The 144,179-nt window shown below is 45.4% G+C and overlaps 1 protein-coding gene across 1 annotated transcript; it reads right to left on the reverse strand.

Moving 5' to 3' along the window:
* Positions 1 to 18,525: 18,525 nt before the first annotated feature.
* On the reverse strand, positions 18,526 to 75,006 carry LOC132805727 (nuclear receptor subfamily 4 group A member 1-like). Its single transcript, XM_060820948.1, has 7 exons — positions 74,773 to 75,006; positions 53,750 to 54,564; positions 38,431 to 38,560; positions 27,899 to 28,062; positions 26,516 to 26,718; positions 23,179 to 23,357; positions 18,526 to 21,504 (listed from the first exon to the last, which is right to left on the reverse strand). The coding sequence occupies exons 2-7, from the start codon at positions 54,560 to 54,562 to the stop codon at positions 21,248 to 21,250; spliced, it is 1,746 nt and encodes a 581-aa protein (XP_060676931.1). The 5' UTR covers positions 54,563 to 54,564; positions 74,773 to 75,006; the 3' UTR covers positions 18,526 to 21,247.
* Between the last annotated feature and the right edge of the window lie 69,173 nt (positions 75,007 to 144,179).

The following is a 144,179-nucleotide window of genomic DNA, read 5'->3' on the forward strand; positions in this document are numbered from 1 at the left end:
TTCAGGTTAAACCATAGATATGAATTAGATTACCTTGTTGTTTAGTTTTTCCTCTGCAGAAGATATTGTGCATTTAATAAATAATTAAAGTATTTTGTTTGAGGTACAAAACTGGTGCCTAGAATTCATTACTCACAAAGCCTGGGATTGGTTTTTCAAAAGTCTGGTTGGGAACCATTGCAGTCATGACTGGGGGCCTTCGACAGTTTAATTTTTTACTGTATTGTGAGTACAGAGGGAGAACGCCTGATTTGGCTCAGCTGTCTGGAGCCAAACAGCACAGAAACAAACTCTTCGGTCCAACCAGTCCATGCCAACCATAATCCCAAACTAAACTCGTCCCACCTTGCCTGCGCTTGGCCCATATCCCTCCAAATCTTTCTTAATCATGTACTTTGCAAAATATCTTTTAAATGTTGTAACCGTACCCACATCCACCACTTCTTCTGGAAGTTCATTCCATACATGAATCACCCTCTGTGTAAAACAGTTACCCCTCATGTCCTTTTTAAATCTTTCTCCTCTCACCTTAAAAATATTCCCCCTTGTCTTGAAATCCCCCACCCTAGAGAAAAGACACCTGCTATTCACCTTATCTATGGCCCTCATGATTTTATAAATCTCTATAAGGTCACCCCTCAACCTCGTACGCTCCAGTGAAAAATGTCCTGGCTTATCCAGCCTCTCCCTATAACTCACCCCTCCATTTCTGGCAACATCCTGGTAAATCTGTTCTGAACCCTCTCCAGTTTAATAATATCCTTCCCATAATGGGACGACCAGAACTGGACACAGTTCTCCAGAAGAGGCCTCACTAATGACCTGTACAATCTTAAGATGTCATCCCAACTCCTATCCTCAAAGGTCTGACCAACAAAAGCAAGCATGCTAAATGCCTTCTTAAACCTATCCCCATGTCTGTCTCCATGTTGCAACATGTAGATTACAACAGATCAGACAGGAACATCCCTCCACATACACCAAGTCACAGGTGACTCAGAGAAGACAGCATTTCAGAATTTACCAAGCCAACATGTTCAATACTATAGTGGGAGCAATGGCCCCAATTTGTAAGTTCCAACAACACATTTCAAGTGCTCACAACAGTTTATTAGATTAGATTCCCTACAGTGTGGAAACAGGCCCTGCGGCCCAACCAGTCCACACCAACCCTCCGAAGAGTAACCCATCCAGACCCATTTCTCTCTGACTAATTGACATGGGGCAATTTAGCATGGCCAATTCACCCTAACCTGCACATCTTTGGACTGTGGGAGGAAACCGGAGCACCCAGAGGAAACCCGCGCAGACACGGGGAGAATGTGCAAACTCCACACAGACAGTCGCCCGAGGTTGGGATCGAACCTGGGACCCTGGTGCTGTGAGGCAGCAGTGCTAACCACTGAGCCACCATGCTGCCCTAAGGAGGGAACCTATCAGCACCCCTTTCCATGACCACCGTGACAATGCTGTCACTTGAAGAGGTTATTTTGTCCTGTTTTTGTTTTGAAGAGTGATTGTAAGGCAGAGGTATCCAGCCAGCCAGTGAAGGCATCTTGGGAGGCCTTGGGCCTTTTAAACTGCAGTTTGAATGGGTGCTGTGGGAATTAGCTCTCAGAGATCAGAATTTCTGAGTAGCATAACAAGCTATTGGATGTCTCAACCAAATTGGAAGTTTCAGTGAAGGTCTCCAGGCTCCGACTCTTTCTGAATTTTCTCTTGGTGATTTTTGTCCTTCTGGATGGCGTGGAAGAATTTGTGTCTGAATTTACCTTTATGCCAAAGGGTGTGTCTGTGAGATGTTATTATTTTTTTACAGAGGAGAATCTAAATCTCCTGGTTATATTTTGATTTAACTGAGGAGGTTCTGAAACCCCGGTTTATAACGTTTTCCCCCTCCACTACTGCCATACAAGAGTCGTGCTTACATTGTTGTGTCAATGTAGCTGCACAACACAGTGGAAACATCAAGTGTATATAACATTATTAATGTGGGATGTTACTATATTCGAACAGTTAATTAGTAATAGTTACTGTATTCTGTTAAGTTTTCCAATAGAGTTAAGTTCATCTAAATTCCTCTTTTTTTTGGTTGTATTTTAACCATAGTGTTTAAATACATTGTGTTTGGTTTATCATTGAGTAGTTTGACCAGTAACATCGCATCCAGGGCAAACATTTTATATTTGCCTTTAAAATAAGAAAAAGTTAGGGTCTAGGCTACCTTCTTGAAATATTTTGAGGTGGTCTGGTCTAGTCTATAACACCATTTGGCCCATCAGTCTCTTCCCATGGTGATAGCCACTCCCAGCTCACCACTGGGAGGTGCCACTGGTTGCATTTTGTTTCAGTGAGATTTTGCAAATGCGCAGTCACTTCCTTCACCGTCCAGATCCTGAACTGGGAGGGCACTGTTCATGAAGCTTGAACCGCCCTGAAAGGAGCAAAATCTCGCTGGAGATTTGCGTCTTTGTGCTCATCAGGATGAACGCAAGAATGCCACATTTCAGACAAGCACGCCATTATCAATGGGTGTGGAGCCTGAGCCAAGGGAGTGGAACTTTGAACCCAGGGTGAAAGATCATGGAAAAGGCTGGCAGAAGTGTGCTAGTGTCGAAATTCCTTGGACTGGAAGTTCCACCCACATTTATCACTGTGTTGGCACCTAGCCGTGGACACTTTGAATCAACCTGCTCAGCGATATTACAATACACATATGGAACAAGTAAGGCTTGAACCCGGAGTATTCTTACCGAGAGGATAAGGCACGACCAGTGAGCCTGACATCAATTGGCAGGTAAGTTGTTGGAGGGGATTCTGCAGTCTGGCTGCTCAGAGCAAACAATCAGTTAGTTGGAGGCTGCTAGTCAAAGAAACAGCTACATGGAAGAAGGGGTTTCATGCTGAATCCCTCTGCCATCTCTCTCTGCCTGACATCCCTCTGACCCAGTATTTGGTTTTACCTTCTGTGCCAAGGGGAGGTTCTGGAGATTGTTGCAAGTATTTGGAACAGCATCATTCAGGTGGAATAGTCTGCTGGTCTATTAAGTAGTTACATTATTCTATATTCTGTTCTCCTGTTTGGGTTTCATTCAGTAATCTTGCAAATAAATTCTGTTTTGTTTAAAACTGAGTGGTTGGGCCCACTGTATCCCTCCTGGAATATCCACTTTGCACCTGCTTAAAGCAACTAGAAAAGTTAGGGTCCGAGCTACTTTCTTGAAATGCTTTATAGAGGTCTGGCCTGGTCCATAACATGAGGGATAGGATTTACATGTATTTGGAACAGCAAGGACTGATTAGGAATAGTCAGCACGGCTTTGTGTGGGGGAAATCATATCTCATGAACTTGATTGAGTTTCTTGAAGAAGTGACAAAGAGGATTGATGAGAGAAGATCAATCTGTGGACTTGATCTAGATGGACTTCAGTAAAGCGTTCAACAAGGTTCCGCATGGTAGACTGGATAGCAAGGTTAGATCCCGTGGAATACAGGGTGGGCTAGCCATTTGGATACAAAATTGGCTTGACGATCGGAGACAGAGGGTGGAGGGTTGTTTTTCAGACTGGAGGCCTGTGACCAGTGGTGTGCCACAAGGTTCAGTGCTGGGTCCACTGTTTTTTTTGTAATTTATATAAATGATTTAGATGCGAATATAAGAGGAATGGTTAATAAATTTGCAGTTGACACCAAAACTGAATGTGTAGTGAATACTGAAGAAGCTTATTTCAGAGTACAAACGGGGCCTTGATCAGATGGGCCAATGGGCTGAGGAGTGACAGATGAAGTTTAATCTAATAAATGCAAGGTGTTACATTTTGGAAAAGCAAATCAGGGCCGGTCTTTAACACTTAACAGTCAGGTCCTGGGCTGTGTTGCCAAACAAAGAGAATTTGGAGTGCAGGTTCATAGTTCCTTGAAGTGGAGTCACAAGTAGACAGGGTAGTGAAGAAGGTGTTTGGTACACTTACCTTTATTGGTCACAGCATTGACGATCGAAGTTGGGAGGTCATGTTGTAGCTGTACAGGACATCACTTTGGAATCCTACATTTGATTCTGGTCTCTCTGCTCTAGGAAAGATGTTGTAAAACTTGAAAGGGTGCAGAAAATATTTACAAGGATGTTGCCAGGATTGGAGGGTTTGAGAGAGAGGGAGAGGCTAAATAGGCTGGGGCTGTTTTCCCTGGAGCATCAGAGGCTGAGGTTATGGAGGTTTATAAAATCAAGAGGGGCATAGATAGGGTAAATAGCCAAGGCCTCTCCCTCAGGGTAGGGCATTCCAAAACTAGAGGGCATAGGCTTAAGATTAGATTACTTACAGTGTGGAAACAGGCCCTTCAGCCCAACAAATCCACACCGACCCACCAAAGCGCAACCCACCCATACCCCTACATTTACCCCTTACCTAACACTACAGGCAATTGAGCATGGCCAATTCACCTGAACCGCACATCTTTGGACTGTGGGAGGAAACCGGAGCACCCAGAGGAAACCCACACAGACACGGGGAGAACGTGCAAACTCCACACAGTCAGTCGCCTGAGTCGGGAATTGAACCCGGGTCTCAGGCGCTGTGAGACAGCAGTGCTAACCACTGTGCCACCGTGCCGCCCACTATGCCACCGTGCCACCCACAAGTGAGAGTGAAACGATTTAAAAGGTACCTGAGGGGCAATTATTTCATGCAGAGAGTGGTGGATGTATGGAATGAGCTGCCAGAGGAGGCTTCAACATTTAAAAGGCAGCTGGATGGGTATATGAATAGGAAGGGTTTAGAGGGACATGGGTCAAGTGCTGGCAAATGGAACTAGATTAATTTAGGAATCTGGTCAGCTTGGACTGAAGGATCTGTTTCTGTGCTGCATGTCTCTACGACTGTCTGACTATGACACTACCACTGTGCAACAAGAGCCCCTAAGTAGCCTGGGACCGTGGGTTTTATAAATAAAGGTTAGTTAAAATAGGATCTAAGAAACATGGAGCACAGAAAGAAGCCATTTGGCCCATCATGTCTGGGTTGGTTCTTTCAAAGAGCTAATCAATGAGTCCTGCTCCTCTGTTTAACTACAGCAAAACTACTGTCAATTGGTGGTTCAATGCTAGGCTACCCTGCATGTGACTCTGGATCCACAACACTGTTGTTACATTGATGCTTAGTTCAAAGACCAGTTAGGGTTGGACAATAAGTGTATATCACATTGCCAGTTGAGGTTGAACCAGTTGTTAAGAACCATCTGTGTGACTCTTTTGCTTTTATACTCCAGATCTCTATTTATAAAACCCGCGGTCCCATGCTACAGTTCTGGGAAGCAGGAATGTCATTGCTGGATAACTCTGGGACAGAGCTTAAAAGAATTGGATTTTTTTTAATCCATATAATGCCGGGATTTGTAGAAAGATAGAGTCATGGATCACCTGCGGGATCTCGGAGCTTCATGCAAACGATGAATCACTTCACCACTCAGTTGCTACGAATGCATTGGAAACTTGGGCCGTCATTTTGAAGATGTCGGAATCCCACGTTTGTTGATGCCACTGACAGAGCATTCATTTTTGTGTGATGTTGGCCTAGGGAACAAAATTGGCTTGGACACCAAGTTTAATAGCTTGTTCAGAAGCTGTAACACCTTCCCTTAGTGCCACTGTCTCTCAGCCATGTAATGTAATGTCACACACAGAATCTGTCACAAATTTGGGGGGAGGTCAATCCATGCCTCTTTCTGAATCAGAAGCAACCAACTCATACTCTTCAGCTCATCAGACAAGAGCAGGCCAGATTTTGGGGTGATAAACATGTGTGTACAGGTTGGCACCTGAGGACAGCTGGTTAGCTCAGCTGGCTGCCTTACGCTGCAGCGTGCTACCAAAGGAGTGCATTCTGTTCCCATGCCAGCTGATATTAACATGAAGGACTCTCCTTCTCATGCTCTCCCTTCTCCTGAGGTGTGGTGACCCACAGGTTAAAACCCCACCAGTTGACTCTTGAGTGAGAGAGCAGCTCACTTTAAGCTGTACGCACTCTGACCTTTCAGCAGAGCCCGAGCACATGACTACTGACATAACAGCTTACCTCAGAAGCTCATTTGACTAAGAATCCAACCCTATTTTGACGGCACACCTTTGCAACTTTAAGGTATATAAAAATTTGATAGAAAGGGGTAATGGATTGACCCCTTTAAAAGTCGCTTCCATGGTCGCATTGCTGTATTTTTCTGACTCAAATATACATTGTGTTATTTGCGTCGCATTTTCGCATATGTCGAATATAAGGAATACATTTCGGGCTGTTACAAGTGCCAGATTTGCACAGATTCGCACATTCAAACATCTGTTTCCCTCTGGTCTGTGATATGGAATCACTTAAAGAACTTCGCTTCTATCAGCGGCCTCCTATGGTGCATACCTCACTGGGGACGTAATGGCAGCTTGGCATAGAGCACCAAGCCCAGTTTCCCACACAGCCAATCATGCATGCCCAGGAATGAGGAGAATGACAGATCAGTTACTGCAGAAAATTGGCGTGTTCCGACCCTGTCACCAAAACCTTTTTGGCTCCCTCTTTCTATACCTCTGGACAACATCAATACATTCTATCAATTCCAAAGTAAGGATGCTCACCACTTGGTTAATGCTAAGAGGAATTACATAGGAACACCACCTCTGCGCAAACTTCACTCTCAGTGAGTGCAGTAGACAGTACCAAATTACAATTAATTAACTCCAACTGAGCAGGCTGTCTCAGAGAGAAGATAAATGGTGCGTTTGCTTGATTGATTCTGACGATGCAATGAGAAGCTCAGTGCTTTAGCTCATTTGTGTTCGGAAATCAATATGGTCCATGTGTGACTGACATCAAACTCAGTGCCCCTCTCACTAGCCAATCCCAGGCCAGTAGCCACGAAACATGTCAGAAAGGATGGATGATGTCTGTGACGCTGGTCACATGCTTGCCAGCTAATGCCAAATGTGCTGAGACTTAAAAGTCGTGTCTCAATGATGAAGGTGTCCGTGCAAACCCTGGTGGTTGTTGCAGGTGAGAGTGAAGGAGGGACGGGATCAGGATTTGAAGAGGTGATTCATAGATATTTGGTCAGTTGTGCACAACTTGAATTTTGCTGAAGAAAGGCTTCAATTTTGTCGAAGTCATTCATCTTGCATGCAAGAACACCAATGCTAAAGGGAACCAATGCATACGTTGTATGAGAGGAGCAGGCTGGCTGGTTGCTAAGGTGACTCTGATCGGTAGAGATACTGCCATGGAGATTGGGCTTGTTAATGATGACTGGCATTCAACTGCCAAGCTTTGTTTAAATTTTACACCAGGCAGGTTTACTGTAGGGGTCAATTTATTGCCCAGAGAATGGCTGTCACCAAAGTGTTGAGTTGAAATAGGCACAGTGAATGTCCATGTTCTTTCTGTTTTACAAAGAACAGGGCTCTGCATGAAGAATTATAGCATCCACAGACAAATATGCCACACTACGAGCCCGACTATCAATTCTGAATCATACACACACTCCAGATTATTTTGCAAGTGCTGTCCAATTGTGGAATCACATCTGATGTTGGACATTGCATGATTGGCCGAAGATCTTTTTTGGCTTGCTGACAGCATTGTCTTAGAGTCATAAAATCATAGAGATGTAGAGCATGGAAATAGACTCTTCAGTTCAACCCGTCCATGCCGACCAGATATCCCAACCCAATCTAGTCCCACCTGCCAGCACCCGGCCCATATCCCTCCAAACCCTTCCTGTTCTCATACCCATCCAGATGCCTTTTAAATTCTGTAATTGTATCAGCCTCCACCACTTCCTCTAGCAGCTCATTCCATACACGCACCACCCTCTGTGTGAAAGTTGCCCCCCCCCCCCCCGGTCTCTTTTATATCTTTCCCCTCTCACCCTAAACCTATGCCCTCTAGTTCTGGACTCCCCAACCCCAGGGAAAAGACTTTGACTATTCACTCTACCCATGCCCCTCATGATTTTGTAAACCTCTATAAGCTCACCCCTCAGCCTCCGACACTCCAGGGAAAACAGCCCCAGACTATTCAGCCTCTCCCTAAAGCTCAAATTCTCCAACCCTGGCAACATCCTTGTAAATCTTTTCTGAACCCTTTCATGTTTCACAACATCCTTCCGATAGGAAGGAGACCAGAATTGCACGCAATATTCCAACAGTGGCCTAACCAATGTCAAATGCAGCCGCAACATGACCTCCCAACTCCTGTACTCAATACTCTGACCAATAAAGGAAAGCATACCAAATGCCTTCTTCACTATCCTATCTACCTGAGACTCACTTTCAAGGAGCTATGAACCTGCACTCCAAGGTCTCTTTGTTCAGCAACACTCCCTCGGACCTGAACACCACTTGTTTCATTGGTACAGTGTGAAGTCACTCGCTTCACCTATTGCCAAAGTTCTGAGATCATTCATCCTCTCAGGGTATGACTGGGCATTTTACAGAACGAAATGTGCTGACTTTGGGAACGTTTCATGAGTTTGCACGACAGTGAGAAAGAATCTGATCTAAGCGCTGGCAACATGAGGAACAGCTTCTTGAGACAGTGAGTGGTTAGCATTTTGTTTAGATTCCACAAAACTCTGGAACTCCTGAGTGTGCATGAGGTGGCTTTCTGGATCAATGCTTTGAGGGCCCAACTAAGGAACCAGCCATCCTAGACTGGGTAATGTGTAATTAGAAAGGAATAATTGGCAATTTAGCTGTGCCAGGCCTTTTGGGGAAGAGAGACCATAATTTGATAGAATTCTTCATTCAGATGAACAGTGATGTAGTCAGTTCCGAGTGTAGGGTCCTGAATCTAAGTACTGAAATAGTATGAAGTACAGGCTGGCTATGATAGATTGGAGATTTTACTTTGCAGGATGACAGGCAATGGCAAACATTTAAAAATTGCCTGGAGGAGCTGCAACAATTACTCATTCCTGACTGGCACATAAATAAAATGGGAAAGGTGACCTAATTGTGGCGAACAGGGGAAATTAGGGATAGCATTAGATCCAAGGAAGAGACCTACAAATTAGGTGAAAAGCCTTTAGATATGCTCCTTCCTGACCAACTGCTGCCTCAAGCTGACCTGACCTCCTAGTCTGAATCATCCTCCATTTCATAAAAGCACAGCTAGCCATGCAGACTGCATTGTAGCACGCAGAGTGCTCGGGGACTGGCTTCTCCGCGTACCTGTCCTCACAATGCTGTTATCCACTGAGGCTGTGCAAAAGAGGTTAGTACTCAATGAGCTCAACTGGTTGGTGGTGTCTAATTCATCCTGCGAATTTTAGAGATTGCAACCAGGTAGATCATTGGCAAAGCAGTCTTCAAAGTGTTCAAGATGTCTTTGCTCAGAGAAGACAAATGTTTGTTTCCAGCCTGATATACTGGCACACTGGCAAACATACCAGGGCACAGTGATTGTACATAAGACCATAGGACAGAGGAGCAGAAGTAGTCTATTCAGCCCATCGAATCTTCTCTGTCATACAATGGGATAATCCTGTGGCTGTTCTGATAATCCCCAACTCCCACTTTCCTGCCTTTTCCCCATCACCCCTCCATTCCCCTTCCTGATTAAACATCCCTCTGTCTCAGCCTTGAATATACTCACTGACCCAGCTCCGACAGCCCTCTGTGGGAAAGAATTCCACAGACTCACTCCCCTCTGAGAGAAGAAATTCCTCCTCATCTCTGTCTGCAATGGGTGACCCCTTATTCTGGGATTGTACCCTCTGGTCCTAGACTGTCTCCCACAAGGGGAAACAACCTCTCCACATCCCCCCTGTCAAGTCTCCCAGGGAATCTTGGATGTTACAATAAGATCACCTCTCATTCTTCTAAATCCCAATGAGTCCAGGCCCAACCTCCTCAACCTCTCCTCATGAGACAGTCCCTCCATACCCAGGATCAGCCGAGTGTACCTTCTCTGGGCTGCCTCCAATGTCAGTCTGTCTTTCCTCAGGTAAAGGGGACCCAAACCTGTTCACAGTATTCCCGCTGTGGTCTGACTGGTGTCTTGTATAGTTTTACCAGAAACCTCCTGACTTTTATACTCCTTTCCATTGGAAATAAAGACCAACATTCCATTTGTCTCCAATGAAGTAAACAGTGTGTGAGGCCTTGGTTTTGTTTAGAGTTGGAACAATAGAAGCAGCCTGACTGGGTAGGGATCAGCTCCCACAGAACCAAAGTTTTTAGTTTTAGTTTTTCAGTAGCAGTTGCTGGGGTCTTGAAATTTGGAAGCTGCAATACATCTCTCTCTCTCTCCCTCCCCCTCCTTCTCTCCCTGAGCTTTCTCTTAATGTTTTACATCCTGGACTGAAGAATTCCATCTCATATGCAATGCCTGGCACTTGCCTATAAAATAAGAAAACGTCAGGGTCTCGGTTACATGCTTATATATTTTGAGGGGGTTTGATCTAGTTCTTAACATTCTTCTTAGATTATATAGTCAAGTCTCAGGGCGCAGGACTCGAATCCATGACTTGCTGCCTGAGGGAGAGATGGCTACTCCGATACTGACATGATTGGAACCAAAGAATTATATTGGTAAAACTCCTCTGCCGCAGACTAGACAAACATCCTGGTAAGGTTCATAGCTCCTTGAAAGTGGAGTCACAGGTAGATAGGATAGTGAAGAAGGCGTTTGGTATGCTTTCCTTTATTGGTCAGAGTGGAGAAAGTGAGGTCTGCAGATGCTGGAGATCAGAGCTGAAAATGTGGTGCTGGAAAAGCGCAGCAGGTCAGGCAGCATCCAAAGAACAGGAAATTCGATGTTTCAGGCATAAGCCCTTCATCAGGAATGAGGGAAGTGTGTCCAGCAGGCTAAGATAAAAGGTAGGGAGGAGGGACTTGGGGGAGGGGCGATGGAGATGTGATAGGTGGAAGGAGGTCAAGGTGAGGGTGATAGGCCGGAGTGGGGTGGGGGTGGAGAGGTCGGGAAGAAGATTGCAGGTTCGGAGGGCGGTGCTGAGTTCGAGGGAATCGACTGAGACAAGGTGGGGGGAGGGGAAATGAGGAAATTGGAGAAATCTGCATTCATCCCTTGTGGTTGGAGGGTTCCCAGGCGGAAGATGAGGCGCTCTTCCTCCAACCGTCGTGTTGTTATGGTCTGGTGGTGGAGGAGTCCAAGGACCTGCATGTCCTTGGTGGAGTGGGAGGGGGAGTTAAAGTGTTGAGCCACGGGGTGTTTGGGTTGGTTGGTCCGGGTGTCCCAGAGGTGTTCTCTGAAGCGTTCCGCAAGTAGGCGGCCTGTCTCCCCAATATAGAGGAGGCCACATCGGGTGCAGCGGATGCAATACATGATGTGTGTGGAGGTGCAGGTGAATTTGTGGCGGATATGGAAGGATCCCTTGGGGCCTTGGAGAGAAGTAAGGGAAGAGGTGTGGGCGCAAGTTTTGCATTTCTTGCGGTTGCAGGGGAAGGTGCCGGGAGTGGAGGTTGGGTTGGTGGGGGGTGTGGACCTGACGAGGGAGTCACGGAGGGAGTGGTCTTTTCGGAATGCCCGAAACGTCGAATTTCCTGTTCCTTAGATGCTGCCTGACTTGCTGCGCTTTTCCAGCAACACATTTTCAGCTTTATTGGTCAGAGTATTGAGTACAGGAGTTGGGAGGTCATGTTGTGGCTGGACAGGACATTGGTTAGGCCACTGTTGGAATATTGCGTGCAATTCTGGTCTCCTTCCTATCGGAAAGATGTTGTGAAACTTGAAAGGGTTCAGAAAAGATTTACAAGGATGTTGCCAGAGTTGGAGGATTTGAGCTACAGGGAGAGGCTGAACAGGCTGGGGCTGTTTTCCCTGGAGCATCGGAGGTTAAGGGTGACCTTATAGAGGTTTATAAAATTATGAGGATCATAGATAGGATAAATAGACAAAGTCTGTTCCCTGGGGTGGGGAGTTCAGAACTAGAGGGCATAGATTTAGGGTGACAGGGGAAAGATATAAAAGAGACCTGAGGAGGAACTTTTTCACACAGAGGGTGGTGCGTGTATCGAATGAGCTGCCAGAGGAAGTGGTGGAGGCTGGTACAATTGCAACATTTAAAAGGCATCTGGATGGGTATATGAATAGGAAGGGCTTAGAGCGATATGGGCCAGGTGCTGGCAGGTGGGACTAGATTGTGTTGGGATAACTGGTCGGCATAGACGGGTTGGACCGAAGGATCTGTTTCCGGGCTCTACATCTCTATAACTCTATGACTCTAAATGCCCTCTGCTCCAGACTAGACAAACATCCTGGTAAATCCCCTCTGCTCCAGACCAGGCAACATCCTGGTAAATCCCCCCTGCCCCAGACCAGGCAACATCCTGGTAAATCCCCCCTGCCCCAGACCAGGCAACATCCTGGTAAATCCCCCCTGCTCCAGACCAGGCAACATCCTGGTAAATCCCCCCCTGCCCCAAACCAGGTAACATCCTGGTAAATCTCCCCTGCCCCAGACCAGGCAACATCCCGGTAAATCCCCCCTGCCCCAGACCAGGCAACATCCCGGTAAATCCCCCCTGCTCCAGACCAGGCAACATCCCGGTAAATCCCCCCCTGCCCCAGACCAGGCACCATCCTGGTAAATCCCCCCTGCCCCAGACCAGGCAACATCCTGGTCAATCTCCTCTGCTCCAGACCAGGCAACATCCCGGTAAATCCCCCCCTGCCCCAAACCAGGCACCATCCTGGTAAATCCCCCCTGCCCCAGACCAGGCAACATCCTGGTCAATCTCCTCTGCTCCAGACCAGGCACCATCCTGGTAAATCCCCTCCACTCCAGACCAGACAAACATCCTGGTAAATCTCCTTTGCTCCAGACCAGGCAACATCCTGGTAAATCCCCACTGCTCTAGACCAGGCAACATTCTGGTCAATCTCCCCTGCCCCAGACCAAGCAACATCCTGGTAAGTCTCCTCTGCTCCAGACCAGACAAAATCCTGGGAAACCTCCTCTGCTCCAGACCAGGCAACAACCTAGTAAATCTCCCCTGCTCCAGACTGGACAAACATCCCGGTAAATCTCCTCTGCTCCAGACCAGGCAACATCCTGGTAAATCTCCCCTGCTCTACACTGTGCATGGGAAATCCTGTCTTTCAAACTTGATTGAGTCTTTTGAAGAAGTAACAAAGAAGATTGATGAGGGCAGAGCAGTAGGTGCGATCTATATGGAATTCAATAAGGCATTCAACAAGGTTCCCCGTGGGAGACTGGTTAGCAAGGTTAGATCTCATGGAATACAGGGATAACTAGCCAAATGGATGCAGAACTGGCTCGAAGGTCGAAGACAGAGGGTAGTGGTGGAGGGTTGTTTTTCAGTCTGGAGGCTTGTGACCAGTGGAGTGCCATGAGGATCGGTGCTGGATGCTGGTTTGGATATGAACATACGAGGCATTATTAGTAAGTTTGTAGTTGACACCAAAATTGGAGGTCTAGTGGACAGCGAAGGAGGTTAACTCAGAGTACAACGGGATCTTGATCAGATGAGCCAATGGGCTGAGAAGTGGCAGATGGAATTTAATTTAGATAAATGTGAGGTGCTGCATTTTGAAAAGGCAAATCAGAGCAGGACTTATACACTTAATGGTAAGGTCCTGGGGAGTGTTGCTGAACAAAGAGACCTTGGAGTGCAGGTTCATAGCTCCTTGAAAGTGGAGTCGCAGGTAGATAGGATAGTGAAGGAGGCATTTGGTATGCTTTCCATTATTGGACAGACCATTGTGTTAAGGAGTAGGGAGGTCATGTTTCAGTTGTACAGGACATTGATTAGGCCACTTTTGGAATATTGCACGCAATCCTAGTCTCCTTCCTGTCTGAAGGATGTTGTGAAACTTGAAAAGGATCAGAAAAGAATTACAAGGCTGTTGCCAGGGTTGGAGAATTTGAGCTATAGGGAGAGGCTGAGTAGGCTGGAACTGTTTTCCCTGGAGTGTCAGAGGCTGAGGGGTGACCTTATAGAGGTTTATGAAATCATGAGGGGCATGGATAGGATAAATAGAGAATATCTTTCCCTGGGGTGGGGGAGTCCAGAACTAGAGGGCATAGGTTTACGGTGAGAGAGGAAAGATATAAAAGGGGCCTAAGGAACAACTTTTTCACACAGAGGGTGGTGGTGCCAGAGGAAGTGGTGGAGGCTGATACAATTACAGCATTTGAAAGGCATCTAGGTGGGTACATGAATAGGAAGGGTTTAGAGGGATATGGGCCAAGTGCTGGCAAATGGGATTAGATTGGGTTGGGATATCTGGTCGGCATGGACAGATTGGACCGAAGGGTCTGTTTCCGTGCTGTACTTCTCTATGGCTCTATGACCAGACAATATCCTTGTAAATCTCGTCTGCTCCAGATGAGGCAACATCCTGGTAAATCTCATATTCTCCACATCAGGCAACACCCTAGTAACTCTCCCCTGCTCCAGACTGGACGACATCCTGGTAAATCTCCTCTGCTCCAGACTAGACAACATCCTGGTAAATCTCCCCTGCCCCAGACCAGACATCATCCTGGTAAATCTCCCCTGTTCCAGACCAGGCAACATCCAGGTAAATCCCCCTCTGCTCCAGACCAGGTAACATCCTGGTAAATCTCCCCTGCTGCAGAAAGCCATGTTGACTATCCCTATCGGTCCTTGCCTTTCCAAATATGTGTAAATCCTGTCCCTCAGGATTCCCTCCAACAACCTGCCCACTACCGAGATCAGGCTCATTGGTCTATAGTTCCCTGGCTTGTCCTTACCATTCTTCTTAAATAGTGTTACCACATTAGCCAACCTCCAGTCGTCCGGCACCTCACCTGTGACTATTGATGATACAAATCTCTCAGCAAGGACCCCAGCAATCACTTCCCTAGCTTCCCACAGAGTTGTAGGGTACATCTGATCAGGTCCTGGGGATTTATCCAAATTTATGCACGCCAAGATAGCCAGCATTTCCTCCTCTGTAATATGGATATATTTCAAGATGTCACCATCTATTTCCACACATTCTATATCTTCCATATCCTTCTCCACAGTAAACACTGATGCAAAATACTCGATTAGTATCTCCCCCATCTCCTGCGGCTCCACATAAAGGCTGCCTTGCTGATCTTTGAGGGGCCCTCTTTGTTGCCTAGTTAACCATTTTTCCCTTAATGTATTTGTAAAAACCTTTTGGATTCTCCTTCACCCTATTTGTCAAAGTGGAGTGCCACAAGGATCATTCTGGATCCACTACTTGTCATTTATATAAATGATTTGCATGTGAATGTAGGAGGTACAGTTAGTAAGTTTGCAGATGACACCAAAATTGGAGGTGCAGTGGACAGCGAAGAGGGTTACCTCAGATTACAATGGAATCTTGACCAGATGGGCCAATGAGTTGAGGAGTGGCAGATGGAGTTTAATTTAGATAAATGCGAGGTGCTGCATTTTGGGAAAGCAAATCTTAGCAGGACTTCTGCACTAAATGGTCGGGTCGTAGGGAGTGTTGCTGAACAAAGGGACCTTGGAGTGCAGGTTCATAGCTCCTTGAAAGTGGAGTCGCAGGTAGATAGGATAGTGAAGAAGGCGTTTGGTATGCTTTCCTTTATTGGTCAGAGCACTGACCAGAGGAGTTGGGATGTCATGTTGCAGCTGTACAGGATGTTGGTTCGGCCACTTTTGGAAAATTGTGTGCAATTTTGGCCTCCTTCCTATTGGAAGGATGTTGTGAAACTTGAAAGGGTTCAGAAAAGATTTCCAGGATGTTGCCAGGGTTGGAGGATTTGAGCAAAAAGTGAGGTCTGCAGATGCTGGAGATCAGAGCTGAAAATTTGTTGCTGGTTAAAGCACAGCAGGTCAGGCAGCATCCAAGGAACAGGAAATTCGACGTTTCATAGAACATAGAACACAGAAAAATGCAGCGCAGTACAGGCCTTTCGGCCCTCGATGTTGCGCGAACCAAATCCTACCTAACCTACACTAGCCCAATAACTTCCATATGCCTATCCAATGCCTGCTTAAATGACCATAAAGAGGGAGAGTTCACCACTGCTACTGGCAGGGCATTCCATGAACTCACAACCCGCTGCGTAAAGAATCTACCCCTAACATCTGTCCTATACCTACCACCCCTTAATTTAAAGCTGTGTCCCCTAGTAACAGCTGACTCCATTAGCGGTAAAAGGTTCTCAGTGTCTACCCTATCTAAACCCCTAATCATCTTATACACCTCTATCAAATCTCCCCTAAACCTTCTTTTCTCCAATGAGAACAGCCCCAAGTGCCTCAGCCTTTCCTCATACGATCTTTCATCATCATTCATCCTGATGAAGGGCTCTGGCCCGAAACGTCGAATTTCCTGTTCCTTGGATGCTGCCTGACCTGCTGTGCTTTAACCAGCAACAAATTTTCAGCAGTAGAGGATTTGAGCTACAGGGAGAGGCTGGGGCTGTTTTCCCTGGAGCGTCGGAGGCTGAGGGGTGACCTTATAGAGGTTTATAAAATCATGAGGGGCATGGATAGGACAAATAGACAAAGTCTGTTCCCGGTGTGGGGAGTCCAGAACTAGAGGCCATCACTTTAGGGTGAGAGGAGAAAGACATAAAAGGGGCTTAAGGGACAACTTTTTCACGGAGGGTGGTGCATGTATGGAATGAGCTGCCAGAGGAAGTGGTGGAGGCTGGTACAATTGCAACATTTAAAAGGCATCTGGGTTGGTACATGGATAGGAAGGGTTTGGAGGGATATGGGCCAAGTGCTGGCAAATGGGACTAGATTAGGTTAGGATGGACAGGTTGGACCGAAGGGTCTGTTTCCATGCTGTACTTCTCTATGACTCTATGATCAGGTAACATCCTGGTAAATTTCCTCTGCTCCAGACCAGGCAACATCTGATCCTTGATGCTTCCCAGGGTGCTACTGTTCATCATGGATTCCCTTGCCTTGTTTACCCAGAAGAGCACACTGACTACATTCACTGTTGCTCGACTGAAAATAATGCACTTTACTGAAATGGTGCAGTCAGGCAATTTCATGTTCTCATCTGAAAGGCAGGTTTTTAGATTAGACTTACAGTGTGGAAACAGGCCCTTCGGCCCAACAAGTCCACACCGACCCGCCGAAGCGAAACCCACCCATACCCCTACATTTACCCCTTACCTAACACTACGGGCAATTTAGCATGGCCAATTCACCTGACCCGCACATCTTTGGACTGTGGGAGAAACCGGAGCACCCGGAGGAAACCCACACAGACACGGGGAGAACGTGCAAACTCCACACAGTCAGTCGCCTGAGTCGGGAATTGAACCGGGGTCTCAGGCGCTGTGAGGCAGCAGTGCTAACCACTGTGCCACCGTGCCACCCACGGTGTCAGCAGTAAGATCATATAACATATCCACGTGGCAGGACAGACCAGAAATGGTGAAAGCAGGTCCAGGCCAGTGAAACCACTATTACAATACTTAGGAGGTGGGCGGGGGTGGGGGCGTATTTGTAGGATTCAAGTGATGAGCTCAACTCCAGGCCCATGAGACAATTTTCCTTCCTGCCCTTGGGCTGTGCAACTTCTGGAGGCTTCTGTCCACCATATGGGCTCCTCAGTATATCCATGGTCTGTTCAGAGCCACATTATGCACACTTGCTTTAATTCAGCAAAGCCTTCTCAGAGCTGTATTCCTACACCCTCCCCCATCGTCACTCTGTCTCAAGGCTTATGAACCTTATCGCAGCTCAATGATCCAACCTGAGAGGTTCCTGGCTCAGTTACTGAAAGCCATGCTGACTTTCATTAATGCTAGTGGGACTGCGTTTGGGAGGGGGAGCAGCAGGCAGTGCCTGATCACATGTTAATGGACCCCAATATCCCCTCTCGCACTGATCCTCTGAAATGCCCAACTCTCATATACTTAGACAACGATAAACTGCTGAAGATCTAAAGTGACACCAGAAATTTGCTGGAGAAACTCAGCAGGTCTGGCAGCATCTGTGGAGAGAGAGAGAAAGAGAGAGAGAGACAGACAGACAGACAGACAGACAGAGTTAACATTTCAAGTCCAGTGGCCCATCCTCAGAATGGAGTAAAAAATGAGGTCTGCAGATGCTGGAGATCACAGCTGAAAATGTGTTGCTGGTCAAAGCACAGCAGGCCAGGCAGCATCTCAGGAATAGAGAATTCTCTATTCCTGAGATGCTGCCTGGCCTGCTGTGCTTTGACCAGCAACACATTTTCAGCCATCCTCAGAATGGGGTCACTGAACTCGAGACATCAACTCTGTTTTTCTCTCTCCACAGATGCTGTCAGACTTGCTGAGTTTCTCCAGCAAATGTGTGTAGCTGTCTTACATTCTGTTCATTGCTTGGGACACTGGTCAACCTCCAGTGGTCCCTGACTCACCTTGGTAGCTGCCTCCTGCAGTATGTGCTTCTCATGCAACAGCATGCCAATGTGACACTGGGCATTGCACTCAGGCAGGCAAAACCTACTGCTGTAGCCTTAGCTGCAAGCTTTCATTCTTTGCGCACGTTACATGTGATACGCAAGAAATCCAAGGAAGCGTGGCTTTGTGCTCAATCAGGCCTTTTATTGGGATATGGACGAGACTTAATGTTTAAGAATGCGTGCTTCACCAGGGAGGATGGTTCAGAACAGTGCTGGAATAGATAAAAGCTTTTATTAGCACTAACTCCACAAGTGACCCCACACACAATTTGTGCACAGAACAGACGTGACAATGGGAGAGATTGCTTTCAGAGAGGACAGGTTTTTTTAAACATCAAGCTAGACATCTTGACGTCATACCCTCACATTGGAAAATAAAATTGGTTTAAAAATATATATTAACAATAGAAAAGTATATGCATTTTGCAACAACATCTTACATTTTCTCCTAGATTACAAAGTCTTATTATCATAAGCAGGTGGACCTCAATAGGGACCAGCTGAAGTACCAATGGGGTCAGTGGTTACGAAAAACAGAAAATGTTGAAAATGTTCCACAGGTCAGGCAGCATCTGTGGAGAGTTAATGTTTTGGGTTCATGACCCTGATAAGATCGGTCAGCATGGACAAGTTGGGCCAAAGGGCCTGTTTCTTTTTTGTATGACTCGATGAGATGTCACAGATGCAAAATGCAAACTTGGTTTACCACTCTGCACAGAGGTTGCCACGCACATTCAGGAATTCCAGCATTTTCTGCTTTCTTTCAGATTCTCAGCAACCAAAGGGTTTTGCTTTCACAATGTTGGGCACGTCATTTCGCCAGGATTCCCAAAGCCTCGCCATTGTGGTTCTCTCATTCTGAACCCCAACCAAATATGGTCCGTATTAAAAGCCTGGTTGAAGTCTAAAAATGTGGCTATAACTTTATACTTGAGCTGCCCCATTGTAAAGGTCCGAATCCCAAAGCAGAAGAGACCAGTTTCGTAAACCTAGAAGCTAGCCTTAAAAGTGTACACATGAGGGTTCAATATCATGACGACACATTGTGCATTGAATTCGACTATTTCCTGGAAACATCAGAATCAAACACCTTCTATACATAATGACTGGTAAGGCACTGTCAACATAGTCTGAGTTTTTTTTAAACCAATATAAAATATACACATTTTCATTCTGGCATCAGACATGTTAAGTACTACAATTTATTCAGTGCTCCTTGTTTGAGATTAAAGCATGTTATTCCCAGTCATAATACTCTCACTATATGATAAAATCAGGCAATTATTCCCAGCCACGACAGTACAATACATCTCTTTCACCCTTGCTCCCTCACAAGGTCAACCAGTCAATAGACCAATTGATTTGAACCTTTTGTCATATGGGTGACCATTAACTGAAGCCAGGAATAACCGCTTGAAAACGTTTACAGTCCATTTAAGGAACCAAAGAACTCATTGGTGGATGTGACCAATATGGGTTTCTGCTATAGCTAAGGAGCCAACTAATAGCGAGATTAATGAAAGGAATCGTAGACCACACTCTCTATCTCAACTGTCATTGCCACCATCTCTGCCTGCCCCAATCTCCCCTCCAACTCAACCCATAAAGTGCCTGTTTCCATTGGGACAAGTGGCTTTGCTCTCTCATGCACAAGTCTCAGAACCCTTCCTTGAGGGGTTACTACAAACTGAAATTGATCCACTCTTAGTTCCAGGATTACATTTTTTTTCATTCACAGGACTTGAGCATTGCTGGCTGGGCCCAGCATTTACTGCCCATCCCTAACTGCCCCTTGAGAAGGTGGTCGTGAGCTGCCTTCTTGAACCACTGCAGTCCATAGGGTGCAGTTACACCCACAATGCTGTTAGAGAAGGAAAACATACCTTAACAAGACAAATAACCTTTTTAACACACCCAAGCTAGTACCATTAAATTGTGTCACATTACATGAGTGTAGTCGTCATAACTGGAAGTGTCACAGCTTCCAGTCAGGGCTGTGTGCTTTTTCAGTATTGCCTTTTTTTTTATTTTTGCTAAACCATAGTGTCAAATATTCATGCAGAATACGTTTGTGACATTGTTCAAGGTTTAGTCTGTCACACTTCAGGCTTCTCAGTCCTGACTGTCCAGGTCTGGCCTTGAAAGAACCTTTTGAAGATTGACTTATCACACTGTTCACAAATATTGTCCTTTCAAAATCCATCTCAGATAGCTTTACTCTTTCCTAAGATGACTGGGTTGCACATGGTATTCGTACATCTGACATATTATTACAAATCCAGCCAGACAGATAAAGAACATATCCATTTTCTTAGATAAATGATGGCTGAAATAAGTTCAGTCTTGACTTTTCCCATTTGGCCCAAAGACCATGTTCCTTGATTGTCATTTGTGATTCTCTAGCTGTGATAGATGACTATAATTGATAGTGTACAACACGAAATGGCTTCACATTGCATTCATTCTTAAGTTTAGGATTTAGGGCCATGACATATGGGACAGAGGGAGAGAGTGTCTCTAACCAGTGCTGTTATCTTCTCTGAAAATATCTGATCTCCCAAGTTTGTGAAAGCTCAGAGAAGCTGGATGGTTAGATTGCTTTGTAGAAACTGCAATGTAGTAAAGGGACATTTTTTTCTCCAACAATCTGTAATGCTGAATAAAATAAAAACAGCATGTTTGAAAAACAGCAAACCCAATTAGCGCATAGCGTATTTGTCCATTTCCTGAAGCCATCCAATTTTGGAACGGGTTCCAGTGTAAGTTGAACTCCCTGCTCATACTGCAACATCAAAGATGATGGCTGGGGTCCAGTTCAACAGTCACACAGCTTGGCAGCTTTTCTAGAAAGGCAACGTGTCCAAGAATAGCTTATCGACAATGGCAGGTGGAGGAACCAGGTCAGCGAGTTTCAGGTAAAAAATGCGTTGCAGTCCTTGTGTACAGAGTGTGCACAGTTCTGGCAGCTTGCCCAGAAGCTTGGATAAGTAGTTTGGCCGCATCTGCTCACCTGCACTGGATGTGACATGGTCTTTCAGGCACGTTATTATCTTGGTCTGCAGGTCTTCAACCTTCTTGGGTTCTTTTAAGCCGTGCCGGTCTGAAACATCGTAAAAACCACCACAAGCCCATGAAACTAGTTTACAGAAACGGATGAATAAACAATAAAGCAAAACTTTACAACTCAAGGATCATGTGAGCAACTATCACCCACTTGAAGGAAAATCCTCCCACGCTCACATGACGATAGATTATTTTTATTTCAATCTAAAGATAGAGGGCAGGCTGAGAAGCAGCTTTTTTGCTAGGATCCCTGCACACCACCCACTCTCTCAGGTACCCCCAACACACCCCTTCCCCGCCCTGCTTCACCAGGGAGGATCTTGGGTACAAATGCCCCTAGGCTGTCCCATTGTTCCCGAATTCCAAGAGGAAGAGGTCTGAGGGGCCTGTGACCATAATTGGGGAGGAGTTCTGGGCCAAGGGAAACAGAAAATGCTCAATAGATTTAAAGAGGAAAGAGAACTAAAGAGTACTAGTATTGTATTTACCCGGAATTCTTTTTGGCGACATAATTTAAGAGAACCGTGTTGACATATCGGGGGCACACATACTGGTATCATATTGGCCAGCCATGGTTGAAGGACTCCCCAGACTTCCTGGTTTAGAGCCAAAATTTCCCAAAATCCCAAGAGCTCCCACTGGCAACGAAGAGTTGCAGATCTTCACTGTATGCTATTTCAGGCACTCTGAAAGTTTGTCTTCGAGGGAGGTGGCTGCATAGGCAAGCTGAGTGCAAGAGCCAGGAGTAGTTATAACATGCGATGGAGCTGCTGTGGATAAGAGGTGAATGACTCCAAGCAATTTGTGGTTACGATCAAACCGAGGTCATTGCTCAAACTGAACTGCTGCCACATTTCACATTTCAGCTGCTTTATAAAATTTTATCCTGTGGAGTTTGAGAACCTTGTCCAGGTTGTATAATAAGGTCCAACAGTTATCAGGCTTATTATTCTAAACATTTAGTTTACACTATCAATGAAGTACTACAGGACAAATTGATGAAGTTAACGCTGATTATTTCTTTATTTAATTGATGCAAATCCCTGGAGTCAGTTGTGAGCCTCATCATTTGCTGAGCTGAAGGTGATTCGTCCCTGACTTACTTTGTGAACGGGATTTCCCTCAATACTGTGCAGCCCATTGTCTGTGTCTCTCCGCAAGTGCAGAAGGTTGTTTGTAGTGAGGCCTCAATAATGGACATAGGCTGCACAGGGGCCCTGGCTCATTCTGAACCTCTGTAGCAAGAGCCACGCTCACCGTGGGGGTGCAAAACCCTGCCATTACAGATCTGTCACACATTTGTTCGCGACTTCCCTTGCTTCTCATGGCTTGATCAAAAAGGTAGATCGTGTTCAGGAAGCATGCTCCATACAGAGCTGTGTAGTGGTAAGTGAGATACAGCATAGATGATTTCAACTAGCCTACGCATTTTCATTGTAGTCAGAAGAGAGGGGAAGTGATGTTTGCAAAGACAGGAAGTCAGGGGAGCGGCATGCTGAGCAGAGAGGTCTAATTATGATGTGTCTATTGCTCTTGCTGAAGGTGAACGATATTATTTTAGTCAAAAACCAGAGACCCTTGACAATGATGCCTCTTTAAAGGGAGAACAGGCAGGGAAAGTGTTTTTGCGTGGCAGCTTGCTCAAGATGAGGGGCACCACAGTTAGAAGAAGGCCCTCACCGAGAAAGTCTGAACAAAAGGACAAACTCACCTGTTATGACAACCAACGCTGCAAGGCAAGCGAAGCTGGACACATCGATCTTCATCCGCTGCAGGGTGCCGGAGAAGTCAATGATAGAGTCAATCCATTCGCCAAAGCCGCGCACACATTGCTGACGGTGGAGGACGATGCCACTGCAGAAGATCAGCTTGCCTTCGTCAGGGCTGGACCTGCAAGTAACATGTAAACACAACCTCTCAATATTTAAGCCAATCAATCTTCCTGCCAGTCTTGGACTAACAGAAAGGGGGAACAAAAATAAAATAAATCGGTTACTCCACTTAAACACAGAATTCATTGCACACTGACAGACTTTTACTACCCGCACAACAAAGGCACGACGTTCATTCCCCCATAATTTCTCGGACTATTCCATTGAGGATATTGCGACTGAGTACCACTTCTGCTTTGAGTAGCTCTTCGGCCAGGACTGACCTCATTGGAATTGTTGGTACAAAAGAATGGAGGAACACACTTCCCACTCTTGATGGTTATCCTGTGACTACAAGGCTGCATGTGTACACACGTCAGTTTGAGGGCAGGATTGCAACCAGCTTTAATAACATCTACAACCAGGTGGCCCACAAACACATGACCTGGACATTATTGCATCACAGTGTATGGAAGCTGTGCATAAACTGCTTGCTCTTCCTACATGGAAACTGGAATGACACTCTTTGTGTATGAAGCAATTTGGGATGTCCTGTGGTTATGAAAGGGGCTACATAAATGCAAATTCTTTCTTAAACACTAAGAAGGACTAGGAAGAACAGGGATAGTTAAACTGCATGGTGGCTCAGTGGTTAGCACTGCTGCCTCACAGCAGCAGGGACTCAGGCTTGATTCCACCTTCGGGCTACTGTCTGTGAGGAGTTTGCACATTCTCTGTGGGTTTCTTCCCACAGTCCAAAAATGTGCAGGTTAGGGTGGATTGGCTGTGCTAAATGGCCCATAGTGTGCACGGATGTGCAGGCTCGGTGTGTTCGCAATGGGAAATGCAAGGTTTCAGGAATACAGTAGGGAGTAGGTCTGGTGGGATGCTCTTTAGAAGGTCAGTATGGCCTGTTTCTACACAGTAGGGATTTTATGCCATCACCATGGGCCTGTACACCACACACACACCAATGTAAAAGACAATGTTTGTACTGAGTTGGTATTGGCAAGGACCTGATGGGCATTTGGTCAGAGTATTCAGTGGAGGAGTTGGGAGGTCATGTTGCAGCTATACAGGACATTGGTTAGGCCAATTTTCGAATGCTGTGTGCAACTCTGGTCTTCCTGCTTTAGGAAGAATGTTGTGAAAACTGAAAGGGTTCAGAAAAGATTTACAAGGATATTGCCAGGGTTAGAAGGTTTGAGCTATAGGCTGAGGCTGAGGGGTGACCTTATAGAGGTTTATAACATCATTAGGGGCAAGAATAGGGCAAATAGACAAGGTCTTTTCTCTGGGGTGGGAGGTCCAGAACTAGAAGAGCACAGGTTTAAGGTGAGAGGGGCAAGATTTAAAAGGGACCGAAGAGGTAACTTTTTCATGCAGAAAGTGGTGCGTGTATGGAATGACCTGCCAGAGGAAGTGGTGAAGGCTGGTATAATTACAGCATTTAAAAGGCATCTGGATGGGTATGTGAATAGAAAGGGTTTAGAGGGATATGGGTTGGGTGCTGGCAGTGGGACCAGATTAGGTTGGGATATCTGGTCGGAATGGACGAGTTGGCCACTTCTCAGCCCATTGGCCCATCTAATCAAGATCCTGTTGTGATCTGAGGTAACCTTCTTCACTGTCCACTACACCTCCAATTTTGGTGTCATCTGCAAACTTACTAACGATACCTCTTATATGGAAACAGATCCCTTATAAGGTCCATACACCCCACCAGCCCATTCCCAGCACCTTCCCCTGCCACCGCAAGAAGTGCAAAACCTGCGTCCACACCATTCCCCTCACCCAAGGCCCCAAAGGATCCTTCCACATCCAACAGAAATCTACCTGTACCTCCACTAATGTCGTCTATTGTATCTGTTGCACCCGGCATGGTCTCCTCTACATCAGGGAGATGGGACGCCAACTTGCAGATCATTTCAGAGAACATCTCTGGGACACCCGCACCCACCAACCTCACCACCCAGTGGCTGAACAGTTCAACTCCCCCTCCCACTCCATCAAGGACATGCAGGTCTTGGGCCTCCTCCATCGCCAGACCATTACCACCCGACGCCTGGAGGATGAACGCCTCATTCTGCCTTGGGACCCTGGAAACACACGGGATTAATGTGGATTTCAACAGGTTCCTCATTTTCCCCTCCCCCCCCACTTTATCCCAGTCCCAAGCCTCCAACTCGGCACCACCCTCCTGACCTGTCCATCTTCTTTCCCATCTATCTGCTCCACCTCCTCTCCAACATATCACCTTCCCCACCTTCATCTACCTATCGCTTTCCCAGCTACCTTCCCCCCAGCTCCTCAACCTCCCCTCCCATTTATCCCTCAGCCCCCCGGCCCACAAGCCTCACTCCTGATGAAGGGCTTATGCCTGAAACATCATTCTCCTGCTCCTTGGATGCTGCCTGACCTGCTGTGCTCTTCCAACACCACACTCTCGACTCTGATCTCCAGCATGTGCAGTCCTCACTTTCTCCTAGACCCTTCAGTCCAACCACTGCCGACTGTAATCCCAAACTAAAGTAGTCCCACCTGCCTGCACCTCACTCATCTCCCTCCAAACCTTTCCTATTCCTGCACTTATCCAAATGCCTTTTAAACATTGTAACTGTACCCGCATCCACCAATTCCTCAGGAAGTTCATTCCATCCATGAACCACTCTCTGCATAAAATAATTGCCCCAATAGCTTTTTAAAATCTTTCTCCTCTCACCTTAAACATATGCCCCCTAGTCTTGAAATTCCTCACCCTCGGGAAAAGACACCTACCATTAACTCGATCTATATCCCTCATGACTCTATAACTTTTATGAAGTCACCGCTCAACCTCCCATGCTCCAGGGAAAGAGGTCTCAACCCTGTCCAGGCTCTCCTAATAACTTAAATCCTCAATTCCCAGCAAAATCCTGGTAAATCTCTTCTGAACCCTCTCCAGCTTAATAATTTCCTTCCAATATCAGAGCAACCAGAACTGGACACAATACTCCAGAAGTTGCCTCACCAATGTCCTGAACAACCTCAACATGACGTCCCAACTCCTATACCGAAAGGTCTGAGCAATGAAGGCAAGCATGCTAAACACCTTCTTAACCACCCTGTCTGTATACAAAGAAAAGAATGGAGGCAGAGAGGTCCTTCCAGATGGGGCTATTGTGTTCCCATACTGACCTGTAGGCTAACCGGAGGATGAAGAGCTCAAGGAAAGCAGATTCCAGTAGTAGATCCTGATCTTCCTTAGGCAAACCATTGAATCCCGGAATCTTCTCCGCCCACTTGCGTATCATTTCCATCGAACCAGCCAACAACTCGTAAAACTGTCGGATATCGCCAGCCTCGTCTTCCTGAGGCTGATAAACGCTGGATTCCTGGAACTGTAGCAGACATTGTCATTCAATGGGAGAACATTTCTGCTGAAGAGAACAACTATTTTCTTTTATAACTGGCAAACAAAAGTACGGAATGTTGGCTTAATTTAGAGTGAGATTTCTCTGCAAAGCATACTATTGACCACCATCAATCAAGCATTTGACTTGTACAAATCTATCTGACATTTCGGGCTTTGTATGTTGATTGGCATTCTATTATTAGACAGAGAATGCATGCTGCTTTCGGATCATATTTACTCCAGGCTTGGATGGGCAACACAGAAGTGACCGCTCAAATCATTTCTGAAGGCAAATTGCACGCTTGCACAAGTAAAGTTGGCGCCAGGCTTTTTTTTTTCCCTTTTCGCGCAGAGCCACGCATTTGCTGCCTTTCGATTCTTTGCGCCCCTCCAGACGACTATTTGTTGAGGTGAATGTGAATGACATATTCACCTCAAATGAATATGTATTAATTTGGAGTAGAACTGCAGGTAAGCAAACGGCCTCCTGGCTGGCGGGGTGGGGGAGGGGAAGAGTTATGGGCTTTTTTAAGGAAAGGGACATGTTAAGTCAGTTCACCATATTACCTTCCCATTGCCACTTATAACCTTCCAAATAAGCAACCACACACACGCAAAAAACAAATGACACATGTCGGACCATCATTTCCATTTTAAGATGCAACTCAACACTGTTGACGGGTGATAGAGCAAAAGAGGCCTGAAATTGTAAGTCATGATTTGGAGATGCCGGTGTTGGACTGGGTGTACACAGTTCGAAATCACACAACACCAGGTTATAGTCCAACAGGTTTATTTGGAAGCACTAGCTTTCAGAGCGCTGCCCCTTCATCAGGTGGTTGTAAGTTTAGCATTCATGCTGTGGCTCAATATAAATAACCAATGTTGATGTTGCTGTCGCCCATGGGCCCTGACATGCCATTGGCAGGGTTTTCCTGGCTGAGTGGCCTCTGGGGCTGCCTGATGCCCACAGCTCACTGATTTGATGAGGCCTGGGCCTACGTGGTTGCATGCACGCAGAGAGTCAAAACTTGGGCCTGATGATTGGCAAATAAGTCAGAGGAATTTCACTGGATTTGCAAATGGGTTTAAATGCTGCCTCCTCCTCCCCAATACAAACAGTTTTCTTTTTAAACCCCTCAACTGTTTTGCCGTCTCATATTTACCTTGGAATAATCTAGATTAGACATGATTGGGTTGGAATCAATATGTGCCCTGACCAGCGCTGTGATGAGACTAACTGGAACATTTGAAGGCGTGGCTTCTTGAACACTCTTTGGTTTGGATGGAAGTCGACCTCTGCGACCTTTCAGGCTGTCTGTGCGGACCACTGGAAGATTAAAAAAAAGTTAGAATTTCTTTTAAGCCTCTTGGGCCTCTTGCCATTGGAGCTAGCGGTTGCAAAATAAAAAGCTAACGGAGAAATTTTGAGAGTTTGTGCAAGTGTGCCTACTTCCAGTGCCTCATCAAGTTCCTCATGCACATAAAGTGCTGTTAGACAGTTGCACACAGATTGGAGGTGAGCCTATTTCTTTCCTTTATTAAGGCCTTTTGGTAATAAGCAATTCTTTGGTTTCATTTTCTGCGCTGGGTGCATTTGTTACATCCAATAATAAAGGCTGCTGCAAGAGCAACAGAGAAGTGCTGGGAAGAGATTATCTGCTAATAATCTGCTCCTTCAACAGCTCCTGTGTTTGCTCTCTCTCCTAAACTGACCCTCAACCTAGACTTTGAAATCTGACTCCAAACAGTTCAACTCCATCTCTATGTCACCTCTCCATCTATTTCTAACCAGGACAGGTCTCTCCTCATGCTATCTCGATATTACCCAGTGTCCGTTCACATGCACTTCCTGGTAATGCTCTAGACCTGAGCCTGTTACAACCATCTCTCTTTGTAACTCTTGATCCTTTATGCCCCTATCTTTTGCCCATTCATGCCAACCTTTCATTTCTCCACCTTACCCATGCTGCCTCACAATCTCCTTATCACAACTCCTTTGTCTTCCAGCTCACTGCTGCGCAAGGCTTGAATCTGCTCTGCACAAGCCCATAGCATCCCCGTATCCCCTCACGTGACTCAGCAAAGGGGTGCGCTAATTGCCTGAGCCTCCTTACTTACTGACTTTCACAAGGCCATGAATAGGAGGAGATGGCCATTCAGCCCCTCAGGCCTGCTCTACCATTCAATCCAATCATGCTTCTGCCTCAACATCACTTTTGCACCTATGGTTCCCCTGAGAGGCCAAAAATGAGTTTATCCTAGTTTTAAATGATCGATCATCCACATCCCTCTGCAGTAGAGAATTCTAATAATTCACACCCCACTCTGAGTGAAGAAATCTCCTGATCTCAGCCCGAAATGATCATCCCCTTACCCTGAAACTGTACCCGCTCCCATTGTGTTGGAGATTCTCCAGCCATGGGGAAACAACCTCTCAGTATCGACCCCATCAAGACTCTTCAAAATCAAATCTGTCTCATTCTGCTAAACTCCAGAGAATGTCAACCCAATTGAATCAGTCTCTCATCATAGGACAACCCTCTTATCTCAAGGATTGATCAATTGAATCTTTGCTGTCCCACCTCTGATACAAGAGTATACCTTTGTAAATCTGGAGACCAAATCTACACCACACCATTCCAGATGTGGTCTCAGCAAAGCCCCGTGTAATAACAGCAAAACTTCTTGTGCTCCAGACCCCTTCGACAAAGACCAACACGCCATTTGACTTCCAAATTGCTTGTTGTAACTCCAGGCTTCCTTTCTCAACACTCAAAGAGGGTAAACCTCAAAAACTCATCCCCATGCATCCTACTCACCATCACACCCGCGCCCCCGCTCACCCACCCACTCCCACCACTGCCAATGGACTGACGACCACTGTGCCTCCCTGCAGTTCCCTTCACCCAAACATCCAATCAGGTTTGTCCTCCTGTTACAGGAATGAAATGACTCCATCAAAATCTTGCTTGCAGCCACTGACATCTTCCTCCGACACCCTTTCATCACCTGGTCTAAATAAGTGTTATTGTTTGATTCCATTTTTACTCGTCCTTTCAGAGCCACAGCATTGCCAACAATGCTTTCTCCTTCTGCCCCATTTCAGCATAAGGAGGCCATTCAGCCCATTGAGCCTGCCTTGCTGCGGCAGAATTCGATCACGGCTGATCTGTATCTTAACTCCATTTGAGCTGCCTTGGTTCCCTATTCCTTCATACCTCTCCAAACAAAGATCTACCAATCTCAGTTTTGACATTTTCAATGACTCCCAGCTGTAACAGCTTCTTCAGGGGGGTCGGGGAGGAATGACTTTCAGATTTCAAACCAACAATTATGTGACAAAGGTGCTTCCTGACATCAATCCTGAAAGGCCTGGTTGAAATTTTAAGATCATGACTCCTTGTGCTGGACACTCCCAGCAGCAGAAACCAGTTTCTCTCTATCTACCCTACCACCTCCTTTGATCACATTAAATATCTCAATTTGATCTTAATTTTCAATACTCAAGCAAGAACAATAACATGTCCACCTAACTGTCCTCACAACTGAACTCTCTTAGTTCCAGTATCATTCTGGTGAATCTGCCATGACCCACTGCAAGATCCATATATCATTCCTAAGGTGCAGTGCCCAGGTCTAAAGCAATATTCGCACTAGGGCCTTCTGGGAGGTTTGACAATCTTTTGTACAACTCCCATCCCTTTGTACTCCCAATGTCTTGAGCTATATCTTTGTCCACTCCTACCATCCCCTCCCCACCAGTTCCTCATCCATAAGCTGCTGTTTGACAAATATACAGGTTCAGTGTCTGCACATGCTTAACTCTATTCCCCCACTCCTTGCCCTGAACCCTCTGCATTGTCAATGTTGAACAAGTTGTGACATCTCCAGTCCAAAGCTCTCCAACCTTGTGTTCTGATCTCTCTATGGCCTCAGCCCAGGCTATCTGTATAACTTCCTCCAGCCCCACAGCTTTCTGAAATCTCTGGATTTGTCCAACTCTAGCCTCCTGTGCATTGTACTTATCTCATCACTGCCACAAGATTTGTGAGACTCAAAACTCTGGAACTGCCGACTTCATTATATGATATAGATTCAGCCCCAATTCAGTCAGGTTTGCGTCATTGCCTGCATATAGGATGCCCTGTACTGCACTCAGGCAGAATCATTACTTTCTGGATATCCATATGCTACAACAGCACCTTTGGGGATTCTGTATAGTTCCAAAGGAGCTCCTCACACACGTTACAGTCACCATGTGCTCTACGATAGATTGAAGGCCAATATCAGCCACTAGCATGGCTGCAGCTCCTGTGTGTAGGAGACAAGGCAAGATAAAGGTGGAGGGAGTGAATTTAGAGGGCAAAATAATCAGAACGAAGACATTTGCGGGGTTGAAATATTGTATCACGTTTCAACCGTGGAGGGTTCCCTTCCACCAGACAGAATTGGCTGCTTAACACACAGATATTGCCAAGTGTCACAAGGGAAACTAGCATGACTGTGGAAGTTGCTCAAAAGCAGAATTGAATCATGTAAGCCTGAGGAAACATCAGCAATAGAGTAGCCCAACCAGGGAAATCAAACCAATGCATCAGGCTGTCGTCAACAAATTTGTCTCTGGAGGTCCTGACAAATGAACAGTGCAAATTTCACTTGCTCACCTATCTTAGCTTCTTAGTATCTTTGCTGTAGGCTGCACATTCAATCCAAAATGATTTTCTGAAGGTTGCAGAGCCAAAAACAAACCCTCTGATGCCAATTTTTCAAGAAAATGTTTTTATTCCAGCAGATATGAAAACTGTGCCCAATGCACAGTGACTCACACCGAATGCAAGGCCATGCTGGGTTGCTGCAAGATATCCTCCTAAGCCCCGCTCTCACTCACTCAATGTAACTGAAAGACTAAAAGTCCTACAAAAGGTCCTTTCTTGCTGGAAACACTTGCCACGTATGTGGGCAGCTGTGTGGGGCTGCTTGTTGTCAGTGTGGATTTTTCTTTGCCCAGAGGTGCATGATGGCAAGGAATTGGCACAGCTGAGACACCATGTGCTTCAGTTTTGCCACCTGTGTGCGATAAAAATGCCAATGCTAAAAATGCTAATCCCTGTGGGATCTGGATTGCTATGCATTGCCTTAGCATCTCACAAGCATGTGGATGCAAGCCTTTATTCGAGCTGAACGAGTGAAAGCTTCTGTAAGAGATAGTCTAAGCGTCTCTGTGATCAAAGTCATTCCTCACAGACAGCTACTGATGTTGCTACTCAGTAGCTGTCTGCAGAATAGATAGCTGTCTCTCCATGGCAGTGTCTAAATGAGCCCTCAAAACCATGGTGCTACCAGGGCCAGCTTCCACTGTGCTTCACAAGGAGATAAGCAGTTCACATGCAGTTCCTGGTTGTGCAAAATCCTCCACTGGCAAGCCCATGCTGTAGAAGTAAAACTGCAAAGCAGAGCAAGGGTTTGTAATCTGCCCCCAGTGGACCGCAACTCACTCGATGCCTCCTCAACCTCACTAAACATCTTCTGACATGTGTGGGCTGATGCTTAGTTCAAGTCATGTTGATGACAACTTAAGGAGTTGGCTTTCCCATTCAAAGATTGTGAGATCAGAGAAGCAGCAAAGATGAATCTGTGACAGGCCAGAGGTGTGTCTCCTTTCTAACTATAAGCGACTGTTTATCTTTTATTTCTCTGTACAATCCTCCACTGGCAATCTTGATCATCAGCCAACTGCTGAGTTGCTCACGGCTGTTTCGAAACAAACAGTCTGGGTGAACGCCAAGCATATACATTGAAAGCTTCATTATGCACAAGTGTGTTCCAAGTTATGGGAAGTTGTTGAAATTTCAAAGCATTTGTTACATTTGAAGTATAGTCAGGATGCATCAGAAGCTCAGTATGAAATGAAGCATGTGTTCACTGGAACCTAGTGAAATCTGGCGTGCACGTCTACATCTTAAACAAAGATCATCTGGAATATAAAGTCTGTCAAAACACTGGTGTGGTACGGTGGCTCAGCAGTTAGCACTATTGTCTCACAGCACCAGGGACCTGGACTCAATTCCATCCTTAGGCAGCTGTCTCTGTGAAATTCTCCATGCATCTGCATGGGTTTCCTCCAGGTACTCCGGTTTCCTCCCAGAGTCCAAGGATGTGCAGATTAGGTGGATTGGCTATGGAAATTGCCCCTAGTGTCCAGGGATGTGCAGTTCTGGAAAATGCAGGGTTTATAGGGTAGGGGTGTGTGTCCAGGTAGAATGCTTTTCGGAGGGTTGATGTGGACTGAATGGCCTGCTTCCATACTGTAGCGATTCTATGTTGTTTGTCCACCTATTTCAATGAAGTCAAGTCACTATAGTCTTACCAACTGTTTTCTCATTAGAGACGGGTGGTGGTTTAAACTGACCACTATACCTCAGTTGAGGAGGACAGTCCGTCATGGTAACCTCAGCAGTGTGGGGATTGAACCCACGCTGTCAACATCGCATTGCTTTCCAGTCTAACCGAGCTAAATTGACCCCCGTTTTCAGTGAAATATTAACCACTGAAAGCTGTTCATTGTTTTGGAAGAGTAATGTAGTTCCAGTTTATTTTGTGGCTGAGGCCAATCTTCACTTCAAGTTGAGGACAGCCTTTCCTACGGGAGCTGCCTTTTACACTGGACAAGCAGAACAGTATCCACTTCATAGCAATGGCCACGTGAACATTGGCTTGTGATGATCTAAATATTCCATCAGCATTTTCTTTCTTAATTTATCCTCACATTACTGGATGGAGTCACTGGCAGGATCACATTTATTGACCTGGCCAAACAACAAAGAGATTTACTTATAACAAAGAACTGCAGATGTTGAAGAACTGAAACAAAGACAGAAATTGCTGGAGAAACTCAGCAAGTCTGGCAGCATCTGTGTAAAGAGAGAAACAGAGTTAATGCTTCAAGTCCAGTGACCCTTGTCTGAAGAAGAGTCAAAGAACAAAGAAACTTTACAGTCCATGAACAGGCCCTTCGGCCCTCCAAGCCTGAGCTGATCCAAATGTACTGTCTTAACCTGTTGCCCAATTCCTAAGCATCTGTATCCCCCTGCTCCCCAACTACTCATGCATCTGTCCTGACGCATCTTAAATGAAGCTACAGTGCCTGCCTCTACCACCTCTGCTGGCAACGCATTCCAAACACCCACCACCCTGTGTGTGAAGTACTTGCCGCTTGTATCCCCCTTAAACTTTCCACCTCTCACTTCGAAAGCACGACCTCTCGTTATTGAATCCTTCACACTGGGAAAAAGCTTGTCTCTATCCACCCTGTCTATACCCTTCATGATTTTATAAACCTCAGTCAGGTTCCCCCCTCAATCTCATTTTTTCAAATGAAAATAAACCTAACCTACTCAACCTTTCTTCATAGCTAGCACCTTCCCTACCAGGCAGCATCCTCATAAACCTTCTCTGCACCCTCTCCAAAGCGTCTACACCCTTTTGGTAATGTGGTGACCAGAACTGTACACAGTATTCTGAATGCGGCCGAACCAATGTCTTGTACAATGTTAACATGACTTGCCAGCTCTTATACTCAATACCCTGTCCAATGAAGGCAAGCATGCTATCTGCCTTTTTGACCACTCTATCCACCTGTGCAGCAACCTTCAGGGTACATTGGACCTGCACTCCCAGATCTCTCTGCCCATTAACTTTTCCCAAGGCTCTTCCATTCATTGTATAATTCGCTCTAGAATTAGTCTTGCCTAAATGCATCACCTCACATTTGTCTGGATTGAAAACCATCTGCCACTTTTCTGCTCGACTCTCCAGTCTATCTATATCCTCCTGTATTCTCTGACAGTCCCTTATGCTTTCTGCTACTCCACCAATCTTCGTGTCATCTGCAAACTTGCTGATCATACCAACAGTGCCCTCTTCCAGATCATTTATGTATATTACAAACAACAGTGGCCCCAACACTGACCCCTGTGGAACAACACTGGTCACCTTTCTCCATTTCAAGAAACTCCCTTCAACTATTACTCTCTGTCTCCTGTTGCTCAACCAGTTCTTTATCCACCTCACTAGAACAACCTGCACACCATATGACTTCACTTTCTCCATTAGTCTACCATGGGGAACCTTATCAAATGCCTTACTAAAGTCCATGTATATGACATCAACAGCCCTTCCTTCATCTATCAACTTGGTCACTTCCTCGAAGAACTCTATTAAGTTGATAAGGCACAATCTCCCCCGCACAAAACCATGTTGCCTATCACTGATAAGCCCATTCTTTTCTAAATATGAATAGATCCTATCCCTCAGTGCCTTCTCCAACAACTTTCCCACAATCGACATCAGGCTCACTGGTCTGAGGTTACCCGGAATATCCCTACTACCCTTCTTGTACAGGGGGACAACATGAGAAACCCTCCAGTCCTCTGGCACTCATCTGTATTTAAGGATGCCACAAGGAGTCATTGGTCTCAAAATGCTAACTCTGTTTCTCTTGCCTTTATTAGTCAGTGCATTGAGTACAGGAGTTGGAATGTCATGTTATGGCTGTACAGGACATTTATGAGGCCACTTTCTGAATAAAGCATTCATTTCTAATCTCCCTGCTTTAGGAAAGATGTTGTTAAACCTGAAAGAGTGCAGAAAAGATTTACAAAGATGTTGCTGGGTTTGGAGGGTTTGAGCTCTTGGGAGAGACTGAATAGGCTAGGCTATTTCCCTGGAGGCTGAAGGGTGACCTTACAGAGGTTTATAAAATCATGATGGCATAGATAGGGTGAATAGCCAACGTCTTTTCCTTGGGGTAGGGGAGTCCAAAACTAGAGGGCATAGGTTTAAGGTGAGAGGGGAAAAATATAAAAGAGACCCAAGGGGCAACTTTGTCACGCAGAGGGTGGTGCACGTACGGAACGAGCTGCCAGAGGAAGAGGTGGAGACTAGTACAATTATAACATTTAAAAGACATCTGGATGGGTGTATGAATAGGAAGGGTTTAGAGGGATATGGACCAAGTGCTTGCAAATGGGACTAGATTAGGTTAGGGATATCTGGTCAGCATGGACAAGTTGGACCGAAGGGCCTGTTTCCGTGCTGTATGACTCTATGACTGTATGTCACAGATGTTGCCAGACTTGCTGAGTTTTTCCAGCAATTTCTGATTTTGTGTGGGAGGTTTGCTTCCGAGACCACTTCACAGAGCGTGGACTGCCAGCATTAAAACAGAGCTGTCCAAAAGGAAAGTCAATGCGATGGCTTTGAAAAGTCACTGGATTTGACTCTGAGGAATATGAAATGTTGTGTGAGAATGCAACTAGTCAAACCGAGAGTTTAATCATCTCTTTCGACCTCTGTGTTCCTGATGCCAACAGCAACAGTCCCCAAAATGTCAAGAGCCTCGGTTTGGTTCAGAATCATTACCAGGTCACCAATATTTTTTCCTTTAAAAGGCTACTTTCTCTTGCAAGCAGAGTGGTCTTTTTATTTCAAAACAATTTTTTTTGTGCTCCACCTCCACACTGCTATTCATGTGAATTATTCTTTCTGTAGTGCTATTCAAGCAACTCTCTTCTCAACTACCTATGGGCTACCCAGTTAATTCACACATGGCTCGGATCTTACCCCTTCTCTTCAGGTTTGTCCAGCTGGCCTTGAAGTGCACTGCTGAACCTCTTGATATCAGATGGCAAAGCCCAGTGCTCACTCCTTTCTTGTGGTGTTAAGAAGGTCTCTTGCTTCCCTCTGAAGCCTCCTGTCACAACCTGGAAAGTACCTGCAAGGCTTCCTCTTTGAAGTGAGCTTTTCCGGTTGCTTCAATGAGCAGTATAAGTTATGTGAAGCACAGCCACTTTGCTGCATGATATACATCTTACACACTCAGTCAAGGGAACTCATGCTAAGCAAGTGGCTTGGATGTTCACAACTGAGAGTGATCCCAATGTGTACAATAGCTTATCACAATGCACAGAAGGAAAACAGTCTTACTCATGCATTCTCCATGTGCTATGAAGAGCATCTTTTACAGACTTCTGCTTTTGTTAGCACCAGCCTTGAGTTCTGGGATTTAGCAACATCCAAACTGTGCTACCAGAACAGAAGACATGGAGACAAAACAAGAGGAATCAAAGGTGGGGGGGGCGTGGGGGGGAGCAGGGGAGACAAGACATAAATTGACTGTATTAGAGTGCCAACACCTTATCAATTGATAAAGCAATTCTCTGTTTATTATAAAATATCATGAGGAGGTGTTGGTGTTGGACTGAGTTAAAAATCACACAACACCAGGTTACAATCCAACAGTACTTCCAAATAAACCTGTTGGACTATAACCTGGTGTTGTATTATAAAATAGGCATTTGCTCTTAATTTTTAGGGGAGAGAAAGGTTCTTCAAAAGGACTAGATGTTGGAAGACAAGTGTTGAATGTAAAGATGATGGCAGTTATGGAGGAAGAGATACTAAAATGGTGAGAAGCCTACATGCCCATCAGGATTCTCAACGCAACACCACTTAGTTTTAAACAGTTCAAAGATGCAAGAGAAAGTACTGCTATTGTGCAAACTGCAGTTTAGCCATTGCGCTGGTAACTCTCCTTCAAGCTTGTGACAAAGTATGTTTCCGAAAGGTTCATAAGCCAGCTGTTACCTCGAAAGAGCATACGCATCTCTGGGTGGCTGTAAGCAACCGGGCAGCAAAGATTCTAATTCAATGGTCTTACTTAACCTTCAGGCTAGCAAGCATTTCAAGATGTGATCTAATTGAAGAGTTTATGTTGACTGAAGAATTTCAAAGGGTTGCTTAAGAGAAACCTGGTAGGAGAATGGAATAGAACCTTAAAATTTGAACTGGGTCATTCGGGGAGCAATGTCTGGAAGCACTTTATCACACAATTAGGAATGGCAATCTGGAACTTGCTCCTTCTACAAAAAATGCTGTTGAGCCAAGAAAAACGTCAAAACTGAGATAGAGTTTTTTTGTTAGGCAACAGTATTAATGTGTAAAGACCCAAGGCGGCAGATGAAGTAAAGATACAGATCAGCCATGATCGAATTGAATGGCAGAACAGGCTCAAGAGGTTGAATTTCCACCTCATGGTCCAATATTCATTTGTTCCACTATAACTAGAAAGGATGTTCTTACCACACCCTACCTGCCACATGTTCATTCTCAGGGTGTCCAGCACACTGTTTTGGCATTTTTCTGGTTATCATTATCAAATCAGTCTGCTGAAAATTGACCTCCTTGTAGCCATTTCCCTGATACTGCTAATAGTTTTTACCTAGTGTTATACGGGACCCTGGGTCTCGAATAGCTTTGTCTGAACTATGGGGAGTATAATTATGATTGAAGGCAAACCACCACAGCATAGATCAGTAACTTACCAGGGAGGTATGTGGGACAAAACCTGACAGATGATAATAAAGGCTGGGAGGCGGCAGATTCTGAAACTGTTACTTCCCCATTGCAAAAATGCCTCAAGGGAAAATGTAAAGAAGTGGCTTGGATTCTCAAGGGCAAAAAAATCTTATTTTTGTAATATAGTTGCATTCAGTTATACTTGACATCATAGCAAAATGCTGTGCACTAGGTGTCTAGAATTAGACCATTGTTGAGAGGCAGATGTGACAAATGAAATGGTGGTTGACCAACAACATTATGTAAATTTGTGCAAGGCAAGAATCATCCAAATGCTTACCTTCTTTGACCATGCCTACAGCAAGGCATTTCTGAAAGCGGCAAAACTGGCATCGGTTCCGTCGCCGTTTATCCACGGGACAGTCTTTGTTTGCCAGGCAGACGTACTTGGCATTTTTCTGAACCGTGCGCTATGGAAACAAATGAAGGTCATCAGTGAGGAGGTTACCATGGAAGTTGTCAGAGCTACCAAGAAGGTGCAGTATCAAGAAGGTTGGAAATCCACACATGCACAGCTTTTTGTGCACGCAGCTACACTGAGAAGGTTGAATGGTTCAGTTGAAATTGGATTCAATATTATAATACCTGTTCCCCCTCCCCACTCTGCCATCCATCCACAAGCGTTTCAGTTGAGAAATGAATTGCCCTTTCTGTAAAATAGCCAATAAGGTGAGAGATTCAGTTCTCAGCATGTGGGCTGATGTAAATCAGAGTGAAACAAACACACCCAAATTGGCACATTACTGGATTGAGGAGGGGCAAACAATACAGCGTCCGCTACGGTTCCTGTTCTGTATCACAACTGCACACCTCATAGCCAGCAGGGCAAGTGTGCGTGGACATTACAACAGCCCAGGAGCTAGCTCCATGCTGAAGACAGTCAACAGTCTCAAGCATCTCTTGACGACACTCTGCAATATGAGGTACCATCTTGAAGATGATTAGGTGATTAATGGGGCATTGGGGGATAAACTAGGGTCTTGAACTCTATTCTATAGGGAAATAGGATGCAGTTATCAACAAGCAACGTGTGTGGAAGAGTTTAGATTGGACCTATCTTGCTGGGTAAATAGGTTGTGTCATGTTGCTCATGTTGAAGTCTGTGGCTCAATTTAATCACAATTAGGTTGGCCAATGAGCATGACGGAAGAGTCGAAGAAGACTCCATCTTGGGGAAGACAAGGGCATGTTGTTTTTGACACTGATGGTGATGAAATTCTTGTGGTCGTTAAGGTTGCACCTTAACTGAGGATAAGTGAGAACAGTGTGGAAAAGCAGTGTGGGATATAATGAGACCAGCAGAGACAAAGTAATAATCCATCAATGGATAATAATGATAAATGGACAATGATAGGTCACAATTGATGGGTCACAATCTTCTGCTAAATAGCCACTGATATCAATTTGAAGCTAGCATATTTAATAGGCCAGTCTAGAACTGTCACCAACAGTCAAAGTACATTAGTAAATTTGCGGATGACACTAAGGTCGGTGGAGTTGTGGATAGTGCAGAAGGATGTTGTAGGTTACAGAGGGACATAGATAAGCTGCAGAGCTGGGCTGAGAGGTGGCAAATGGAGTTTAATGTGGAAAAGTGTGAGGTGATTCACTTTGGCAGGAGCAACAGGAATAAAGAGTACTGGGCTAATGGTAAGATTCTCGGTAGCGTGGATGAGCAGAGAGATCTCGGTGTCTAGGTACATAGATCCCTGAAAGTTGCCACCCAAATTGATAGGGTTATTAAGAAGGCATATGGTGTGTTAGCTTTTACTGGTAGAGGGATTGAGTTTCGGAGCCATGAGGTCATGCTGCAGCTGTACAAAACTCTGGTGTGGCTGCACTTGGAGTACTGCGTACAGTTCTGGTCACCACATTACAGGGAGGATGTGGAAGCATTGGAAAGGGCTCAGAGGAGATTTACAAGGATGTTGCCTGGTATGAAGAGAAGGTCTTATGAGGAAAGGCTGAGGGACTTGAGGCTGTTTTTGGGAGAGAGAAGAAGGTTGAGAGGTGACTTAATTGAGACATAAAAGATAATCAGAAAGTTAGATAGGCTGGAGAGCCTTTTTCTTCAGATGATGGCTAGCACGAAGGGACATAGCTTTAAATTGAGGGGTGATAGATAGAAGACAGATGTCAGAGGTAGTTTCTTTACTCAGAGAGTAGTAGGGGGGTGGAACGCACTGCCTGCAACAGTAGTAGACACGCCAACTTTAAGGGCATTTCAATGGTTATTGGATAAACATATGGATGAAAATGGAATAGTGTAGGATAGATGGGGTTCTGATTGGTTCCACAGGTTGGCGCAACATCGAGGGCCAAAGGGCCTGTACTGCGCTGTAATGTTCTATGTTCTATAGGATTTCAGCTCCTATCCATTTCCATTTAATCTGCCTGGTCAGGCTTGTGAATTTTGTAGAACCACGAATTATGACAAGTTCAACTGAATCTGAACACTGGATTGTAAATTTGAATTCTCTCCAAAGTTAGGGTTAGGGTGCAGAGAACAATGAGTCATGAAATATTGGTTAAGTTGCACCAAAACTGGAGTATAAAAGCCTGCAGTTTGAAGGATGATGCGACGAATCCATTGTTTTGAGGTTAAAAATTAGTTTGATGAGCTTGGCACCGTGAAGAAGCCAGGAGGAGGAGGTATGCACAGAATGATGCATTCAAAACTCCAGACAAACAAGAAAATTCAGGGTATTGGCTCAAGCAGCGGTGTTCCTACAAACAGTTGGAATGGAACATTTCAGTATTGCGTGAGAGCTCGAATAGCCGCACAGTGCTCTTCACTGTCAGTCTCTTTCCAATTCAAATTGTACTTTGTTCACAAAGGCCCTAAGTTTCTGACAAACTTTCGCACCATTTGATGAAATATTCTGACATTACAGAACGAAGGGCTGAATACATTCAAAACCAAAAACCCAGAAACCCAACCAATCTGCCTTTGTAAAGCTAAAAAGGTTGGACTAGCTGAGAATATGGGCGAAGGCAAAACAACTTCTCACATGTTTATTTAGTGCAGTAATACTCAGTATTGACATTGGGTTGTAGGGTTCTTCAGACAGCTCTCTTTTGCCCAAACATCTCACCCTTATTCTCAGACAAGGTAAACCAATGTAACTTTTTTTCAATTCTGACACCAACTTTCAGGGTGAGCAGGACAGCGCATCAATATTTACATGATGTGTATTCCTACAGAGAAATGACTTTGCATCTATGTTAGATTTGACCTCAGAGGCCAGCGTTAACCCTTAGTCTTCAGAAGCTGCAAAAGAAATTGAGAGGTCTTTAATAGAAAGTCTTTCTTTTTACCTTCTTTATTTCTTCGAGATTCATAAAGAAATGTGCTGTATGATGGTATCACAGCGAGCATTATGTAAAGATTTTCATCCATATGAACTGTAAATGTTAAACAGAACATTCAAGATCATCTTCACCTGAGCAAAAAATGCTCATGTGACAAAGAGGGGACAATATGTTGTTGCCAAGCAGCTGGTCATTGGTAAGATGCCAGAACATCTGCAAAACAACTATCTTGGTTCTCTCTTCACTAATCCCCCACTGCGCGCACCCCCCCCCCTTACTCTACCCCTTGCTAAGATTCAGTGTCACAGCTGTACTGAATATCTGTGTTGTCAATGTTACGTGATGAAAAACAGATTTGATTTTGGCGATATGCCAGGAAAATTCAGTGTTTAAAGGGCTTATTGTGTTGTGCAATCGCTCACTGGCCTGTTGGTCATATTTGTGGCTTGCTACTTTTGACTTTAAAGACCCACTCTGTCATTGCAGCATTTCCCCATTTAAAGGGACCGTGTAAATTTTGCACGGCATCGCTCTGTGAAGCAGCAACGATTCCTGAGCAAAGTTACAATGCTGGCAACGATTTTATTGACAATGCCAAATGATTGAAGGGGAATTCACTTAGTTTACAAAGTGGTCATACAGTCTCATGCCTGTCCATCGATATTGCAGTGTGGTCAAGAATCCCTAGTCTGTCAACTGATCTCACCCTGTGTTGGCCTCAGCACTCGTGCTCAGGGAGGGAAACCCATACTGTGCTCAGGATTGCTGAGAGATCATTGCACCTGGGTGAACACCAACTCAGACTCGTCCCCACAGTCGATAATACAGAACCATTCACTGCCTAGACTCTCACATGAGCAATGGCCACTTGAGTGATGTCTGGGAGGTCAGAGGCCAACTGTCAAGTGTTACCAAAAACATGCTAGAATCATTCATGATTTTATTGAATATTTCAACCTCGTAAGAAAAGATAGATCTGTTGTCTACACTGAAGCAATGGATCTTGGGACAGAAGCAGTGGATCTTGGTATGGGCAGCACAGTGGCTAGCACTGCTGCCTCACAGCTCTAGGAACCAGAGTTCAATTCCAGCCTCGGGTGACTGTGTGGAGTTTGCATGTTCTCCCCATGTCTGTGTGCTCTGGTTTCTTCCCACAGTCCAAAGATATGCAGGTGAGGTGGATTGGCCATGGAAGGTTGCCCATAGAGTACAGGGATGTGTAGGTTAACTATGGGAAATGCAAGGTTACAGGAATAGGGGGTTGGATCTGGTGGGATGCTCTTTGGAGTATCAGTGTGAGGTCAATGGGCAGAAGAGCCTACTCCCACACTGCTGGGATTCTATGATTCAGTTAGGAATCCACTGGGCAAAAGTCATTGCGAGCTGAGATAGTCTGGATAATGTTTTCAGAGGCTTTTCTGTTTAATTATTTTTTAAACCAGTCATTTTTCATTGTAATTTTTCCCATATATATATTTCCACACTTGTGCTACTTTATTTTAAACTTTAATAACTTTGGATGTGTCCCATCATTTGAGCAAACAGTAAACGACAAATGAAAGCAAATTTCATGAAGTTTATTAAAATACTAATGCCACTCACATTATTGAGGTTAAAACTCAAAAATTGCAATAGTAGAAGGAGCAGGCAGTAAAAAAGACAAACAGTATGTTGGCCTTCATAGCGAGAGGATTCGAGCACAGGAGCACAGATGTGTTGTTGCAATTGCACAGGGCCTTGGTGAGACCACACCTGCAGTACTGTGTGCAGTTCTGGTCTCCTTATCTGAGGGAGGATGTATTCGCTATAGAGGAGTGTAACAAAGGTGCATCAAATTGATTCCTGAGAATGGCAGGAATAACATATGAGGTGAGATGGAGTTGGTTAGAATTCTATTCACTAGTATTTAGAAGAATGAAGGAGTATCTCACAGAAATGTGTAAAATTCTAACAGGACTAGACAGGTTAGATGCAGGAAGAACGTTCCCAATGGTGAGGGAGTCCAGACTCAGGGATTATAATTTAAGGAGAAGGGGTAAATGATTTGGGACTGAGATGAGAAGAAATGGCTTCACCCAGAGGGGAGCCTGTGAAATTCTCTACCACAGAAAAAGTGATTGAGGCTAAAACATGTGTTTTCAAGAAGAAGTTAAGTGTAGCTCTTCTGGCAAAAGGGATCAAGGGATATAGGGAGAGGGCAGGATTAAGGTATTGAGTTCAATGATCAGCCAAGATGATACTGAATGGCGGAGCAGACTCATGGGGCTGAATGGCCGACTCTTGCTCCTATTGTCTATGTTTATGTGAACTGTTGGAAATTCAGACTGAACAACTGATCACAAAAGGCATGGGTATGTTGAAGCCAAGAATTAGATTAGATTACTTACAGTGTGGAAACAGGCCCTTCGGCCCAACAAGTCCACACCGACCCGCCGAAGCGCAACCCACCCATACCCCTACCCCTTCATTTACCCCTTACCTAACACTATGGGTAATTTAGCATGGCCAATTCACCTGACCCACACATCTTTGGACTGTGGGAGGAAACCGGAGCACCCGGAGGAAACCCACGCAGACACAGGGAGAATGTGCAAACTCCACACAGTCAGTCGCCTGAGGCGGGAATTGAACCCGGGTCTCTGGCGCTGTGCCACCGTGCCACCCACAAATTGTGAACTGTATTCTGTTAAAACTTAATGAATTATGAATTTATTTGCTTCCACAATTTGGTTAGTTTAAAGTTGCACAGTGACATTGTAACTGACAACCCATAACATACACTTGTCCATATTTAAAAATCTTAGGAGATCCCAAACATTTCAACTCACAGATCATGAAGTACTTTGTGAAGTGTGGTTATTGCTGTAATGTAGGAAATGAGGTAGTCACTTAATGCACATCAACTTCCCCCAATCAATATGGTCTGCTTTTGTGAATACTAGTCAGAGGAAAAGTATTGGCCCAGAGATGAAGAACAACACCTCTGCCCTTCTCAGAAATTTTGGCCATGAGATTTTTTTTCATTGTCACCTGAGAGGACAAATGAGGCCTCAGTTTGACTCCATCCTATTTTTACATGCACACTATGCAGTGAAATCCCTGCTGGCATGGTCTGGTCACCTCTCCAAATGCTAGTGAACCAGTCTACTGTAAATTCCTTATAAACTGATCGTGTGGTTTTGGGCCAAATTTAACTTGATTTTTTTATTATTCTTACTGTAAATACAATTACATGCCTGCTTGAGATTCAGTGGTTATAGAACACATGCAAATAACATCTGACATTAATGCAAAGCAGAATTATTTGTAAGCAGTCAATCAAATAAGAACAAAAGGTTATAAGTTACTTTCCTTAGGGCAAGGCAGTGAAGGAGCTGAATCGATGATATCCAAGAAGGGTGGGTACAGTGTAGTGGGGCTAAAAGGGTTAAATTATGAGCTTGTGTAGACCAGGCTCTATGTGTAGAAGGTTAAAGACTGGTCTAATTGACATATTGGAGATAATTTAAAGATTTGTTAGGATAGGTAGAGAGGAACTATTTCCTCTGGTAGGAATCCAAAACGGGGTTGTGGGCAGGGGAAACCTTAAAATTGGAGAGATGTCATTCAGTGTTAATGTCAGGAAATGGTTGATGTCAAAAAGAATTTCTTCACACAAAGGATTGTGGAAATCTGGAGCTCCCTCACTCTGGAGTCAATTGAAAATTTAAGATTTTTGTTGGTTATTAAGGGGTACAGAACGAAAATGGAAAGCTGGAACTATGAACTAACCATGGCAGACAGAATTCAATGTAAGCAAGTGTTAGGTTATTCATTTTAGACCAAGGAAGGATAGATCAGAGTACTTTCTAAGATGGTATGATGTCAAACACAGTGGATGTCCAAAGAGACTTGGGGATCAGATGGTTAGATCTTTAAAATGCCACAAACAGGAGCAGAAAATAATCAACTAAGCTAATGGCATTTAAATCTGGAGGATTGGAGTAGAAGGATGCAGAGGTTATGCTGCAGTTATACAAGACCCTGGTTAGACCCAACTTGGGATACTGAGAGCAGATCTGGGCACCACACCTTAGGAAGCATAAATTAGCCTTAGGAGAGAGTTCAATGTAGGTTTACAAGAATGATACCTGGACTTCAGCGGTTAAGTTATGAGGAGAGATTACACAAATTAGGCCTGTTTTCTCCATAATTTGGAAGGTTAAGGGGTAATCTTAACAAATTATTCAAGTTATGAGCAGGAAAGACAGGGTAGATAAAGATAAACTATTTCCACTGTTTGGGGATTCTGGAACTGGGAGTATAGTCTGAGAATTAAGGTCAGACCATTCAAGAGAGATGTTAGGAAGCACTTCTACACACAAGGGCGGCACGGTGGCACAGTGGTTAGCACTGCTGTCTCACAGCGCCTGAGACCCAGGTTCAATTCCCGACTCAGGCGACTGACTGTGTGGAGTTTGCACGTTCTCCCTGTGTCTGCGTGGGTTTGCTCTGGTTTCCTCCCACAGTCCAAAGATGTGCAGGTCAGGTGAATTGGCCATGCTAAATTGCCCGTAGTGTTAGGTAAGGCGTAAATGTAGGGTATGGGTGGGTTGCGGGTCGGTGTGGACTTGTTGGGCCGAAGGGTCTGTTTCCACACTGTTAGTAATCTAATCTAAAGGAGATTTGCAACTTTTTTCCACAAACAGCAGTGGATGCTTGATCAGTTGTTTTAAATCTGAAATTGATTTTTTTTGTTAAGCAAAGTTGGGCGATAAATCACTGAATGGCCTACTCCTGTTCTTATGTTCCTAAATGAATGGGAAAAACAAGCTTGATGCTTTATTCTTCTTAATCTCTATTCATTCAGAGGATGTAGGCATCGCTGGCTCAGCCCGGAATTTATTGTCCTGTCCCTAGTTGCCCCCCTTGAGAAGGTGGGGGTGAGCTGCCATCTTGAACCGCTGCAGTCCGTGTGCTGTGGATTGACCCACAATGCCCTGAGGGAGGGAATTCCAGGATTTTGTCCCAGTGGCACTGAAGGAACAGCGATATATTTCCAAGTCAGGATGGTGAGGGGCTTGGAGGGGAACTTGCAGGGGGTGGTGTTCCCATGTATCTGCTGCCCTCGTCCTTCTAGATGGAAGTGGTTGTGGGTTTGGAAGGTGCTGCCTGAGGATCTTTGGTGAATATCTGCAGTGCATCTTGTAGATGGTATGCACTGTATCAAGCTGGACAACCTCCCCGTCCCTGTGTTCTCAAAACCTTGGAACCAGTCAGGCGTTTTGTTGGTTTTTATAGCACAAGGAGAGTTGAGAAGAGTGCATCACAGCAGTGCAAACAACCTGCTTCCTTAATCGTACCGATCTTGAAATGTACTCGTGAGTAAAGATTATGTGTGGAGGAAGAGTGGGCGGGGAAATTCTCAGGCCACTGCTTTTCAGTGAAAGCATGAGTTAGTCACAAGTGAATCACGAGCAAGTTATAAAGGTCTCTCTTGGAAATGTAATCACTGTGGTATTCCCCTGGTCCCCAATGCATTCTCAATTTTTACCACAAGTTCAGAAAAGGCACTTGAAGCAGTCACACATCTTGCACGACTTTTAAATTTATTCAAAATAGTCACTGGCACGTTCCTTTGTAAAACTTATTTTCCTTATTCACAACCTAGAAGATGGGATTTAGTGAGGTTTTATTTTGGTGTGGGGGACAAGGAGTTATTTAAAGTACAACAGAATCCATTTCTAAACACTAATCTGGGAGTTGATCCAAAGCAGAAGAACATGCTATTGATGGCAGAGTCTGCCAAAGAGTTGTTCCACTATCGAAGTCCCCAGTGGTGACATCACTATGGTTGGACACTGTCCACTGAGCCACAATCTATATATTTTCAATTGCAGCAAATATTTTTACCCCTTTACAACACAGGAGACCTTTTTGGCTCTTGCTTCAATTGAATCTTTGACACAGATATCCAATTCACTCCACTCCCCTGCTCTTTTCCAATTTTCCTGAGAATATTTCCCCTTCAGGAACTTATCCAACTCTCATTTGAGTGTCATCATTGAATATGCTTCCAGCATCCTTTCAGGCAGTACACTCTAGATCCGAGCAACTTACAGCATGAAGAATTGCCTCCTTACCCATGCTCGGGTTCTTTTGTCAATTGTCTGAAATCTTTGTCCTCTGGTTAGCAGCTTTTTCTGCCACTAGACACAATTTTTCACTCTGTTGAGAGCCCTCATAGCTTAGAATCTCTCTATGAAATTTCCTTTCAACATTCACTGCTCTAAGGGCAACATTCTAATGTTCTCCAGTCTATCAGCAGCTCTCTAACTGAACCCTAACCAGTCATCTAAAAACAGATTAGCAGAATTTCTTTGATTTTACACTCCATATTTTCCAACAGTTATCCTTGACTTTCTCTCCTTTTTATATAATGTCAAGTCTCTTATTAAATAGGTTGGTAGTCATATAACTTCCAAGTTGTATCCATAACCTTGACCGTCCCTATCTCTGTAATCCCCTCCAGCCTCCACATCCCTCCCTAACTCTGCAGCCTACTCTGACTCTACAGCACTTCAAGCCTGGCCTCCCCAATTTTCAACCCTCAACCATTGATGGCCGTTCATTCCATTACCAAGACCGTAAGTTCTGGAATTCCCTCTCCAACTGCCAGTTTCTTTACAATGCCTCTCGAAATCTACCTCTTTGGCCAGGTGTTGGTTCTTCTGTCTTATCACCTTGGGGTGCAGGTTCACAGTTCCTTAAAAGTGGAGTCGCAGGTAGACAAGATGATGAAGAGAAGGTGGTGTTTGGTACACTTGCTTTTATTGGTCAGTGCATTGAGTATTGGGGTTGGGAGGTCATGTTGCAGCTGTACAGGCCACTATTAAAATACTGCATCTAATTCTGGTCTCTCTGCTACAGGGAAGATGTTGTTAAGCTTGAGAGGGTTCAGAAAAGATTTACAATGATGTTGCGAGGGTTGGAGCTACAGGGAGAGACTGAACAGGCTGGAGTTATTTTCCTTGGAGCATTGGAGGCTGAGGGGTGACCTTATAGTGGTTTATAAAATCATATGAGACATGAACAGGGTGATTGGCCAAGGTCTTGTCCCGAGGGTAGGGGAGTCCAAAACTAGAGGGCATAGGTTTAAAATTTAAAAGGGAACTAAGAGGCAAATTTTTCAAGGAGGAGAAAGTGAGGACTACAGACGCTGGAGATCAGAGTCAAAAGTGTGGCAATGGAAAAGCACAGCAGATCAGGCAGCATCCGAGGAGCAGGAGAGTTGACGTTTCGAGCATAAGCCCTTCATCAGGAAACTTTTTCATGCAGAGGGTGGTACGTGTATGGAATGAGCTGCCAGAGGAAATGGTGGAGGTTGGTACAATTACAACATTTAAAAGGCATCTGGATGGGTATATGAATAGGAAGGGTTGAGGGATATGGGCCAAATGTTGACAAGTGGGACTAGATTAGTTTAGGATATCTGGTCAGCATGGACAAGTTGGACTGAAGGACCTGTTTCTGTGCTGTACATGGTTATGATTCGATCTTCTTGTTGGGCTCAATGTCAGATTTGTGGAGATTTGTACTTCTATGGAACACCTTGCAATGGTTTAGCATGTTAAAGGCACCATGCTAATGCAATTTGTTGCAGCTGTAACATTTTAGATTAGATTAGATTACTTACAGTGTGGAAACAGGCCCTTCGGCCCAACAAGTCCACACCGACCCGCCAAAGCGCAATCCACCCATACCCCTACATATACCCCTTACCTAACACCATGGGCAATTCACCTGACCCGCACATCTTTGGACTGTGGGAGGAAACCGGAGCACCCGGAGGAAACCCACGCAGACACGGGGAGAACGTGCAAACTCCACACAGTCAGTCGCCTGAGGCAGGAATTGAACCCAGGTCCCTGGCGCTGTGAGGCAGCAGTGCTAACCACCGTGCCACCGTTTTAGTTAATTTCAGAGTTGGAATTGGGACAAGGATTTGGGCTAGAGGGGTGAGAAGACTATGGTTCTGAGGAAAGGATAGCACATCCTTCCATGTGTTAGTTGCAACTGAGGGTGAAGGCTTTTTTCTGAAATTGCTGATGGAAATTCAGTTGGGAAAAGTGTTTTAAAGAATTTGGTTTGCAGCTCCCTTATTTTCTCTTGCCCCCTTATCTCAGTGGCTTGAAAGCTGAGTTCCCTGTACATTCCTCCCTTAGTTTGTCCTTCAAACGATGCCACATCTGTAAAAGCCACTTGGTTTCTGCGATTGGGCATTAGATGACCCTGGCATGCATTTTCCCATGGAACCACAAGCCAAGACTGAAAAGGCACACACAGCACTAGCCTTGGGGATAACTATAAATTATTCTATACTTAGCGGAAATGAATGAACCATTGAAAAATGTTTGATGTAGTTTTCAAATGCAAATACAGTCCATTTTCCATTATATCCGAGTGCAAGGTCTAACCCCACTTGAAACCATAAAAACAATGAACCATTGGGAGTACAAGGCCCACTATTTTCTGGAGTTTTTTTTTCCCAGATACTTCATTAAGCTTATACATAGAGTGCCACTTTGTAACAAACTTAAACCAAGCAGTGGACAGCCTGAAACTGTCCAGAATATAAACAATGCATCCAAAACCTATTTTTCCCAATGCTTTGCATTCAGTGCTACAGAGCTATTCATCATTAACTGTGTTCTCACTCGGACATTTGAGCACATAGTCTCAGGTGGTAGAGGCAGTATTACACTGAGAGAGAGATGCATCTTTCAGATCAAGTTAAAATCGAGGCCTCTCTGCATTCAGGTGACTGTAAAAAGTCCACAGCTCCACTTCATTGAGAATGTTCCTTGTGTTCAGACTAATATCCATCCCTCCACTAACATTTTTTAAAGTTAATAGATTTATCTGGTCATTAACTGCAGTACTGTTTGTGGAATGCTAAAGTGAGTAAATTGGTCTGTATTTGCCTAGCAAACAGTGATTGAAAAGTAAGCCATTTTAGGAAGCTCTCTGAATTTCTATGATCTTTAAAGGTACAATATCAATAAAGTCCCAAAGAGTCAATTAAATTGCATCAGTAGTTCAACAAATATTAGAACTCATCCCCTGATGCCACCCCTTTTCCCTGGGGTGGGGGAGTCCAGAACTAGAGGCCATAGGTTTAGGGTGAGAGGGGAAAGATATAAAAGGGACCTAAGGGGCAACTTTTTCACACAGAGGGTGGTGCGTGTATGAAATGAGCTGCCAGAGGAAGTGGTGGAGGCTGGTACAATTACAACATTTAAAAGGCATCTGGATAGGTATATGAATAGGAAAGGTTTGGAGGGTTATGGGCTGGGTGCTGGTAAATGGGACTAGATTGGGTTAGAATATCTGATCGGCATGGACTGGTTGGACCGAAGGGTCTGTTTCCTTGCTGTACATCTCTAAGACTATGACTCTGCCCCATACCAAACCTATTTGAGGAAAGAGAAGCAAATGGAATCAGGGCTGTACCGCACAGAAACAGACCCTTCGGTCCAACTCGTCCATGCCAACCAGATGTCCAAGATAAATATAGTCCCATTTGCCAGCATTTGGCCCATATCCCTCTAACCCCTTCCTATTCATATACCCATCCAGATGGCTTTTAAATGTTGTAATTGTACCAGCCTCCACCACATCCTCTGGCAGTTCATTCCATACACACACCACCCTCTGTGTGAAGAAGTGCCCCTTAGATCCCTTTATATCTTTCCCCTCTCACCCTAAACCTATGCCCTCTAGTTCTGGACTCCTCCACCCCAGGGGAAAGACCTTGTCTATTTACCCTACCCATGCCTCTCATAATTTTATAAACCTCTATAAGGTCACCCCTCAGTCTCTGATGCTCCAGGGAAAACAGCCCCAGCCTGTTCAGCCTCTCCATATAGTTCAGAACAATTCTAATCATGAACTGTGACTGATCAGGTGCTCTAAGTATTTTGAAATGGGTAAATCCAAACAACAAAGACAAAATTCAATAGCTCGTGCTGCAAATTCACCCGAATGGTCTTATGGATAAGGCATTTGCCTCCTAGGCCAGGGACTGTGGACTCAAATCCCATCTAGCATGACAAGCGTTAGGGCTACACAGTGGATCAGTGGTTAGCACAGCTGCTTCACAGCACTAGGGACCAAAGGTCAATTCCACCCTCGAGCGACTATCTGTGTGGAGTTTTCACATTCTCCCTATGTCCATGCGGGTTTGCTCCCACAATCCAAAGATGGACAGGTTGGATGGATTGGCCATGAGAAATACAGGGATAGGATAGAATGCTCTTTTGAGGGTTGGTGTGGACTCAATGGGCCAAACAGCTTGTTCCACACTATGAAAATACAGCAGTCTGTCAATCGTTCAGATCAGTGAGCCTGTACTTTGAAAGAACAATCCAATTTGTTCCACACTACTGCAGGACTCTGCAGATTGGTCACTTTTAAGTATCTATCCAACTCGCTTTCAAAGGTTCAACACTCACAGTGACCCTGGCAATCAACTTCCACAGATTTGAATGAAGAGCTAAGCAGGAGCTCTTTTGGAAAATTTCAGTGCCCTGGTGTCTTTTGATCTTGTTCTTGATAGAAGGGCAGTGTTTAAATTGCTTCCAAAGGCTCTGTGGTGTTATCCCAACACTTTTTATTTTGTCCTATATTCTATTTATAGAGGTGAGAGTGGTGTTGTCACAAACTAGTAACCCAGTGACCCAGAGTATTACTCTGGGGACCTTGTTTCAAATCCCAGCATGGCAACGGCTGGAATTTGAATTAAATCAATAGAATTGAAAGCCTGTCTTAGTAATCATGATCACAAAACCATAACTGACTGTTGTCAAAACCTGCATGCCAAATGTCCTTTAGGGAAGTAGTTTGCCTTCCTTACCAGGTCTGGCCTACATGTGGCTCCAGACCCACAGTAATGTGGTTAATAATGATAAGGTCTTGCAAGTCACTTAGCTCAAAACAACTCAGGATGACAACAAATGTGGGCCTTGCTGCTGTTGCTCATCTACCACAAAGGAAGAAATTTTTAAAAACTTAGTGCATTAGAGATCCTCAAAAAGGATCACAGTTTTAACCATGAAGTAAATTCAGACCTTAACTTAGATTATGGCACAGTGTTTCTGTTCGGCAGATTGTTACGGTAAAGGTCAGAGCTGGGAAAGTACAACACGAAAGACCAAAGCTGAGGTGGGGGGGTGGGGGCGGGGATGCAGCATAGAAGCAACCTGAGTGGAAGAAGGACAAAAGAAAGATAGCTCCAAGAGTCAACAGACAGGTGAGTCAGTGGTTAGCACTGCTGCCTCACAGTGCCAGGTACCTGGGTTTGATCGCACCTGTGGGTGACTGTTTAGAGTTTGAGATTCTCCCTGTGTCTCTGTGGGGTTTCCTCCCACAGTCCAAAGACTGTGTAGGTTAGGTAGGTTGGCCATGGAAAATGCAGGATTACAAGGGTAGGGTGAGTCTGGGTGCAATGCTCTTTGGAGGGTTGGTGTAGACTTGAGTGGCCTGCTTCTGTGATGTTTTGATTCTATGACTTGCAGCACTGACAGCCTTATGACTGATTTAGCTGGATTTTGGAGAACTGTACCTTACAAAATATAATTCCTGTAAACCAATGATGTGTGTTACTGATTGCAATAAAGAAATTTACACACCAATACCAATTTTCTTCAAGTAACAACTTGGCATTTGGCATCAAAGTTACCATAGCACATGGAAGATGTAAATCTTTAACTTGCCGAATAAATGCCCTGCCATTTCTGTATCACCTCAAGCCTGCACAATGCTTTTACAGCCAATGAAATGCTTCCAAAGAGCAGTCACTATTACACGGTGGGAAGCATAGCAGCCACCTTATGCACAGCAAGCTCCCACAAACAGTTGTGGTTCAGGCTGAGTTTTGTGGGATGTTAATTGAGAGATAAATATTGGCCAGAGCATTGGGGAGAATACACCCTCCAACCCCTCCCCCCACCAACCTCTGACTTTCTTTGAAACAGCAATGTGGGCTCTTCCATGACCCCCGGAGGAAAACAAATGAGGCCTGAACTGGAGCCTGAACCTTCATGATACCAAAGCGTAAGTACTACCCACCCATTGAGCCATGAGCTCACTCTGCATGGCATTTTGGCAAACAGAATAGGTAAACTATAAAGTGGAAGAAGAAATGTACAACAGGCTTCTGATTTCCGACGATCGGCTTTGTATTATCAAACAGAACCAAAGTTATCTCCCCCCAACTAGTGCTAAGGCTCAAGTAACTGATCAAATACCTTGAAGAAACCTTTGCATCCTTCACAGGTCCGTACACCGTAATGTTGGCAGGAAGCGTTATCTCCACACACCGCGCACTGGCCCTCATTGGAAGGGGGGTTACGAACCGGTGGAGAGTGGATGGGATTGTCTATAACAATGGGACTATCCAAGAGCCGTGGTCCACGGTCCATGGGGAGAGTAGGAAAATTCATGGAGGCTTGGTTGGTGGCATCATAAGACATGGTATCAACAAGCTGGTGGACAGGGTTAGCTCCATGGGAACTCGCATCGAGCCTCATGTGGCATTGTGGCACAGGAGACTCTGAAGGTACCTGCTTAAAAGAAAAGAATGAAAGTTGGGACACATTTTTTTGTTGATCTAACAAATGATCCACCTCACCATATTGCAGTGAGTGATGAGGAAAAGAATCATCCCATATGGATACTTGCTGCATTTGAAAAGTGGGGGTTGAAGGTGAGGGGATGGAACAAGATCCATTGTAATATTGAGAAGATCCACACTGAGGTAGCACCTCTTCCAAATGCATGTTGATTGAGGCTGGGTAACAGCCAAACATCTGAACGTCTTCCACTTTAAATGGAGACTGCTGGTTGGTAAGCATCAGTTGGTACAAGTAGGCATCAAAGTCCCCATTGTTGCTGTCAATGAACGTGTTGAAGCTGGGAAGAGAGGTGGTGGCAGTGATCTCCGTGGTGCCGAGGTCCATTCCAAGCTTTACAAACTCAGGAGTCAAGAAATCAGAACTGTAATCCTCATATGGTCCTCCACTTTGTGGCAAGGTCCCATACTGTGCCTGAAGACAAGGCATCTCTGCAAGGGAAACATATTAAAACTATTCAAGTTAGAGTGTATTTTGGTCTTCATTACATCTTGCACTACTTACTAAAAACAGATTCTAAAGCGACTGATATCTGGTGCTGTCATATAACAGTTTTATTTCACCTGAGGTCAAAGGTCAAGATGGCCAAATGTGTTTATATGTCAACACTACTCTAAATTCAACAAACTGCCAAGCTCACTAGCATTAGAATTTTACATGCAATGGTAACACTAAGTCAATCCAGGTCAAATTTGGCACTCAAATGCCACCCTCATGCCCTCTTGTTCCATTCTTTTATTCAGGATTCTTAAGCTATTTTTGACTCAATTTTCAAATGGAGTTTATGCCGAGTTTGTTGAATGTAAGCTGGTCATTTTTTCTTCAATCTGCACCCAAGATTTTATCCATTGGAAAGTAGATTTTTGAAAAAGTACTTACATGCTCTGCAATGCTGACTTTTCTTTTTAATGTGATGGCTTAATTCATGTTTTGCCCATTAGAATTAACTTTATTGTCACATGTACTCACATGAGTGTAGTGAAAAGTTTACGGTGTCACCATTTACAGTGCCATCTTAGGTACCAAGGTACAGCATCTTAAGAATAACCACATAGCCACAAATAATTTGTAACAGAACACAACAGTGCAGTGCAAGCAGTTGGCTTTATGACAACAGACATTCTAAATACACTGATACCTGCTGCCATCTTGAGACTTTTTATTCATATTTATAAATGGAATAGCATTGGAAAATGTATTTATTTTTGATTGTGTCACAATGCCAAAGGATCCTATGCAAAACAGTTTAAGATTGATTGATTGATTTAATTGTTGGCACATGTACCAAGATACAGTGAAAAGTGCTGTTTTGCATGCTATACAGGCAGATCAAACCATACAAAGTGCATTAGGGTAGAACGGAGTGAGAATACAGTGTTACAGCTGCAGAGAAGGCGCACCTAAGATGATAGGAACAGGAAGAGACCATTCAGCTCTTGAATCTGGTTCTGCCATATTGCAGTTGGCCCATAGTCCATTTCTCTTCTTTTCTTGTAAGTGTGTATGTGTAGCTAACAGCACTTACTACACAAGCTTGCTTGACATTCACCACTGCCTGGATGGCAGCCAGCAGTGAGACATTGGCAGGGATCGAGGGATAAAACCCAGTGCAGCGGAGAGATCCAGCTTGATGTGACTCATGCCCATGGATAAAGAAGGATTGTAATTTGGAACTTTTATCTTTTTGCTTATTTATTACTTCATACTGACAAGAACTATAGTGTTGAATTTTAACTTATTTCTTTTTTTTCACTTTTTAGCTAAGACTTTGTACTTAAGATGGCACCGGAAATGGTGACATAGTACACTTTTCACTGTACTCCCGCATCCCCTGCACTTGAGTACACATGATAATAAAGCCTCATTTTAATTCTCAAAAAACACACGGCCGCTTCCCTTGTTTGGGCAATCCAACACATGCATAAATCCTGCCATCAGCAAACTTGTATGCTATTTCTCTCAGAACCTACATCTGGATAGTTAGTGGCCAGCCAGCAATGATTAAATGCAATCAGATGCCGTGGGGCTGAAGCAAGCAGACACTATTATCGGGAACACAATAGAATGGAGAGGGTGCTTTATTAGCATGTCCTGTTCTTCTGTGCTCAGAACTCCTGGAACTGCAGTGGCTTCCAGGAGATACACATGTTGCTCCAGCAACACACGCAAGTTCCCCTCCCTCTCATCTCTTGAGCCATACATGAGTACGTCAACAGCAAGTGTTCAGATCAAAAAGGAAATGTGAGCCAGCAGAGGGCAAGGTCAATCAAAGCCATTTTGGTTCTTTTTTTTGACCAAACTATGCCAGTGTGTCTCAGTTGCTAACAGCATATTGTGGAGTTCAAGCCCAGCAGCCAACACTCCAGTGTCCTTCAGAGAGTTGGTATGAACTCGATGGGCTGAATGGCCTACTTCCACACTGTTGCGATTCTATGATTCTAAGTTCTTTCTCTCAAAGGAGGCCATATTTCCTTGCTTGAATAGGCATTAAAGAACCCTCCCTCACTAGCTCTGCTTACCAACCCCAGTGTTGGAAGAAGTGCAGGAACATAAGTAGGATCCTGACAGGACCAGGCCTGCCTTAACTCAATTTTCCTGCCTCTCCTCACATCCCATGATCCCCTGGGGGATCAGGATGGCATCCTGACCAACTGATCCCACAAACAAGATTAGCCAATCATTTCTCTCATCACTGTTCCCAAATTTGTCATGCAATAAAATGGTGACTGCCCTCACTAATATATGAATACAGTCATACAGCACAGAAACAGACCTTTTGGTCCAACCAGTCCATGCTGACCATGTTCCAAAACTAAACTATTCCCACATGCCTGCATTTGGCCCATATCCCTCCAAACCTTTCCTATTCCCGTACTTAACCAAATATCTTTTAAACGTTGTAACTGTACCCACATCCACTTCCTCAGGAAGTTCATTCCACACATGGATCACACTATGTAAAACAATTGCCTCACATGTCTTTTTTAAATCTCTCTCCTATCATCTTAAAAATATGCCCACTAATCTTGAAATCCCCCACCTGTGAGAAAAGACACCTGTCATCCATCTTATCTATGCCCCTCATGATTTTATAAACCTCTATAAGGTCACCCCTCAGCCTCCTACATTCCAGTGAAAAAGGTCCCAGCCTATCTGGCCTTTCCTTCTAACTCAAAGCCTCCATTCCCTTCAACATCCTGGTAAATATCTTATGAACCCTCTTCAGCTTAATAATATCCTTCCTAGAACAGGGTGACCAGAACTGGATACAGTATTCCAGAAGAGGTCTCAGCAATGTCCTGTATAACCTCAACATGACATCCCAACTCCTATACTCAAAGGACTGAGTCATGATGGCAAATATGCTAAGCACCTTCTTAACCACCCTGTCTGCATGTGATCTATATGTCACTGTACTGATACACTACTTAATGCAACTTTAAATTCAACTTACTTCACCACATACTTACACTGGGACAAGGCACAATTGAAATGCAAATTGTGAGTACAGAGTGAGAATTATACACATTGCAAATCTTATTTTCTGCTACCTCAAGTCCCTTGCCCAAGCTGACAGGCCAAGGGTTGGCTCCCCAAGTCTACCTTTTCGAAATTTTGAGTGCCAATATACAGCGGGTAGCAAGCAGAGGAGTCTTGGCAAAAGCAAAGAATGAGACTGCCAGATTTTGTGGAAAGAAGAACTCTTTTTACACACTGACATGTGGCATCCCTTTTCCTATACACTAATTGAGCATGGACTCAATCTTTTGCAACAAGCTCCCTCCCTCTCTTTGACATGGACTGAGTGCAATGTAATTGACCCAAATTGCAGCAAAAAAAGTACAAAAACAAGGCAAATCTTAACAATTAAGTGATAGAAACAGAAATATGCTTTTCTTTCTTCTATGCAGAGTTGACCCACATGAGGCTGCTGGACCAGATAACATCCCTAGCAGAGGGCTCAGAGGATGCTCTGACATACTGGTGGATGTTCTCACAGGCATCTTCAACAGCTCCCTGAGCTGAGCCATAGTTCCAACATGCTTCAAAGCCACTGTCATCGTCTCCGTGCCAAAGAAGTCTTCAGTGTCCTGTCTCAACGACTACCACCCCATTGCGCTAACACCCATCATCATGAAGTGTTTTGAGAGGCTCGCGATGAGGAAGATTAATACCCTGCTGCCCTCTTCACTGGACACCCTGCAGTTCACATATCATCCAAACTGCTTAACAGATGATGCCATTTCCAACACCCTCAAGCTGGCCCTCACCCACCTGGAGAAAAAGGACCCTCATGTCAGACTACTGTTCATAGACTTCAGTTCTGCATTTAACACTATCATTCCTCAGCACCTGGTTGGAAAGCTGGATCTGCTGGGCCCAAATATCACTCTTTGTAACTGGATCCTGGACTTCCTGACTGGGAGACCTCAGCTAGTCTGGATTGGGAACAGTATCTCCAACACCATTACACTGAGCACGGGGGCTCCCAGAGCTGTGTGCTCAGTCCACTGCTGTTCACCCTGCTGAGACACAACTGTGCAGCAACGCACAGGTCGAATCACAAGTTCGCTGATGATACGACTGTAGTGGATCTCATCAGCACGACCGATGAGTCAGCATTTAGAGAGGAGCTGCAGTGGCTAACAGACTGGTGTAGAGCCATCAACCGGTCTCTGAATGTGGACAAGATGAAAGAGATGGTTGTTGACTTCAGGAGGGCACCAAGCGACCATTCTCCACTGGACATCAATGGCTCCCCCATGGAGATCGTGAAGAGCACCAAATTTCTTGGTATTCACCTGACAGAGAATCTCATCTGGACCCTCAACACCAGCTCCATAGCCAAGGAAGCCCAGCAGTGTCGCTACTTTCTGTGTAGGTTGAGGAAAGTCCAACTCCTACCCCCATCCTCACCACATTCTACAGAGGGTTTATTGAGAGTACCCTGAGCTGCTGCATCTCTGCCTGGTTCAGGAATTGCACCATCTTGGATCGTGAGACCCTAAAACAGATAATGAGGACAGCTGAGAGGGCCATCGGGGTCTCTTTTCCCTCCATTACAGACCTTACACCACACGCTGCATCCGAAAGGCTAAGAGCATTGTGGAAGACCCCACACACTCCTCACTCAAACTCTTCTCCCTCCTGCCATCTAGTAGAAGATACCGGAGCGTTTGGTCTCAGCCAGACTGTGCAAGTTTCTTCCCCCAAGCCATCAGGTTCCTTAACACTATAAAGTCAGACCCTATTCCATCTGAAACTCTTGCCACAACTTTGAACTGCTGCTAGAACAATATTTTACTAATTATTCTTTTATTACACTGTAATTTGTACACCACTGTGCCTATTTTCTTGAAATGTCAGAAATCACTGTGCTGTCTTGTAAGTTTTGCACTTCTTATGCACTTTATGCCACCTTGTGTCCGATCGTGTAGTTTGTGCTGTCCATGTAGCATCTTCGTCCTGGAGGAACACTGTCTCGTTTTTACTGTATCAGTTGTATATGGTACAAATGACAAATAAGGCTACTCTTGACTCTTCTTCTCCTGCCAGTGAAGTGAAAGAGTGGTTTGACCATATTTAGCAAAACATTAAAGAACTGTTAGTCATAAGAAATCTGTCATTAAATCAGTTCAGTTACTTCACAGATGGGCACATTGGAATTACAAAGTGGGATTTGGCAGGTATTTATCCGCATCTTGCTGGAGGGCCATCTGGTGGTGAGCTCTTGCAAACACATTTTGGCAGGGAATTTCCCTAATTGTGTGGCCCTGCCACCATCTGAAAGCCACATGAAAAAAAATAGCTGTATCTGGTTAACAGGGCATGTTTACTCCAAATGTTTCAGGTTCTACCACAGTGTTTGACAACAGAAATAGCCTCACCTTTGACCCAGAATTCATTGTGAAATGTAACCTCAACTGTTAGCGCACTTGCCACATATGCCTCAGTTGCTGCTTAACTCTGAAGCTCTTGGTGGTAAATATTCTGGCAGCAGACCACATTTGTTGAACCCAACACTCCACCAATGGTCAGTACCTCCCCAGAAACATTCTGCCAACAGGTTCGCCATCTGGTTCCCTTGCAGCCTTAAGATCTCACCATTATCACCTTGTAATTTCCTGCACTTATTTTCCCTTTTACTTGTAGATCAGCGCAGGTTTTTATTCCATTTCACAAATGCAAAAAATGGAGATGACTTAGGTAACTCGGTGGGAAAGGGGCTCCTGTAGGCAGTAGGAATAGTAAACAGTTAATGTTTTATAGCATCAACAACCAAAGTATCACCCTGGATGAGTACAAAGGGATGTGAATAGTCTGGCCTCCAAAATAAAAGGTTGGCATTCTGTGCTGACACATACTAAATCTCTTCTATCTAAAAAAAGTCAGACTGCAAGGACTGTGTGCTTAGTGAAACGTTCAATAGCGAACATGTTACTAGATAGACAGAAACAGCAGGGAGTCATTAGCAGTGAGTGGGTTTTTACTGTGGTTTCTTAGAATATGTCACTCTGACTCTGAGTCAGAGTCACTTGCAGTATAGCCTATTTAGCCACATCAAGTACATCTGGGCTCTGTGCAGAGCAATGCAGTCACAGTCCCACTCTCCCTGCCTCATTCCCCCAGTAATGATCTTGATTATGTAAAAGGTAGCTATGGTGGCTCAGTAGTTAGTACTGTTGCCTCACAGTGCCATGGATCTGGGTTTGATTCCACCTTTGTGCAACTGTTTGTGTGGAGTTTGCACATTCTCCCTGTGTCTGTGTGGGTTTCCTCCTATAGTTCAAAAGGTGTCCATGTTAGGTGGATTGGCCATGACAAATATGGGGTTACAGGTACAGAGTCTGGTTGGGATGATCTTTGGAGGGTCAGTGTGGACTTGTTTGGCTGAATGGCTTGCTTCTACACTGTAGGGGCTCTGCATTGTTTTGAGGAAGGGTGACTAGATCAGAAACGTTAACTTCAATTTCTCTGCACAGATGCTGCCAAAACTGCTGAGATTTTCCAGCAACTTCTGTTTTTGTTAGGGATTCTATGCTCCTTTTCCACTGGTTTGCAGCTTTCACCATGAAGCTGTTTACATAGGCTCTTACTACACCATGGTCACAACACTGCCTCTCTTCTTTGTGTTGTCCCTGGGTTGAAATGAAAGCTTTCCACCGTAGTTCATTCGTTTTCCAAAGCTTCAAAAAGCATTTTTTTCAATTCATTCACAGGATGTAGACACTACTGGCTAGACCAATATGCACTGTCCATCTTGAATTGCCCTTGAACTGAATTGTTTGTATAACCATTTCAGGGGCAGTTAAGAAGTAACCACATCCCTGTGGGGTCTGGAATCACAGGAAGGCCAGACAAGGTAAGGAAAGCAGATTTCCTTTCCTGAAGGGCATTAGTGAACCAGATGGGTTTTACAAAAATCATCAGTCGTTACAATTAAACTAACTCTGAACTCTAGACCTTCCAAATTCAAATTTCACATTCCTGCAGTGATCACAGGATTTAAACCATGAACCTACTAGTTTAGACGACTAGCCCAGCAATAATGTCACCAGTCTGGGACTCCTTATCCTGTCCTAAGCCTTCCCTTCCATTTACAATCAACTGGCTTCTGCTTTAGCTTTACCCAGTTCCACAGTTGTAAACTCAACGGACTCTGACCTTTCCTTTGGGTAAGGAGAAAACAAACCGCAAAGGAAAACAACAGGGTAGGAGGGGGCAGCTATACATATGCAAATCTAGAGTAATATTTCTGAATTGGGTGGCTTGTGCATAAGATTGGTAGTTTTGCCCTTGCTTGGTGGGTGAAGGCAACCTGAATATTGGCTGAAGGTGGGACGATGCTGAGCCACGATGCCCGTCACTGTTGAATTTCCCACAAATAGTCACGTTGTGAGGAGTGCCCGCCTGGATATGATAGTGGTGTGGTCAACCGAAAGTCAGCCGAACTATTCACCAGGAAGAGTCAGCTCCTCGTTGCATGGAGGTGGTAAATACAGATAAACCAGTGTATGTAACGAGACTATATGCCAACCTGCTTATCAACGCTACAAATGCAGTTTCTCAAAATCTTTCCGTGCTCCCACAATCGCTGCTGGAATTGAGTCTGGAAAATGGGTACCACACTTCCAGCCCGCTTTGAATGCAGACCAATGTGACATCTGCCACTGAATATCACCATAGTTACCTTTACTAGGTCACTCCTCGCCACGCCAACAACAAGCTGAAAGGGTAAAAAAAACCTGCACTGAGACTGGCTGGAAACATGTCAATAAAAGGGGTTAGAAAACAATGTTAATTTGAGCCAGAGAACTGAGAGTTAAAGCACATTCAGATGTCCTTTACTGACCGACCTTGGCTGAAACTCATAAATAAATGTTCTATAGACACTTACAGAGAATGTTCTACATCTTTAATGAAGAGAGATGACTTGTGTAACTCTGCATTCCTCCAGTTCTGACCTCGTATGCAGCTCTGATTTTAATCACTGCTCCATAAGCTGTGTTGGCTTCAAGCTCCTTCTGTAAATTCCCCAGCTCTCTCCTCCTTTAAGACACTGCTGAAAATGGACCTGTTTGGCCTACCCTTTCGTTAGTTAGGGGGGGGGAGGGTGTTGTTTCCACTGGTGGGTGAAACTAGAACTAGGGGGCATAGCCTCATATTAAAGGGGGAACAAGATTTAAGACTGCATTGAGGAGGAACTTCTTCACCCAAAGGGTTTTGAATCTGTGACCCATTCCCTGCCCAATGAAGCAGTTGAGACTACTCAGCTGAATGATTTTAAGGCAAAGATAGATTTTTAAACAGTAGAGGAATTAAGGGTAGTAGTTAATGGGCAAGTAAGTGGAGCTGAGTCCATGAAAAGATCAGCCATGATCTTACTGAATGGCAGAGCAGGCTTGGAGGGCCAGACGGCCTACTCCTGCTCCTGTTTCTTATATTATGTTAAAGGTGCTATGTAACTGTGTGCCGTGTGTTTTCTCAGCATGTACACCAATGGCTGGTTCATTTGCTTTTTGGCTTGGCCTAGGTTACGTAGGTGGGGAGGGCTCACTGAAATGCTGGTCGACCACCTCAGCCCTCTTATCCAAACCTTTTTGGGTTTGGCAGGTGGCTTGATCTTCCTGCTGTATCCAGGCTAAGGACTGTCACTTAATATTCATTGGTTTGCTACATTCCTTCATAACACTTTATTCCTGGAGTGTGACTCAAACCCAGTGCCTTCCAACTCTGAGCCAGGAAAGCTACACTCCAGCTCATCCTCATACAATATCAGCATGTTGTGCCAGTTACAGATTCATTACCTTAGGCACAGCCACAAAGTTCGCCAGGAGGGCTGTACAGAGCAAAAGGACACAGACAGGCAGAGGAGTTTGCTGAATTCTGGGCTGGTCCTACATAAGCCCAGTTAGCCAAGGGTCAGTTAGCCCTAAACTGTTCTGACTCATGGCTAAAGTGGGAAGAGTTTTGAGATTATTTCGAACCTCTAGATTTTTAGCTTGCACTTTATAAATGGGTTGTGGGATGGGTTGGGGGTGGTGGTGCAAAGGGATTGGTACTGTCAAGAAAACGGGACAATTAAGAAATGGAAATCCCTCTTGTAACTCAAGATTATGCAATGAGGATGGTTCAAGTATTGGGCCTGTGAGATTCTGTTATGGGTGCCAAACAATCTTTTAAAGATGATGATTTTGAAAAGGGGACTAATTGTTCCTGCTGGTGTATTGGCCCTAGGGGAGGAGCATTTACAGTCTAAAAACTCTCTGGGGGAGGCAGTGGCTTAGTGCTGGAATATTAACCCAGGGACCCAGGTCATATTTTGGGGAGCCTGGGTTTGAATCCCACCACAGCAGATGGTGGAATTTGAGTTCAATAGAAAAAACATTTGGAATTAAGAGTCTAGTGATGACCATGAATCCATTGTCAGGAAAAACCCATCTGGCTCACTAACCTCTTTCAGGGATGGAAACTGCCATTCTTACCTGGTCTGGCCTACATAAACAAAGCTTTTCACTGTACTTAGGTACATGTAACAATAAATAAACAAACATGTGACTCCAGATCCACAGCAATGCGATTGATTCTTAACTGGGTAATTAGGGATGGGCAATAAATGCTGGCCTAGCCAGAGGTGCCCACATCCCATGAATGAATAAAACAATTACCTTTAATTGACCTCAAAATGTACCAAATGCAACTTTAATGTGGTTTGAAAGAGTCACGGTAGCACTTCAACAACATGTGACATACCCCTCCTCTCTTTATTACCAAAGTGTGACTGGTATCTCAACACGGTTTTCTTTTTTAAAAAGCTCCTTAAGTTACAGGCCAGAGACGTCCACAGCCCTAGCCTGAGCCTCTGCACGATCTCAGTCCAGGGGATGCATGGGTGGAGGTCAAGATGGCTTAGAGTCAGTTCCATGACAATTAGATTGGGCAAGGAATGAGGGTGGAAAACCCCCAAAATCAGGGTTTCTGCTTTTGGCTGAGAATCCAAACAGCTGGAAAATCCATGTGTGTATGGACAATGTCAATTGTAACACTGCTGTGACGGCTCTTGTGGTGCAATAACATGGTGATGTATCCTTTTTTGATACCTATGCTCATCCATGAGGAATGTCCCAGAACTCAGAAAACCATAGTCCAGTAAGGCCCATCAACTTTCAGGGGGAAAAGGGAAGGCTTATGTACGGCATAGGAATTTAGCACAATTCAAAATGAAGGGGTTGCACCCAGTGGTGCAGCAGAACATTAGCCTTGGTCGTGAACTCACGTGTAGCTGGACTGGAGAGGAGCTAAATAGTTCCCTTCTATACTGAACCAGAATTAGATACAGCCGACATTCCACTGCATAGGAACAGGCCACTCAGCCCCCACATCAACTGATCTAATGCTATCAAAATATCCTGCTCCTGCTTTCTCCCACATGTTCATCCATCTTCCCCCTCAAATGCATCTATGCTATTGCCACAAGGCAATGTTGAGGGGAATGAGTTCCATATTTTAACTATTTTTCACATGAAGATATTCCACCTGAATTCCCTGCTGGACTCAATAATGGCCATCTTATATTAATGTCTCTCAGCTCTGGACACCCCTTCCCAGCTCCCACAACTGGAAACATCTCCTCCATATCTGCCTTCTCTAACCCTTTCCAAATCTCAAAAGGTTGTTATAAGGTTGCTCTTCAGTCTTCTACAGCCTGTTCAGTCTTTCCTGGCCGGCAGAACTGTTCTTGTACCTTGTCTCAATTGTTTTTGATATCTTCTTCAGCAACTCCTCACACTTTTGTTGTAAAACATGGAAACCTAAAAACGTGGAAAGCTGTTCATAAGTCTCCCTTGTTGAATGATTTCGTCTCTTACTTTCAGAGCTCCCACCCCTCTGAAAATGTGGCAGTTTTGCCTGATATTTTGTTCAATAACTCAGTGACACCTTGTCAGTTTACTTCAAAGAGACATATTCATTGCTCAGTAAACTGGGTGTTGAGATACTTGTGGTTAAAGTCAAGACAACAGCAACCTGGGTGTTATCAATGACAAACTAACACCTACCAATCTGTACAAAAATAGGTCAGAAAAAAGCATCATCACATCCTGTCCTGAGTATAATATCATTAGACAGTGGAATACTTTCGGCACCTAGGGACATCGTCAATAAGACACACCTGGGTCAGCTAAAAATGGACAGAGATACTGAGTCTGTCCCACTTCAAACAATTCAGCTGTAAATGCAAGAAGAATAACGTGGACACTGGAAATTCAACTGTAAAACCTACTGAACTATATTCAGGGTGAAATGCTTCGTAGACCAGAGATGAAACACACCATGAAAATGTAACAGTGCAATTTAAGGTCAATCGAAAACAGAAAATGCTGCAAATACTTGGCAGGTCTGGCTGCATTTGTGAAGAAAGAAACAGAGTTAACACTTCAGGGTCACCGGCTGTTTACTGGAACCCTTCATCGACTTGAAGCATTAACTCGTGTTTCTCTCCAGGTGCTGCCAGACTTGCTGATTACTTTCTGTTTTTGCTTTAAACTTCCAGTACCAGAACTACTTAAAGTACTGGCATACAACAATGAAACACTAATGTGACACAGCTTAGGACATGTTTCAATATAAATCATTTATATTCTAATAACAAAGTAAAATCAACATTAGAATCTCATTGTTGGGTTCCCTAAAAAGTTATAGTTACCTCAATAATAGTAACTTGCTTACACATAGTGCCCTTCACACAGTAAAACATCTCACAGTAGCGATTATCAGACAAAATTTGACACAAAATCACACATAAGACAGCATTTTAAGGAAAGGGACCAAATAGTTGGTTAAAGAGGCAGATCTCCTCCATATCTGCCTTCTCTAGCCCTTTGCTGAAAAAGTGCAGCAGGTCAGGCAGCATCCAAGGAGCAGGAGAATCGACGTTTCGGGCATGAGCTCTTCTCTAGCCCTTTCCAAATTTCAAAGGTTGTTATAAGGAGTAGAGCTAGACGGCACGGTGGCTCAGTGGTTAGCACTGCTGCCTTACAGCGCCAGGGATCCAGATTTGATTCAACCCTCGGGTGACTGCCTGTATGGAGTTTGCACATTCTCCTTGTGTCTGCATGGATTTCCTCCGGATGGTCTGGCTTCCTCTCAGTCCAAAGCTGTGCAGGTGAGGTACCAAATCGGAAAGTGCTGGAAAAGCTCAGTCGGTCTGGTAGCAACTGTTCAGTCCTGATGAAGAGTCACTCAACCCGAAACATTAACTCTGATTTCTCTCCACAGACGGTGCCAGACAAAAGCTACTGAGCTTTTTCAGCAATTTCTATTTTGGTCTCAGATTTACAGCATCCACAGTTCTTTTGGATTTTATGCAGGTTAGGTGGATTGGCTATGCTAAATTGCACATAGTATCCAAGGTTGCCTGGGCTGGGTGGATCAGCCATGGGATGCAGGGCTGGGGTAAGTCTGGGTGGGTCAGTGTGGACTCAATGGGCCAAATGACTGGCTTCTAGACTGTAGGGGTTTTAGGTGGAGAGGCAGAGAAGTTGAGGGAGGGAGTCCCAGAGCTCAAGGCTTCTGCAATGGAAGGCACAGAGCAATTAAAATCAGCCCATCTCCATTTGGTTCCACTGATCTCATAGACATTGACGAAGCATGTTAAAATTGAGCTGATCAACAGAACCATGTTAAGAAAGAACCATGACACAAAACTCCCTTCTGTAGCTGGGGTGTACTGAGGGCAGCTGATCACTTTTCACTTTTTGCTCTTGGCTTCTTTCACCTCAGCCAACACTTGCTTAATCCAGGTTTGTATTTCGTTTAATTCAAATTAAAAACCTGTTGGTTCTGCAAGAAATTAATACAGCAGTTAACAAAAACAAGAGAAGTGCCTTAATGGATGGCTTTATCAGGTTCTGGCTGTGACTCATCAACAACAGCAAATTGTGAGGAGGGGGTGTAATTGGATGAAAACCATGAAGTAGACACAATTGGAGTAATCACCTCTTTTATACCTGCTCATTGTCCTGTTTCATTGGCATCAATACAGCTAAATCCCATTTAACAATTAGTAAAATCTGATTACGTTTTGTGCCCCCTGCCCATCTCTCCTGCAGCATGTTTAACATGCGCAGTAGCCAAACTTGCTCCAATAATTCACTACAATTCTCAGCTCAAGTCCACCTTCCACATCTGACGTTCTCCACAACAGGTTGGCCATCAAGGTTAGTAAGAGCCTGGTGTGGTGAGAGGGTGAGGTGGATTTGTACAAGCCAATGTTAATGTTGATCTCTCTTTCACTAGGCACCGTCTCTGTGGCTCTAACACTATTCTGCACTCTGTTCTGCTGCCCTGATGCACTTTGCATGGTACGATCTGTCGGTATAACACTTCGTTTTGTGACAATAATAAGTCACAATAAATCATTTTGTAATACCTTCAAATGCGAGGCAGCATGTTGCCTCAGTGGTTAGCACTGCTGCCTCATAGCACCAGGGATCCAGGTTTGATTCCACCCTCTGGTAAATGTCTATACGGAGTTTGCACATTCTCTGTATCAGCGTGGGTTTCCTCTGGATGCTCCAGTTTCCTCCCATGCAAAATTGTCCCATAGTGCCCAGGGATGTGCAGGTTAGTGTGGATTGGCCATGCTAAATTGTCCCATAGTGCCCAGGGATGTGCAGGTTAGGGTGGATTGGCCATGCTAAATTGTCCCATAGTGCCCAGGGATGTGCAGGTTAGGGTGGATTGGCCATGCTAAATTGTCCCATAGTGCCCAGGGATGTGCAGGTTAGGGTGGATTGGCCATGCTAAATTGTCCCATAGTGCCCAGGGATGTGCAGGTTAGGGTGGATTGGCCATGCTAAATTGTCCCATAGTGCCCAGGGATGTGAAGGTTAGGGTGGATTGGCCATGCTAGATTGTCCCATAGTGCCCAGGGATGTGCAGGTTAGGGTGGATTGGCCATGCTAAATTGTCCCATAGTGCCCAGGGATGTGAAGGTTAGGGTGGATTGGCCATGCTAAATTGTCCCATAGTGCCCAGGGATGTGCAGGTTAGGGTGGATTGGCCATGCTAAATTGTCCCATAGTGCCCAGGGATGTGCAGGTTAGGGTGGATTGGCCATGCTAAATTGTCCCATAGTGCCCAGGGATGTGCAGGTTAGGGTGGGATTGGCCATGCTAAATTGTCCCATAGTGCCCAGGGATGTGCAGGTTAGGGTGGATTGGCCATGCTAAATTGTCCCATAGTGCCCAGGGATGTGCAGGTTAGGGTGGATTGGCCATGCTAAATTGTCCCATAGTGCCCAGGGATGTGAAGGTTAGGGTGGATTGGCCATGCTAAATTGTCCCATAGTGTCCAGGGATGTGCAGGTTAGGGTGGATTGGCCATACTAAATTGCTCCATAGTGCCCAGGGATGTGAAGGTTAGGGTGGATTGGCCATGCTAAATTGTCCCATAGTGTAGATTAGGGTGGATGGCCATGTTAAAAATTGTCCCATAATACCCAGGGATGTGTAGGTTAGTGTGGATTGGCCATGCTAAATTGTCTCATAGTGTCGAGGAATGTGCAGGCTTAAGTGGGTTAGACATGGAAGATCCACAGGATTGGGTGGGATGCTCTTCAGAGGATTGGTGATGAGCTGAATAGCCTGCATCCACACTGTAGGGATTCCATGACAAGAATCCTCTTCACTGGAGTCCATTTATATTTTCTGCCCACATGATGGAGACAAAGTCAGAGAGTCATAGAGATGTACAGCATGGAAAGAGACCCTTTGGTCCAACCAATCCATGCCGGCCAGATATCCCAACCCAATCTCGTCCCACCTGCCAGCACCCGGCCCATATCCCTCCAAACCCTTCCTATTCATATACCCATCCAAATGCCTTTTAAATGTTGCAATTGTACCAGCCTCCACCACTTCCTCTGGCAGCTCATTCCATACACGTACCACCCTCTGTGTGAAAAAGTTGCTCCTTAGGTCCCCTTTATATCTTTCCCCTCTCACCCTAAACCTATGCCCTCTAGATCTGGACTGCCCCACCCCAGGGAAAAGACTTTGTCTATTTATCCTATCCATGCCCCTCATAATTTTGTAAACCTCTATAAGGACACCCCTCAGCCTCCCACGCTCCAGCCCCAGCCTGTTCAGCCTCTCCCCATAGCTCAAATCCTCCAACCCTGGCAACATCCTTGTAAATCTTTTCCGAATCCTTTCAAGTTTCACAACATCTTTCCAATAGGAAGGAGAGCAGAATTGCACGCAATATTCCAACAGTGGCCTGACCAATGACCTGTACAGCCGCAACATGACCTCCCAACTCTTATACTCAATACTCTGAACAATAAAAGAAAGCATACCAGACGCCTTCTTCACTATCCTATACCTGCAACTCCACTTTCAAGGAGCTATGAACCTGCACTCCAAGGTCTCTTTGTTCAGCAACACTCCCTAGGACCTTACCATTAAGTGTATAAGTCCTGCTAAGATTTGCTTTCCCAAAATGCAGCACCTCGCATTTATCGGAATTAAACTCCATCTGCCACTTCTCGGCCCATTGGCCTATCTAGTCCAGATCCTGCTGTAATCTGAGGTAACCTTCTTTGCTGTGCACTACACATTTTGGTGTCATCTGCAAATTTACTAACTGTACCTCTTATGCTCACATCCAAGTCATTTATGTAAATGACAAAAAGTAGAGGACCCAGCACCGATCCTTGTGACACTCCACTGGTCACAGGTCTCCAGTCTGAAAAACAACCCTCCACCACCACCCTCTGTCTTCTACCTTTGAGCCAGTTCTGTATCCAAATGGCTAGTTCTCCCTGTACTCCATGACATCTAACCCTGCTCACCAGTCTCCCATGGGGAACCCTGTCGAATGCCTTACTGAAGTCCATATAGATCACATCTACCACTCTGCCCTCATCAATCCTCTTTGTTACTACTTCAAAAAACTCAATCAAGTTTGTGAGACATGATTTCCCACGCACAAAGCCATGTTGACTATCCCTAATCAGTCCTTGCCTTTCCAAATACATGTACATCCTGTCCCTCAGGGTTCCCTCCAACAACTTGCCCACTAGCGACATCAGGCTCACTGGTCTATAGTTCCCTGGCTTGTCCTTACTATCCTTCAGACCTTTTTATTTAAACCGATGAAGAGCTCTCTCACTTTCAAATTCAAACCTAACTCTGATAGTTCCTGCCACCCGAATAATTTTGACTGACCAGCATTTCAGCTCTTTCCCCTCTTTCAGACCTCTATTTTAAGATAAAAAGTTGATCAAATTGAACAAAATTAGAATTGACCATCTCTTAGGCACACTATAACAAAACCCAAAGGGAAACTTACCAATTTGAATCAAAATATCCTTTTGAGGGAGATAACTGAGCCCAACCCCTGCAGTGCCCATTGGCCACAAATCCCCTTCTTGCATTGAACAGGAGCTGAATTGGGATTTGGACCTCCTCCCAAAGAGCACGAAGCCTCTGTGATAATATCACTACCGCCCTTGAAAATTTTCTGAGGCATTTTGTGGCAAGGTTAGAGATAAAAACACAGAAGCAAACCATAGTTTTTGAGGTGGTGCACCATTTTGGGTCGAGGTGAAGTATCCCCGATATGCACTCCCATTGTGTGTTTTCTTGATTTCCTGCTTTCTTTTCTTTCAAATCAAGCCCGAAGCGGCAGAGAAGGTGATTTTAAAAAAAAACTCTCGAAGCTGCTGTCGGGGATTGGAGGGGCAAGGGACAGCCGTCATCCAGCAAAAGCTGCCAGCGGGAACAAGGGGGTGCGCGACATCAAACCACGAGCGGGAGGGGGGACCCCCTCCTTTACCGTGGCCGCTTCCATTTAGCAATTGGCGGTTCCTGTTTGGGACGCGGCACGGATAGTGGAACGGGGGGCGGGAGGGAGGAACAGCAAGGTGAGCCCGCCCGCAGCTCACCACGGTTCTCTTGGGGAGGGGGTTCTGGCGGGAGCGGGCCATCTCGGGGTTTTCCTTTCAGCCTTGAAAAGATCGGACGCGCCAGTTGTTTGACGGCGGCAACTTGCAGCAATTCCAACCCACTTGCCCGCCTTCGTGGACAGTCTGCACAACTTTATAATGTTGAATTACAACTATTTTTAGCATAGGAGCTTCTTGTGGCGCAGTGGTGGATTCTCAAATCCCACCTGTTCTGGAGATATAGTAAGTCTCTTGCATTTTTCTTCCTAACCTGATGAGTTTTGCAGTAAATCCTACCGCAAGTACACACTACAGGTGGCGCCTCTTATTTTTAAATGACTCGATCACGTCAAGAAAACTCATCAGAATAAACGTCACTTTTGCATGTAGGCATGATCAAAGTAGCAATGGATATCAAATTATTCACTAAAAAGACACTTGCTAATCTGCATTAGATTTACACTTGTTTCATCTGACATTCTGCTCCCGCATACCTCGGATTTTATTTTTTCCATTTAAGCATTTTTTTCTAATCAACCTGTTCGGAAATGTTATTACAAATATTCCCTTTCGCACTTATTTAGTTTATGGATATTTGTATTTTGTTTTACATCAGGGGAAATGTCCTTTTTTTTACTTGTAAGTATTTATACAAGTCGGAGTAACAAACTTCCCCCACAGTCACATCCGCTAACCTAAATAAAATATTTGTTTACCTATTGTCTCAACTAATACAGAATGTATGAACTGATTTAATGCAATGTTGCAATTACAATTAGTCATAGAGATGTAGAGCAAGGAAACAGACCCTTCGGTCCAATCTGTCCATGCCGACCAGATATCCCAACCCAACCTAGTCCCACCTGCCAGCACCCAGCCCATATCCCTCCAAACCCTTCCTATTCATATACCCATCCTGATACCTTTTAAATCTTCTAATTGTACCAGTCTTCACCACTTCCTCTGGCAGCCCATTCCAAACAGGCACCACCTTCTGCGTGAAAAAGTTGCCCTTTAGGTCTCTTATATCTTTCCCCTCTCACCCAAAACCTCTAGTTCTGGATTCCCCCATCCCAGGGGGGAAAAAACTGGTCTATTTACCCTATCTATGCCCCTCATGATTTTATAAACCTCTATGAGGTCACCCCTCAACCTCCAACGCTCCAGGGAAAACAGCCCCAGCCTGTTCAGCCTCACCCTGTAGCTCAGATCCTCCAACCTGGGCAACATCCTTGTAAATCTTTTCTGAACCCTTTCAAGTTTCACAACATCCTTCTGATGGGAAAGAGACCAGAATTGCATGCAATATTCCAACAGTGGCCTAACCAATGTCCTGTCCAGGCGCAATATGACCTCCCAACTCCTGTACTCAATACTCTGACCAATAAAGGAAAGCATACCAAACGCCTTCTTCATTATCCTATCTACCTGCAACTGTACTTTCAAGGAGCTATGAACATGCACTCCAAGGTCCCTTTGTTCAGCAACACTCCCCAGGACCTTACCATTAAGTGTATAAGTCCTGCTAAGATTTGCTTTCCCAAAATGCAGCATCTTGCATTTATCTGAATTAAACTCCATCTGCCACTCCTCAGTCCATTGGCCCATCTGATCAAGATCTTGTTGTAATCTGAGGTAACCTTCTTCGCTGCCCACTACACCTCCAATTTTGGTGTAATCTGTAAACTTAACTAACTGTACCTCTTATGCTCACATAGAGTCATGGAGATGTACAGCATGGAAACAGACCCTTCGTCCAACCTGTCCATATCGACTAGATATCCCAACCCAATCTAGTCCCACCTGCCAGCACCCGGCTCATATCCCTCCAAACCCTTCCTATTCATATACCCATCCCATCTAAATCATTTATTTAAATTACGAAAAGTAATGGACCCAGCACCGATCCTTGTGACACTCCACCAGAATTATTCCACTGTTCCCTCTTATTTCCACACCGGAATTGGCAATATAGTTCAAGGTGAGCAAAATGTTCAAAATTAATGCTGTGATGCTGGACAGAGCAAATGAATCCCTCGTCTAGATTTTTCCGCGAATTGACCTGTTCTGGGATCTTATTATGCACCTCACCAGCAAGCGGGACTTAAACCCAGCTCAGAGGTAGACTCACTACCACTGCTCCACAACAAATCCCTGGTCGGTACTGAGTTAGTAGAAGTCAGGCGGGCAGAATTACTCCCATCCATGAGGGAAGGAGGAAGACCGGTCGGGGTTGTCATTCCTGTGGTTTTCTTGGGTGTTTGGATCCTGAGGGAGGACTGACTGATGCTGTTAAACGGCACTTATGCTTACACAGCCAGCTGCACTCATCCGCCTGAGCTCACAGCCGAGGAACTGCTAATGTAGTGTGAGCCATCTCAGCAGAAACAGCCAGGAAGAAACACTGCTCATTTTTTAAAAAAAAGAGAGACGGAGTCATAAAATAAAAGCACTGTTGCACCTCTGGCACACCTACTGGCCAGTCCCACAGCTATTCTGGAAACCACTCTACCAACGATTCAAAGTTGTGATTTCTGCAGTTTAGATTTTTGGGCTCAATCTTGCTTTTCTAACAATGCCACAAGTTTTAATTGCATCAACAGTGAAGTTGTTCCCTACCCAGTTAAAGCCTGGGGAGTCGGCACCGGGATAAACCAGCCTTGCCCCAGCAGTTGAATGCAACTAATATAGAATGTGACAGTGCGTTACTCCTGCAACAATGAGCCCTGAGTAACAGTCGGCGTTACTGTTCTCGTTGACCCGATTTCTTGCACTGTAATTCCACTTAACGCTGTCCTGCAAACCCTTTCTCTCCCCAGCACAGTTTGCACGACCTTCACAGATGTTACAGTTGGCCGGTTCGCCTCACCGTTACTTCTAAAGCAACAGCTGAATTCCAGCTTCCTGCAATTGAACCGTATTCTGTACACAAGCGCAGGCAGCTACAAAACCTCAGCAAGTTCCTCCTAAGTGCCACACACAGAACTTGGAAATGCTGTCTTCATACATGCTAACTTGCAATATTTTGAGGATTACGTTTGCAAAAAAAAAGTACGTCTAGAGCAAAACAGAGTAAACCAAAATAAATCATTGTCTTGGAGTGTAAAAAAAACTGATTTATGTTCCCGCCATGTAATTCATAACACGTTTTTCTTAAAGAAAGCAATAAGCTATTACTTGCAATACATACCTGATGGTTAAAAACGTGTGGTATATCTTTTGCTTTGTTAAAAAAAAATCCAGATCAAAAACGATGCATAGAAATAGATTTGGAAAACAAAGAGGGGAATAAAAACAAACTCCCAGCTGATGGTTTCGCTTGCCCAGCCAAAGGAGCAGGTTGGAAGCACCTGCCTGAGTTGCTGAAGAGCCTAAGTCCCTTTCTGCAGCCTCCCTCCCCGGCTTCTGGGAATTACTCTTGTCAATTGCACTGTAATGAACTATCCATTCGGTCCGGGAAGTAGAGGGGAGGGAGGGAGGAAAGTTTGTTGGTCGGGGTGGGGGGGCGCTCCTATTGGTCTGCCTCCCGGCCTGTAGGTGGCACCCCGTCTGGGAACCGGGCCAATGGCTGGGCGACGGAATGCTGGCTGACGCGCACGGAGCCACCGGTGACGCGGAGGACGATCCAAAAATAGCCTCAGGTGAGCCCCACTGGTTTCCGCGCGAAAAAAGGATGTCCAACCTGCTGAGTACCTCCCCAGCATGCCAGCAGATTGAAGCAGGATGAGGGTTTGCATATCTTCCCTTTGCTGTGATTGTGATCAGATTTATTTTTGTTACATGTACCGAGCTACAGTGGAACAGTAAGGAATGCAAAGGTGGAACCCATGGAATCCCTACAGTGTGGAAGCAGGCATTCAGCACATCGAAACCACACCAACTCTCCGAAGAGCATCCCATCCCCTGTAACCCACATTTTCCATCATTAACCCACCTATCCCTGGACACAATGGGCAATTTAGCACAGCTCATTCACCTGATCTGCACATCTTTGGACTGTGGGAGGAAACCGGAGCACCTGGAGGAAACCCACGCAGACACGGGGAGAATGTGCAAACTCCACACAAGTCACCTAAGGGTGGAATCAATCCAGAGTCCCTGGCACTGTAAGACAGCAGTGCCGCCCTAAGCCACCGTGCCACCCAATGATCTCTTCCCTTTATTCATTCAGGGAATGTTGAACATCACCAGTCCTGGGCCTGTCCCTAACATTTTGGAAAGGCAAATCAGGGTAGCACTTATACATGTAATGGCAAGGTCCTGGGGAGTGTTGCTGAACAAAAAGACCTTGGAGTGCAGGGTCATAGTCTCTCGAAAGTGAAGTCACAGGTAGATAGGATAATGAAGAAGGTGTTTGGTATGCTTTCTTTTATTCATCAGAGTATTGAGTACAGGAGTTGGGAGGTCATGTTGCAGCTGTACAGGACATTAGTTAGGCTGCTTTTGGAATGTTGTGTGCAATTCTGGTCTCCTATAGGAAGGATGTTGTGAAACTTTAAAGAGTTCATAATACGCTGGGGCTGTTTTCCCTGGAGTGTCAGAGGCTGAGGGGTGACCTTATAGAGGTTTATAAAATCATGAGGGGATATAGATAGGGTAAATAGACAACATTTTTTTCCCTAAGGAGGGTGAGTCCAGACCTCGAGGACACAGGTTTAAGGTGAGAGGGGAAAGATTTAAAAGGGATCTAAGGGGCAACTTTTTTACGCAAAGGGTGGTGCATGTATGGGATGTGCTGCCAGAGGAAGTGGTAGAAACTGGTACCATTACAACATTTAAAGGGCATCTGGATGGGTATATGAATAGGAAGGGTTTAGAGGGATATGGACCAAGTGGAACTAGATTAATTTAAGATATCTGGTCGGCATGGACGAGTTGGACCGAAGGGTCTGTTTCCGTGTTGTACATCCTTTGACTCTACCCCTGTAGTAAGGTGTTTTCTTGACAAGTTTCAAGTGTCAAGTTTCTTGGAGCTAATTCATTCAAGCAAAAGATTTTCAGGCAAGACAACATTTTCCTCACCAAAGGTGTTCTGCCCAAAGATGCTGCCAGACCCAGGGAACATTTCTGCTTTAAGTATCCAGAGCTATTGGCTTTACAGCTGACATGATAGGAAGATGTTGCATTTGTGTAGCATCATTCATGATTCAGCATCCTGAAACGTCTAGAGTGTGTTACAGGTGCTGAGGTGTCTGTACTATGTAGGTATAATAGAGGAAACATGGAAGCCGATTTGTACACAGCAAGCTCCCACAGACAGCAACATAATCACATAATCTGTTTTTCTTGATAATTGTTGAAAGATAAATATTGGCCAGGACATTATGGAAGAACACTCCTGTCTTATTTAAAATAGTGCTGTGGGATCTCTCAATTTCACCTGAGAGAACAGACAGAACCACACATTATTTAACTGAAGGAGAGTTATGTCTGATGGCTGAGCATCTCCTCCATACTGTATTTATAGAGTCTACTGAATGGCTGCAGCACTGAAGGAGGGCGTTCACCCGTTGTGGCTGTGCTGGTTTTCTGAAAAAGCAGTTCATCCCAAGCCACTCCCCTGCCATCCTGCATGCTTTTCCATTTCAGATAATGATCCAATTCCCCTTTGAAAGTCTTGATTGAACCTGTTTCCCTGCACTCTCAAGCAGCATATTCCAGATCCTAATCACTTGCAGTACAAAGAAGTTTTTCTTCACGTCTGCATTGTTTCTTTTGCCAATCACTGTGCCCTCTGCTTCCACCCAATAAGAATCATTTTTCCCTTTTTTTAAAAAATTCATGCACGGGATGAGGGGGCCACTGGCCAGACCAGCATTTATTGCCCATCCCTAATTGCCCAGAGGGGAGTTAAGAGTCAAGCACATTGACTGTGCATCTGGAATCACATGTAGGCCAGACGAGGTAAGGATGGCAGTTTCTTTCCCTAAAGGACGTTAGTGAACAACATGGGGTTTTCTGACAATCCACAATGAATTCCTGGTCATCATTAGGTTCTTAATTCCCCATTTTTATTGAGTTCAAATTCCACCATCTGCCATGGCTTGTTTCGAACCCAGATGCCTCAAACATTAGCTCAGTGTCTGGATTAACAGTCCAGCAATAATATCACTAGACCATCACCTCCCCTATCTACCCATTCTGTCCAGACCCCTCATGAAATTGACCCCCTCTACCAGATCTCCACTCAGCCTTCTCTTCACCAAGGAGAACTGTCCCAATGTCTCCAATCCATGTGCATAGTTGAAGGTTAACAATCCTGAGACCATTCTCATGGTTCTTTTCTGACCTCTTTCTAACACCTTCACACCTTTCCTGAAGTGAGGTGCCTAGAATTGGACACAATCCAGTTGAGGCTAAACCAGTGTTGATTCCAGCTTTAGCATAACTGCCTTGCTGTTGTACTCTCTGTATCTGTTGCTAGGAGGTGACAAGCTTTACTAACCATGCTCTCAACCTGTACAGGTACCATCAAGCATTTGTGCATGTACACACCCAGGTCCCTCTGCCCCACGCCCCCTTTTGAACTGTTCCCTTTCTTTCGTTTTTCTGCCTTGTTCCAACTAAAATGTAGAACCTTGCACCGATCATCATTAAATTTAACCTCCCACTCATCTAACCATTCCACCAAGATCTGTAGAACTCATTGCTGCAGAGGGCTGTGGAGGCCAAGTCAATGAGTGTCTTTAAGACAGAGATAGGTAAGTTCTTGATTGGTAAGGAGATCACGGGTTACAGGGAAAAGGCATAGGAGAATGGGGTTGAGAAACTTATCAGCTATAATGGAATGATGGGCCGAATGACCTAATTCTGATGGTCTTATGTCCTTTTGCAGGTCTGCACTATCCTCCTCACAATTCATAATGAGTCACATTTTGTGTGATCTGTCCTGTCCACCAGGGTCACCTTCATCGATATATATCAGTAATGAAATGTTGACCTAGGCTTGACCCTCAGATTTTGAGAGGACAGCTCGAACATGTGTTTGTTTTGTTCATATCTGAGGTTGGTACCAATTGTGGATACCCATGGGCTGAGGTGATGAGGAGGGGAGGTTTGTAATCCCTGTTTGACACTGCAGCATTAGCTTCCACAGCATTGTTTTTTCCAATTACTGTTCATAGATTATAGCAATCCACTTTACAATCCCTTTCACTAATAGGTCCGAATCTTACCAGAAATTGGCTAAGTGACAATTCTGTAAGATTTCATAGAGGGGTTATCGCTTTGGAGTCGTGCGAGTTTTCTCAATCAACACAAGCTTTCCTCATTAATGCCGAAATGGTATCTCTCTTGTCTGATGCTTGTTGAAATGCTCCCACTCATTGTCGGCGGAGGTACTTGCCACTGCTTTCCTGGTGCAGGTACCATCCTAAAAAGCCCATTGTGCCTTCTTTACTGTGCCAACTTAAGTGCCACAATCTTCGTTCTGATATGTCACATTCACTCACTCTCTCTCTCTGTTACTGTACCCACCTCCCACCTAGGTACACGCTCTGACCCTCTCACTATCGCCTACAACTTGCTCACTTGCTCTCACCCACCCTAACCCCTGGAACCACTAACCTTCCATGCTGTCAGTGCTGCCCACTCACCCACTTACTCAGGACACATCCTCACCTACACCAACAGTAACTGCTGTGGCATTGACTATCATCTCACCCAAACCTTACCCTTCTGTCATTCAAGGGATGAAATAAACAGCCTGTGAAAGGACCAAAAGAGCTGGGTAGGTGGTTGGGTGCACAATATGCAGCTTGCCACCCCACAGTCAACAGTATGGTGCCACAAGATGTGCCCTCCTCCTCTGTGGAAAAGACCACCAGTCCCTCAGCAGGTGCATTGGCAAGAGTGCCTCCTGCACCCCCACCAGCTCAGATACTGACACCTCAGTGGGCATATTTGTCATGTTAGGATCAGGGGGTATCTGCTGGTGAACCTTCACAGCCCAGTCTCCACAGCTGGCCAAGGAAGAAATGCCCACCAGGTTGTTGGCACTTAGAGGACTACCTGAGACCAGGCAGGGAAGTTCCCCATGATATCAGCTATCAGGGACTTCATAGAAACACAGGAGGAGCAAGCGGCTTTGAGAGAGGACTCCATCACCTTATCTACCCATGCTGCCTGGCAATCGGCTGGGGCAGTGAAGTGAGGCTGGCATATGTCAGATGCTAGAGTCCATAGACACGTGCAATTGCTACCCATGTAGCCCACCCAAGACGTTGGTGCCGGCGGTCCAAGATGGAGGTGAGGAGGAGCATGCAGCGAGCTGGAATCACCAAATACCCTGCTCTAACTTTCATGTCTGGAATTCTCGGTGTCTAGGTTCTATCCGGTGGATGGAACAATGGGAGCCTGTGTATTGAGGTGAGATTAAGTAACAATGAGCGATAATTCCTGTTCATAGGCCTCTCACTAGCAAGAATCTCATCTCAATATCCAGGACTTGATTGGAAAATGTGTTTTGGTCTCAATATCAAGGAGGACTTCATTCAACATCCCACCTGATTTCCCCAAATTTCACAGTAGTCCACGTCATTCAGGGACTGGGAAGATTCTGTCCACAGTCTTGCATATTTGTTGCAGAATGACTGTTTTAGGAGGTGGACACTTGCCTGTTCTATCAACAAACTCACTCATGTATCCAGTGCTGACTCAAGTTTGGATGACTTAGAGAGATGCCATACAAGCAAGCATAAGTAGGTAGCCAACTGACTAATGGAAAGCCTATCAAATATTGCTCATAATTTACAACAAGGTTAATGTGGGTAGCACCTGCCTGGAAATGGGTAAGATGGGGCGAATTGCCTACTTTTGAGCGCAAATAGAATTTCCTGGCATCTGCAACAACAGAAACAGACCATTTGGCCCATCTGTACCACGTCCGCACTCCTTCCACCCTATTCTTTTAAATACAATGTAGCCAGCCCCTGCTGGCTCACTGTAGCAAAAACAATTCATGGAAGGTTACACAAGGCAAAACAGAAACTTACAAAATTAATGATGAAATGTCTGGGTGATCCTCCTTTTGCTGTATTTGATCAAACCTCACTCACATCTCCTTCTCTTTCTTTCTCCCTCTTTATTTCCCTGACAGCATATATTTCATCAGTCACTGTCCCTGGGAAAAAAAAGTTTTCCTGAATTTCCCATTGGATTACTTGGAATGATCCAAGGTCTTTTTTCCCAGCATAGACGAGTCCAAAACTAGAGGGCTAAGGTTTAGGGTGAGAGGGGAAAGATATAAAAGGGACCTAAGGGGCAACGTTTTCACACAGAGGGTGGTACGCGTCTGGAATGAGCTGCCAGAGGAAGTGGTGGAGGCTGGTACAATTATAGCATTTAAAAGGCATCTGGATGGGTATATAAATAAGAAGAGGTAGAAGGATATGGGCCAAGTGCTGGCAAATGGGACTAGATCAGTTTCTGATATCTGGTCAGCATGAGGGGTCTGTTTCCATGACAGCCCTGGCTCTAATGCAATACCATCTTATATATTAAAACTGCCAAATTTTGGTCTCCAAAATAGACAGGCGGGAGGCTGGAAGAACACAGCAGGCCCGGCAAAGGGGAGAAGTCAACATTTCGGGTGTAACCCTTGCCCCAGTCCTAAAGAAGGATTACACCCGAAACATTGACCTCTGCACCTCCTGATGCTGCCTGGCTTGCTGTGTTCTTCCAGCCTCCTGCCTGTCTACTTTGGATTACAGCATCTAACCAAGTTTTGTTCTCCCCCACGCATACTTTTCTGTCTACAGGATTGAAGGCTGTGATAAGTTTGAAGATCTCGAACAGATCAACCTCTAATGAATTAGATCATATCGATATGATTCGCCTTCAAAACAATGGTCATGAAGGGCTGATGGAAATACCTTTCTAACCACTTGGCTTTGTTGCAGCTGGACTCTCTATCCCTGCACTAAAAATAAAGCAACATGCAATCTGGGGACTTCAAGTCTACTCCTTGCCTTGTAACACTTGCTGCTGCTAAGGCCTGACATCACTTTGTGTTGCATTCTTTTAACTTGCCTATCACCCTCAATAGGGCTGCAGGGCCATCCTTGGAATGTAGTTGGTGCAGCACTATCAGTACACAGGCTAACCACTGAAGAAAGTGGCTTCATCGCAAAGGCTGAGCAATCTTTTAATGCATCGAATCTCCTACAGTGTAGCGAGAGGCCATTCAGCCTATCAAGTCTACATTGACCCTCCAAAGAGCACTCCACCCCTACTCCTGTATATTATGGGCCAAGTTAGCATAGCTAGCCCACCCTCACCTGCACATCTTTGGACTGTGGGAGAAAACCCACACAGACAGTCACCCGAGGCTGGAATCAAACTGCGGTCCCTGGTGCTGTGAGGCAGCGGTGCTAACCACTGAACCACCACACAGCCTTAGCATGAGCAATCCCTTTCCCAGAACCATATGGCACGGAATTAGGCCCTTCGGCCCACCAGTCCTGTGCGAGCTCTTTGAAAGACCTCTTTCATCTTGCTTACCTTTGTTCCACGGCTCAAACAAAATGTTCCTTTTAAAGTATTCATCTCTTTCGAAAGCCATCATTGAATCCCTTTCAAACAGTGTATTCCAGATCTTAACAACTTGCTATGCAAAACAAAAATTCTCGTCATCTCTCCCATTGATCCTCATGCCAATCACTTCAAATCTGTATCCATGGTTGCTGACGCTCTGCAGTGGGACATTATGAGCTGAAAAATGTGTTGCTGGAAAAGCGCAGCAGGTCAGGCAACATCAAAGGAGCGGGAGAATCGACGTTTTGGGCATAAGCCCTTCTTCAGGAATTATCTCCTTATTTACTGTCACCAGAATCCTTCATCATTTGGAACATGTGACTTTTGCAAGTTAGGATGCTAACGAAAGGCAGTGACCTAGTGGTATTATTGCAAGACTATTAATCCAGAGACCAAGATAATATTCTGGCGACCTGGGTTTGAATCCTACCATGATAGATGGTGAAATTTGAATTCAATAAAAATCTGAAATTAAAGGTCGAATGATGTCCATGAAACTATTGTCGATTGTCAGAAAAATCCATCAAATTCACTAATGTGCTTCAGGGGAAGAAATTTGCCATCCTTACCTGGTTGGGCTGACACATAACCCCAGATCCACAGCAATGTGGGTGACTCTCAGCTGCCCTCTGAAATGGCCAAGCAAGCCACTCAGTTGTATCAATCACTACAAAGACACAACAAAGAAATGAAACTGGATGGAACAGCTGGCATCAACTTAGGGACAGGAAAAGATAACAGCAGAAACAGCCCTGCCAACCCTACAAAGTCCTCCTCACGAACATTGGGGAGCTAGGACCAATATTGAGAGAGTTATTCCAGACTAGTCAAGCAACAGCCTGACATTGTCTATAATGTATGATTCTGTAAGTATGACTATGTCCCAGACACCACCATCACCATCCCTGGATACATCCTGTCCCACAGGCAGGACAAACCCAGCTGAGGTGGGGATACAGTCGGGAGGGAGTGATCCTGGGAGTTGTCAGCATTGACTCTGGGCCCCATGAAGTCTCATGGCTTCAGGTTAAACCTGGACAAGGAACCCTCCTGCTGATTCCCACGTACCATCCTCCCTCGGCTGATGAATCAGTACTCCTCCACATGGAACAGCACTTAGAGGAAGCACTGAGGGTGGCAAGGTCACAGAGTGTACCCTGGGTGGGGGATCTCAATGTCCACCACCAAGAGGGGCTCAGCAGCAGCAGCAGCGTTACTGACCGAGCTGGTCAGGTCCTAAAGGACATAGCTGCTACCCTGGGTCTGCGGCAGGTGGTGGGGGAACCAACAAGAGGGAAAAACATACTCAACCTCATCCTTACCAATCTGCCAGCTGCAGATGTATCTGTCCATGACAGTATCGGTAAGAGTGACCATCACACAGTCCTTGTGGAGACAAAGTCCCACCTTCACATTGAGAATACCCTCCATCGTGTTGTGTGGCACTATCACTGTGCTCAATGGGACAGACTCCAAACAGATCTAGCAACTCAGGACTGGGCATCCATGAGGCTCTGTGGGCCATCAGCAGCAGCAGAACTGTACTCCAGCACAATCTGTAACCTCATGGCCCGACATATCCCCCACTCAACCATTACCATCAAGCCAGGGGATCAGCCCTGGTTCAATGGAGAGTGCAGGAGGGCATGGCAGGAGCAGCACTAGGCATTCCTGAAGGTGAGATGTTAACCTGGTGAAGCCACCAAACAGGATTACTTACACGCCAAACAGCAAAAGCAGCAGGTGATAGACAGAGCTAAGAGATCCCACAATCACTGGATCAGATCTAAGCTCTGCAGTGCTGCCACATCCAGTGGTGAATGGTGGTGGGCGATTAAACAACTCACTGGAGGAGGAGCCCCCACAAATATCCCCATCCTCGATGATGGAGGAGCCCAGCACATCAGGGCAAAAGGTCAGGCTGAAGCTTTCACAGCAATCTTCAGCCAGAAGTGCTGAGTGGATGATCCATCTCGGCCTCCTCCAGTGATCCCCAGCATCATAGATCCCAGTCTTCAGCCAATCCGATTCACTCCATGTGATATCAGCAACGGTTGGAGACACTGGATACTGCAAAGGCTATGGGCCCTGACAACATTCCAGCAATGGGACTGAAGACTTGTACTCCAGAACTTGCTGCTCCCCCAGCCAAGCTGTTCTGGTACAGTTATAACACTGGCATCTACCCAACAATGTGGAAAGTTGCCCAGGTGTGTCCTGTACAAAAAAGCAGGACAAATCCAACCCGGCCAATTACCGTCCCCATCGGTCTCCTCTCGATCATCAGGAAAGTGATGGAAGGTGTCACCAACAGTGCTATCAAGCAGCACCTACTCAGCAATAACCTACTCAGCAATAACCTGCTCAGTGACGCCCAGTTTGGGTCCCACCAGGGTCACTCAGCTCCTGACCTCATTACAGCCTTGGTTCAAACATGGACAAAAGAGCTGAACTCCAGAGAGGAGGGGAGAGGGACAGCCCTTGACATCAAGGCGGCATTCGACCGAGTGTGGCATCAAGGAGCCCTGGCAAACCTGGAATCAATGGGTATCAGGGGGCAAACTCTCCACTGGTTGGAGTCATACCTGGCACATAGGAAGATGGTTGTGGTTGTTGGAGGTCTGTCATCTCAGCTCCAGGACATCTCTGCAGGAGTTCCTCAGGGTAGTGTCCTGGGCCCAACCATCTTCAGCTGCTTCATCAATGACCTTCCCTCCATCACAACGTCAGAGGTGAGGGATGTTCACCAATAACTGCACAATGATGGCGGCAGAGTAGCAGGACTTCATGCTTACCTGCTCCCATCTGCTTTCTTTCTTTACTTTTTACTTCTGCTCTTTCTCTTTCATTTTTGTTCTTTTGTTTTTTTAAATTTGGCAGGTTAGTTGGCAGCATTGGAGCAGCAGCGAGAACATGCCATACACAGAGTGGCAGCAGACTGTTCAAGATGCCTGCGCTGGCAAGCTGATATCTTGGAAGAGGTTGGCCAGAGCAGGACTCTTGGCACAGCAGTGGCCTGGCCTGGCAGCAGACCCAGGGACTCCTGGTTATCCTTGAGATGGTGGTGTCCGTTCCTGGTTGTGATAGTCCTGGAGCCATGGTATTCTAGTTATCGGTGAGGCGGTGGCAGCAGCTCCTGGTTGTGGTAGGCCCGGAACCAGGGACCCCGGGTTATCAGTGAGGCGGTGGCAGCATTTCCTGGTTATGGTAGGCTCGGAGAGGGGTCTCCTGTTTGCAGGGCAAGTGTGTGTTAGCACGGGATTCAGCAGCAAAGTCATCCCATTGGCAAAGAGATGGCACCTAAAGAGTGGCAATTCCTACATTGGTCGGTCTGGCACAGGTGGTAGTGAGGTGGTGGAGGAGGGGTGGTCGTACAGGGTTTGTTGGTGAACCAGCTCAGGCCCAATGGTGGAGGCAGCAGAACAAAGACAGGCACTCTCTCAGCTGTATCTTTATAGTATTTTTATTCTTAAAACATTCAAAATGGTGGCCAACTGTGACAACAGTTGAAGCTTTTCACTGTATTTTACCATTTTTTTCACTGTAGAATGCAAGTGACAATAAATCATTCAGAATCAAATGTTCAGCACCATTGACAACTCCTCAGGTGCTGAAGCAGGCCATTTTCAAATGCAGCAAGATCTAGGCAATATCTAGGCTTGAACTGACAATTGGCAAATAACATTCATGCCACACAATTCTAGGCAATGACCATCTCCAGTAAGAATCTGACCATCCCTCTTTAATATTCAATGATGTTACCATCACTGAATTGCCCACTATCAACATCCTCGGGGTTCTTACTGACCAGAAACTGAACTGGACACGACATAAATATAGTGCCTACAAGAGCAGGTCAGAGGCTAAGAATACTGCAGCAAGCAACACACCTCCTGACTCCCCAGAACCTGCCCACCATCTACAAGGCTTCAGTCAGGAGTGTGATGGAACACCCCCCACTCACCTGAATGGGTGCAGCTCCAACAACACTCAAGAAGCTTGACACCATCATTAGTGCAGAGTGGAAGCCATGTGTATTACCTTCAAGATACACCTTAGCCTCATTTAGCAGCACCTTCCAAACCCACAACCACTTCCATTCAAAGGACAAGGGCAGCTGATACATGGGAACACCACCCCTTGCAAGTTCCCCTCCAAGCCCCTCACCATCCTGACTTGGAAATATATCGCTGTTCCTTCAGTGTCGCTGCGTCAAACTCCTGGAATTCCCTCCCAAAGGGCATTGTGGGTCAACCCACAGCACATGGACTGCAGTGATTCAAGAAGGCAGCTTTCTCAAGGGCAACTAGGGACAGGCAATAAATGCTGGGCCCAGTCAGCGACGCCCCCGTCTGATGAACAAATGGCTCTTGCACAAACGTGTCATTATTTAACAGCCTTTAAGCATATGAATAGAATACATGAAAGCTGCTAACAGCAATAATGATCCCATTGTTAAGGAAACAAAATGATCATCAAAAAATGTTTTTCTTCCCAAAAGCTTTTCTCACTTGTTTACCACGGAGGGATTAATGATACAAGTTGTGAAGTAAATATAAGGCTATGTTCCATAGACTCCACCAGCTCAGTGAAAACTAATGTAATACTCTCAGAGGAGCTGTCTCTATAAATGAGATGTTAATCTGAGGCCCCAATTACCCTCTCAAGTGGAGAAAGAAGATCCCACAGCATACTTAAAGGGTGGGGGTGTTCTCCCCAGTGTCAATGTTTAATCCCCACCCAACATCGCTGAAAAATAGATGATGTGATGTTTTTAACTCTTTTATGGGATATGAGCATCACCGGCAAGACTGGCATTTATTGCCCACCCCTAATTGCCATTGAACTGAGTGGCTTGCCTGGCCATATCTGGAGGCAATTATGCATCAACCACATTGGCTGTGAGTCTGGAGTACATGTAGGCCAGGCTGGGTAAGGATTGCAGATCTCCCTCCTTAATTCATAGTAATAGAAGCAGGAGAAGGTCATCTTGGCCCATCGAGCCTGCTCTGCCGTTCGTTAAGATCATGGCTGATCTATGCATCATCCCCATCGCCCTTAATTCCCCAACCAAGCAAAAACCTATCCAACTGTATCTTGAATATATTTAATGAAGCTGCCTCAACTGCTTCTGAGGGCAGGGAATACTATTGATTCACTACTCACTGGGAAAAGCAGTTCCTCCTCAGCTCTATCCTAAATCTACTCTCTCTAATCTTGAGGTCCTGTCCCCTAGCCCTAGTCACACCATCAATGGAAACTATCTGCCTGCCTCTAATCTATCCCTTTCATAATTTTATATGATTCTATAAGATCCCCTTCATTTCTTCATTAATGAACCAGATGAGTTTTTAACAGTCATCAGCGGTGGTTACATAGTGCAATTAGACTAGTTTTCATTCCAGATTCAAATTCCACCATCTCTCATAGACCCACTGTCTCCAGAACATTAGCCTGAGGGTTTTGGAGACTTGTCCTATGACATTCATAGAAAAATAAAAAATGGGAGCAGCAGTAGGCTATTCAGCCTTTTGAGCCTGCTACGCCATTCAATATGATCATTGATGATCACCCAACTCAGTCCCCTTTTCCCACTTTCTCCCCTAAACCCTTTGATCTCTTTAGCCCTAAGAACTATATCTAACTCCTTCTTGAAAACAATCTTCCCTGCAATCATATTGCACTTGTGTGGGCTATTGTTTTGCACAAGTTGGCTCCTGCATTGCAACAGACACTTTGATAGGCTGTTACATGCTTTGGGAAACCTGAGGATGTGAGAAGTGCTAAATCAATGCAAGTGCTTTCCATTTTGTCTGAACCTGTCACTTGCAACACCATTGTGGCACAACTTTCAGAGATAAGCTACAGAATGGTCTCCGCCCAAAACAAGCGAACTTGTTTGTGTTACAGGTGGTGGCCAACCTGCCGTGCATTTCCAGTGTTTCCGGTTTTCGGGACTGACACACAACACCCTGACAAGCACAAAATAACCACCTTCTACACAATGACGCAAAAGGAATTGAAGACATTCTTTTGACTTTGTAAGAACAAATGTGCACATTCTTCACAGGTGGCACAGTGGTTAACACTGCTACCTCACAGCGCCAGAGACCTGAGTTCAGTTCCCGCCTCAGGTGACTGACTGTGTGGAGTTTGCATATTCTCCCCATGTCTGCGTGGGTTTCCTCCCATAGTCCAAAGATGTGCAGGTTAGGTGAATTGGCCATGCTAAATTGCCTGTAGTGTTAGGTGAAGGGGTAAATATAAGGGAATGGGTCAGTGTGGACTTGTTGGGCTGAAGGGCCTGTTTCCACACTGTAAGTAATCTAATCTTCACTTCTGCAGCCAAGTTGTTTGTTTTCTTTTATCTTTCATAGTGTGTCACTTGCTCTGTCAGTGGCAATGTTTGATTGCCCATTCCTAATTGTCATCGAACTGAGGCAACAGCCTAGTGGTATGATCACAGTACTGCTGGCCCAGATCATGTTGTGGGGACTTGGGTTCAAATCCTACGATGGCCTGATTTGAATTCAATAGAAATCTGGAGGTATGAATCTAATGATGACCATGAGCTGTTGCTGATTAGGGAAGAACCCATCTGATTAAATAAGAAGGAAACCTGCTATCCTAACTTGATCTGGCCTACGTGTAACTGCCTTCTGAGTAATAAATGCTGGCATAGACAGTAATGCTGACACCCTGTGAATGAATCTTAAAAAGAAGAAAAAAAACAATAAATTGCTGGTGAAACTCAGCAGATCTGGCAGCATCTGTGGAGAGCGAAACAGAGTTAATGTTTCAAGTCTGGTGGTGGACTCATACCAGACTCAAAACATTAACTCTGTTTTTGTCTTGCCAGACCTGCTGGGTTTATCCAGCATTCCCTGTGTTTGTCTCAGATTGCCAACATCCAGCAGGACTTTGCATTAGGCCAAAAAGAGTTGACAAATCTGCAGTGGCCCTAGAGTCCCACATCAGCCAGAGTGGGTGACAATGGAAGGTTTCTCCTCCAGAAAGGACAAGAGGAAACCAGATGGGATTTACCACCAGATTCATTACCACATTTTAAAATTCAAACTCATGCCTAAGGTATTCACCTGGACAACTGAATTCGAGTCATAGAGATGTACAGCACGGAAACAGACCCTTCAGTCCAACTCGTCCATGCCAACCAAATATCCTAAACTAATCTAGTCCCATTTGCCAGCATTTGGCCCATATCTCCCTAAACCCTTCCTATTCATATACCCATCTAGATGCCTTGTAAATGTTGTAACTGTACCAGCCTCCACCATTTGCTCTGGCAGCACATTCACTTTATAGAGTAGAAACCCGACACTTGATATAATCCTAGGAAAGCGATGGGACCAGAGTACCAGGCCGTGGCCTCAGAACATGCGCAGATCAACTGGCAGAGGTCTTCTCGGACATCTTCACCCTCTCCCTCCAGCCACTATCCCTGCCTGTTTCAAGAGGGCCAACATCATCCCTGGGCCTAAGAAGTCTCAGACAGCATGTCCCAATGACTACCGCACAGTGGCCCTAACTTCGATGGTCAGGAAGTGCTTTGAAAGGCTGGTCATGGCATTAATCAACTCCAACCTCCCCACTCCTCTTGACCCACTCCAATTTACCCATCAGACCAATAGATCCACATCAGATGCCATAACACTTGCCCTTCACTCCTCCCTAGAACATCTTAACACCAAGAACAACTACAACTCATTGACTACAGTTCAGCCTTCAACATTATTATCCCCTCAAGACTGATTACTAAACTTAGTGACCTCGGACTAAGCCCCCGAAGAATGGTGCACTGAGAACAACCTAGCTCCCAATGCCGGCACAACCAAAGAACTCATTATTGACTTTCAGCCGGATGTTTCTCATGCCCCCCCCCCCACACATTAACAGCAGAAGTGCCTCGAGTGGAGTGTCAAGCTCCTGGGAGTGGTCATCCACAACAAGCATTCTTGGACTCTTCATGTGATAGAGGCAGCTTCAATTGAAACATTCTGAATGGAATGAGAATGTTACTTGAAAAGGAACAATGTGCAGGGTGACGGGGAGAAGGCAAGAGAATGACACTCAGTGAATTGCTCATTCGGACAGCCAGTCCAGACAGGATGGGCGGAATGGCCTCTGTGTGCACTGTAAGAAATCTGTGAGGCTTTGAAAGGCACTAAAAGAAATGTAAGTTGTATTTTTCCCCCCCTCAGTCATGTACCTGTCAGAAATCCATAAAGTAAACCATTTCCTGATGAAGGGCTTATGCTCGAAACGTCGAATTCTCTATTCCTGAGATGCTGCCTGGCCTGCTGTGCTTTGACCAGCAACACATTTGCAGCTCAAGCAAAATACTGTCAATTTTACAAAGGCAGAGTGTCTTCAAGGCCGGCATTCTTGGAACAGAGGAGTAGCACTCTGTGGGTGCTAAGAATCAGAAGGCTGAATTCCTACTGCTGACTTTAGGACAAATCCTGCCCCTCTGGATTGAGGGTTGGGGTGGGAAATGGCCAGGACAGCACTCAGTACACCTGGGTTCATTTGTCTTTTTCTACCTTGTTCCCATGCCACAGAATCCTTCTCAGTGTCAGGTTTTCATACTTCCCTGCTGTGAGTACTTACCGGCCCTCAGAACCCTGCTTTTTTCTCTCGATATTTGACCCACAATCACCTCCTTTCACCTCACAGCCTTAGCATTTAGATCATTTAAATTGATTAAAAAAAAAGGCTGGATAGGCTGAGACTTTTTTTCAGTGGAGTGGAGAAGGCTGAAATATGATCTTAAAGAAGTTGGTAAAATCATGAGGGGTATAGGTAGAGTTAATGGTCGGTCCCTTTTTCCCTAGGATGGGGGATTTCAAAATGAGGGGGCATATTTTTAAGAGGAGAGAGACTTTAAAAAGACACAAGGAGCAAATTGTTTGTACAGAAGGTGGTTTGTGTGTGGAATGAACTTACTGATGAAGTGGTGTATGTGGGCAAAATTACAATATTTGAAAGATATTGGGATTAGTCCATGAATAGGAAAGGTTTGAAGGGATATAGGACTAGTTTAGTTTGGAATCATGTTCATCATGGACTGGTTGGACTGAAGGTTTATTTCAGTGCTGTATGACTATGACGCCTCCTCAATCCCTTTAATCTTGCACATCTCCTCTTTCTGCAGTTACTTAAAAGCTGTTCATTGTTAACTTCTCCTAATTCTGACAAAAGGTCTTCAAACTGAAATGTTAACTCTGTTTCACTTTCTACAGATGCTGCTAATTCTCACTGCTGAATGGTTCCAGCATTTTCCACATGACATTAATTCTGGTTAATCAGATAGAGGTGGAGGCCTCTACAAATAGACACAGATTGAAACTGTATTCGTCATGAAAGGTAAGGGCCCTGAGTGCTGCAATGCCTCATCACTAGAATCTTCCAACAAGCACCAAGACATCACTTTGCTGATGGTAAGAAGGGCACTCCTGTGAGATTCTTAATGTATGCTCAGTCCATCTGCGCCTCCACACGCTGCCCTCAAAACAGCCGCGCTGGCAAATAAACTGCCACACATCTGCTGCTGGACTGTGTGTTTGCAAAGAAAGTCTGGAGAAGGATGCAGTGGTTTGTGTCAAGGTTCATCCCACGGACTCTGTGCTCTATGGTCTGTTCCACCGAGGCAGACATTGACTGCGCCTGGAGAACCATCAACTCACTGAAAGGTGCTCTTTGGTCTGCCTGAAACCTATTGGTTTTCCAGGGCAAGGAGTTGACCCTGACTGGAATGTTGCATTCCAAGGTCCAGGACTACGTGCTGAGGGACACACTAAAACTTGAGGCAGCTGCCACCAAGGCACAGTGGGAAAGACCTCCAACTAAGGTATTTCTGCTGAAGTTAAACAGGGTCCAATAAATTATCAGACCCTCCCAGTGCCTCAAATGTATGTAAATAGAATCTTGTACAAGTAACAAATACCATACCACCCTCTGCGTGAAAAAGGTGACCCTTAGGCCCCTTTTAAGTCTTTCCCCTCGCACCCTAAACCTATGCCCTCCAGTTCTGGACTCCCCCAACCTAGGGAAAAGACTTTGCCCCTCATGATTTTATAAACCTCTATAAGGTCACCCCTCAGCCTCCAACGCTCCAGAGAAAACAGCCCCAGCCTGTTCAGCCTCTCCCTGTAGCTCAAACCCTCCAACCCTGGCAACATCCTTGTAAATCTTTTCTGTACCCTTTCAAGTTTCACAGCATCATTCCCATTGGAGGGAGACCAGAACTGCATGCAATATTCCAACAGTGGCCTAACCAATGTCTTGTACAGCCACAACATGACCTCCCAACTCCTATACTCGATGCACTGACCAACAAAACTGACATTACCACTCTGCCACCAGAAGTAAGAAAAATGACAGGATACCATTCCTGTGCATTTTGGCCAAATCGTAATCTTGGTACAGGTACAATTTCTGCCCCAGTCAATGCATGAGACCAGAGCAACACCACACCGAACTTAACTGTGGTCTGGCCCTTGTCCCACATTTTGCTGGCAAAGTTTACTTTCTAACCATGGCGAGTTGCCAGATTTCCATTTGTAAGTAATATTGGTACATAATTAACGTTGTCATTTGTGCAGCCTCATCCGTTGAGTGTTTCTAATGTTTAATAATTTAGACCATTTTGCAGTTAACAAGAGGGGTTTATCACGTCCTCTTAGAAGCAGAATTGACACAGCACCACATTGCACTGAATGCATTCATCTGAAACTATTTTCTCCACTATTTTTATTGGAGCTGTGAAGCCAGGTTAATGCTTCCATTTAAATAGTGAACAAAGTCATTCGAAATGAATGCATTGAGCATCCTCAGCTTTATGAGGGCTAATCTCAACTTAGAAAGGTCATTGATCAAGCATCCATACCATCCCTATAAAATGAGCAAAATAAGAAAAGTGTTGAGTTAGGCTAGATGTTGGTTCCACCTCTGGGACCTGACTTCTACACCCATTCCAGATTAATATTGTAACAGTTTTCTCTCTACTGGCAGTCAAAAGGACATGTAAGACCAGTCCAGGTAGCGTCATTTACTACCAGCACAAATAAGCAACTTCATTAGGGGCGGTTTAGCACTACTGCCTCACTAGGGGACCCGGGTTCAATTCCACCCTCGGGTGGCTGTCTGTGTGGAGTTTGCATGTGCTCCCCGTGTCTGCGTGGGTCCCCTCTGGATGCTCTAGTTTCCTCCCAAAGATGTGCAGTTTAGGTGGGTTAGCCAAGCTAAATTGCCCATAGTGTTCAGAGATGTATAGGCTGGCTGTGGGAAATACAGGATTATAGGATGGGATGTTCTTCAGAGGATCAGTGTGGGCTTGATGGACTGAATGGCCTGCTTCCACACTGTAGGGATTCTATGATTAGGGGAAACTGAGACATGGGTAGATGATGCACCTCTGAAGTTACTGTGCAGCTGACATACAAGGGATCATGCATTTAAGTAGAACAAGCATCCCTCAACTTTATGAAGAACAAACAGAAAAAACTTACAAAGCAAAGTCTGCACTCAGCTATGTTGATTCGGTGTAGTCCCATCTTACTGACTCCTTTTTCAGTGGAATTATGGAATTGGCTGTTGGCATTCCTGTAGATGGTAAATAACGCCTTTCTGTACCTTCCTTGTCACCGTTTGCTGAAGCTTCGTTCATATATTTCTTGGCACCTTTTTCCACTTTCTTGTCCTCAGGCATTGAAATTGTGACTTCCCATGAAAGCTTGTATTGAAGGAATATAATTTTTTCTAAATACCCTTTTTTCACCTTTCCTATCTAACTGCCTTCTTAACCCCCTGTCTATATGTGATGCAAACTTCAAAGAATTGTGTACCTGAACCCCTAGGTCTCTCTGTTCTACAACATTATCTAAGGCTCTACGTTTAATTGTATAATGAGACTGGACAAGTCTGATCAAAGTGTGAAATCTAGTTCATAGATCATAATCCCAGACAGAGATATAATTGTAAAAGACCTGACATATAAACATTCCCTTATGAGCGATACTTTATATTGTCCTCCATTGACTTGCGTACAAATCGACGTACAAACAGGCTCCAGGACAGAGCCCCTTCACACCCAGGGACTGCCTGTACATGACAATTCAGAAAGCTCTCAACATAAAACAACAAAGTTGAAATCCTTTCTCCCAGCAACATCATTCACAGATACTCGATCTCACTCCTAACTTAACTCTGGGTTTTGACTCTAACAATTCTTTGCAGCCCTTCCTTTTGGACTGCTGAAGCAGCTTCAGACTTCTTTTTTGCCCAGCCCTGAAATCCTGACGACTGAGAACATAGAATAGTACAGCACAGGAATGAGCCCTTCAGCCTACAATGTTACATAGTAGCATAGAAAATAGGTGCAGCAGTAGGCCATTTGGCCCGTTGAGCCTGCCCTACCATTCAATACGATCATGGATGACCATACAATCTCAGTATCCCATTCCTGCCCTCTCCCCTTATCCCTTGATCCCTTTGGCCACAAGGGTGACATCCAGCTCCCTCTTGAAGATATCTAATGAACTGTCCCCCACAGCTTCCTGTGGGAGAGAATTCCACAAGTTCACAAACTCTCTGAGTGAAAAAATTCTTTCCCATCTCAGTCCTGAATGCCTTACCCCTTATTCTTAGGCTATGATCGCTAGTTCTGGACCTTCCCTACATGTGCCAAACATGACGCCAAATTAACCTAATCCCTTCTGCCTGCTCTTGGCCCATATCCCTCCATTCCTTGCATGTCCATGTGCTTATTTAAAAGTCTCTTAAACGCCCCTCTAGTATCTGCCTCCACCACTACCCCAGCAGCACGTTCCAGACTCCTACCACTCCCTGTGTAAAAAACTGGCCCCTCATAACTCCTTTAAACTTTCCCCCTCGTACCTTAAATGCATGCCCACTCATTTTTACTTCTTTCCAATTCTGCAGCCAGTAGATTTCTACAAGCACCTCCAACCTGGAGATTGCTACAAACTCTAAAACTGTCCTTCAGCTGGGATGGCTCCTCCAATTCTAAACTCAACCTACTTAGTCCCTGATTTCCTGTTTCAGTATCATCAGTTTAGCAATTAACTCCCCTAGGTAGCTGATTGAGTCATTTAACTTAAGTCATGGGCTTTCTTAGAAAAATAAAGCTGAGCTCAGTTCATGACTTAAAGTGATTTTTTTGAACTTTGTTTTAAGAAAAGTCACCTTCACAGAACTGGAAACCGAAATCTATTTTTCTATCTGTTAAAAGCCAAATCCCCAATATATGAAAAATGCTTACCCATTGTGTGAATGCTTACCCATAGATCATTCCACCCGGACGTTGTTTGATTTATTTGTTGGAGAGGGTGTGGAGGCTGTCAGGCCAGGGAGAGACTTTGCAAATTCCGTCTTTGTTGATTAAATGGATCAAGCAGAGGCCATAATCAAGGCAACAGCAGAAGGAATCGACCTGAAGGACCAAGTGGTTTTTATTAATCCAGGATTTCCAATTCAGAGTGTACACTATCCGAGGCCCTAGCCTGAGGTTAAGTAACATCTTCCTTACCAAATATCCATGACCTTATAAGGAACATTCGGCAGGGTTTTTTAAAAAAAAAATTATGGATGCAATGATCTCTTCATTTATAACCATTGTCCACAGAAAGGTAAACTTGCCGTATACCCAGAGGGGAGAGGTGACTGGTGGCGAGAGGTGACTGATGGTGAGATGTCACCATGCTTCAGGTGAGGTTGCAAAGTTGGTCATACAGTCATAGAGATGTACAGCATGGAAACAGACCCTTCGGTCCAACCCGTCCATGCCGACCAGATATCCCAACCCAATCTAGTCCCACCTGCCAGCACCTGGCCCATATCCCTCCATACCCTTCCTATTCATTACCCATCCAAATGCCTCTTAAATGTCGCAATTGTACCAGCCTCCACCACTTCCTCTGCACACAATATTCCAGCAGTGGCCTAACCAAAGTCCTGTACAGCCACAGTATGACCTCTCAACTCCTGTACTCAATACTCTGACTAATAAAGGAAAGCATACCAAACGCCTTTTTCACTCTCCTATCTACCTGCAACTCCACTTTCAAGGTGCTATGAACCTGCACTCCAAGGTCTCTTTGTTCAGCAACACTCCCCAGGACCTTACCATTAAGTGTATAAGTCCTGCTAAGATTTGCTTTCCCAAAATGCAGCACCTCACATTTATCTAAATTAAACTCCAGCTTGTCGGTGACCTTAACCAGTCAGGAATTGAACCCATGTTGTTGGTGTCACAAACCAGCCATCCAGCCAACTGAGCTCATCAAAATACTGACCCAATCTCTGGAAACTTAAGCTCATTCAAATCTCCACTCTCCACCGTCAACCCCCAGTCTGTGGTGGTCTCTCAGCTCTGTGGTGTCTCAGCCTGGTCTCCAGGCAGCCGTGATGGTGTCTCGGCCTGATATGGTGGTCTCTGAGCCCGGAGTGGCGGTCTCTCAGCATGTGAGGTGGGTCCTGCCTGGGCACGTTCCGGAGGCTGCAAGAGGAGATTGAGAAGGCAGTGGCAGCAGCAATAGCATCATGGCCCCATGTGGGAAGAGTGAACAGTGAGGGGGCTCCCCCAGTATCTGCAGCAGCAGCATCAAGAGAAGGCAGCTAAAGTCTCCCAGAGAGTGAACTAAGTGAAGGACTCATCAAAGACTGCTGAAGTTTTAAGAGATTCCTTTACTTTATTTAGTTTAAACAAAGAAGGACTTTAATGTTAGCTATTACTTTATTTCTCTACTTATTCTATGAAGGTAGTGTTTAACCTTTTAACTCTTTTACAATTTTGAACTTAAGTACCTTTGTACCTAAGATAGCGCTGAATGTGATGATATTATGCACTTTTCACTGTACTTCTATACTTGAGTACACATGATGGAATTAAATCTAAAACTCCAAGTCCCGCTTGCCATTCACGTCCATTCTGGGGTGATCAGTCTTGGATCCCAGAGCTTCAAATGGAAGTTACCCTAACTGAGATTGGATAACCCAGCACAGGCCAGTGCATCAACCTGCAGCTCCAGCAAGGGATTCTGTTGCACACCATGTGTTTGCACTTATCTGTGAAATCACCAGGGGAGCTCAGGAACGACTAACATTAAAAGATCGCAGACTGAACAACTGAAATGCAGAGAGCACTGATTTCCATTGAGAACCAGCACCAAAGACGCTTGATTTATGATCTGTCCGAGCAATTGGCTTAGAGATCATTTCCCAGGACCATCTCTCGTGACTGTGCTGCATTACACAATTGTACAACCACATTCCTCCAACAGTTTAACAAGCCTAATTATCTCGCATTCTTTCTTGCAATTAAAGAGGCACTGTCTTTGAGAAAACGCATTGACTAGCCCACTTTTCAGTTGGGAGGGTAAAGCTCAGGGAGTGCAAATTCTGCGTTGTAACTATCCAGTGTGTGACTTATGCCATTTTGTCATCTAGCCTCCAGTTGCCCACCCTCCACCTCCCTCTCCCACCCCTCCACCGCCAGAACACGTTCTCCTGAGTGAACCCATAAACCAGGAACTGTCTCTATGTATGGGAACAGATAAAAGTGATGGAGGCATCACAAATGAAATCAATGCATTGGCCACATCAGAATGCGCAATCCCCTCCAATCTAAAGTAAAACTTACAATCAAACAGATTGTGTGGTGTTTGTCCTTACAATTTTAATTTTCCATTATTACCCTGGGAAGGGGAGGGGGGAGGTGAAATAGCTTGTGATAAAGCACAATGAAATCTGCAGCGTAATTAAATCTAGGCTTCCTTCTGTTCTTCATGTGACAGTAGTCCCTCTGTTTGAGCAAATAGCAGTCTCTGCAGTCCCAGGCCATAGCTAGCTGAATGCTGTTGGACTGGATTGTAATACTGCACTGCATTGTGCAGTAACACTACACTTCCTTTGTGCTCTTGCCAAAAAATGCATCTTTGTACAGCCAAACCCTGCTCAGAAGGACGTCAATTCAGGCTTCCATTGACGTCGATGGAATTCCCATCTCTTGCGTCATTCCAATAAAAATAGAATCGACAAAAAGCAGCCATCTGAAGTTGTACACAGTATGGGTAATGGATACCAAGGTTTAACCCATCTGCGCCTCGATTATTAGGGTCGATTTCCAGAATATTATTCTTCTGCGCTGGTTAGTGTTTTAGAAGAGTCCTTTTGCAAGAAAACCTTTTGGGCTTCAAAGCAGAAGTGTGGGTTTACAATCCAACTCTGACATGCCAAGCCCAATTCTGCCACATTCCTGTTGAGAGCAGAGTAGAGCTCTGATGCAGAGTCTTTTGAGGATTCCCTTTCTCCCACTTGCTTTCATTCCAATGCTGGCCCAGTGGATAACTCGCTTGCCTCTAGGCCAGGAGATTGTAGGCTCACGTCCCACTCTGAATTACTCAGGCACATCATCCCAGCTGACACTCCCACTGCCTTCCTGTTGCAGTGGGATGTTAAACAGAGGCCTCCATTGTTGCACAAGGTAATGAGCTCTGACATTGGGCCAGTCTGTTCTTTTGATATCACATGCATTCTGTCGATGTAGACAAGGGGTAGAAAATCAGAAACAAAAACAGAAAGTTGCTGGAAAGGCTCAGTAGGTCAGGCAGCATCCATGAAGAAAATTCAGAGTTGACATTTCGGGTCCAGTGACCCTTCCTCTGAACTGACCCGGAACGTTAACTCAGATTTCTCTTCACAGGTGCTGCCAGACCTGCTGAGCTTTTCCAGCACCTTCTGATTTTGTTTCTGATTTACAGCATCCACAGTTCTTTTGGTGGAGAATCACAGTCAGGGGGGGCAGGGCAGCTGGTTACAAACCCGCCCCACATCCGTAAAGGCAAGTTACATAGGCCCCAAGTGGCACAGTAACAAACTATCTCATTGACTGGCAGTTCCATCTGTCCTGTCAGTGCCAGAGCTCCCTACTGAGCACAGGGCAGGTCTGCACTGGAAGCCTCACCAAGCTTGCTTTGAGATGGAGGATTTCTGCCAACTTGGGGAGAGGAGTAGGTGGGAGAATATGTCTTAAATAATGAGTGGGAAGGAAGGAGGGTGTCATCTTCTCAATGGACAAAGAACACCTTCCAATGTTCGTACTTGTCCCCAAGTCCTGTGGTTTGCAGCACTCCAAAAGGAGTCATGAGTCCCACTCCTGCCTGACATGGAGTGGGCAGCTGAATTATTTATTTGTGTATGCTGAGTAGGCTGCCAATTTTGACTGCCCTCCCACCCTCGGTATAATGGGAGCTCGTTTGGGGGTTTGGGGAGAATGTGGTGGGCTAGCCACTAGTTACATCCCCCCCCACTCCCTCCCCCAGCCATGCTGAAAACACACCCGGATGTTCAGCGGCATAACCATCATTGAATCCCCCTCTATCATCATCCTGGGGTTTACCGTTAACCAGAAACTTAACTGGACAAGCCTTATAAATACAATGGCAACAAGAGCAAGTCAGAGGTTAGGAATACTGCGTTGGGTAACTCACCTGACTCCCCAAAGCCTGTCCACCATCTACAAGGCACAAATTAGGAGTCTGATGAAATACTGTCGAGAGTATGGTCCTGGAAAAGCACAGCAGATCAGGCAGCATCCGACGTTTTGGGCATGAGCCTTTCATCAGGAATGAAGGGTGATGGAATACTCCCCACTTGCCTGGATGGGGGCAGCTCCAACAACACTCAAGAAGCTCAGCCCACTTGATCAGCCCCACATCCACAAACATCCACTCCCTCCCCCCACCGACGCTCAGTAACAGCAGTGTGTACCATCTACAAGATGCACTGCAGAAATTCACCAAAGATCCTCAGACAGCACCGTCCAAACCCACCATCACTTCCATCTAGAAGGACAAGGGCAGCAGATACATGGGAACACCACCCCCTGCAAGTTCCCCTCCAAGTCCCACACCATCCTGACTTGGAAATATATCGCTGTTCCTTCAGTGTCACTGGGTCAAAATCCTGGAATTCCCTCCCTCAGGGCATTGTGTGTTAACCCACAGCACACGGACTGCAGCGGTTCAAGATGGCAGCTCACCCCCACCTTCTCAAGGGGCAATTAGGGACAACCCAGCGACACCCACCTCCTGTTAGTGAACTTTTAAAAATGGACAGTGAATACTAAGTCAAAAAGTGCGGTGCTGGAAAAGCACAGCCGGTCAGGCACCATCCCAGGAGCAGGAGAGTCAATGTTTCCGGCATAAGCCATTCATCAGGAATGTGAATGCTAATTTAGCCAGCTAATGATACCCACAGCTTGTGAACAAAAGCAAAATGTAAAAAAATTCCCTTTTCAAATTCCCTCTTCAACTCTCAAACCCACTGTTAGTCAACACCATGCCAACTTCTTCCTTTGACTGGTAAGAATTTTTCTCTGATTACGTCTCTGTGAGGTTTCGCTATGTTGTCTGCAATCTTTAAATAATTAATGACGAACGGAAAGGAGAAACAATAAATTGAATGGACAACGTGTGTATTTATGAATTCCAAATCAGCAGAAAATCCTGCTTGATTCTCCTGCAAATCATTATCCTGGAAAGAGTTGGAAAATAAATCAATGATTCTGATACAGTTTTGAGAAGATGGCTCAGTGGTTAGCACTGCTGGCTCACAGCACCAGGGACCTGGGTTCAATTCCCACTTCAGTTGACTGTCTGTGTGGAATTTATACATTCTCCCTGTGTCTGCATGGATTTCCAAAGATGTGTAGGTTAGGTGAATTGGCCACACTAAATTGCCCATAGTATTAGGTGCATTAGTCATGGGTAATTAAATTAGATTCGATTCCCTACAGTGTGGAAACAGGCCCTTCGGCCCAACAAGTCCACACCAACCCTCCAAAGAGTCACCCACCCAGACCCTTTCCCCTACTCATGCACCTGTCACTATGGGCAATTTAGCATGGCCAATTCATTTAACCTGCACATCTTTGGACTGTGGAAGGAAACTGGAGCACCCAGAGGAAACCCACGCAGACACAGAGAGAATGTGCAAACTCCACATAGACAGTTGCCCGAGGCTGGAATCGAACCTGGGTCCGTGGTGCTGTGAGGCGGCAGTGCTAACCACTGAGCCACCGATTGAAATTATAGGATCTGGGTGAGTTAATTTTTGGAGGGTCAGTGTGGACTTGTTGGGCCGAAGGGCCTGTTCCTATACTGTAGGGAATCTAATCTAAGTCAAACACATCATGCCTGCATTTTATATTTCGGACAATTGGCTGGATTTAGTTATATTTTGCTTGTGTAAACAATAGAGTCAGTCAATAAGTGAAATGAAGATTTATTTCTGAGCTGTATAAGCTGTTAATGATGACACTCAAATTCTGAGTAATTCATAAAATTAACAGCATCAGCTGGGAATCAAATCTGAGCAGCAGGGAAGAGTTCTACCACCGCACCACTGAAACGCTTTTTAAAATTACCCTGATATTTAAACTGAATTGCTGACTTTTTTGCATATCTTATAATTTACAGGTATCCAAACCAAAGTAAGTTTTGGTGTTTATTCAGCAGTCACTGAACTGGCCATCTCAATCATTCACTGGATTCAGCGGGGGTAAACAATGGTCTTTATGAGATTCAAAGATCAGTAGAGGTAGAGGCAGCCAAATGTATTCTTGAGACTCGATGATTCCTGTATGAGAATCTCATCTGTGAAAAGCAACTGGCCAGATTAGAATGATGGAGGTCGAAGGGCAGGTAGATTTTGTGTGAACCCTAGCCTATTCTAACTGAATGGTCAACAATATAGAGAAAGACAAGTGAATTCACTGCTCACACCCTGGGGAGGGGGAATATGATATGACCTGGATATGACCAGCTCTCCAGTTGACAGCTGACTGCAAGACTTGTGTGGTAACATTCAGGAAAAGGGTTAGATTTGACTCTGCTATTAGATTAGATTACTTACAGTGTGGAAACAGGCCCTTCAGCCCAGCAAGTGCACACCGACCCTCCAAAGAGTAACCCGCCCAGACCCATTTCCCTCTGACTAATGCACCTAAAGCTATGGGCAATTTACCTGACCTGCACATCTTTGGAGCGTGGGCGAATATGCAAACTCTACACAGGCAGTCACCTGAGGCTGGAATCAAACCTGGGCCCCGAGGGTTGTGAGGCAGCAGTGATAACCACTGAGCCACCATGCCACCCCATGGTTGACAGTTTGCCAAGCACTCATTGCTAGGACTTACATGCCAGTTGCATTATTGTATGTGGAACTGAGCGCTAAACATTAATACCATTAAAGGGACAGGAAACAGAACATAGTGAAACAAAGTACTTGACTGAAAGGATTCAATATTTGCTTGGGTGTAACACTTCTATGCAACACACTTCAGAGAGTACAAAAAGAGTGGCAGTTTGAAGAAGGAATAGTAACGTGGATCATCCTGTGCCTGATAGTAGCTGGATTGTTAAAGGAGGAGAGGACAGCAAAAAGTCTTGATTTGAACACAGTGGGGTGAAGGGGAGGATAAGGCATCAAGGAACTCAACTTTAGGCCTTTCATGAGCCACCCCCATCCAACCTGAGCAAACCACAAACCTAAGACCCAAATATTTCCTCTCCCCCAATGGGGTGTCCAATCTTTGCCTAACTAAAATTACCTGTGTTATGTAAGTGCAGTATTCACTCTTCTCCTTTGTTAGTGGGTTAACTGGAAGGCAGCGGGTTTTTGTTTTAGAGACTCCTTGCAGTGTGGAAGCAGGCCATTCATCCCATCAAGTCCATACCAACCTTCCCACCCTATCCCCTTAACCCTGCATTTTCCATGGCCAACCCACCTAATCTACACATCTTTGTATTGTGGGAGGAAACTCGCGCAGACATGGGGAGAATGTACACAGATGGTCGCCTGAGAGTGGTATCAAACCCACGTACCTGGCGCTGTGAGGCAGTAGTGCTGACCACTGAGCCACCATGCCACCCTAGGTTGGCATCATCTGTCCAATTATGTGCAGAAAGAGGAGAACAAGAAGGGCTACAATGGAGGAGTCAGTTAGTTACTTGGATAGAAAGTAGAATGGTGGTAGTATAAGGATTTGAGACAAGAGGAGTACAGTTGAGAGGCAGACTTTGAATGAGATAATGGAGAATTCAGAGTTTGTGCCATAGAAGTAGAATAGAGACTGGTTGGAGGCAAGAGAAGGAAAATGGAAGGTTGCAAGTTGGAGATGAGGGCAAACCAATGGAGAGAGGGGATTGAGACTAGAGAGGAACAACAGAGAGATGGAGGTTTGAGACTAGAGTGAGGCAGTGAAAAGATAGGGATTAAAGACTAGAGACCATTAATGGAGAGATAGAGAGTATCAAAGGAAAATGAAGAGAGTGAATTATAGGAAAGAAGGGGACAATAGAAAGATAGACTATTGAAGGATAATACAAAGATTGGGTTTATAGACTAGAGGGGTCAATAGAAAGATGGGAGTGAGAGACTACTGAGGGACTTTGGGAGACACAGGCTTGAGACTAGATGGAGACAATGCAGAGATAGGGTTTATAGACTGGAGATGGAGAAGGAGAGATTGGGTTTATAGGTTAGAGAGAGGCAATGGAGAGATATAGAGATTAAAGAAAGATAAGAGAATGACTGGAGACGTACAATGGTGAAATGGATGTTGATGTTGGTGAAGGGCAGTAGAGACTTAGGGATTGGAGATGAGGAAGGACTATTCCTCAGAGTGCAAATTTTCCTTGTTGCAACATCATTTGACTGTGGTTTTATTTCAATCTTGAAGGAGTCATTTACACTTGCTTTGATTAAAAGTGTCACAGATCTACTGGAACTGTTCTCCAGCAAGTCAGACTGAACAGAAAGTGAAACGATTATCAATGATTGCCATGTCCATCATCAAAAGTGGAAATGCTTGCTGTTTGTTTGGATTGAAAGGCAATCATGAGGCGCACTGGCCGGAAATGGCCATTTTCCCTGCATTTCAAAAAGGATGCTGTGCCACTGGGCTTGTCTGTCTGCTGACCTCTAAACCTAGTGTCAGAGTGAAGCAGAGTGTTGAGGGAAGAGCTGTAAAAATAATCAAAGTGAGTGACGGAGCGACTCAGGAACGGCCAGCGCTGTGAAAGCTGCTACAAGGAACCTTAGGAAACTGCAAGAAGAACAAAAGTATGGTCATTGATGAGAGACAATGGTTGTAATTTCTCCCCTCCCAGATCCGATCAAAATCAAAGGTCATAAGAAGCAAAGCTAGCTGTTTCTTTTCATGAAATATAAAAATTGCAAAATCGCAACGGATCTGTTTAACATGGGGGATCAGCTCAAAATAGCTGTTTCAAAATATTCACCACAGTGAAACTCTTTGAAGAACAGGAAAAATAGATGAAGGCACACTTTGAACCTCATGTGAATGCAGCTTTTGAAGCATACCTGTTCAATATGAGGGTCCAAGATGAAAAACTGATCAATGCGTGACCTTATTAACTCAGCTTGCAGAATCCTGTGAATTTACAAAACTGAGAGATGATCGAATCAAAAACTGTACTTTATTACATGTAAGAGAGGTCCTGTCGTGAGAACACATCTACTGAGTGGACTTTCTGTCAGGAAAGCAATTCTTATGGTGTAGAAGGAGGCCACTTGGCCCATTGTTCCTGTACAAATACAATTTTGTTTAGAATCCCTACAGTGTGGAAACAGGCTCTTCGGCCCAACAAGTCCACACCAACCCTCCGAAGAGTAACCCACCCAGACCCATACCCTATTGTCCCACACTTACCCCTGACTAATGCACCTAGCCTACACACCCCTGAACACTATGGGCAATTTAACATGGTGAATTCACCCTAACTTGCACATCTTTGGATTGTGGGAGAAAACCAGACCACCCAGAGGAAACCCACACAGACACGGGGAGAATGCCACACAGATAGTCGCCCGAGGTTGGAATCAAACCCAGGTCGCTGGCAATGTGAGGCAGCAGTGCTAACCACTGAGCCACCATGCCAACCTTGAACCACCATGCCGCCTAATGCTATCTGTTGACGTTACCAAGGAGTGTGGGCTTCCTACCAATTTATAACCAACCACCTCTGGAAGAACCATGCTGGTTGGCTGACCCAACATCACTGCCTCAGCCTCAATTACAGCCACACCCCAGTCAAGCACGCCTAGGCCATCGATCATTGTTGTGTGAGAATCCGTACCCGTTAGACTGTCAGGGTAGTACTATCCAGCCTGATCAAACACTACCCATTCCAGATATTCCAAATTCACCTGGTGGATGATTCCTGCCCCAGGAGGAATAATCCTCAAATTTCAAAAAGGTTTAGAACTGCACTTCAAAAGCTCAAATCTTTCTTAGTCTCTTTCAAGTTCAATTTCTTGATTTTTTTGCAAGCTGTCTGGCCACCTGTTGAAAGCCACTTGGATGGAGTGATCAATAACCAAATCTGCAGGACAAACTAGATTGATCTTTTAGGTTTCCTACAGTATGGAAACAGGCCCTTCGGCCCAACAAGACCACACCAACTCTCTGAAGGGCAGCCCACCTAGACTTATTCCCCTACATTAACCCCTGACTAATACACCTAACCTACACATGCTTGAACACTATGGGCAATTTAGCACAGTCAATTCACCTAACCTGCACATCTTTGGATTGTGGGAGGAAACCCACACAGACACGGGGAGAATGTGCAAACTCCACACAGTCACCCGAGGCTGGAATTGAACCCAGGTCCCTGGCGCTGATGAGGTAGCAGTGCTAACCACGGAGCCACCGTGCTGCCCACTGGTGAGAAAACTGGGGGGGAGATCTTCTCTGAATCTCCCCCCAGTTTATTCACAGCATCTCCCATAGCAGCAAAGTCTACTGCAGCAGGTATACCAGTGAAATCCTGCAAGATGATATGAGCAGGTTTAAAAGGCACTTTGACACTGTTGGGTCAGGTCACCTTCCAGTTCGATATGTTTTCACCCGTCATCTTTATTCACAGGAAAACAGTCACAGTTTCTGACTGTTGCTTCCAGAGGTTCACGGATAGAGAATGGCAAACATGCATATTTTTCATCTCCCAATTTGTACAGATTGTAGAACTTCCTTTCCTTTGAGTTAGGATCATGAGGCTCCAAGAAGTCAGCGTATGAGTTGCTCATTATTTTCAATGTCCAATGAACAAGAAGACACATCTTACAATTGAAATCTTCACCATGTAGAATTTTATTGTTGTATTCTGAATCCTTAAGTCATTTATAAGCCGATAGTTAATACACTTTAATAGGTGTCAGAGTTTAGCCCACAATCTTAGTGAGTGCCAATTTACTTCTCTAACATATAGCCAACAGCTAAACTAACCAACTTAAGATAAGTCAAGCTCCAGTGTGGCTCATTTACACTTGAGACACATATTGAGATGCAGGGACGTTTCCTCTCCAAAAGACTCAGTGCTTTTTTCGTTTGAACTGAAGGTAGGGGAGTACGTTGCTCCCTATTGCAAAGACCTATTGCATTCCTGAAGAAGGGCTCATGCCCGAAACATCGATTCTCCTGCTCCTTGGATGCTGCCTGACCTGCTGCGCTTTTCCAGCAACACATTTTCAGCTCTGATCTCCAGCATCTGCAGTCCTCACTTTCTCCTCCATTGCAAAGACCTAGCCAGAGTCAAAAATGTAAACCAATTAATACGCTTTTCTCCTGTAACATAAATTGTGATTTTTTGAAATTTGCAATTCTTGCATTTGTCCTGATGAGTGCAAGATAAAAAGCTTTGGCAACAATGTTTGTCTTTCACATGAATGAATTGTTGTTATGATAAATGTTATATAAATTTAGCATTGCACCCTCAAGCAGTAAAGGAATACACCCAGAAGGAATTATTAATAAGATGGCAGCATGCCTGCATTGCTTGACACTTTATACAACTAACAGAGAATTGATTGTGCCAAAAAATGATCTAAATGTGGGAGCATCAAACCAGTGAATGAGATATTTCTGGCCAACTTTCCCTTACAGATAGCAGTATTCACAACTAGCACCATCTATAACTCCTCCCAAACCTGCTATGATATATGATATATTGGCACTTTCTCCAAGTCCTGTCTGATCATAGGAGAACAAGGGCCTGTGTTGTGAAAATAGTTTGTCCTGACCTCTAACCTGTGGTCCCTTAGCCTCCCAGTTCCTGCCTCTGATGCTGTCAGTAGACAGAACACAGGACTTTTCTTGACCCCTGCCTGAATTATTGCCATTGCACAGGATTGGACTTTTCCCTACCTTTTCCCAGGATCCCTGCATTTCTATCCAAATAATCACCTAACACCCTCTTGAATTCCTCCACTGAACCTGCCTCCCCACCACCTTTTCAGGCAGTGCATTCCATACCCTAACGACTCACTGTGAGAAAAAGTCTGCAGCAGAGATCATAAAAAAGAAGACATATCTAGCATTGGGAGAGCAGTGCTCTCAACACATTTTGCACACAAGTGTATGGCTCAAAGGAAGGTCAACAAGCAAACAGATGGCCATTGGAGACATAGCAGTTACATTAATTACTCTTCATCAGATAACAGGTTGGTTCAGTCAGCTTGACAGGTGATACATGATGGCTATTGGAATGAAGACTGCAGAAGAGAAATAGCAAGTGAACAAGAAGTGTCAGATCGAAACTGCCGTGCATGCAACTTTACCACCTTCACAGACCTGTGCACAGGCTCAACATGGCAATCCACAAACTAAACTCCAGGATGTTACCTGGTCTGGGGCAGGGGAGATTTACCAGGATGTTGCCTGGTCTGGGGCAGTGGGGATTTACCAGGATGATGTCTGGTCTGGAGCAGTGGGGGATTTACCAGGATGATGTCTGGTCTGGAGCAGTGGGGGATTTACCAGGATGGTGCCTGGTCTGGGGCAGGGGAGATTTACCAGGATGTTGCCTGGTCTGGGGCAGTGGGGATTTACCAGGATGGTGCCTGGTCTGGGGCAGTGGGGATTTACCAGGATGGTGCCTGGTCTGGGGCAGGGGAGATTTACCAGGATGGTGCCTGGTCTGGGGCAGGGGAGATTTACCAGGATGGTGCCTGGTCTGGGGCAGGGGAGATTTACCAGGATGGTGCCTGGTCTGGGGCAGGGGAGATTTACCAGGATGGTGCCTGATCTGGAGCAGGGGAGATTTACCAGGATGTTGCCTGATCGGGAGTAGGGAAGATTTACCAGGATGGTGCCTGGTCTGGGGCAGGGGAGATTTACCAGGATGGTGCCTGATCTGGAGCAGGGGAGATTTACCAGGATGTTGCCTGATCTGGAGTAGGGAAGATTTACCAGGATGGTGCCTGGTCTGGGGCAGTGGGGATTTACCAGGATGATATCTGGTCTGGAACAGTGGAGATTTACCAGGATGTTGCCTGGTCTGGAGCAGGGGGATTTACCAGGGTATTGCCTGGTCTGGAGTGTTTCTGTGATGGAGAGATTGGGGTTGTTTTTGATTAGCGTGGATATAATGAGCCAAAGGGCCTTTTTTCTCTGTGTAGACCTCGATGACTCCATTACTCTATGACTCCAAAAGCAGGACCATCCTACCCGCTGTTCCTTCAGTCTCCTCTCGATCATCAGGAAAGTGATGGAAGGTGTCACCAACAATGCTATCAAGCAGCACCTGCTCAGCAATAACCTGCTCAGTGATGCCCACTTTGGGTCCCACCAGGGTCACTCAGCTCCTGACCTCATTCCAGCCTTGGTTCAAACATGGACAAAAGAGCTGAACTCCAGAGGGGAGGGGAGAGGGACAGCCCTTGACATCAAGGCGGCATTTGACCAAGTGTGGCATTAAGGAGCCCTGGCAAACCTGGAATCAATGGGCATCAGGGGGCAAATTCTCTGCTGGTTGGAGTCATACCTGGCACATAGGAAGATGGTTGTGGTTGTTGGAGGTCAGTCATCTCAGCTCCAGGACATCTCTGCAGGAGTCCCTCAGGGTAGTGTCCTGGGCCCAACCATCTTCAGCTGCTTCATCAATGACCTTCCCTCCATCATAAGGTCAGAAGTGGGGGATGTTCACTGATGATTGCACAGTGTTCAGCACCATTCGCAGCTCCTCAGGTACTGAAGCAGTTCATGTCCAAATACAACAAGATCTGGGCAATACCCAGGCTTGGGCTGACAAGTGGCAGGTAACATTCACATCACAGAAATGCCAGACTATGACCATCACCAACAAGAGACAATCTAACCACCGCCCCTTGACGTTCAATGGTGTTACTGTCACTTAATTCCCCACTATCAACATTTTGGGTTATGATTGTCCAGAAATTGAAAGGGGCAAATTATATAAACAAAGTCAGAGACTGGGAATTCTGTGATATGTCACACACCTCCTGACTTCTCAAAGACTGTCCAACATCTCTAAGGCACAAGTCAGGAGGGTGAGGGAATACTCCCCACTTGCCCCTGGATGGGGGCAGCTCCAACAACACTCAAGAAGCTCGACACCATCCAGGACAAAGCAGCCGCTTGATTGGCACCACATCCACAAACATCCACTCCCTCCCTCACCGACGCTCAATAACAGCAGTGTGTACCATCTACAAGATGCTGTGCAGAACATAGAACAGTACAGCGCAGAACAGGCCTTTCGGCCCTCGATGTTGCGCTGACCTGTGAACTATTCATAGCTCGTCCCCCTACACTATCCCATCATCATCCATGTGCTTATCTAAGGATTGTTTAAATCTCCCTAATGTGGCTGAGATAACTACATTGGCAGGCAGGGCATTCCACGCCCTTACCACTCTCTGAGTAAAGAACCTGCCTCTGACATCTGTCTTAAATCTATCACCCTCAATCTGTAGTTATGCCCTCTTGTACACACTGACGTCATCATCCTAGGAAAAAGCCTTTCACTGTCTACCCTATCTAATCCTCTGATCATCTTGTATGTCTCTATCAAATCCCCCCTTAACCTTCTTCTTTCCAATGAGAACAGACCCAAGTCTCTCAGCCTTTCCTCATAAGACCTTCCCTCCAGACCAGGCAACATCCTGGTAAATCTCCTCTGCACCTTTTCCAATGCTTCCATATCCTTCCCGAAATACGGCAACCAGAACTGTACACAATATTCCAAGTGTGGCCGCACCAGCGTTTTGTATAGCTGCAGCATGATATTGCGGTTCCAGAACTCAATCCCTCTACCAATGAAAGCTAACACACCGTATGCCTTCTTAACAGCACTATCCACCTGGGTGGCAACTTTCAGGGATCTATGCACATGGACTCCAAGATCCCTCTGCACATCCACACTACCAAGAATCTTTCCATTGACCCAGTACTCTGCCTTCCTGTTATTCTTCCCAAAGTGCATCACCTCACATTTAGCTGCATTGAACTCCATTTGCCACCTCTCAGCCCAATTCTGCAGTTTATCCACGTTCCCCTGCAACCTGTAACATTCTTCCAAACTGTCCACTACTCCACCGACTTTAGTGTCATCTGCAAATTGACTAATCCATCCATCTATGCCTGCGTCTAAGTCATTTATAAAAATGCCAAACAGCAGTGGTCCCAAAACAGATCCTTGTGGAACACCACTAGTAACCGGACTCCAGGCTGAATATTTTCCATCAACCACCACTCGCTGCCTTCTTCCAGAAAGCCAGTTCCTAATCCAAACTGCTAAATCACCCTCAATTCCATGTCTCTGCATTTTCTCCATCAGCCTACCATACGGAACCTTATCAAAGGCTTTACTGAAGCCCATGTACACCACGTCAACTGCCCTACCCTCATCTACATGCTTGGTCACCTTCTCAAAAAACTCAGTGAGGTTTGTGAGACACAACCTGCCCTTGACGAAACCATGTTGACTATCTGAAATCAAATTGTTGCTTGCTAGATGATTATAAATCTTATCTCTTATAATACTTTCCAAAGCCTTTCCTACAACAGAAGTAAGGCTCACTGGTCTATAATTACCTGGGTCATCTCTGCTGCCCATCTTGAACAAGGGCACAACATTTGCAATCCTCCAGTCCTCAGGTACTAAACCTGTAGACAATGATGACTCAAATATCACAGCCAAAGGCTCTGCTATATCCTCCCTAGCTTCCCAGAGAATCCTCGGATAAATCCCATCTGGCCCAGGGGACTGGTCTACTTTCACTCCTTCTAGAATTGACGAACCTCGATCCTTTGTAGTCTAATATCTCTTACCTCATTCTTCTCCTCTACAATATTCTCCTTTTCCTGAGTGAACACCGATGAGAAACACATCAAGGTTTACCTTCCAAACCCATCATCACTTCCACTTAGAAGGACAAGGGCAATATGGGAACACCACCCCCTGCAAGTTCCCCTCCGAGCCCCTCACCATCCTGGCTTGGAAATACATCGCCGTTCCTTCAGTGTCGCTGGGTCAAAATCCTGGAATTCCCTCCCTCAGGGCATTGTGGGTCAACCCACAGCACATGGACTGCAGCGATTCAAGATGGCAGCTCACCCCCACCTTCTCAAGGGGGCAACTAGGGACGGGGTAATAACTGCTGGGCCCAGCCAGTGACACCCACATCCCATGAGTGAATTTTCAAAAATTAAGGCTATGAAAGCAAAATTGAGGCTATATAATGACACCACGGAACGAGAAGCAGAATTCACTAAAATCAGGCAACTGGTGATGGCATGACCAATGGTGAAATGTTACAACGTAAATGACCAAGGACTTGGAGCAACATTAATGTAGCAAGGACAACCAGAGCAATAAGGCAAGCTGAACAATGCTATGCTTCGATCTAGAGTCAGTGCCTGCCCAGTTTCTTTGCTTATTAACATCTGAACCAATATCTACTTGGAAGGGACAAAGGGTTTTAGATTAGATTAGACTTACAGTGTGGAAACAGGCCCTTCGGCCCAACAAGTCCACACCGACCCGCCGAAGCGCAACCCACCCATACCCCTACATTTACCCCTTACCTAACACTACGGGCAATTTAGCTTGGCCAATTCACCTGACCCGCACATCTTTGGACTGTGGGAGGAAACCGGAGCACCCGGAGGAAACCCACGCAGACACGGGGAGAACGTGCAAACTCCACACAGTCAGTCGCCTGAGTCGGGAATTGAACCCGGGTCTACAGGCGCTGTGAGGCAGCAGTGCTAACCACTGTGCCACCGTGCCGCCCTTAAAACCCGTGTCAAACCCTTGTTTGACAAGCCACTTCAAAGAAATTTCCTCAGATGGCTACTACGTGTTCCAAAGCATCTTCAAAGAACGTCGAAAGTACCATCTAGATGTGACAAAGAAGGAAGCAAAGCAGATGGACATTTTTGACTGTCTTGAGCAGCACTCCTGATGGAGAAAGCAGAGGATATTACAATAGATCTTCCAGATCCAGCAGGAGGAAGGAAGTCATTAACTTGGCAGACACATTGAACATCGCAGATCAATGCTGCAATCAAATTGAGTGACCTACCCAATGTGATGCAACTGTACAAAGGTAATCAAGTCATTATTCTGAAGGAGCTGTGAAAAGAGATGCTAAGGTACATCCATGTAAGCTGAAATCTGACAAAGGCAAAAGACATGCTCTACTGGCCAAACGTGAACGATGTTGACAGGAATGGAAGGTTTTAGATGTGAAGCAAGGCTGGATAGGCGGGGATGTTATTCACTGAGCGTAGGAGGTTGAGGGGTGACCTTATAGAGGCTTATAAAATCATGAGGGATACAGATCGAGTTAATCATAGTTGTCTTTTCCCTAGGGTGGGGGATTTCAAGGCTAGGGGACATATTTTTAAGGTGAGAGCAGAGAGATTTAAAAAAGACATGAGGTGCAAATGTTTACACATTGGGTGGTTCATGCGTGGAATGAACTTCCAGAGGAAGTGGGCTCAGTTGCAATGTTTAAAAGACACTTGTACATGAATAGGAAAGGTTTGGAGGGATATGGGCCAGGAGCAGGCAGGTGGGACTAATTTAGTTTGGGATTATGGTCAGCATGGACTGGTTGGGCCGAAGGGCCTGTTTCTGTGCTGTATGACTCTATGACCACATCAGCCAGTACCGTGCTTGTAATGAGTACCAAGCTAAAAACTGATGACATACGATACCCCAGACAGACCATGGATGAAGCTGGGAGTAAACCTTTTCACACTCGCAGGAACTGGTGATCTTGTCAAAGTCGCTGACTATTGGGAGTTAGACCAGTTGACTTCAATGACCTCTGCTCAGACGGTCAAATGCCTGAATGCACACTTCAACCATAATAGAATTCCCAATGTTGTGATAAACCATACTGGCTCACCGTTCATGAGCGAAGCATTCAGTCACTTCAGAAAGAATTGGGAATTTCACTGCCACTCCCCAACTCCACACTATCGCCGGTGACATTGAAAGGCTGAGGGGGCAGTGAAATTCACAAAACATGAGCAAATCCCACATAAATGTATACAGATCCTCAACTGGAGAAACACACCCACTGAAAGCGTGGATGGACAAAGATGGATGTCACATTGCACCCAACTTATTCTTCTGATAGCAAAAAAGCTACTAAAGCCAGGAGTAATGACAGGCAGGAGGGACAAAATCAAGGTGAAACAGCAAAGAGCCAAGTTACATTTTGACAAGTCAACCTAACCATTAACAGTGTTGAGCACTGATGAGTCAGAGTACAAACCTTCAACACTCTCAACAAGAGTCAGCCCACGTAACAACTTGGCACCTGCAGGGAACAGTTGACACCTTGGAAGGGAATGACCATCAAAAAACTCACAGGGCCATGCACATAACTGGTGGAGCTGTCCCTCAACTGCTCAGGAAGGTGTAGACTCATCACCAGCACATTTCCCAATCAACCATCAGACCCAGAGATCCAAAGCAACTCGACCACAAAAATTAAACCACACCAAGTACCATGGCAACAAATCAGGGTATGGGAATGACATTTCCCAGGGAAGGAACATCACCCAGATGAACAGGCAACAACAACACATGTGCATACCATCAGAAGACCAGCAAGACTTAAAGTTTGTGGGCACAATGCAATTTTGGTTTTTGCTTGCTGTGAAAAGAGCGATGCTGGTCTGATACAGCAATGTGTCCTCTGTCACGAGACACACATGCAGACCGTGTCCATTTTACAGGCACATCAGTGAAGACATGGTGCAGACAAGGGCTGCTGGCTGGTGGAATTTGAACCCAAGCATCTCACTCAGAGGCAGAGATACTACCCACTGCACCATAAGATTGGCTGCCATTTAATTGGTTGGTCAGTAATGCTGTTATGTGACAAGACCAATTCGGATGATGAGGATTCATAAAGTTACAGAATCAAAGAGCCATACAGCATGGAAACGGGTCCTTGGGCCCAACTTGTCCATGCCGATCACATTTCCCAGACTGAACTAGTCCCTTTTGTTTATATATTGAGGGATCACAGAATCACGCCAAACTTGTACAAGACAGAGGACGTGGACAACCACCTAGCACAGATTCTACTCCATGACTGGACTATTAAAAGTTGTTGCCTTTGTCTTTTTTTTGAAAACAATTATCAACCTAAAACCCGATATGGCACATTACTGTGGTCCTCAGAAATCAAGAGGACCCATTTGTAATAATGTTGGAATAAAGGGACATTGAATTTCATAGAATTTACAGCACAGCAGCAGGCCATTCAGCCCAACTACTCCCTGTTGTCCATAAACCACGGGTCTCTGTACCACTTCCCTCCTCCTTCACATATTCATCTCATTACCTCTTAAATATATTCATACTATTCATTTTAACCATTCCCCATGGGAGATAGTCCCACATTCTCCCAACTCTCAGGGCAAAGAGATTTCTTCTGAATTCTCTATGCGTTTTCTCAATGACTGCCTTATTGACAGCCTCCAGTTCTGCTCTTCCCCAGAAGGGAAAAGACTCTCTCTCTATCCACTTAATCAAAGCCTCTCAATATTTGTGAGTGGTACAGTGGTTAGCACTGCGACCTCACAGTGCCAGGGGCCTAGGTTCAATCCCACCCGTGTATGACTGTTTCTGTGGAGTTTCCACCCACAATCCAAAAATGTGCAAGTTAGGTGAATTGGCCATGCTAAGGGTCTGGGTGGAATGCACTTTGGAGGGTTGGTGTGGACTTGATGGGCCAAATGGCCTGTTTTCATGCTGTAGGGATTTTAAAGACCTCCATTCAATCACCACTCAACCACCTCTGTTCAAGAGAAAACAGACCTAGGCTGAGAATTCATGCCTGATATGTAGACCCACAAATTTCTGTCTCACTCATGTAAATCTTCTCAGCACCCTCTCCTGTGCCTCTCAATCTTTTTAATATTTTGATGACCAGAACTGTACACAGTTCGCCAATTGTGGTCTCATAAAGCTTTGATACAAGCTTAATGTAACTTCTCCACATTTCAATTCTACCTCTTTAGAAATAAACCCAAGTGTTTGGCTTTTGTCGTAGTTTAATTAATTTGCATCAGAATTTTAATGGTTTTGCATTATTTCCTTGTCTTATTTACTGTTCTTAACAAACTAGGAGCAAGCCTAGTAGCAATTGGCTCACAGGTTCATGAAAGGAACTGTAGGGCCATAGTGCACACTAGTGGTAGCATAAGGAACAGCATCCTTTATCCCATGGCTTTTTTCATGCTGAGGGGCATATGAGGCGTAAACAACCCAATCAGCCACAGTTTGAACACTCCTTCCTTTGCCATCAAGTCCTAAGGTGGGATTTGAACCCAAGAATCTACTTCAGAGATGCCCACTGTGCCAAAAGAATTGCTGCCATTTAGTTGGTTAGCATGGTAATAAATAATGCTGTTGCATGACAAGACCAATTCAGATGATGAAGGCTCATAGAGTCAAAGAGACATCCAGCACAGAAACAGGCCCTTCGGCCTAACTCACCCATGGCAACCAGGTTTCCTAAACTGAACTACTCCCATTTGCCTGTGTTTGGCCCATATTGCTCGAAACCTGTCCTATTCATGTACCTGAAAATGTGTTGCTGGAAAAGCGCAGCAGGTCAGGCAGCATCCAAGGAACAGGAAATTCGACGTTTCGGGCATAAGCCCTTCATCAGGAATTCATGCCCAAAACGTCAAATTTCCTGTTCCTTGGATGCTGCCTGACCTGCTGCGCTTTTCCAGCAACACATTTTCAGCTCTGATCTCCAGCATCTGCCAGTCCCCGCTTTCTCCTATTCATGTACCTGTCCAAATGTCTTTTAAATGGTGTCATTGAACCCACCTCCACCACTTCCTCTGGCAGCTCGTTCCATAAATGCAACAATGTCTTTGTGTAAATGTTGTCCCTCAGGTTCCGTTTAAATCTTTCCTCTGTCACAATAAACTAATGCCCTCTAGTTTTGGACTCCCCTACCCTGGGGAAAAAGACCTTGTCTATTTACCCTGTCCCCCTCATGATTTTATAAACCTCTATAAGGTCACCCCTCAGCCTCCGACGCTCCAGGGAAAACAGCCCCAGCCTGTTCAGCCTCTCCCTGTAGCTCAAACCCTCCAACCCTGGCATATTCCTTGTAAATCTTTTTTGCATCCTTCCAAGTTTAACAACATCTTTCCTTTAGCAAGGCAGTACAGAGGAACCTCAATTATCCAAACGTAGATATTCCGAACAAGATTGCAACCCGATTCTTGGCTAAACTGTGTTATCCAACCATTCGATTATCCAAGCAAAATACTCCCTGCCAGTGTCGTTTGGATAATCGGGGTTCCTCTGCACTCCAAATGTGGCCTCACCTATGTCCTGTATAGCCGTAACATGACAGCCCAACTCCTATGCTCAGTGCACTGACTGATGAAGGCAAGTGCGTCAAACACTTTCTTCATCACCTGCCTCCCTGTGATGCCACTTTGAAGGGACTATGTACCCGCAGCCCTAGGTCTCTCTGCTCAGCAACACTCCTCAGGGCCCTACCAATAAATGTTAACTTTAGTTGTTTTTGGAATTCTTCACCTACTACAGCATTTTCAGTTTTTTTTTAAATGAGTCCATTGTCTTGGTTTTAACCTTGACCCACTTGCCACTTCTCATTTCTGGACAATCGGTAAGATGGGCAGATCAGTAGCAGATGGAATTTTTTCCTAAAAAGTGTGATGTCATGCACTTTGGAAAAATAACAAGACAAGTCCTCAATGAATCCCAGGAAGCTCAGAGGAACAGGGAGATCTTGGGGTGTTTGAAGCTGGCAGAACGGGTTAATAGGAGGGTTAAGAAGGCACCCAGGATGCTTGCTTTTATCAGTCATGCTATAGATGATAAGGACAGGGAGGTGAGGTGGGAGCTGTACAGGACTCTGGTCAGGCCCCAGCTGGAGGACTGTGTGCAGTTCTGGTCCCCACACTATAGGAAGGATGGGATAGCACTGCACGGGGGTGCAGAGGAGATTCACCAGGATGTTGCCTGGGATGGAGCGGTTTAGTGATGACGAGAGACTGGACAAGCTTGGGCGGTTTTCTCTCGAGCTGAGAAGACTGAGGGGACCTGCTCGAGGTGGATAAGGTGATGAGGAACATGGGCAGGATGGATAGGAAGCAGCTGTTTCCCTCAGTCAAAGGGTCATTAACTAGGGCATCATTTTAAATTGAAAGCAAGGAGGTTTAGAGGGGATTTGAGGAAAACTCTGTTCACCCAGGGGGTGGTAGGAGTCTGGAAGGCACTGCCTGGGAGGGTAGTTGAGAGGGTAAACCTCGCAAACTTTAAAAAGTACTTGGATGAGCACCTGAAGTGTCATAACATTCAAGGCTAGAGGTGGAGTGTGGGAAAATGGGATCAGTGCAGTTAGATCAGTGCAGACTCGATGGGCTGAAGGGCGTCCTCTGTACTGTCCAACTCTATGACTTTAAAGCTTCCAAAGAAACAGCCACAGCTAATCTTGCTAATCAGCAGAGGGCCAGGAGTAGGAAGCCTTATTGCTTTTTTTGTCTGCTTACCTAAGGGTCACTGAGGCCAATTGCATCAATGCCCTGCACCATCAAACTGCCTTCAACTGCTATCTTTAATCCATTGGAATGATTACTGACGAGCAGGATGAGAACCTGTTACTTGCAAACAAAATTCCGACTAACATAAGACCTTCAATATGTCTTGCACCTGGACATTACATAAGTTGCCACACATAAACTTGCTGCCTTGTTAATCGTATTTATAGCACGACATGACTTTGCAATGACATGTTCGTCTTTTACAATGTGGGATCTTGCCAAAGGAAGGCAATTGGCAGTGTCGTGCGAGGCATCTTGTGGGACAGGAGGATGGAATTATGGTTTCCCTGTCACACACCAGGCAAGTGATGAACTGTACTTGAGCCTCTGAGGTTTGAGCGACATGCCTTTCACTTATAACCTTGGCATTGATGCCAACATTTTTGAAGTATTCCAGCACCCATCCATCTGGACATTTATGGTGAGGTCATTTTAACAAAACTATTTACAGACAAGGACACATCCAAATCGCCTGGTGCTTTCTTATTGTACACACTTTAGCAAAGAGTTCTCATCCAAAACAAGAGGTGCAATTCTGAAGCAAAATTGTCACTAATTTTGGTCCTTCATAGCATTGCACACACACATTGCTAGCAATGCAAGAATAGGCCATTCAGCCCCTCCAGCCTGTTCTGCCATTCAATGAGATCATGGCTGAGCTGTGGCCTCACTCCATAGTCAGCCATTGGAGCATGCTTTGTGGCTTTTCTGCAAATAGTGGGATTTTCTTGCAAATTCATGCTGAACGATTTCTGTCCTGAAATGCTCTGTTATTGTATCATTCATGAGCAAGTCACCTCCAGAAAAGCCTAGAGGCACAGCCAGTATTGACAAGTGTGAGCTGTTGAGTGGAAATAGGCTGCCATGGCAAGGAAAGATCGCTCATTTTGGCTTAGTGCACAACTTATGCCATTTCTGAACAGGCAGTGCAATGCTATTGCCCGGTGGACCAACAGACCACATCCTATAGTTGCCCTTTTGCAATGATGCGGTGTCAGTCAAGTGCAAACAAGCACAGAGCCCATTGAGAGCTGCTAAGAGTGCTGACCTGAACAATCCCATGAGCCACAGTCACTCGTTTCTCTGCAATGCAGCAGGAACCCATCCCACTATGACCACCTCACTGACAGTATACCATAGACATTGACTAAATCGAAGAGACTTCCCAGTGAACTGAGCCCCCTCCTAGTCCCACACTGCGTAGCATAATGAATCCACACAGTGCTCGGATAGCATACAAGTAACAGAATTGCAATATTCTTGATCACATTGCACTGCTAAAGAATATTTATAGATTCTGCTCAGGTAAATGAAACGTTATTTAAGAAACAACATTGATTCAAGAAACAACAAAATTATGAGGGGCATAGATAGGGTAAATAGGGTAAATCTTTTCCCTGCGGTCGGGGAGTCCAGAACTGGAGGGCATAGGTTTAGGGTGAGAGGGGAAAGATATAAAAGAGACCCAAGGGGCAACCTTTTCACACAGAGGGTGGTACGTGTATGGAATGAGCTGCCAGAGGAAGTGGTGGAGGTTGGTACAATTGCAACATTTAAGTGGCATTTGGATGGGTCTATGAATAGGAAGGGTTTGGAGGGATATGGGCCGGGTGCTGACAGGTGGGACTAGATTGGGTTGGGATATCTGGTCAGAATGGACGGGTTGGACCGAAGGGTCTGTTTCCGTGCTGTACGTCTCTATGACTCTATGATTCTATCTTGCTGTGACTTCATCTTGCCACAAGGCTGTGAGAGACCCAGCAACATCATGTGACATTGCATCACTTCCTGTGATGATACGTACATTATCTCATCAGCATATCATCACCTCCCCCCGAGCCTTTGATTTGACCCATGATATTACAGGCCCCCTCAAGCCTGTAATTTTCACCATGATATTACACCTCTTCAGTCCGGTTCTACAGTACATAAGTCAGGTGCAGAATATCGTTGAAATTCAAGCAGAGTGTGGGGCAAAATGCAAAAGAAAATAAGAAGGGCAAAAAGAGATTAGCGGGTATCATAAAATGGACTCCCTAATGGTTTAGAAACCTATATTAAAGGGGAAACGATGGTTGGACTGACCTTTGGAAATCTTCTTGTGTAAGCAGACAGCGAGACAGATTGAACAATTTGTGGTTGGTTTTGAAGACAAAGGGTCCTCACACAATTTCAGAGTGAAGTGTGTGTAAGGGACAGGAGAGATATTGCATCTTGCATTTTGGAAAGTCGAATCAAGGTAGGAGTTTCATGGTGAATGACAGGGCCTTAAGGAGTGTAGTGGAACAGAGGGACCTTGGAGTTCAGGTGCACGGTTCTCTGAAAGTGGAGTCCCAGGTAGACAGAGCAGTGAAGGTGGCTTTTGGCAAACTGGTTTTCATCAGTCAGGGCACTGAGTATAGAAATTGGGAAGTTATGTTGCAGTTGTACAGGACATTATAAGGCCACATTTGAGTATTGTGTTCAGTTTTGGTCACCTTGCTGAAGGAAGGATGTTATTAAACTGGAAAGAATGCAGAAGAAATTTAAAAGGACTCTGCCTAGACTCGAGGGTCTGAGTTATAGGGAGAGGTTGGACAAGCTAGGACTTTTTTCTTTAGAGCGTAGGAGACTGAGGGGGGATCTTATAGAAGTGTATAAGATCATGAGAGACATGGATAAGGTGAATGCACTCAGTCTTTTTCCCAGGGGTGGGGAATCGAGGACTCGAGGGCATCAGTTTAAGGTTAGAGGAGAAAGAATAAATGGGAATGTGAGAGGCAATTTGTTTACACAGAGGGTGGTACGCATATAGAATGAGCTGCTAGTATAAGTGGTTGAGGTGGATACATTAGCAACATGTAAAAAGCATTTGGACAAATCCATGGATAGGAAAGGATTCGAAGGATATGGCCCATGTGCAGGAGAATGGGGTTAGCATGGTTGGACGCTTTGGTCAGCATGGACGATGCCCTCCAGAGCATCTCCTCCACTTCTGCACATCTGCCCTTGAACCCCAACCATCCCAACGCAACAAGGACAGACCCCCCCCCCCCCCCCACACACACACACACAATCCTCACCTTCCACCCCACCAACCTCTGTATACATCACATCATCCTCTGCCACCTACAAACAGACCTCACCATGAGGGGTATATTTCTCTCCCCATCCCTATCAGCATTTCGGAGAGACCATTCCCTCCATGACTCTCCCCCCTACCCCCCCCCCCCCCCCACCCACCCCCAACCAACTCACCTCTGTCCAAGGCCCCAAAAGATCCTTCCATATCTGACAGAAATTTACCTGAACCTCCACTAATGTCGTTTACTATATCCGTTGCACCCGGTGTGGTCTCCCCTACATCAGGGAGACAGAACGCCAACTTGCGGATCATTTCAGAGAACATCTCTGGGACACCTGCACCAACCAACCCCACTTTAACTCCCTCTTCCACTCTGTCAAGGACATGCAGGTCCTGGGCCTCCATTGCCAAACCCTATCCACCCGACGCCTGGAGGAAGAACGCTTCATCTTCCGCCTTGGGACCCTGCAACCACACGGGATCAGTGTGGATTTCGCCAGTTTCCTCACTTCCCCTCCCCCCAACTTTATCCCAGCCCCACACCTCCAACTCGGCACTGCCCTCTTGACCTGGCCATCTTTCTCCCAATCTATCTGCTCCATCCTCCTCTCCGACCTCTCACCTTCTCCCCCACCTTCACCGACCTGTTACATTCTCCGTTCCCTCTAGCCCCACCCCCACCCCCTCCCAACTATCTCTCAGCCTGACAAAGGGCTTGTGCCTGAAACGTCGATTCTCCTGCTCCTCGGATGCTGCCTGACCTGCTGCGCTTTTCCAGCACCACACTCTCGACTCTGATCTCCAGCATCTGCACTCCTCACTTTCTCCTCACGGACCAGTTTGGACCAAAGGACCCGCCTCCATGCTGTAGAACTCAAATAAAAGTATTGGATAGGATAAGCACAGGTACAAAAATAAGTGCTGGTGAGGTTGGCATCACTTAACTAGGAGAAAGCGAGGACTGCAGGTGCTGGGGATCAGAGCAGAAAAGCGTGGCGCTGGAACAACACAGCAGGCCAGACAGCGTCCGAGGTCTCCTGTGCTTTTCCAGCACCACACTTTTTGACACTGGCGTCACTTAACGTTAACAAGCATTACCACATCCAGATGGGATGTATCTTACCTTTCAGAGGGAAGCAAGGATTAAGATAGAGGAAATTCAGACCTCAATCTTCCAATCCTTCTCATATATCAGTCAAATGCCAAAGGACTAGAACACTATCAATGTTACATCTCTGTTCAATAAATGGGAGAGGAATTACTCTGAAGATGACAGGTCAGTCAGTTTTATGTCTGTGGGAAAACCAGCAGAGATCATTGTCAAAGACCAAATATTTATCACTTGGAAAAGTATGGGTTCATAATGCACAGCCAGTGTTCATGGCAAATTTAGGGCTGACCAACCTGATTGAGTTATTTTATGTTGTGGCAGGGAGAGTTGAAAAAAAGATGGTGTTGTCGACGTGAAGATGGTGATGGCACCACAGAACAGAGTTACTTGGAAAATGGAGGTATGTCGCATTAAAGGGATTGGCTACCTGGATAAGGAACAAGAGGCAGAGAAGTAAATAACTGATTTTTATAAATGAACATGGAAATATGTATACAGTGGATACCCAGGGGTCTTTATTAGGACCATTGTTTTCCTTCCCTGGAGTGTCAGAGGCTGAGGGGTGACCTTATAGAGGTTTATAAAATCATGAGGGGCGTGGATAGGATAAATAGACAAGGTCTTTTTCCGAAGGGAGGGGAGTCCAACACTAGTGGGCATAGGTTTAGGGTAAGAGGGGAAAGATATAAAAGGGATCTAGGGGGCCATGTTTTCACACAGAGGGTGGTGTGTATCTGGGATGGGTTGCCAGAGGAAGTGGTGGAGGCTGGTACAATTACAGCATTTAAAAGGCATCTAGATGGGTATATGAATAGGAAGAGTTTAGAGGGATATGGGCCAGGTGCTGGCAAATGGGACCCATTCGGTTTAGGAAACCTGGTCAGCATGGACAAGTTGGGCCGAAGGGCGTGTTTCTGTGCTGTACGGCTCTAAATGAGACCTGGGTAGAGGGAGTGCAAAGTTCGTAAAGGATTTGAAGCTTGTCATTGTGTGCAGGTTTCAGCAGAAGATTGCAGGAACACAGAGGTTAAACTGATGAAAGAGGCAGGCATTTGTCCAGGTGTGCAGTAACCCATGTTAAGAGGACTGTACTTTGAAACATAGTGTAGTCGAAATTGTACGATTCTGATGGGGTTTCAAGAACAGAGGGAGCCGAGGGGTGAAGATTCACAACTGTTTACGGATGACAGAGCAAGCTGTTGGCACTGTCAAGAAAATGTCAGGGGTACTCAGAGGTGTCAACGGGGGCTTTGACTAGAGAAACAGGTTCACGCTAAAATCTTTACAAATCTCTGACTAGGCCTCAGCAAAAATACCGGGTACCTCATGACAGGAGCAGTGTCAAGGTCCTGGATGGGGGAGATAGGAAGCTTCTGTTGGGGAGAAAATATAGAGAACCACCAGGCGACACAGAGAGTTCTTCAAGATGTAGGTCCTTTATTTGCAAACAAAAAACTGTGACACTGAGAAAACAGATTCTCGAATGCCCACGAACCTCAGGGTCCGTGCATTTTTATATTTTTTTTATCATGTTTCTGTTAGCTTATCAGCATGTCCAACTATATTAATCAAAGTACCTCACTCTAGCTACACAGTAAACCGGTGATGTTAGTTCCCATTATCTCTTTAGTTGTACATTCTACTTAATGTTATTCTAATGTCACGGTTAGATATTTATTGCTAACTCTGCTACAGTGATCTTCAATTCCAGACTAACCTGTCATGATAGATATTTAGCTATTCAATCTGTTACAATAGTCTCCTGTCTCAAGCTGACTCTACTAATTATTAATTAGATATTTTAATGTCATGCCCCAAATATTTATTGTCCCAATCGTATCATAATAACACTTTACAGAGAAACTTGCTTTATTACTTGTGTTATCTCATCACGCCACAGTGACCTTTCAGCCTTAACCTTACTCTGCTAATTGGTGTAAGAATATTCCTGAAGAAGGGCTCATGCCCGAAACGTCGATTCTCCTGTTCCTTGGATGCTGCCTGACCTGCTGCGCTTTTCCAGCAACACATTTTTAGCTCTGATCTCCAGCATCTGCAGTCCTCACTTTCTCCTGTAAGAATGTTCCAGTGTGGTTATTCCATCCTGCCTTCCACAGAACACAGATTCCCAGTGGTCTTCATGCTTTAACCCTTCTCATACTTTCATGTTCTTTATTTTCCATACTTCCCAGGATAATACCGGGGACGAGGTAGTCCAGTTATGTGGGAATATTGGTGAAGCTGGGATTAATCTCCTTAGAGCAATGAAGGTTAAATACAGCAAAAATACATCAGGATTCTCTTCCAATAAGGTCCCCCAGCATTTTAGCTTTGCCATGTCAGGAGGTGAGTTGTCCGCAGCAGGATTCCTAGCCTCTGACCTGATATGGAATAGCTGAGCAGGTGCAAAGCTTGAAGGAAACATGTCTTCTCCTATTATCTATCTTCTGCTAGCAGAAGGTAGGGATAAATTGGTCTTTTTGAGTCGGCGGACTCTCGCAAATGGAGTGCTGCAAGGTCCTCAGTTACTTACAATCTATATCAATGAATTTGATGACAGGAGCGAATGTGTGGCCACTACATTTGCTGACGACACCCAGACTGGGAGGAAAGCAAATTGTCAAGAAGGGGCAGGGAGTCAACAAAAGTGAGAGAAGACAGGTTACCTGAGGGAGCAAAGGTTTGGCGGGTGCAGTATAATGTGAGTCAGCATAAATGTGTCCATCTTGGCAGGAAGAATAGAAAAGCAGCACTTCTTTAAAAAAAAATGAGGAAGGTTGCAGGATTCTGAGGTTCCGAGGGATCTGGGTGACCTGGTGTATGAACCACACGAGGAAGGCAAATCAAATGCTGACATTTAATAGTGGAAGAATAGAATAGTAAAGCAGGGAATGTTAACTGCAGGGTGAGATTGCATCTGAAGGTTTTTTTAATCTCCTTATTTGAAAAAAAACTATAATTCCTTCAGAATCAGTTCAGAGAGGTTTCACTCAACTCATTCCTGGGATGAAAGGCTTATCTCCTGAAGCAAGGTTGAATAGGTTAGGCCTCTCTCCGTTGGAGGTTAAAAGAATGAGAGATGATCTTATTGAAACGTATAATGACTTGAGAGACTGGGCAGGGTAGGTGCTGAATGAATCCTGTCCCCCTCTTTTGGGAGGGTGGTAAGGACAAGCCAGGGAACTATAGACCAGTGAGCCTGACCTCGGTGGTGGGCAAATTGTTGGAGGGAATCCTGAGGGGCAGGATTTACGTGTATTTGGAAAGGCAAGGACTGATTAGGGATAGTCAACATGGCTTTGTGCGTGGGAAATCATGTCTCACAAACTTGATTGAGTTTTTTGAAGATGTAACAAAGAGGATTGATGAGGGCAGAGCGGTGAATGTGATCTATATGGACGTTCAACAAGGTTCCCCATGGGATACTGGTGAGCAAGGTTAGATCTCATGGAATACTGGGAGAACTAGCCATTTGGATACAGAACTGGCTCAAAGATAGAAGACAGAGGGTGGTGGTGGAGGGTTGTTTTTCAGACTGGAGGCCTGTGACCAGTGGAGTGCCACAAGGATCGGTGATGGGTCCATGACTTTTTGTCATTTACATAAATGATTTGGATGCGAGCATAAGAGGTACAGTTAGTAAGTTTGCAGATGGCACCAAAATTGGAGGTGTAGTGGACAGCGAAGAAGGTTACCTCAGAGTACAACAGGATCTTGACCAGATGGGCCAATGGGCTGAGAAGTGGCAGATGGAGTTTAATTTAGATAAATGCGAGGTGCTGCATTTTGAGAAAGCAAATCTTAGCAGGACTTATACACTTAATGGTAATGTCCAAGGGAGTGTTGCTGAACAAAGAGACCTTGGAGTGCAGGTTCATAGCTCCTTGAAAGTGGAGTCGCAGGTAGATAGGATAGTGAAGAAGGCGTTGGGTATGCTTTCCTTTATTGGTCAGAGTATTGAGTACATGTTGTGGCTGTACAGGATGTTGGTTAGGCCACTTTTAGAATATTGCGTGCAATTCTGGTCTCCTTCCTCTCGGAAAGGTGTTGTGAAACTTGAAAGGGTTCAGAAAAGATTTACAAGGATGTTGCCAGGGTTGGAGAATTTGAGCTATAGGGAGAGGCTGAACAGGCTGGGTCTGTTTTCCCTGGAATTTCGGAGGCTGAGGGGTGACCTTATAGAGGTTTATAAAATCATGAGGGGCATGGATAGTCTGTTCCCTGGCTGGGGGAGTCCAGAAATAGAGTGCGTAGGTTTTGGGTGAGAGGGGAAAAGATATAAAAGGGACCTAAGGGGCAACTTTTCCATGCAGAGAGTGGTACGTGTATGGAATGAGCTGCCAGAGGAAGTGGTGGAGGCTGGTACAGTTACAACATTTAAAAGGTATTTGGATGGGTATATGACTAGGAAGGGTTTGGAGGGATATGGGCTGGGTGCTGGCAGGTGGGACTAGATTGGGTTGGGATATCTGGTCGGCATGGACGGGTTGGACCGAAGGGTCTGTTTCCATGCTGTACATCTCTATGACTCTATCTGCATAGCTGTGTGTGTGTGTGTGTGTGTGTGTGTGTGTGTGTGTGTGTGTGTGTGTGTGTGTGTGTGTGTGTAATAAGTAATTCAAACCTGTACAAACTAATTAAGTTAGAGAGATCACAACAATTTATCAAGGGGATGTTGTCAGAACAGGACAGTAAGGAAGATTTTACAGATACAGAAGTGTGCGGTGTGGTCACCTGTAGGGCGACATGAACCCAAGATCATGGTTGCCCCTGACGAAGGGACAGCGCTCCGAAAGCTTGTGTGATTTCAAATAAACCTGTTAGACTAAAACCTGGTGTCATGTGACTTCTGCCTCTTGTGGTGGAGATTAACACTCGGAGTCCTAGTTTAAGGTAAGGAGGACTCCCTTTTAAGACAAAGACGAGGTGAAATACTTTCTCTCAGAGGATCATTTGAATTAAATGGAGGCAGGGTCTTCAATTCATTCGTGCTGTATACAGTAATGGTTGTGAAAGGGTTAATGCGGAAGATTGCTTTAAGCACCATCGAATCTGATTACGTCATTAAGACTTGGGTGGGGAAAGGCAGAAGGTTAAGAAGCCTGGACTACCTATGGCATATTAAACCTTTAATTACAATATGAGTGGGTGTGTCTTTTTCCAAAGAGAAGTTACGGCCAAATGATGACTGCAGATGTAAAGCCAGGAGCTGTCTGGAAAGGAAGCCTGGAATATCATGTCTGAAGGCATCAAGGAAGCTTCAAAAACCAAATTCATGAGAAACTGAACTGTAATCTTCCACGGATATCTCAGACTGTGGATATAATGGGAGAAAGGACAGCAAACTGAACAAGGTATGTGTTTGTAATTCACCTTTCAAGAAGACATGAGGACCACGATTAAAAGCTAGCTTCCACCCTAGCCTGTGAGTGCTCATGAGGTGAGTTTCATATGCACACTAACTTGGGTTTGAGCATTAGTCATCTGTGAAAGTCGCAGTCAAAGAACCATCCACCAATTACTCCTACATTGCAGGTAAATGACTCTCAATCTGAGTGCTGTGAACCAGTTGGCAAACTGTCCAAAGGAAAAAGGCCAAGAGAATTTCAATTAATCTACAAAGCCAAAAACTACTGGGATCACCCAAAGTCCCAGTATCTACTCTTTATGAATGACCCAGAGAATGATCTGTTTGGGCCCTAATTCTTTCTCTGTGTGTTTAATAACTAATGAACTCACTCTTGTGATTCTGAAGGCAGTGGTGTCATGGTGATCTTCCTGAGTTAGTCATCCAGGTTCTGGGTACATAGGCTTCAATCCCATCATGGCAGATGCTGAAATTTGAATTCAATTTCATAAGAAGCTAGTCTAATGATAGCTAATATTTTGGTTCAACCCCCATCTGGTTCACCGATATCCTTGAGGAAAGGAAATCTGCCCTCCTTACTCAGTCTGACCTATACATGACTCTAGACCCACAGCCAATGTGGGTGACTCTTTACTGCCATCTCAAATAGCCGAGCAAGACATTCAGTTCCTGTGCACTAAATGCTGCCCAATCCAGCAACCCCCCTTCCGCGTACGAATGAAAACAAAACTCAAGAAATTTCCTTTCAAAATGCAAATTCACAAGGATTGCACAAAGGAGGGGGATCCTTTGTTGCAACCAACCAAGGGGACACCCAGAAGTTGGGGGATGCTGTCTGGAACTATGACAAATTTGGGTTCCTTGGCCAATGAGTACCCTTAACACTACACATCAGAAAAATGTCAAGTGCTTTATATGCCCTGAGTTCACACTGCTATAGAAACACTCTTTCTTGAGTTTTTTTGGAGGACTTCAGTTTTGGAGGGTTGTGGAATAATTGATTTATTGAAAGTGTTGCAGAAATACCTGGAGTTTCTTTAAAAGAGATCGCTGGAAAGGTCATTGTGAACACTGGCGTTTCTTTCTCATCCAAATCTCCAAGATGTCGAGGTGCTGGTTTTGGACTGGGGTGGGCAAGGCCAAAAGCCACACAACACCCAGGTTATAGTCCAACAGCTTTATTGGAAATCACAAGCTTTCGGAGCGCTGCTCCTTCGTCAGGTGGCCTCCACCTAGAAAATCACATGACTGGTAATTGAAGTAACTCCACAGAGGCCAGTATCCCATCACCAAATCACCCTTTACTTACATGCACATAGCACATGACCCAGCTAGCTCACAGCCAGCACCTAGAATGAACAGAACCCCTGACACTCCTGTTTTCTTTTTATTTCCTGTCTTCTGAAGTAAATATGAACCAAGTTCAGATATTTTAGAGGGAAAAATATGCAATAAAATGCAAAAATGCATAATCTTAATATATTTAGAGGGCTTTCTGCGGCATGGCAGATAAATGCTGAAGGATTTACACGGTCTGGGCGAAACTCTGGTGATGGCTCAACAAAAGGCAATGAGTGAAATACTGATGGGATGCACTGTTGGGAAGTGTGATGGAGGCAGGTTCATCTGAGGCATTGGATGGTGATTTGGATGCAACTAGCATGCAAAGATAATGGGGGAATGCAGGAAATTGGCACTCGGGCAATGATGCTCATTTAATGAACCAGTGCAGGTATGACAGCCCTAATGGCTTCCTTCTGCACCCCAACAACTCTGTGACTCTGGGATCCATGTTTCCCCAGGAAGTTCAGCTTCCGGTTTGTAATGAACTGGTCTCAACCAGTTGAAGGATGAGCATCGCAATTATCTTGACACCCCCACTGTCAGTTATCCAGAGGCCTGTTATGAATGTTCCTTATGAAGGAATAGCTTGCTGTTATTCACTTTCTAGATTGTTAAGGGGATCAAAGGTTGTGGGGAGAAGGCGGAAGAATGGGGTTGAGAAACTTCTCAGCCATGATTGAATGGCGGAGCAGACTCAATGGGCTGAATGGCCTAATTTCTGCTCCTATGTCGTACAGTCCTTTGGTCTATTTTCTAGACTGACACTGACAAAATGGTCATATCAGTAACAGAACAACACTTTACATGCCAAATATAACCCACCCCAGGAAAATGGACCAGGGTTACTGCAGGATCCAAGAGTTAGATTCACGAGGTCTTGCCCCATTATTACCCTAGTCCAAATGTCCTTAAGGACAACCCTCTTTTTCCATTTCCAGCATTTACTTAGGGGAGACAATGGCCTCATGATGTTGTTACTGGGTGAATAATCCAGAGCGTCAGGTAATGTTCTGGGGAACCGGTGTTTGAATCCCACCAGAGCGACAATGAGTATTGAATTCAATAAAAATCTGGAATTAAAAGTTTAATGAAAGCAGTTGCAATAACACCATAGAGGCCGGTATCTTGTCACCAAGTCCCCCTTTACTTACATGTGGCGAGTCCCTGACACTGATCCACCTCCCTCAGAGCCAGATGTCAGAGTGAGCAGAACCTCTGACACTCCTGGTTATTTTTGTTTTCTTGCAGGTTTCGGACACAGTGAAAAACGACAAGCATGCAAATCTTAATTTATAATCCACCACCAGGAAGAAAGAAAACACCCAAGTGGCCAGTGAGAAGCAGTGCCCTTCTAAAAGGGCAGACACTCCTGTTTATTTATTTTTTTCTCTCTATTTTTTCCCACACTACCGCCTGACAGCTCAATATTATATTTCCTGAGTAAGCTGTGTCAACCAAGACTCCAGTGATAACTGTGTCACAACATTGGAGCAACAGACTTTGGAACATTATATACTTGATCTTTTTTGCCTTCAAGGTTAATGCAGATGGCCATTAAGTGTTCTTGTTATTTCCAAAGTGAATCTCTGCAGACTGAAATCTAATTTTCCCCCTAAAGTGTGGATGCTTGAGTTCTTTAGAGGGAAAAGTATTTATAGTTGCATTTGGTGACTGAGTATGTTAATCAATTATTGCATCTTTATTGAATAAGTTTTTTTGATAATAAGCTCTTAATTGAAGTTATTAATAAACCTGGCGGCACGGTGGCACAGTGGTTAGCACTGCTGCCTCACAGCGCCTGAGACCCGGGTTCAATTCCCGACTCAGGCGACTGACTGTGTGGAGTTTGCATGTTCTCCCCGTGTCTGCGTGGGGGTGCTCCGGTTTCCTCCCACAGTCACAAAGATGTGCGGGTCAGGTGAATTGGCCAAGCTAAATTGCCCGTAGGGGTAAATGTAGGGGTATGGGTGGGTTGCACTTCGGCGGGTCGGTGTGGACTTGTTGGGCCGAAGGGCCTGTTTCCACACTGTAAGTCTAAGTCTAATCTAATCTATCTCGTTTGAAGCCTGATATGTATAAGACATTAATTGGTAACTAGAAATTAAATTGTTTATTCTACAATATGGCTGGCGGAGGAGTGGAGCTAGAAAGAGGATTCTATCGTAGCATTGGAGTTGTACAAATGTAAGGTACTTAAGGGTCGCTTCCTGTCCTGTGCTGTAGAAATAGTGGTTTTCATTAAATAGAAAGCATTATTCTCTGTGTTTAATGATAGCTGTCTTCCCATGTAATTATAACGCCTTTTAAGAATAAAAGGGCAAATCCTCATCTGTGCATCTTCTACTTTCAGTACAAGGGGACACCCTCCAGCTCAATCTAAGCGTTTACAAATTCCCTTCTAAATTAAGATCCAGTCCTTCAGTTCAGTTCTGTCATGCCTGCGACAGCTGAGTGAGCCTCCAAGACTCCCAGTCTATTTTTAAGAGTAAAACTGACAGTGATGGATGTGGCCTGGAGATTTGCAGCCAATTATTTACAACCCCTGTTATGAAACAGCAGGCAACTGCATGGGTACATTGCGGGATGGTTTTCCCATAAGTAAACCTGACTCACCCCAGAGCACAGCTGGGACGTGGTAACACACAGGCCCATGCTCATTGCTCGGCAGTGCTTTGAGAACTGAGCCACCCTTTATATCAGCCCGAAATCTCAATGATTTGACCCTCCTGTATATAGGTCTACATATCACGTCACTGAGCCACATTCAAAATCTGGTCCTAAAGCTGCTGGCTTTGAGAGGATGTAGAGATGGGAACCTTTTCACAATGGCAGAGGAGAGCATGGTAGCCATGTGGAAAAGGTAAAGTCATCATGGGGTGACTTGCTCATTCGAGAAAAAGAGACAACTGATGGGCATCACGCCTCGGACAAGGGGACTAAGGAGGAATCATCATGGTAACTTCAGTTAGGGATGGGAACTGAACCCACAGAAATGGCATCACCAACCAACTGTTCAGCCAATTGAGTTAACCCTTAGTGCTTCACAGAGCGCCATCATTGATCTGAAAGAAGCCAATGGAGTACCCAAAACAACACAGTAGGGGGCAGCAATGAGGGTACCTAAGAAGGACTATAATAGGCTCGAACACAAGCACTTGGTTAGTGGCTTTAGCACAGCTGGCTCACAGTGCCAGGGACCTGGGTTCGATCCCACCCTCAGGCGACTGTCTGTGTGGAGTTTGTGTGTTGTCCCCGTGTCTGTGTGGGTTTTCTCTGGATGTTCCAGTTTCCTCCTGCAGTCCAAAGATGTGCTGGTCAGGGTAGATTGGCTGTGCCAAATTGTCCCATAGTGCCCAGGGATGTGTAGGTTAGGGTGGATTGGTGATGCTAAATTGTCCCATAGTGCCCAGGGATGTGCAGGTTAGGGTGGGATTGGCCATGCTAAATTGTCCCATAGTGCCCAGGGATGTGCAGGTTAGGGTGGACTGGCCATGCTAAATTGCTCATGGTGACCAGGGATGTGTAGGTTAGGAGGAGGGGGGCGGGGGTTAGTCATGGGAAGTGCAGGGTTGGGTGAGATGCTCTTCGGAGGGTCAGTGGTCACTTGATGGGCCAAGTGGCCTGCTTCCACACTGTAGGGATTCTGTGCAACCCTGGTCACCTGCTCAAAGAAGAATGGGTTTGACCTCAGCACTGGCCTTGAGGAAGGATGTGGGAGTAAGCTGAAGAAACTCTGAGAGTTTTCATTAGCAACAGGCTGACCGTGGGTTTGGTTAAAGAAATGCTGCTGCTTGCTGAGCTATTTACTTTCCCTTTGCCACCTCCTTTACCTTTTTCTGACATTCCCCCCCGCCCCACCCCACCCCATCCCTCTCTTTCCTTCTCCTTATTCTCTGGCAATGTGTAGGACCGCCAAAGAGAGATAGTGAACATGATAGCTCGTGCGACTGGGACCTGAACCTCTGCCAATCGTTTCAGGTCCTACCGAAAGCTAAAGTCATCCTGAGGAAGGATGCTTGTGTCAGCGATTCAGGCAGAGGTAATCTCCTGCAGATGCTGGAGAATAGAGTGGTGCTGGAAACGCACAGCAGGTCAGACAGCATCCGAGGAGCAGGAAAATCGATGTCTTGGGCAAAACATCAGGGGCTTTTCCAACACCACTCTAATCCTGACTCAGCAATTAAGCCACAGTGAGATTAAATTAGATGCCCTACAGACCATCCGAAGAGTAACCCACACAGACCCATTTCCCTCTGACTAATGCACCTAACGCTATGGGCAATTCAGCCAATTCACCTGACCCGCACATCTTTGGACTGTGGGAGGAAACTGGAGCACCCGGAGGAAACCCACACAGACACGGGGAGAATGTGCAAACTCCACACAGACAGTTGCCTGAGGCTGGAATCGAACCTGGGTCCCTGGGGCTGTGAGGCAGCAGTGCTAATCACTGAGCCACCGTGTCACTCCCATTGTTCCATTGCCCGGAAACATAAAGCATTTAGCACGGCCAATCCTTACTTGTACATGTTTGAACCGTGGGAGGAAACTGGAGGAAACGCACAAAGATACCGGGAGAATACGCAAATTCCACGCAGACAATCACCCGAGGATGGAACCAAGTTTGGATCCCTGGAGCTGTGAGGCAGCAGTGCTCACCATTGAGCCACTGCGCTGCCCTTATGCACAGGAGAACACAGGTGATTATTGCCCAGGAAGGTGGCTAGGGTTAGGAGGAGCTGAGTTTTTTTATGGAGAATGATGTCATGCCATCAAAGGACAAAAGACTTGCATTCCTAGCGCATCATTTACATTCTCAAAGTGTTGCAAATCACTTCACAGCCAATGAAAAGCCTTGTTTCTATGATGAACTCAAAAGTTGTAATGTAAGGAACATGATGGCCAATTCGTGCACAGCAGCGTCCCCCAGATAGTCAGGAGCTAATGACCAGAAGTGAAGGTTTGATCACTGAAATACAACACTCACCAGTGATTGACAGAGTAGATGCACGCTGAGATATCAGTACGGTCTGTAACTCAACACTGATTAGAATAGATTAGATTCCCTACAGTATGGAAACAAGCCCTTCGGCCCAACAAGCCCACACTGGCCCTCCGAAGAATAACCCACCCAGACCCATTCTCCTACCCTATATTGACCCCTGACTAATGCGCCAAACACGATGGGCAATTTAGCGTGGCCAATTCACCCTAACCTGCACATCTTTGGACCGTGGGAGGAAACCGGAGCACCCGGAGAAAACCCACGCAGACACAGGGAGAACGTGCAAACTCCACACAGTCAGTCACCTGAGGCTGGAATCGAACCAGGGTCCTTGGCGCTGTGAGGCAGCAGTGCTAACCACTGAGCCACCGTGCTGCCCCAAATATGCAAATCCGGGGCGGTATTGCAACTGCAAACACTAAAAGATGGTTCCGTGTTTGGAATGAACAGCAACAAAAAAAACAAATCCACCAATTTCAAAATGGACAAACCCGCATGCAAGTCCCATTGATACAACTTGAATTGATTTGCCTCATGCTTGTTGGTCATAGAGTCCAAGAGCAAAAACATCACCACTGTCTGGCCATTTCAGTGTTTCTACATCTCTGGTGTACAGGACCTAGTCAGTGGTTTGGGATCTCTGGTCTACTGTGCTTCGTAGTGATTGGGGACCCCTGGTATATGGTGTATCACCAATGCTAGCAATCTGTAGTGTACAGGACCTCGCCTGTGTTTGGATCATGGGACACAGTTTAAAGATGGTGAGTTAGACTTAAAATTGGCTCAGTGACCAGGGGAAAAAGAGAAATGATCGATGGAGGTTTCTGTGAACAAAAAGTGATTTCCAGTGGGGTTCCACGGGGAACCAGTGTTGGCTCCCTGCTGTTTGTGGTATGAATCAATGACTTGGGCATAAATGTGGGAAGTGTGACGAGGAAATTTGCAACCAACACAAAAATTGGCCGCATAGTGGAGAGGATGCTGGTAACTGCAGGACGATATCAATGGCTTGGTTGAGTGGGTGGAAAAGTGGCAAATGGAATTCAATCTGAAGAAATGGGGAGGCGATGAGGGCAAACTGATCAAATCAATAAACAATGAATGGAGGGCTATTGAGAGGGGTGGAGGATGTGAGAGGCCTTGGAGAGCCTATCCACAGGCCCCTGAATGTGGCAGGACAGGGGGGATAAGGTGGTAATAAAGACGTATGGGAGATGTATTGAATGCAAGAGCAGGGATGTAATGCTGGAGTTACATAAGACACTGGCAAGGCCACAGCTGGGGTTGTGTGCACAGTCCTGGTCACCACATTACAAGAAGGACATCATTGTTCAAGAGAGATTACAGAGGACATTTCCAAGAATATTGCTAAGGTTTGAAAATTGCAGGAGTGAGAGGCGATTGGAGAGGCGAGGGATATTTTCCCCAGAACAGGTTGGGGTGGGGGAGGTGGGGCGGGGGTGGGTGGTAATTGGATGGAGGTGTATAACATAATGAGGGGCTTGGACAGAGTGGGCAAGGTAGGTCTGTTTCCCCTCACAGTGAGGTCACTTAGCAAGGGTTACAGATTGAAGGTGATTGGTGGAAGGGTTAGAGGGACATGAGGAAAGTCCTTTACCCCAAGGGGTGGTAGGTGTCTGGGTCACTGTCCAAATTGATAGTGGAGACAGAAACCCTCAACCCATTTCAAAAGGGCCTGTGGGGTTACAGAGCCGGGCTAGAAAGTGGGATGAGAGGAAGGCTATCAGAATTAGCCACATGGATATGATGGGCTGAATGGCTTCTTTCTGTGCTGTAACTTTGCTATATATCATAGAACTCCGACAGTGTGGGAGCAGGCCATTCAACCCGTTGAATCCACACCAAGCCTCCAGAGAGCATCCTATCCAAACAGACTCCCTACCCAATCCCTGTAACTCTGGATTTCCCATGGCTAATCCAACCATCCTGCATACAATGAGGCAATTTGACCTGGCCAATACACCCTTACCTGCACATCTTTACACTGTGGGAGGAAACAGAGCACGCAGTGGAAACCCACACAGACACAGGGAGAACATGCAAACTCCATGCAGACAGTTGAGTTGCCCGAGGATAGAATTGAACCTTGGTCCCTGGCACTGTGAGGCAACAATGCTGAGCCACTATGCCACTCAGAGCGATAGAAATTGATGAGTTGAAACGGACTCCTTACTGGCCCTTTCAGATGGCCAAAACTTCCCAGGCCTTTCAAAACCTTTAAATCTACATTTCTGAAGCTTACCTCACTTGACAGACCAAGCTGAAACGCTGGTCGCACATCAGCTACATTTCAGGCTGACCATGACCCTGCCTCAAGGCTGAGTCTCCCCTTTAAAACAGAGACCAGGAAGCAGTACTCTGCGATAACAGCTAACTGGCCTCAAGTCCAGGCACTCGAATCCCAGTTGGGAAAGGAACCTTGTAATTGACTGAGCAGTTTCGATGAGCTCACCTCCCACCGCTGTGTCTTTGCCATCTGTAAGAGGAACTCTGCAACTCCTGGCTTGAGCCTCCCTGAATTCGAGTGCAGAATCTCCCCCCTTTTTGGACTAAGTGTAGGGGTCAACGCATGAGGTGGCAACGCAGAAAACTGCAGGATTAGCTGGTGACCGGGTAACAGCTGCTATATGAGCGTGGCCCAGTGCCTCACCACATCAGAGGCCTTGACACTGGCAACCTGGGCTGCTGGTGAATCAGAAGGGCCTCCTCCTTCTCATGGGAATCCCAGTGCAAAGAAGATACCCTTTTTTCAAATTAATTCACAGGATGAGGGCATCATGGCTGCGTCAGCATTTATTGCCCATCCCAGAGGGCAGTTAAGAGTTGACCACATTACTGTGGGTCTGGAGTCACTTGTAGGCCAGACCAGGTAAGAATGGCAGTTTCCTTCCTTAAAGGAAGGAACTCACTCTGTCACCATCACCCTGATCCCTCACACTCACTCCATCACCGTTGCCCTGAAGGGCAGTAGTGAACCAGATGGGGTTTCCCAACAATCGGCAATGGATTCATGGTCATCACTGGATTCCTAATTCCAGGTTTTTTTTATTGAATCCAACTTTCACCATCTGCTGTGGCAGGATTTGAACCCCAGTCTCCAAGGTATTCACTGGGTCTCTGGACTAGCAGGCCAACAATAATACCAGAAGGCCATCAACTCCCCAGTGACTGTGACCTTCTGTCCTGGGGCACAGACCATGGGAATCGAGGTACCAGAGGTAAGGGCAGGTGGATTGGCTTTCAGAGACCACCCTTTTGCACCCTCCTTGCCTCTGCTTGACCCCAGACTGGGGCAAATGGAGGCATACCTCTCCCACCCCAATGACTTAGTGGACAGCTACTTTTCTCATCAGCCTGGAATTGAAGGGCTTTAACTGGGTGACAGCTCGAGAAGGTCACACAGGAACCTTTTTACCCAGAGTTTAATTGGTGAGGTGGCAAGGAAAGGGCAACTATCTCTCTAGGACCGACTTGCCCAACTATTTCCCCTCCAAGGAGAGGAAATGTCTATTCTGAGCTCCGACAGGACAGAATCATCACTGGACCTTCTTGGTTCTGACATCCATCTCTTTGTTTTCACATTATTCTATTTCCTTTCTTTTTTTCTCTCTTTGTATGTGCAATTGCATATATCATCCTTCAGGTTTGGCTGCACAAATAAATCATACATCTCACTGGCGTTTATACATTGACAGTGTTTGTACACCCCACTACACAGCACATCACCAGTGTTTCACACCTCTGGTGTACCGTATATAGCCAGTATTTGAACACCAGCATTAGACATTGTTCCAGTTTCTTGCTTTACCATTGGGCTGAGAAATAAGTCCAGATGAAGGGCTCCGGCCCGAAATGTCGATTCTCCTGCTCCTTGGATGCTGCCTGGCCTGCTGTGCTATTCCAGCACCACACTCTCAACTCTGATCTCCAGCATCTGCAGCCCTCACTGTCTCCTGAGAAATAAGTCTACCCTCTTTCAGACTTCTAACTTACTGACAGGACATTCTCCTAAGCGTGTAATTCAAAAGCTTTCCAGAATTCTGGCCTGGAGTTCTTTCATGTACATTTCTCCTGGGCACTTTGCTTCAGTGGTGATTTGAAAGTGCTACAATAGTCAGTCCAAACATGGGTTTGAGGTAAAACATTCGTCTATAAGCATTCACACATATTCCAATAACTCCTTGTCCCTGATTAGACTTTTTCTGTGCTCTCTAATGTTCACTTATTTCATCAAAGGTGAGGAAGCTCATCACAGTTGCCACATTATTGATATTTTGTGCCTTTATTGATAATAGTCAACACATCATTGCTCCATTTTGCTAAGATTAGATTACTTACAGTGTGGAAACAGGCCCTTCAGCCCAACAAGTCCATACCAACCCACCCAGACCCATTCCCCTACATTTACCCCTTCACCTTCGTGGGTGGCATGGTGGCTCAGCAGTTAGCACTGCAGCCTCACAGCACCAGAGACCCGGGTTCAATTCCCACCTCAGGCGACTGTCTGTGTGGAGTTTGCATGTTCTCCCCGTGTCTGCGTGGGTTTCCTCCAGGTGCTCCGGTTTCCTCCCACAGTCCAAAGATGTGCAGGTTAGGGTGAATTGGCCATGCTAAATTGCTCCTAGTGTTAGATGGAGGGGAATGGGTGGGTTGTGCTTCAGCGGGTCGGTGTGGACTTGTTGGGCCGAAGGGCCTGTTTCCGCACAGTAAGTAATCTAATCTAAACCTAACACTCTACAGGCAATTTGGCATGGCCAATTCACCTGTCCTGCACATTTTTGGACTGGGGGAGGAAACCTACACAGATAGCGTGCAAACTCCACACAGGCAGTTGCCCGAGACGGGAATTGAACCCAGGTGACTGGCACTGTGAGGTAAAAGCTGCATGTCAATCGTATCCTTGTCTGGGTCAAACTGTTACCCTCAGTGCATCTTCATCTGTGCAGGTAACTGCTGTGATAAAAGCAGGAAGTGCAGGAAAGAACAAGTCAGACATTATCTGTGGAGTGAAAGAAGCAGACTTAATGTTTCAGCTCGATGATCCATTTGTGTTACAGTGCTGACATCCTGTGGCTATTTAATGAGACTAAATGTTGGCAGAATATGGATGATGCTGACACAAGTAGAGCTGATTTTGATGTGTTGCTAGTTGCATGAACTGCTATTCTAGGCTTGCTGGAAATGGTGCATTTTGAAGAGCAGGCTTTATAGCATTGTATCACAGTTGAGATTGTAGTAATTTCCATTTTTCATTTTAAATCAGCCTTCAGTTGGTATAATAATGCAGCTCAGCCACATGAAACACAAGCAATAGAGTCATACAGTACAGACACAGGCCTCCCAGCCTAACCTGTCCAGGTTTCCAAAACAGAACTAGTCCCATTTGTCTGTGTTTGACCCATATCCCTCTAAACCTTTCCTGTCCATGTACAGATTTAAATGTCACCTCTTCCACTTCCTCTGACAGCTCGTTCCACATATGAACCACCCTTGGTATAAAAATGTTGACCTCAAGTCCCTTTTAAATCTTTCTCTTTCACCTTAAACCTATACCTTCTAGTTTTGGACTCCCACACCCTTGGGAAAAAAAAACCTTGGCTATTCACCTTACCCATGCCTCTCATGATTTGATAAACCTCTATAAAGTCACCCCTCTATGGTCCAGCCTCTCCTTATAGCTCAAACCTTCCAATCTTGGTAACATCCTGATAAATCCTTTCTAGTGTTAATAACATCCTTCCTGTAGCAGGGTAACCAGAATTGTGTGCAGGACTCCAAATGTGGTCTTACCAATATCGTGTACAGCTTTAATATGACATCCCAACTCCTTTGCTCAGTGAATCACAGAAACCCTACAGTGTGGAAACAGGCCATTCGGCCCAACACGTCTACACAGACCCTCTGAAAGTATCCCACCCAGACCCTTTCCCTGACCCTATTACTCTACCCTGATTAACGCACCTTCCCTACACATCCCTGGGCACTATGTGACAATTTAGCATGGCCAATCCACCCTAACCTGCACACTACAGGACAATTTAACATGGCCTATCCACCCTAACCTGCACACTACGGGACAATTTAGCATGGCCAATTCACCCTAACCTTCACATCCCTGGGCACTATGGGACAACTTAGCAAGACCAATCCACCCTAACCTGCACATCCCTGGGCACTATGGGACAACTTAGCATGGCCAATCCACCCTAACCTTCACATCCCTGGGCACTACGGGACAATTTAGCATGGCCAATTCACCCTAACCTGCACATCCCTGGGCACTATGGGACAACTTAGCATGGCCAATCCACCCTAACCTGCACATCCCTGGGCACTACGGGACAATTTAGCACGGCCAATTCACCCTAACCTGCACATCCCTGGGCACTATGGGACAACTTAGCATGGCCAATCCACCCTAACCTGCACATCCCTGGGCACTATGGGACAACTTAGCATGGCCAATCCACCCTAACCTGCACATCTTTGGATTGTGGGAGGACCCCACGCAGACACAGGGGGAAGATGCAGACTCCACACAGATAGTTGCCCGAGGCTGGGATTGAATCTGGGTCCCTCACGCTGTGAGGCAGCAGTGCTAACCACTGAGCCACCGTGCTGCCCAGTGCTCTGGCCAATGAAGGCGAGTGTGCCAAATGCCTTCTTCACCACCCTGTCGACCTGTGAGGACATTTTCAAGGATCCATATACCTGAACCCCCTAGGTTGTGTTCAACAACACTCCCCAAGGCTCTACCTTTAACTGTGTAAGTTCTACCCTGGTTTGTTTCATGAAAATGCAACATCTCACATTTATCTGCATTAAATCCCATCTGCCATTCCTCTGTCTACTGGCCCAGGTGATCAAGATCCTACTGCGATCTTCGATAACCTTCTTCACTGTCCATTATACCACCAATTTTGGTGTTATTTGCAAACTGACTGATCATTCCTCCTATATTCACATCCAAATCATTTACATAATGAAAAGCAGTGGACCTAGTACCAATGCTTGTTGCACCATACAAGTGACAAGCCTCCAGTCTGAACAACCACCCTCCACCACCACCCTCTGTCTCCTACTTTGAAGCCAATTTTGTATCCAATTGGCTAGCTCTTCCTGGATCCCATGTGATCTAACCTGACCAACCAGTCTACCATGGGGAATCTGCCAAAGGCCTTGCTCATGTCAGTGCAGTCAGTAAATGATTATGGGATGCGTTCTCTGCAGCTGCGAAGGACCTTTCTTTCCACATCTCCTTTCAGAGCTGACCAACAGATTGAAAGGAAGAAAGGCCTGCATTTCTGTCGCGTCTTTCACGCCCTCAGGACGCCTCAAAACCACAGCCACTGAAGTACTCTTGAGGTGTGGCCATCATTGCAGGAAATGTTGCAGCCAATCTGCACCAGCCAGCTCCCACAAACAATAATGTGGTAAACAATCAGATAAACCTGTTCCTTTCGGGCGTTCGGATCAGAAGTCGTTGACCGAAAATTTTCATTCTGGTCTCTTTCTCTCTCGCTCGCTCACCTGACTGCTGAGTATTGCCAGTGCTTTCTGCGTTGTTTCGGATTTCCAGCTTTTGTAGTATTTCGCTTTCATTTTAATCCTGTTGTTTCAAGGATGACTATTGGCTGGAATAGCAAGGAGAATTTCACTGGCTTCCTTCAACATTGTGCAGTGTTTGGGGGCGGGGGGCTCTGTTTGATGTCTCATCTGAAAGATGACACTTGCAACCCAACAGCACTCCCTCGGCACTGCACCAGACTGTCAGCAAGGGTGGCTGTGCTCAGGACTCTGGAGTGGGACTTGAATCCACGCCCTTCTGACTTCAAGGTAAGCATGTGCCTACTGGCCCCTCTGACCAACAGAAGCCGTCACTACTTGCTGACAAACCATAGGTTTCGCCTTCATTCAGAACAAAAGCAACACGAAGTAGCACCACAGAGTCGTTATTTTCTAACTTTAAAGAATAGAACTTGATCTGAAATGTGCAATGTTGCGAAGACCTGATTTTAGGTGCTCTCTCACTGGGCCATGTGCCTTCAGCTGTCCAAGCCCCTGAAACCTCTCCTTCTGTTCGCTGCTCTCCATCTTTAAGAAGCTTCTCACAGATGCAGCTTTGTCCAGGTTTTGGCAGCCTACTGTCTCCTTATGTTCTATCTTTTCTTTAATTCATTCAAGGGATGATTAGGCCAGCATTTATTGCCCGTCCCTAATTGCGGTTAAGAGTCAGCCATATTGGCTGTGGGTCTGGAATCACATATGTAGTTGTGGTTCTGTTCGCCGAGCTGGGAATTTGTGTTGCAAACGTTTCGTCCCCTGTCTAGGTGACATCCTCAGTGCTTGGGAGCCTCCTGTGAAGCGCTTCTGTCATGTTTCCTCCGGCATTTATAGTAGTTTGTCTCTGCCTCTTCCGTTCAGCGGACAGCAGTTCTTGCTGTCCGCTGCAGTGGCCGGTATATTGGGTCCAGGTCGATGTGTTTGTTGATAGAATCTGTGGATGAGTGCCATGCCTCTAGGAATTCCCTGGCTGTTCTCTGTTTGGCTTGCGCTATAATAGTAGTGTTGTCCCAGTCGAATTCATGTTGTTTGTCGTCTGTGTGTGTGGCTACTAAGGATAGCTGGTCGTGTCGTTTCGTGGCTAGTTGATGTTCGTGGATGCAGGTTGTTAGCTGTCTTCCTGTTTGTCCTATGTAGTGTTTTGTGCAGTCCTTGCATGGGATTTTGTACACTACACATATGTAGGCCCAGACCAGGTAAGGATGCAGTTTCCTTTCCTAAAGGACATGAGGTGAAATGGATGGTTTTGCCAACAATCGACAATGGATTCCCGGTCATCCTTCGATTCTTAATTACAGATTTTTATTGAATTCAAATTCCACCGCCTGCCATGGTGGGATTCAAACCCAGGGTCTCTGGATTGACAGAGCAGTGGTAATACTATGAAGCCATCGCTTCCCCTTGATTATCTTCAATAATCACTGCTGTAAGGTGCATTGGAGTGTTTCAGCATGTTAAAGGTGCTATATAAATGCAAGTTGAAACTAATTCAGTAAGACGTTTGCAACACACATGAGGGAGTATGAACAGAGGAATGCAGTGGCAGGCTGGGTGAGTCCCGAACCAGAGGACACAGCTTAAAAATACAGGATAGACCATTTAGGACAGAGATGAGGAGAAACTTCTTCACCCAGAGAGTGGTGGCTGTGTGGAATGCTCTGCCCCAGAGGGCAGTGGAGGCCCAGTCTCTGGATTCATTTAAGAAAGAGTTAGATAGAGCTCTCAAGGATAGTGGAATCAAGGGTTGGAGATAAGGCAGGAACAGGATACTGATTAGGGATGATCAGCCATGATCATAATGAATGGTGGTGCAGGCTCGAAGGGCAGAATGGCCTACTCCTGCACCTATTGTCTATTGTCTAAGAGGTTTGTTCACATAGGAGAACGTTTCTGTGGACTATAAAGGCTGACATAGTTGGAATGATATGTTCCTGTGCTGTAGATTTGGTGTAACTCAATAGTTTAACCACTTTGTTAAATTCCTTTGTCTGCTGTTTTAATATATTGAACTGTATAGAAAGGCTTTCTTAAACATGTTAACCAGTGCAAGACATTGGAAGTAGTTGGGGTTGTTTCTGATGGACCAAAATTCCGCTTCTCAAGTAGACAGCAGCCACTAGATGGAGACAGCGTGTCAATGTCTTACAGTTAAAACATCCCACAACACCAGGTTATAGTCCAACAGGTTTATTTGGAAGCACTAGCTTTCGGAGCGCTGCTCCTTCATCAGGTGGTTGTGGAAGGAGCAGCGCTCCGAAAGCTAGTGGACTATAACCTGGTGTTGTGTGATTTTTAACTTTGTCCATCCCAGACCAACACCGGCTCCTTACATCAATGTTTTAAATTGTTATTCTAACAGATGGAAACTATCACTGTATTCTGAAAGAAGTGAAACTATCACTGTCTTCTAACAGATGAAAGGCTTAACAGACAATCAATTTTTCAATGTATAATTTCAGTTACATCAGACTGCAAATTTTTGCGATAAATTCTGTGTTACGATCGAGCCCTCCACTATCACCTGATGAAGGAGCATCGCTCCGAAAGCGAGTGTGCTTCCAATTAAACCTGTTGGACTATAACCTGGTGTTGTGTGATT

This window comes from Hemiscyllium ocellatum, chromosome X, assembly GCF_020745735.1.
Source record: "Hemiscyllium ocellatum isolate sHemOce1 chromosome X, sHemOce1.pat.X.cur, whole genome shotgun sequence".
Classification (NCBI taxonomy): domain Eukaryota; kingdom Metazoa; phylum Chordata; class Chondrichthyes; order Orectolobiformes; family Hemiscylliidae; genus Hemiscyllium; species Hemiscyllium ocellatum.

What these genes read in the sequence shown, in the direction of transcription:
- LOC132805727 (XM_060820948.1), bottom strand. Translation starts at nt 54,562, where the DNA reads ATGCCTTGTCTTCAGGCACAGTATGGGACCTTGCCACAAAGTGGAGGA. An exon ending in GATGCAAAGGTTTCTTCAAG is followed by an intron (nt 38,561 to 53,749) that starts GTATTTGATCAG and finishes TTGTTTCCATAG; the next exon opens with CGCACGGTTCAGAAAAATGC. An exon ending in ATCCTCCGGTTAGCCTACAG is followed by an intron (nt 23,358 to 26,515) that starts GTCAGTATGGGA and finishes TGTTACTTGCAG; the next exon opens with GTCCAGCCCTGACGAAGGCA.